Source organism: Neopelma chrysocephalum, unplaced genomic scaffold (assembly GCF_003984885.1).
Source record: "Neopelma chrysocephalum unplaced genomic scaffold, ASM398488v2 Primary Assembly neopelma1_72, whole genome shotgun sequence".
In the NCBI taxonomy this organism is placed as follows: domain Eukaryota; kingdom Metazoa; phylum Chordata; class Aves; order Passeriformes; family Pipridae; genus Neopelma; species Neopelma chrysocephalum.
The window spans coordinates 2,041,005-2,185,183 of record NW_020897732.1 but is presented as its reverse complement, the minus strand read 5'-3'; the positions used below and the strand labels follow the sequence as shown (position 1 = coordinate 2,185,183).

General features: G+C 39.6%; 1 protein-coding gene across 6 annotated transcripts; it reads left to right on the top strand.

The window, feature by feature from the left end:
- The first annotated feature begins 24,657 nt into the window (after positions 1-24,657).
- Positions 24,658-137,960, top strand: NRP1 (neuropilin 1). Of its 6 annotated transcripts, none has more exons than XM_027686829.1 (18): positions 24,658-24,771; positions 25,085-25,398; positions 28,646-28,820; positions 71,570-71,751; positions 76,382-76,609; positions 83,768-83,923; positions 86,647-86,813; positions 103,991-104,146; positions 106,829-106,973; positions 108,406-108,737; positions 113,221-113,365; positions 116,285-116,389; positions 119,365-119,424; positions 126,529-126,666; positions 130,445-130,719; positions 131,200-131,293; positions 132,889-132,948; positions 134,195-137,960. In XM_027686829.1, exons 2-18 carry the CDS (start codon positions 25,332-25,334, stop codon positions 134,479-134,481), a joined length of 2,772 nt encoding a protein of 923 aa, XP_027542630.1. In that variant the 5' UTR covers positions 24,658-24,771; positions 25,085-25,331; the 3' UTR covers positions 134,482-137,960. The 6 variants fall into 6 exon arrangements, with proteins under 6 accessions (XP_027542630.1, XP_027542632.1, XP_027542629.1 ...); XM_027686831.1 differs by having other exon boundaries at positions 24,672-24,771; positions 24,937-25,398; positions 116,285-116,368; XM_027686828.1 differs by having other exon boundaries at positions 24,672-24,771; positions 24,937-25,398.
- The last annotated feature ends 6,219 nt before the right edge of the window (positions 137,961-144,179 follow it).

Sequence of the window (144,179 nt, the reverse complement as noted above, 5' to 3'; positions counted from 1 at the left end):
TCAGTTCTACCTCCAGACCCCTTAAATTGCCTACTGTTGAGGCACATCATCTACATCAAAAGGACAGAATTCCAGCAGAGTATGTCCTCATTCATTACTATGGCAAGTGAGGAAATGCACGATCAGATTACAATTACACTATGTAGATGCAAAGGATCAGAATAGGACCTCAAAGACATATACTCTGGGCTTCTCAAGTCAAAGAGTTCCTAAATGTTATGCAAAATATTATGTGGCATTTAATAGTCTAAGAGATTTAAGGAAAATGTCTTCTACTTTATACATTTAAAAGGAAAAGTCTTCTGTTCATCACATTGGACAGAACTTTTATCCTTAAACTGTCAAGATGATAAAGGCATCAGCATACATTTAAATTCCTTACCTCGAAAGATGGTAAATGATGTATGCAAAAGAAAACCAGATTGCATGAGAAATTTCTTTACACAGCGATTGTACCATGGAAGAAAGTTAATGTAAAAAGTAGGTGTGCTTTTTTAAGCTAATGCTAATGCATGATGAGGTCAAGTGCCAAGCAAATCCAGCCAACTATAGGCTTTTTTTTTAATAAGAAAAAGGCATGCTTTTTTTCAGATAGAAGATTTTTTTTGCTTTGCTTTTGCTTATATTGATGGACTGTGAAGGTCAAGAAGAGATTGATCTGCAGAGGCCAGTAAAAGTTAGAAGTAATTTAATTAGAGTTGTCCAAATCTGAAATATCTTCTAATCCGATTATATACTTATTTCTTGAGGGACAGTGTGTGGGTATCTATATTGCTATAGAAAGATCTTTTTTTGTAATCTAAAAGGATTCAGTTATCAACTCTTTTTTAAGAAGCAGAATGAGTCAAGAAAATAAAACCCTAAAGTATTTTTCCACAGTTAAAACATAGAGTATGCTTATATTAGTTTATGCTTCAAATTAACTGTGTGTATGTGTATGTGCATTTTGCATATTATATCTATACTACATAAAGTAATCTTTTGGAGTCCATAAGTGGAGACACGGTTGCTTACATATGTGCTGTGAGGATTCATTTTCGTACTGTGCTACCTGCCTTAGGTAGCTGGTGTGATTCATTGTAACAAAGGACATACTCTGGGACACTCAAAGAGATGTAGTTTTCTCTGTCTTAATATAAAATAGACAAAATGCTTTCTGTGAAGAGGAAGGCTGTCATCCATCAAACATTTTCAATCCCTGCTTTGCCATGGTCATCCTTTCAGGGTCTTAAGGGTACAAAATGTACATTAACTATACATGATAAAACTGAGGTGACTCAACAACTCTGACAACAAATGTGAAGGTGAATATTCTTAAGTGAGAGCAGAAAGGCTGGGAAGCAAACTGGAGTATTCACTGAAGAGCAGTGCAGTCTGCTTCACAGAGCCCTGAGCTATAGAGAAAGGTCTTCCTCCCACTGCCCCAAAATAGTAATGCTACAGAGAAGTTTCTAAGCAAACATCTCGCCCTCAGATAAGCAGTTATTGCAGTGCAGTAGAACACATTTGCCTGAAAATTGTTCATTGGAAATCTTAAGGTAAAGTAGGTTTGGGTATACTGAAAGCACAGGAGAGTAGGTGAGTCCCTTCTTTTCCCTGTGTCTATTTGTAGCACTAAATCAGAAACAAAGGGTTTTTTTTAAGAGCGAATTACATTTTTTAAAATGCCCCTCCCTTTCTTTTCTTAAATCAAGAGCCAGAAATAGCAGTGCTGAAATACTGTGAGAAAGACCACTGTTGCCCTCCTGGGAAATACCAACGTTATCTCTATAAAGTCTGTTGCTGGAAGATTTGGAGATGTTTTGCTGACTGCAGAGATCTGTATGTTCTTCAGAAGAGAAATTGAAAGTTTGTCTCATTACCAGATGCAAATCTCCACTCTAAGTTTCATCCATTGACAGGTTAGGCTGTTGAAGTACACTGAAGTATAACTATCATACAAATCTGGTAGGGTGTCCTTGACATGAATGTTTGCAGCACAGCTTTCAAGGGCTTTATGAATATGAATGGACTAGTGATGGTAACCAACATGATTAGGATGCTCCCTAAATCAATGCTACCATTGAGTTGCCCACAAATGGCACAGAAATAATTTTATTTTTATAAATAAAATATCAGAGATAAAAACCCCTGTGAACTGAGTGCTGCACCTCCCGAGCTTTTACTTTCTTTACCTCAGATGAGCAACTGATAAAAACAGCAGTTAGGGGCTTACTTCAAGCAAGAACTTAAGTTCCATATACTCAAGTGCTTTGCCAAGCAGGAATGAGGTTACTCGTATACTTAAATATTTCTCTTGTTATTAGACAAAGAATTCAAAATTTGAAATTTATGTCCATGCAAATCCATCCACATATAACAATCTTGCAAATAAAGAAATGTGCTGTATTTTTGGAGCTTGCTGCATCTTGGAAAATGGAGAACATATTCTTCTCTCTCACTGGTTATTTCACTGCACAGTTGAATTTCTGGAGGAGTATTGGGCAGATCATGCATTCCTAATGATAAATATGCCAGCGTGATGACAACTGGCTTTACCTTGAACATTTCCCTGGATAGCAATTTTTTTCTAAGCTGCTAATAATACAGCTCAGTCTCCCAGAGGGGAAAAAATTCTTTCCTTGGAGCTGTGTTAGTCCATGTTGAATGAGGGCTCTAAGAGCAACCCTAGGGAGAAGTCACACGAATGTTTTTTTAGACAATAAAAAAAAAAAAAGAATTAAGAAAAAGGCTGGCCTAAAAGAGTTTACACAGCTGTGAGTGATAAAATATAGCAGCCATGGCAACCCACTCTCCAGTATTCTGATAATGCATCAGAAATGAGGCTATTAGAATTATTAATTCACATTAGTGGCTATTAAAATTACTACCTGCAGATTCACAGCCTGAAAATCCTTTTCTATTTCTAAGAGAAGGTTCAATTGCAGAAGGAACCTTTTTGCTAAATAGGTGCACTGTATTGTATGCTAGACATTATGGGAAGTCCAACAGATAATAAAGCTCACATTGAGCTTTATGTAGCTGCTTTGTAATGCAAGCGTAGCAGATGTAATACTTTATTCTTTTAATGATGGCAAAGAACCAATACAGCCCCAATGGCAGTAACAATAACTGGACTCTTACTGGTTCCCTGGAAGCTAATACTAGAAATCCAAGTTACTGTAGGGTATTTCATTAAATAGCAAGTGACATACAAAATATTCTACATTGGTAGGTAATAAACAAAGCCATCAGAAACCAGCAGAAAAATTGAGCCAAACCAATAGAAAGGTTTTGTAGAGGTGCTGGGGTGAGACACAGAGAGTCCTGCAGAGATTTGGCTACATCCTTTTCATCCCCCATTAACTTAACTCAAAATGCAATTGCATGCTGTTTTAAGTAAAAGAAGAAACACTATTACACCAAGGCCACAGCAGGAAATAATCAGGGGGAACAGCAACATGGCAGAGAAAGAACATTTTATTTATGGAAATGAGCAGAGAAAGTAACACACAAGCTAGAAGCCAAATAGGTACCAGTAAAAATAACAAACAAGCAAAGAACATGAGCTTGGATCACAATCAGTTTTTAGGAATTCACATCACGGTCTATCTCCTTTAGGATCCCATGTACCAAAAATGGATATGACATCCAGTGTTCTTTCTAAAAATTATCATCCTCAGAAAGAGAAGAGGAAAACAAGGGTGACTGTAAAATGAAATTTAGCATGTCATCACAGGCTAGACACAGCAAATGATGTAGGTACACACAGTGGGGCTCGAGTAGCCTTTACACTAAATGCAATTCTGAATTCTCTTTCCCTGGTCACCACCTAACTCAAGAACAGCCTAAATTCCTTAGGGATTCCTGTATTTTTTTACAAAGTTCCCTCTGTGCCTACAGACACTTGTTTCTACATCCGTCCTGCAAAATTCTATCAATAATATCTCTACAGTAGAAGTAGATATTTATGCACTTAAGCTTCTTTTGGAGCATGGAATGAGGCTCTTAGCAAATACAAACACTCTTATTTTCAAAAATGGTGGCAAATACTCTCCTAACAAATAAAAAGGTGGTAATACTTTAGGTTATTAATTAGAAGACCTAGGGTTGATTTCTATCTGGGGATGTTCAGACTGACAGACACCGGATGCCCATATGGAAGTCTCCCCAACACTCTTGGGGTTGTTCCCAGAAAAGTTGTTTAGTTTAGCTGTGCCACCAAAAAAACAGCAACTGTGGATGCACTTACAGTATTAAGAAGGTAAAAGTAGAAATTTGGCTTAGCCCAGTTTGGTGAGCAAAGTCAAAGAAATTAGGCATTCCAGAAAATGTTATTATACCTCACAAGAGGTATTATTAGACTTCACAAGAGATGACCAATTAACAAAAATATTTTTCAATGACCTTACTTGTAAAATTTCCAAGGACTACAATTCTGTGGTATCAGTACCCTGCCCTTTTCCCATTTTTCCTCAGGCATTCAGACAAGCATTGCTGGATATGGTATTACTCATACAGATAACAGCATCTCTGCACAACCAAAGGGCTTCACGCATGAAAAAAAAGTATTTGTTGGGTTTTTTTCACTACTTGCTGTTCATCAGCTCAAGTTCATGTCAGCAGGATGACTCATGTTTAGCACGTGCTTAATGCTCAGCTGAGTGAAGCAGAGCCCGCTGTAGCCTGCAGAGCCCAGTTTGCCAGCAGGGAGGGGAGAGGAGAAAAGCTCATGCCCCACAGACAGCCATTACACCAGCAAACAACTGATCTGCCACAGGGGCAAGTCCAACACTGCTTCATGCGATGGGGAGCGCTCGCCCAGGAACCCTCAGATACAGCCACGCTTTCTAAGGTCATAAAAGTGTCAGGGAAATATTTTCGCCTAAGAACTTGCTGACTTGCAAAAAATTGAAGTGCTGGCAGAAGTGGTTTGGTTTTGACATTGTGTTTTGCTTTGTTTTGGTTTCTTTTCCAAACTAAAGCTGGAAAAAAGATTAAAATATTAAAATCTTCTAAGAGGCACAATCACCTTTCTCTGTAGAGTTTCTGTGTAATGGACTAATGAGCAGTTATTTTTCCCTGCATCAAAGAGAGATTTTTAGGAAACATTTTAAGTGGGAGACAAAAGAAACTTTTGCAGGGAATGGCCGGGGAGATCATGTGAATCAGAACAGGTAGTAGAAAATGATACAGAGTCAAGTAGGCAAAAATCACAAAGTGTTTCTTTCAACTTTTTCACATTTTTTCATTCTTCAACTCATAAGGTGGAAACCCCAAAAAGTAGACTGAAGGGGTCAGAGGAACTAGCAGAGGTGATAAAGAATTTCCTTTTTTCTTCTCATACACCACGAATACATTTGCAGAGATCTTCAGTGTGGCATGATAAGCCCCTAAAAATACACCAGAGTACATATCCCAGGAAATTACCCTGTACTGGAAGAAGGGGGAAAGTCAAAGTATCCAAGTACATTATTATTCGTTACAAAAGCATCCACATTTTAAAGAAAGAGTCAGGTTTATAGTAAAATGTAGTTGGACAAATGCTGAAGTATACATGATGAAATTCTTCAGTGGGTCAAGGGAGACGGACTCAATGAATGCACAGGTCATTCCAGCCATGACTCCCGGGAGATGCTCCCCATGCCCCACATGTGACTGCTCCAGAGCAGCTCTGCAGAGGGAGCAGATGCTTCCACACCAAAACAGGCATTCCTCAGGAAACTATTTCTGATAATAATATCATCTGACAAAAGCAGCTTAAAATGATTTGCTTCTTTCCACTTCAACATTTTCTGTGTTTTCTTTCAGATCACCATCTTTTAATTCACCACAAGGGCACAGCTTCCATACATTGCCCATTGACTAAATCACTGCTGCTACTTTTAGTCATTTTGATTTTAACTTCATCTCATATTAAAATCTAAATGAGGGATGATTTCAATTTTTTCTTGGAGGATGGAAGGAAGAGCAATGTGGGACTGTACCAGCTGCAGCTTTAGAGCTTTATTTGGAAGGCTACAAGGACACACTTTATTTCCTTAAGGATCTCAAAGGCCTGGACTAATTAGTACTTATTGGAAAACAAATTAGAAATGCATTTTATTTCTCCATATGGTGAAAGCAGGAGCTACAGTGGTGGGATATCATGAGAGCTAAGATGGTGATTTGCAATGCATAATTTATTTAACTAATTTTGCCTTTTCTTTTATGCCTATGCATTGTCTATGAGCAGGTAAAGACTTCCTTCATTGTATCCATTGTTCAAAACAATTTGTCAAATAATTGCTGCTATGTGGCTCATCTGTGAACAATTCATTGTACTTATTTGATCACTGCAATTCAAAATCGTAGTGGCAAAAAATAATATATGTGCAGGTTACCTTATATTTTTAATTTGATAACGTGGATACCACTGTGACCTTCTTCATGTGAGCATGCCTGATTTTATTTTTTAGTTTTTTGTGAGAGTAAATTCTTCAAAATTAACTTAAAACTGTCTGAACTAGAATTGCTATGAAAAAGAAAACAGGCATTACCAAGATTAAGTAGAATTCACAGGAACTTAGACCTTATTCTCACTGTTTTGTGAATGTTTCTCCCAAGATGTACTTCTTGTATGTAGAAGGTGATCCTGGCCAGTGAGTAAACACAGTTATAGGAATCTGATTTTTAGAAGTTAATGAATACTCAGAGAAAAAAGTAGAAGTTATCTCAGTAGCTACTGTCAGAGACACCTTATGGCAGCTCTGTGATAACCAATACATTATGTCTGTGTTTGTAAAAGACAGGGACTCCCAGTATTTTGAGGCTGGACTGAAGAACTTGATGTTCATTATGCCTTGATTACATTAGAAATGGCAACAGTGATCACTTAGTTCCCCTCCTCCTGACATTGTTGAGCAGCAGGGTGATGCCAGCACTAACCCCTGCAGAACACCACCACGTAGATGGCTGTGTCCTGGCGGTGTTGGAGGTCAGAGCATCTCAAATTCACAGCTCTTATCTCTCTGCCCTGAGTAGGACATAGTGGTCACCAACCTAAAGCCATGCTTCTCAGCCCAAATCCTCACCTCTAACCTCAGCAGTAGTTAAGAGATGGAAAGATGGTGTTTTCCACATGCCTAAAGTTCAGGTCTTTAATTTCTGAGCAGACTCCTATTCAATAGGTTTTACATGAACTGTTTCTAGTAACTTGCCAACCACAGCTGTGAACTCCATGTGGTGTGGAAGCCAGTATTGCCAATGTGCTAGGTGTGCTTTCAGCTCACCTGCAAAACAGGATGCCTTGGGGAGAATGGGCAGAAATGCCAGCTTTGTTCATCCCAAACAATTTCTTACATTTATGTGCTCTGGGCAATTTCAAAAAGAGAAAATTATGCACAGATAGAAGTAATTATATCTACATGCATGCTGACCATGCAATTGCAAGAACAATTGATTTCAGATATTCCCTTTATAGCCCCTGCACCTGCCTCACTCCAAACTGTCATCTTTAGATCCCAGTAGATTGAGGGCACATTTAGCCTAGTCCCATTACTAAGACATCTAAATCCTTTAGAAACAACCCTGTACCCTTCACACTACCAAATATTCTAAGAAAAGGCATTCTATATATCTACTACTAGAAAGAAATATAAAAAGATTCTATGTAAGCATAAAAATTTTGAGGAAATTATTTTATCCCTGGATTAAATATTTTAGTTCACTATTTGCTGATTCTAGCCAGACATAATCTATTTTATTCCACTGAGAGGAAAAGGATAGGAGATATGTTACCTTCCTTAAAATGTTTTTTGGCCAGAAAAGTCTTCTAACTTGTATGATGCATTTCTCCATCAATGTTACAGAACTATCTGATTAATTCATACAAACTGTAAGAATCCATGGCTCAAACACAGTTTTTCAAATTCTGAAAGACTTCTTGTTTTATTATGTTGATTTCCTTTACTGACAGGACTGAGCTCACCTTTCAACCACCTCTTTTAGCAGCACTTTGCTAATCTATAAGTAGTTTATAAACTCTTCTGCCTCTTTGAAAATGTTTTCTCCAATATGTTCCATATTCAGAACAATATTTCAAAGTGCCACTTTAATCCTTTTTATCTTTCTTATAACTTAGGGATTGGTCATTACTTGGTTATTCTGGTCACATTTCACTGTTCTTCAGTGAAATCTCAATAGAGAAGGAACGCTTTAGGCAAAATGAACTCTGAACTTTTGTGTCATCGAAATTTTAATGTAAGTATATTGAATACAGCCTGCATAGCTAAGCCTAAAATCATAAGAAAAACATCACATTTAGAAATTTGAACCAGCACAAAAAAATGGAATATTTTTGTGAAAAAGAAATGTGATTTCTCAGTGTTATTTCTTGTAACCTTGGGAACTTACTGAATCTAAAAATAAAAAGAAGTTTTGAAAATATTTATATAAAATCCAAGAATGGAAATGCAGAGAAGATAACACTAAGAACCTCCTGCTCCCTCCTATACAAACCATAACACTTTTTGCTCTCCATGAGCTATTAAATGATTTGGATTTCTACAGGTACAAAGCTAGGACATTGTCTTCATGTGCCACATTTGAATACTTACAGGTCATGATGACACCATAAAAGCTAATGTGCACACTCTTTTTTAAATACCATTATGACTCCAAGGAAGTAATGCTTATCATAAAGTTTTGTTTAAATTAAAAAAGATACTAGCGTGAGTTAAAGTGTCCTTTTCTCTTTCATTCTTTTAATACTTTATCTCTCAGGAATCCTCAGAACACTACTTGTTTTCTAAAATAGACATTTTTGATACAGGTGCTTTGGCTCATAGTTTTCACGTATGTCTCCACATCATTATTACATTAAATCACCATTTCTGAAGAGGATTTTGTCTTCTTTGCTTCATGTTCTGCATTAGTTATCAAACCTGCTGCTTCCTTCTGGTACAGAGAAATTTCTCACAGCTTAATACTCAAATTATTATCTTAAAATTCCTAAAATGCAGTTCCACCATGGCTTAGCCACTTCTGCTGCTTTTAAAATCGCTACTTATTAATGTTAATCATGTTAGAATGCTGGGTTTTCTTAACTAGTATAAGAGCTTAAGTTTTTAATCTAAGTCTTTTTTTCCCCCTCACAAATTTCCAGAAAATTGCTAGGATTAAAATACCATAAAGATTTCCTTTCAATCCATGTGAGCCTGTAACCCAGATTGCTTAGAAACGAATCTTTTATTCCATTCAAAGGACATGTGCAGACTGATGTAAAGCATGATCTGTGGTACATGTGTGTCCACTCCATCAGGATATTTGCACACCTTGCAACCTGTTGTTAACAAAAAAGAAAGAACCGACGGAATCTTGTTACAAACAGCTATTTCTTCCCTTCACCCTCATATTGTATTTACGTCAGCACACATCTTGTGTACACCCTTTGAGTGTCACTCTAGGTGAAATACTTAAGGCTTTTAACCTGTGCAGACACTAAAGGGTAGTGAAAGCTGGGTCTCCATTCAGAAGAATAAAGGTGACCCTACAGGGGAAGCCAAGCCAACCTACTTCATTGCCATTGATTACCTGTGGGAAAGGAGATGGACAAATGAACTCTTCACCCTCAGTGTTCTCCACGACAGGCAGTGTATCCACTTGTGGTCACACAACTGGGACTGGAAGAGATAAATGTGCCACCTCCAATCCATGCCTTTGTAAATTCTAGACTTAATTATTGTGATGTGCTCTGTATGGGGCTACAGATGAGGACCAACTGGAAACAACAGTGCGTGCTGAAACCTTTTCTCTGGCAATACGTCAGCCAGTTTAAGCAGCAGCTTAGAAGTTTGAGGAGTGACTTAATTTTCCAGCCTAGATTTTGAAACTGAGTTGAGCACAAATGCATTGAACCAGATGTTTCTGATTCCTCATAAGAACGAAAGACAGCATCTTTGCAAAACTATATGACCAGTGGTCATCTTAAGCAAGCATCTCTCAGGGCTTGCAGTTCTGTTTCTATCACATTTCTCCATGATCTCCCTTCTAAGGGTCTTTAAGAAGGATGATGAGGATAAATAAACCAGTCTGGAACATTATTCTGTCCTTCAGCCTTTTTTTTCAGGTTAATTTCAGTTAGAAGAATGGCACAGAGACTGTTCTAGTCTCACTGATTGTTGGTTACTCCTTAGCAATGGACAAAATCTCAGGTGTCTGTTGTAATTTCTTAGATCAGTCAGTGGGCTTTGATACCTGTGATCCTTGGTTGTGATAAACAGCATAGCTTTTATGCTATCACTCACTTGAGTGATTTTGTTCTTTCCTCTCCAAATGTCAACTCCAGTTCCCACTGAACTCAACTGCAAAACTGCTTTAGGCTTCAACTAAAACAGGTTTGGGCCCCAGGAGATGAAAGAAAGTGATTTTGATCAATTGCTCATCTGCCCAAAGAACACTTTCACACAGGTTCTGCCAGGCTATATTTTAGTGCGCCTCCTCTATGTGATGCTGAGAGAGATAATAACACAATTTGGGCTGTTGTGCTTTCAAGATGCAGATGACACGCAGCTCTCTGCCTCATTTTCATCAAACCCAGATGGTGTGGCATCTTTGCTTTGCCTGTGCCTGGCAGAGATTAATACTTAGATAAGGGCAAGCCGACAGAAGCTTAATTTGGACAAGATGGAGGAGGTGCTATTGTGCAAGGGAAAATAGGTGTGATCTTACTTCTTTTCCGCTTCCCATTTGGGAGGGTTTTCACCTGGAGTGTGTTTGGATTCCTATTGCTATTTGAAATCGCAGGTGGCTTTGAGGGCCCAAGACAGCTTTTCATATCTGCTTCATGTAGGCATCTATCACACTTCTTCTTGGCTTCAGACAGTGCCACCTCCAATCCATGCCTTTGTAAATTCTAGACTTAATTATTGTGATGTGCTCTATATGGGGCTACAGATGAGGACCAACTGGAAACAATAGTGCGTGCTGAAACCAGCTGCTTGCCTGGCTGGCAATGGCAGCTTGTGAGCACATACTAGACAGCTTCTCTGGCAAAAATTCCATCTCCCTCCCCACCAAAGGAATGGTTCCCTCCCTATTGAAACTGGCTTCTACACTGAATTAGTGTTAAATGACCTGGGTCCTGTCTTCTTGAGAAAACATCTCCTGCCAAGTGAAGTCTCAAAGCAATTTCTGACAGTATAATATTAGAGGTCTAGATTTAAACAAATAGGAGGCAGTAGCAATGCTTTTAAAACAAACAGCTCTCAGCTTCAAAATTGGCTTCCCCAACTACTCCAACAGAGCCCAAATGTGTTAAGCTTGGCACAGTAAATGACCCTTCACTTTTCTCTAGCTTTGGATTATCACCACACTTATCACAAAGGACTGGTTTGAGAATCTTGTAGTAATTGCATCTGTATTCATGAGCTTTTTAACATCATCATTAATATTGCACTGGAATTATGGACTCCTCATGAAATTATACTAAACTGACACCAAGAGCTTGAACTTCGGATTCTTATTTTAAAGATTCCATCTGTGACCCATTGCCCCTCAAAAGTGTGGTTCAGATAAGCACTCTGAGGATTCAATATTTTTCTGACCTGCCTCTTGGGTCAGCAAAGTAGTTTGGAAAGCTCAAGAGAGTAGCCTTATTTATTACATTTCAGCACTTCTTTTTTTTTCTAGTTCTAGCTAAAACCAGGACCTACAGAGAGAAATTCTTAGGACATTAAAAAACTACTTTCAAATTCCAGAAGGCCTTTATGTTTAGTCTTAAGATAGGAAAAGCCTGTCACTTCTTATTGCAGCCAAATCATCCATTACAGGGGACAGCTTAAGGAGAATACCCCCATCAGAAGTTATACTACTATGCATTTAATGCAGAATACTGAAAAATTTTCTATTAGACAAATTTTGTTATCCATATCCCCATCAGATTCTCCATCAGTAGTGAAACTGCTAAAATGGTGTAAGATACTCAGGACTAAGCTACAACTTTATGAGAGTAACAGTGGTAGAATCTGATTTTTATGATAATAAACCAAGAATAGAATTCCTTCCTCTATTTTTCCAGAAGACCAGTTCCAGCCTCGTTATCTGAATACAATACCTCAGTCTCAAATACTCTGAGTGGATGGACTTTATAATTCTTGGAATTTATAATTCTTAGAATTCTTGGAAGGGAAAATATTTCGTTATTTCCTACATAGACTATGTAGACCAGTAATAACTTAAACTCCTAAAGATATGCAGGTGCTTGGACGGAAAAAGTAGACATTTTGATTCCTTAGTCTCTGCTTTGCTTAATTGGATTTTACTGAGCATTTTAAATCGGCTGAGACTTTTGATCAACTGCACATCCACTGTCACTTCCAAGAGCTTTCACAACACTACAGACTTGAATATCTATCTGACAGACATATTTTTGAATCTACTAACAGTTTCTTACTAAGATATTTTCATCAAAAATGTAAAACCTTATAAAAAATTCAAATGTTTTGGTTCAGTTGAGGCCCTCAGTTAGAATAATGTCATCTCATGTCTATATGGCATGGTGTTGTTTTTATTTGGGGGCTTTTAACACTACAGTGATAGTGATTTCAAAGGTTCTAGCTCCTTTTTAAGAGATAACTGCACTATTCTTGATTTTGATCTGTCACCACCTTGCCACAGTATGATATTCCAGGTTTCTTGTTTTGAGTAAATGTATTTTTTTAACATTGCAGCTTGATAAAACAGAAACCCATTTTGAACAATAAAGCATAAGTAATGTATTTCTATTTTTATATGTTTTCTTGGATATGATTGCAATTTATGAGAAAAACCACTATAATTATGAATGCAAATGATTTCACAGTTACTGCAACAGATTTTGTTTATATATGTTAAACTATGCTGAGAAAGAGCCGGCTTTGATCTGGGAAACTCATTAATGTTTTTGCAAAACAGCAATCAGAACATGGTATACAGCAGTGATAGTGACCGTGGTTCACCAGGATGTGAGTCAAACCATGCCAGCTTTGAAATTCAGACACCCTCTTGTGTCAGTACTCAGAGGTGGATCATAGGGAATCTAGTAAGGTTTTTTAAATTAAATTGTTTTAAATTGTGTTTCTAGCCTGATAGAAATAACACTGGTTTGATTTATTAAATCAAAATAATCATGTTTTCTATCAAGGAAAGACAGAAGTTGTAGGGAAGACTGACAGTCCATATCCATACCCTGTGAAATCAAAGAGGGTGAGTGCTGAAGCTTGAGCATTTGGCCCTCAGTGTCTGGTCTGCATTCTCTTTCATAGTGGTTTGGACTGCTCTCCTCACATCTCTTCAACATGAAGCTTGGGTTCATCCTGGGGTTAGCTTCCACCAAGAGGCAGTATGGATGAGGCCATACTGTGTTTAGCTATCTCCATCTGTCACCATACTCCAACATTAACCCAGAAGACCTCGGACTCTCACATGCAACCCAAAATATTCACACAACACTCCAGGGCATGTGTATACTCTCCACATCACACTTATTAAAATCCCACTCTTGAGGCTGTAAGGCAGTTTCCTCATTAGCAGCATGGCCTATGGACCCAGGCCTGACGACAAGTGCTGTTAACACCATGTCAACAGATGTCTGAGGAACACTGTGGAGCCAGCCTGGGCCTCACAGAGACAGCAACTCTCCTTTCAGCATGCAAAACAGAAAGCCCAGGAGCGGAAAGCCAGACAGATGCCCTGAAAGAATCATCAGGGTATTGCACCATCCACAGGCCATACTGGTAGCATCACACAAGTTCAAAAAACAGTAGTTACTCTGAGAGGATCCCAACAGCAGTGTCTAAAAGACATTCCTTGACTTCCTCTTATCTGGTTTCCTGACTCTTCAGTGTTTAACTCATTCACAGTTGGCCCAGGTGAGCTTATAAGGATCTAGGTATGTCTTATGCAAGGCATAAGGAATATCTGTGGGTGATCCAGCATACAGGTGCAAGATGGGCACCACACTGGACAGGCTCAAGACCTGGAAGAGAAAGGCAGGAGGTGTGGCATGAGAAGGGTCATTTACCACTGCCTTCAGTGTTTTCCCAGAACTCACCATCACACGGATGGGCTTCTACAGTGTGGTGGAAACATATCCATGCCCTTCTTACAGCACATGTGAGATCCACTCCTGGTTGTGGTGAGGAAGCAGACTGGCACAGCAATATGGGGTGCAACCTCTCTGTCCCTCTCAAAGACACCCTCCTCCCTCTAATAGGGCAGTTGAAGTAACAGACACTGGACCCATTCCCCTTTGCCAAAGAGCAAGCAGCTCACACTGTGGATACTGAAACGCTTTCTGCTCAGACCACGTTCTGGTCAACCAGAGCAGCTAAAAGCCCTCTGCACCCTGGCCTGCCAACACAGAAATCTGGGCTATCACCTAGTAGATGAATAATAGGAATTTGGATGGGAGAGTCATGATGAATCCTTTGTATGTCCTCATGCTTAAGACCATCCCAGAAACCATGCAGGGTCTGAACCTTAGGTATCAGCAGAGGGACTGCTCTCCACACTGGGCAGCTGAGCAACAGGTGGTAGTACGTAGGGTCACCCTTCACTTTGATTGCTTCCTTTCCACACCAAAAACATGTTCCTCAAAAAAGTAGCCCTTCATTTTGGGTAACTCTCACTGGGATAGTTTTCTATTTGCTGGACAGCACCAGTTTTTGCAAAAATGTAGTAATTGTCTGTGCAGCTACTAAAACTGTGTCTATACTAGTTGACCAAATGGGCCAGGTACTGTGCTCTGGCCTGACAGAAACAAACACAGTCTCATCTATGCAGGACAGCTTTGCCCAGACTTTCTATGGGGAATGGTCCTTGGCCCAGGCGCTGCCTGCGCTCACTAGCTCGCAGTGACCAAAACCACACTGAAATCATGATGGCAATTACCAGTAGTGCTCAGGTCCACACAGCACCCTCATTAGTATATCAGCCTAACTGTGGCCTGCTTAATTCATTAAAATATGAATCTATTTCAAGTTGATATGTGTAGAGATTGGAATGACTGCAAGTTTCAGAGAACATTCTTTCCTTGATCTACCCTTTAGAGAAAGAAACTTTTCTTTGGACTTGAAAACAGGTTAACAACTGAACAAAATTATCCTAATCTGTTGTAATACATATGAAGTTGAGTTTGATGAAGACAACATTCCATGGGGCATAAGCAAGCAGCAGAGTCTTTCAGAAAAACTGACTAAGTTCAATGAGTGTTTCTCAGGTAAACCTTCTGACTAGTTGCCAAGGAATTGCTTCTTTTCAATGTTTGTAATACCTTGCTCTTCAATGAGAGCCTATTATGGCTGCACCATTCTCATTCTGGGGCAGTAGGTCAATAGGTTAATATCTTGGCTAAAGAACCTGAGTGTGCTTCACTTGGCAACGCCGCAGCGTGCTGCCAGAATGCAGCCGCAGACGATAATAGTGAGCTTAACTTCCTAATGCTCCTCTTCACCAAGGGAGACATTACACACAAATACTCACAGGCTCCTCTAAATACCTGCTGCTCTCCTTCTGCTGGCTTTTCCCATCTACATGCAGTCTTGCCACCATGTCTAGAGATACTAAACTTTTAAGCTACATTTTTATTTTTTAAAGCAGTTACTGTATAAAATGTTCTCATTTCATCTGCAAAAGTGTGGGCCTTTGGAAGGATGAGCACCAGCATATCTCTGGTCTTCTTTAGCCATAAAATAGATAACATTTAAAAGCAAAAATTGTTTGTTAACCCATACTCATCACAAACTTCACATTTTTTTCTCCAGGTACCACATTTACATAATTAAAACCATTCATACACTTTGATTTTAAATTTTAATTCACCTAAAACTCTTCAGAATAGAGTGTCTACACTTTACTTGAATGGAGACTTGGAGAGATTCTGAATATACTGATGAATGCAAAATGTACTACATTTATACTGATTACACTAGGTGATATACGTATTCCACAAAATTATCTTGTAAGACAAAAATCAAGGCAAAAAATGTAAAAGAAGCATTTTCAATAACCTCAGTAAATTCTGATTGTTCTCAAAAATGTTATTTCAATTATATTCAAGGATATTGCACATGTTAAAAAATTAATTTCATTAATTTTCTAATGCTTTATCTAGGTACTGTATCACAAAGGCCTGGAAGCCTTTTTCTAATTATGGGTAATTGGGTGAAAGAACATTTGAATTTATGTTAATATATGAACTTTCTGCATGAAGGATGCAGAGCTCTCCAACAAGATGCTTAGTGTTTTACTAAGGAGCTAAAAAAACATCAGTTCCTATTACATGTTGTATGGCAGCTGAGGTTACTTACTCTTTTATAATACTGCCCGGTGTCTTGCAGGATTAATTTGAAGTAGAGTTCTTGGCCATTGGTCACAGCATGTTATTTTCTGCCTAGCTGAAATCATCTTCATTCCAGTCAATAAAACCCAAGCACCTTTTGGATTCACTACATGCAATCACCAAGCTGTTAAAGTGGGCTTTGACCTTTCTCCAGTCTATATGTGGCACCTGGTTTTTGTCTGTTTGTTACTCATTAAAATCTTTGTGATGGAAGAATTTTCCTCAAAGGAGAATAAAATAATTGAAGGTTTTATGATAGGCTATGGCATGATGAACAAGCCATGAAGGAAATCTCAAAAACAACACAACATATAAATGTCAGGGAGTTTGCATTGAAACACAAATCTCACCAGAATAAATCAAGGACTGTTACTAATCAGAGTCTGGAATAATCTTAAAGAACAAAGGTGTGTGTAAGACTTTAACTACAGGGATGAAAAAGGAGATTATGTCATATTTATAAATTCTGCAATCATGACAAAGAAGCTTCAACACAAAAAAGCCAACAGAGCAGTTGAGCCCAAAAAAAAAGTCTCTGGAAAGATTTGGAAAAACATTGAATTTAATTTTTTTTCACAGCAAACAAGATGTTCTCTGGCAAATGATATGAATCCTTTGTCAAGGCTGTCCAGATGGCCTTTGCGAATAAAATACTGCACGCAGCAGTGACATACTTGTTGGACAGATAACTTACAGATTTGGAAACAGCCTTTTGGAGAGCTTCTTCATTAAACTAATAATGTTTCTGGTGATTTGGTTACAAGAAGCCAAAGGCCTGGTGACAATTTCACAAAAAGGAAAGTTTTAGCTGCTATGACAACCTGGACAACTGTGTTTCTCCTCATGACAACCTGTCTGAATTATACAAAGTCATGAACCCACAATGAAAAATAGATTTCAGAAAGGTCTCTAAGAAATGTTAAACTATACGTGGAAGATGACAAAAAAATCTGACACAATGATTCTGTTACCCTTTTCATGAAATAAGATTGAGAAGATTGTGAGATGTGTTGAAAACTGTTTTGGTTATTGCATAGAAGCTTCTTTTAAAAACTTTTTTTTCTCCTGCGATGTAGGTAAAGCTCAAAACAGGAGTTCTTCAATTGATTTTATTGGCAACAAAGTGGTCCCAATACAGGTAAAGGTAAAGTAGAAAAGACAAGATGGAGAAAAAACGAAAAACACAACAAATTTCCAAGAAAGGTGAGGCCTTTTAAAACATAATTTCCTATTCCTTTTTCAGTCTCTCTTTTAATATCTTTTTCTAGTTAGCTACTAGGGACATTAGCAGTCCAATTTTTTAACACCCTGTGGTGGTTTGGGCTAGGCCTTCCTTGGTGACCAGTTTGTAACCAAGGAAGGGTCCAGATTTACCCAGTATTCCCTACGATTTTTACGTAAGCCAGACTATAAGAAGAGAGGAGGAGAGGCCTTTGCTCTCTTTCCTTCCGGCGGCTTGGAGGTGCAGGTTCCCTGCTGTTGAGTCTGCCGTGTTGGGGAGCGAGGCCTGGTTAGGCCTTGCTGACCTTGGGAGACAGAGGTTGCCGGCGATCGTTCCGGAGCGACTCTCGGTTGTCCCAGGAGAGTAGTGAGATATCTTCTTTGCTAACTCTTTTGTTCTTTAGTTACTAGATCTCGGGCTACTGATTGGGATATATATATATATATATATATATATATTTTAGTTTAGTTTTGTTCCTTTTCCCCTTCCCCTTTCCCTTTCCCTTGTGAAATTGTATATAAGTGTAAATATATTTATATATATCAGTTTGGTTGTCCTCTCTCTCGTTTTCGGGTTTTTCTTAGTTTTTTTTCTCCCTCTTCTCCCTGAGGTTTTTCTTTTTGTTGGGGGGGGGGGACTTCTGGTGGTAAGGTTTGGAGACTTGGCAGGGAGCCAGCTTCAAACCATATCACACCCTCATTGGGTTCCTCTGACATCCCTCTACCGCCCCCTGCAAATTCAGTTTCTAAAAAATTTACCACCCATATTCCATAGCCAAAATGTCCTTTTTGTTTTAATTGCATCTTTCTGTTAAAGTAACAAAACAAAATACTACTCTGTGGTGGGATTTTTTCAAAGTAATGTTATGAAACACGACATATTAGAGCAATTTTTCTACTAACATAGCAATAAGGAGGAAATACTGAAAGGAACCAACATTCTGAAAATGAACCTCATAGCTTTCCAGTTTCAAGCCCCGATATAAAACAAAATTTACCCATGTAGACCCTAAGAGTTCCCTCCAGATCTGAGTCCATATTCTTAAGCTGCAATACCAACAACAGCAGATGTATAAACTAATTATATTCCATTTATTTGAATAATACTCCTACCATTACATGTAATCACCTGAATAAAGATCTGTGTGTTAGGGGTTGCTTCCATCTCCTCCAATGAAGCTAACCGACTGGAGGTAATCCACTGCCTAAGAGTTAATCCCTTTGAATACAATTCCCTGAATTTCTAGTTAATCCACTAGTCTACAAATGGGTTCTCCATTGCATGTATAACATCAAAGTATGCCAATGTAAATGTTCTCTAGTTAATAAATAACCCAAACAAGCATTTAGCTGAAAAGCCATTTAACATCAGCTGTAATAAGTGACAAAGAAAATTATGATAGAGAACATCTCTTGAAGAAGATGAGAGACGGCAGAGAAAGGGAATCTGATCTGTAATGAACGCAGTTCGACTGCTTGTTTACCCTGATTGCTGCATTGTAGCTGAAGGGGGTGCATGACAACCATGCAGTGCTGCTGTGACAGCTTCCATTTCCCTAATAACATCGCACCCTTCCTAGTATTATTCTATCGGATGGAGCACATATAAAGTAGTGCATATAATTTTCAATAATATCATATAATCATATGGGCCTTTACGGATGAATAGATTACATGAGTAGGACACTAATTTTCCAGCCAAAAATAGAGCAAGATGAGAAATACAAAGATACATCTAACACTGTTTTTACCTACTTCTTAATGATTATAGACCTTCAGCATGGCAAAACCTTACTTTGAAAGGAACTGCTATTTTTGTTTTTTGCAGCAGTTATCTTAGTGTGAAGACAGACATTGATACACCCATTATGCAAACAAATGGAAACAACTGAAGTTGATAAAAACAAGTTTATAACCTAAGAGTCCATTATCATCATACAGGCCCTGCTTTTCTCCTTTGAAGTCAGTAGGATTTTGTCCACCATCAATGAAATATAATCAGATTCTTGGTCCATATGGTGGATTTGCTATGTATTACTTCCTTCATCACAGAAACAGCTACTTCAGAACCCCTTGAGTTGATCAGGTATTATTATTAAGGACACTACTGTAAATCATATGTTGTATATGTCCCCCACTTCCTATTTCTGATAACAAGCAGATTAGACTGAGAATATACAAATATTACTAAAGAAAGAAAGAAAGAAAAAAGGAGTGGGGCAATCTGGAAAAACATGGTGACCATGCTTAGATTTTGGCAATGTAGCAATGCAAGCTACACTTGCACTGGAGAATTAGACCTTGGAGAGACCTGATGAGCTTGTTGTCACACTGGAAATGGGAATGGAATGATATATGCAATAATTTGCCTTTGACACAGATAAAAACATTTGACTTTTGATGATCAGATAATCAGCTAATAAAGCCTTGGGCTGTGCTAATTTTTTGGAGTGGAATATGTTTAGACAGGATGATGAACATTGATAAGGCATTTGTGAGATGGCATAGTTGTGATTCCAAGGAGTCTGGTAAGATATTTGTAAAGTCACTCTAACCCTAACAATGTAGTCAGTGTGGAGATGATGTAAATGCAAATGAATCTGATCTCTAACCAATGGAGTACACAATATGAATGTATATTGCAACACATGGCCATATGTAAATTTAAATAATGGATAAATCAGATGGCAGAGTTTATAAAAATAAATGTATTTGCAGTGGCCCCTTGGAGCAGGGTAAGATGTGCAGTAAAAGAAGGAAGATCATTTAGATGCATGTGGCTGTGTGTGGAAAAGAGGTGTAACGTGAGAGGACAGGGTAAAAAAGCATTGGGTGTGAGAGACTGAGTAGGAGGATAAAAGATGTAGGAGATAAAAGGGTTGAGAGAGGAGAGATATAGACAAGGGAAAATGTATGTCTGATCTTAAAGATAAGGGTAAATAGCTTTGGTTCAGTACAGTAAGCAACAGGAAGCCAAGCAGTGATTCATGTGGCCAAAACAACAGGAGAGGAGATGACATAGAAGCCTAATTTTGGAGAGATTATTGGGGAAGATAAGTGAAAGAAAAGGAAAACATTAGAAAGAAGATTATAAACGAGCATCAGACTGCATATGAAGATATTAGTAGGTACTAGTCATAAAGCAAATATATTTCTATTCTACACTAAACACTGGTAAGAAGTCTCCATTCTCAGGCTCTTAATATTACGGATGGGTTTAATTTGTTGTGTTTCTTTTTCAAAATAATACCAAATAAAAGTGTCTTAAGCCATTGATTAATCATTTGCCAAACTTAGTTTTTAATTAAATGTGTTACTGTGTTATGTGAGTACATAAAGGAGTAAACATCAAAGTTGCTCTGTTCTGCTATTGTTAAAATGGGAAAAGTGTTTTTTCCTTTGGAATTTTAAGTTTTATATTACATGATTTAGCCCAAGGCAAATATTTTTTTTTATGGCTGAATTATAAAGTTCTTGAGAAACAGGTTTATAACAGAAGTGCAGACAATCTTCAAAAAAGCATTATAAACACCAAGTCAAATTACGAAGCAAAGATGGGCCTGAACCCAAACCCCAAAGCTAGCCACTCCATTAACTTTTACATACACTGGATTCAGATTCAGTCTTTGTAACACTAACTCATCCTTGCCATAAAATCCCATTACTGATGTGAAAATGGAGAGCTGAACAAATGTGTGAGCAGTTGCAGGATCAGGACCTAAAATACCGTGACTAAAATGTGAGAAGTGGATTATAAAAAGAGACTTCTGAATGTTTCATTTGATGCCAGTTTATATTCAAGATGATTAAAGATTAAGCATTTTCAGGTAAATATATGTAAACCAAGGATAGAATGCCTTCACTCATCACTTCAGGGTAATTCATACATGGAAGAAACCTGTGCCTGTATCCATGAACCAGAAAGAAAAAGATGGGTGGAAAAAATAGACTAGTGCCATTCACGTTATGGTAGGAAAGGATATTATTGTACCAGACTCTTTTATATTTGCTAGGCCTTGAGAATTCAACAGAAAAAAAAGTCTTCAGTGTGAAATCTAAAATACCCACAGAGTGCTGAGGAAGGACAGAAATCCTCTTCTGTGGGCCATGTTAGCCTCAAGAGAGGCCATTCCTGTCCAGCTGTCTTTGCAGCCTGGTGTATCTCTCTCTCTCTGCAAGAAGAGGAAGCACAGACATTTGAGACATGAGCATGTTGAAATAAACCTTGATACATGGATTAGTGGTTACAGGGTAGGCTCAGGTGATAAAAGCAGCCTTCATCATTATCTTAAAATTTATCACATTGTACCATCTTCCCTAATGTACATGTTCTGTTTGCATTTAAGTGTTTTATTTTTCTTTCACGGAATAGAATTTCTTTAAAATACACTAGTTACTAACACACTGTGTCTCCATCTGCAAAAAGCAACCTGTTAATCAGATAAGAAAAAAAATGGATAAAACACCGCAGTTGATTGGTTGGTTGGTTGGTTGGTTTGGAGCATTTTTAAAATGTACAACTGGGAATTATTATTTCCTTTCTGTAGATTAGTAGCAATTACCTGAGAGACTATGCTAATCTCAAAGCAAGAGAGCCAGCACTGTCATGCACTAAGTGTAATTTTTGATATACATGCTTTCTGAGTATCTGCTTACTATTTGTCACTTACAGAATTAATCTTGGCTTCTGAGGCTGAGGCTTTAAAACAAACATGTATGTATACAATTCTGCAACCCCTTACTGAGCTACCATCAGCAGATAATTCTGGTTTTCAAAAACAGATTTACTTTATTTTAAAACCTATATTGTTGCTCAGACAGTCGCAAACTAAGATATGCTTCAGAACAGAACCAATTTATCTCAAGGACTGTCCAACAGAATGAGAGTTTTAATAATCAGAAAGCACTGCTAACTCTCCCCTTCCCCCTTGTTCTGGGAACTTCTCTAAAAGAAAAAAAATAAAGGGGGCTTAATGCGCTACCCATAAAATATACATTCCAATCAATCAAGGAAATGCATAAGTATTGCAAATGATGATCCAGAGACTGCCTAAAGATGGGGAAATGAGACTGAACCCAATAACTCAATCTGACTAGTTCCAGCCTGCCTGGTTTCTAGCCTGCCTGCAGACACAGGCATGGGCAGGAGCAGGGGCAAGGGCAGGGACAGAAGCTGAGAAAGGAAAGAATGAAGTGTACAGAAAGTATAACAGGATCAAACTGCACTTTACTGCGTGATATTACAGAACTGCAATCACAGAAGAGAAGGGGAATATCTGGCAAAAACTCAGAAAGTAGTAGTGAGAGAGTGTGCAGCACGAAACCAGCAGACAGATTTCCTACGGACTTAATCTCCAGACTTCAGCTGACCTTAAAGTCGGGGCTTCAAAAGGGCAGAGAGGGAGAGTGAGAGTGGAAGTCTCAGACTCGGGGCTAGAGACAAAGGGATGGAGGAGACTGGATCTGTGTGTGATTTCTGCACACAGATGTAACACATTTGTAGTTAATCTGTGTGGCTGCAGACTTACAACTATGTTTGAAAACTATTTCAAACATGGTTACATCTTCAGAGTGGACAGGGATTTATTGCTGCGGCTACACTTGGAGGATGACCCTGCCCCAGCAAAGCCCAATTCTTTTCCCACTACATCCCTCACAAAGACTCCTCGTGGAGTAGGTCCTCTATCAGGCCTTTTTCCTGATGAAGCATTAACGGAGTTTGCCTCAACTGTGCACCAGTAACAAATTGTTTTCAAACTGCTCTGGGAGATGAGAGTGGCTGACATCCATCGCTGGCCTCAGGTCATTTTCTTAGCACAGACCTATCTTTGGGGACCATTTAACACTGTGTTTCAGCTTTCAGCCTTGAAGTTCTTCCTCTAACCCCTACCCCAGCGACTGGATTGCCTCAATACAGAGGGAGCTCAAAGTACTCCACATAAAAGAACCAGTCGGGTTTGGCTAGGTGATCACCCCCCAGGTGCAGGGACAGCCTGTAAGGCAGGGCAATAGGGAAAGGAAGGAACAGGGCCCATAGCTGGTGAGCACCAGACCGTGCAGCCAAAGCAGCAGGATTCAGAGCCCACTATGTCCCTGCTGAGTTCCTGTCCTCTGTTGCCAGTGGGGGCAAGGTGGGGGAGGATGCTCAGAAGGAGACAAACACTCCCCAATGGGGATTCCATCCTGCATAGCCCCCATGGGGAGCAGAGCCGGCCCTGGGGGACCCCAGCAGCTCTGCAGCCCCTCAAGAGGCTTCATGAGAGACAGACAGACTGGAGGGGCAAAGCCACAACAGAAGCTCAGAAAGACAGGAATGACAACCAGGGTGGGTGAGAAGGGAGGTGGGAAAAGGGTCGAAAGAGACGGGATGCAGGGAGGCCTCCCGCCGAGATGCAGAAATGCAAAGGGGACGAGGGCAGTGGCCGGATGTGCCTAACACTTGGAGATCTCTCACGAGGGGTGAGGGCAGCTCACCCCACACCAGCGCACCCAGCCTCCCCTAGGATCACAGGGAACGGTGATCCCCACTGGGGAACAGTAGGGATTCCGAGGGACACGCGCGGAGACGGACGCTTGGCTGCACTCCGGCACGAAATAAAAAGAGAGTGTTGGGAGGGGGGGAAATGTAGCAGAGGGGGTGGCCCGGGAGGAACGGGGCAGGGCACCTGCGGGGCACCCTGCGGAGAGCGAGCCGGGACGTGGGCGGGGGTGCGTGTGTGTGTGTGCGTGGGGCCGGGGCACGGCGGGGCACGGCAGGACACGGCAGGACACGGCAGGACACGGCAGGACACGGCAGGGCAGGGCCGCGCAGGAGCCCGCGGGGCGGCGGGCGCAGGTGGTGCCTCCGCCCGGATCGGCTCTACCTGCCGTGCCGGGGGACGCCGCCTCTCGATCCCCCCTCTCCCCTCGCGTTCCCGCTCGCCAGACCACGCCTCGGCTGAGTGTCAGAGCTGGGGCTCGCCGTGTTTGTTTGTTCGTTCTTCTGCGCTGCCGATGTCTTGGGGGGCTGAGGAGGAGGAGGAGAAGGAGGAGGGCGGGGAGGGGGAGGGGACTGGGGCTTGGGAGACGGCGGCTCCTCGGCCTCTCTTATTGCCGCTGAGTTGCGCTCCTCTTCCTCAGGCTGCGAGCAGGAGCCGCCCGGGCGCTTCCCCTTTCCCAGGCCGGCCGGGAGTCCCTGCGGCGGCAGCGCTCGCTCGTCCCCGCCGGGGCAGGTGAGTGCGGGGCGCCGGGCACCGCTGGCACCGCCGGCACCGCCGCCCCGGGGCTCCGGCCCCGCGGGAGAGCGGGGCAGGCGGCGGGGACGCAGTTTGCCAAACTCCAGCGCCCGGCTGCTCCCCGCTCACGGCCGCTTTCCCTTCCTTATCTCCCCTCCGCAGAGCACCCCCGCCCCGTCTCCCGGAGCCCGCCCGGCAGAGCGCTCCCGAGGTGCCGGCAACAGCCAGGATTTTTGTCTGTCTTGTTTGTGTGTTTGTTGGGTTTTGTTTTTGTTATTTTTTTTCCCCTCGTTTTCATTTGGCTTTCTAGTCTCGCTGGGAATGGCAGAGGCAGCGGCGCCTGGAGAAAGAACAAGTGTGGGGAAAGGGAGAGGGAGCCGGAGCTAAATGACAGGATGCGGGCAGCTTGAGGCACAGAGAGAAGCCAGCCTCCCTCTGCCCCCGGGACTGCCTTTGCGGACCGTGCTTTCTGCTCCTCACTCCGGCTGCAGGATTTAAGGAAGAGTTGTGCGTGGAGGGCATTTTTTATTTTTTTCCTCCTTTCCCCTGAAGGGAAAATGGATTGGGGACTTCTCCTGCACTGTGCAGCCCTCACCTTCACCCTCGCCAGGGCTCTGCGGAGCGGTGAGTGTAACGTGGGACGTCGGGTCTCAGCTTGGGCGGCTGTGGGCGCGGGAGTGGGCGGTGGGACGCGGGGGGCCGCGGGACCGGCACCGACGTGAGCCGGCACCAACGTGGGGGGAACTTTCTGCCGGAGGAGGGATGCGGCAGAGTCCTCGCCGAAGGATCGCCCACCCTGGCATTGCCTTCCGATTTCATTTTCTGTTGTTTGGGGCTGTTGTAGGAAGCAGACTGCTCATTCTCGTTGGATCAGGACGGCCAATTATCTTAATAATGTTCCGTCCCACAGGCAATTAAATGTCTCTCCTTTCGATATCTGAAAGATAATGAACACTGTAAAGGGAAGGCTTTCTCTGCCCTCCCCCCCGACCTTTCTATTTTCAAAGCGTAAAGTTTTAGATCATGCCTCTTACTAGCTGTGTGTGTACCTGCAAGTAGTCTTCACATGGAGAGCTCTCTAGAGTACCCCTTTCCCAAGTCTGCAGCTTACGTGCAACTTGCACTGTGCCAAGAGAGGAGCTGAGTTCCTCTGCGAAGGCTCACGACTCCCTTCCAAGAGAAGAAATCCCATAACAAATGAGTGATGTAGCTAGCTTACTGTCAAGCAGCCCTTGAAAACACAACTAATTAAAAGCAGCATGCTCCTCCTTTCCCGAACAATGCCTGGGCACTGTGAATATTTCACTGCATGATGCGTTTTTAAGGATGGTCTAATTGTGGGACTGCTTGACGTTTAGCTCTTGCACATGAAACAGCTCGTGCGAGTCTTCCTTTCCCGGCAAATCCTGAGCAATTATTATTAACTAATTATCAAATATTTACTTTTGCCTGACTTGGTTTTCAATCTAAGTAATTAAAAGAAGAGAGCGCCCTCCGCTTATACTGGTATATTGTTTTAATAAGGGACCACAAGAGGAGTGTCAAGCAAGAAAGAGTATTAAAATCGCATGTTTTATGATGGAAGTTAATCTCTTTCCCAATATGTTTTGAAGAGGCTGCTTAATTTAATCAGGACGAGCTGCCTCTTCCAGTGCTGTGGCACAGGAGCAAAGGTGCTACAGGCGTGCACCAAGCCTGGCGTGGGGATACTCTGAGAGGTGCACTTTGCTCATCCTCCCAGCCCAGGTGAGGGGTGTGAGCAGCTGCCTTCCACAAAAAACCATATTGTTGCTAGTCCTGTACCTCTGAGGAGTGGGAGAGGGCCACCCCATGCTTTTGTTGATCATTTCTCCTTATTAAAAGAAGGGGAGTAGAGCCAGTTGCTGGGCAGAAGCCTCCACTATGAGTGGTTGATGTGGTGGTCCTGTTGGAGTCACCAAGGCTATTAACCTCCCCTATAACCTACCAGACCTACTTATGCCACCTTCACCTACATGCAGTATTAGTGTCCACTAAATTAATTCGTTAACCTTATTTGGAACTAATGGTCCAAAGTCATTAGAAACTGTTCTTCTTAATCAAGTGTGAGAGAGATTGCACAGAGCCAGGGAGTCTAGCAGACCGCATTATCTTATTACACTGTCACTTTCCCAGAAATCGCAGATTAAGGAGCCCTGGTGGTAGTGAGTCCACCTCAGCGTCCTCTGAAGTGACTCTGTCAAGTGACTAGAAGCAGCACTGCTTTATTTCAGGCATTTAACAGATGCCAGACTCTGCCATGTTGTTTGCAGGGCTGGACTGGGCTTAATGAGACAGGATCACTTTCCGAGTGTGCTTACACAGGGAGGAAAAGGCAAGATTCCCTGAGAGCCCCAGACAGCGGATTAGCAAGATCACCAGTGACAGCTTTTGAGCTTTGAGCTGCAGTTCCTTTTGTTCTGGTCAGAGGAAAACAGCCTGTTTTGCAAAGGCACAGCGGAAATATAATAAGATAGCCTTTCCCAGCAACATGCTTAGGAGTATCTGGGTTTTGACCATATAGCTGAGTATGTATCATCCCCTTCTCTTCTAATTTATGGCAAATAATTTCTATAAAGAGTATTGCTTTATGCATTTTTGATGTGCGCTTTCTCATTCATTTCCATTTGACCTGTTTTTCCTACAATAAAATCCTGTACATTTATAAATCCATGCTGAGAGCAAGGATTGCCATTTTGCTTTCACAGGGAATGTATTAGATAGAGCACTGCAGCCTGTATATACCACTATTGGGATGTAGTGATATATAGTCTTGCTTTTCAGTGAGGACATTCTTCTCGTCCATAGTTTACTGTCATGTTTTATTGCTCCAAATTAAAATCAGTGTGTGGAAAATATTCTTCTTACCTGAAGGTCTATTGAAAGAAATCCATAGTATTAAAAAAGTGATAACACAAACCTGCACTGGACAGTGGAGTGAGTGACTGTGTAGGTTGGATTTCTTGCCCCTTTTTATTTTTTCTATAAACCTTAAAATGAAACCCTTACAATGCTGACCAGAGGAGCAACATGCAGCACACCACACTTCAGTCACAGTTGGTGATTCTTGAAACTTTTGCAACTGTTTTCCTATTAGAAATAATCTTTGGGTTTTTTTGGGGGGGGAGGAAGGAATGGAAGGGAGAGGAAGGGATGTTGTTCTGCTCCATTACTTTGATGCAGTCTCCAAGCATGAACAAACTTCCTTGAAAGAATAAATAGTGGATGATTTCTGCTTCACTAGAGCTACTTTGTTCTCTGCTACTCTGGGTTTGAAGAGCACAGATAGTTTCAACCTGTCTAGATTTATGGACTGATAAAACAAAGGCAGGGTCTGCTGCGAATGAGCTTGGATCCACCAAGACAATCCCAGTGGTCAGTGACACAGACCAGGCTTATCCCACAGCTGGGCAAGGGGTCAAACGGCATCCCTTTACACCTCCTCTCAGCTTTTCTTTAAACTTCATACTTAAGAAGATTATACTTTTTAGAGTTAATTGTGTCCTATGTACTATTCTGAGCCAACATTAACGCTATTGTGAAGGGTGCAGGGTTTTAACACTGTGAAGGGCACTGTTGGAGAGAAGGGCTTTTTAAAACGGTATCCTTACTGTTTAGAAATGGGGTATCTTCTACTACATGCTGCCTTAAGGATGGGGTTGGAGAAGGAGGCCTCTTCCTTTCGGTACAACATAGCAGAGATGTCTTTAAAGGTGTAAGGATGCAGCATAATTTTGCCTATAGAAGGCTGCGGCCCCGCAGCATTCCCACGGCAGCCGGCCGGTCTGCTTGGCGTGTGGGTGCTTGTGGGGGGCACTGAGACCAAGCCCATCTGTTTGCTTCCCCCTCGCAGATAAGTGCGGCGACACGATCAAAATTCTAAGCCCCGGGTACCTCACGTCTCCCGGCTACCCGCAGTCCTACCACCCGAGCCAGAAGTGCGAGTGGCTGATCCAGGCGCCGGAGCCGTACCAGCGCATCATGATCAACTTCAACCCGCACTTCGACCTGGAGGACCGCGACTGCAAGTGAGTGCGGAGCGCCAGGGCTCCACCTGCCGGCCGCCCGGGGCCGCGCCGCCCGCCCGCGCCCGCCCGTGGGGATCCCAGTCCCGGGGTCGGGCTGCGGCCGCAGGCGCTCCGAGAAGCGTCCTTCGGGAAGAGGGGGAGGTGTGGAGGTGTTAAAAAGATCTTTATAGCTTTCCCAGTGCGTTTGAGCTGCGCCCGCCCGATGGGCTGCGAGCTGGTGGCGGTCGGTGGTGATGCGCGGTATGGGGGTGCGGTCGGGGTGAGGCACCGTTTGTTGTCCTGCTTGCTTTTGTGAGTAAGTCTCTGGAGTTTGGAAAAGTAGTTCCTTTTCCTTTTGTGCCCCCACAGCTACGAACGGCCCATGGCAGAGGCAGGCCATTTATAAATTGCCAAATCCTCTTAACGTAGGGTTAGTCTGGCATTTGCTCTCAGGTTTTAAGGGGCAGTGGACTGGAGGACTGATAGTCATATTTCCCCCTTTCTGCCTTTGCTGCTGATTTATGGCCTGGAGCTCTTCTTTCCTCTCCTCCTGCTCTCCAGTAGCACCCTGAGAAGAAGAAGGGGGGAGCTGAGGCTGCCTTTGCTCCCTTGTCCTTGCATTCCCTTTGACTGTCTGTTCCAAAAGTGAGAAGGGGAATCAGAACCGCCCAGAAGCTGTTCTCCACTTTCCCCCAAATCTGTAAACTGCATGGTTTGCCCAAGGCAACACATGGTCAAATCATTCCCCTCTTCAATATGCTCTCTAAATTCAGCCTGCTTATTTCATGAAGAAAATATTTTAGTGATTCATTATTTAAATATTCCTTGAGTATCATATTTTTTTCATTCTCTTCTGATAACTGCAATAGAGTTGCTATTCATTAATGCTACTAGTGAAGATTTTCTCTGCATGTCAGAAAGATTAAACTCAATAGCCAGTGGTGTTTGCCATTTCTTGGGCATATTCAGGATTTTGCAGGATTTGGTCCCATAAAATTATGTGGGAGTGGTCCCATAAAATTATGTGGCTCATCAGGAGTGGTTGTAACAGACCATGAGATTAGAGTGTTGGATTTAGAGAAAGAGAGCAACTGCACTCAAGCACTTAATTTTTACCATACACATCTTTGTTCCTATTATTTAATAAATTGATTACTTAGATCACAATTACTGTTTTCTCTTAAAATGAAGTTCTTTAATGATGCAGTGTGGTGCTTAGTTGCTTTTTTGTTGTTTTTTTTTATAACCACTTATACAGCCACATTTCACTACCATAGTTGAGTGATAATGCAGGAAAACCCTGTGCTCATAAAACTAAACTGACTCTTCGTTAAAATGAGGTTTTGCTGTGGCGTTGGAGCTGCAGCTCGTATTCACACCATATGTTCACATGCTGACTTCCCATTCTTTAATTTTTAATGCCTTGTACTCGGGTAGTGATTCACTTCCCTGTGTCTTCTTGATACAGGTTTTGCTTTCATTCTGTGGGACACTGCTAATTCTTTAAAATGTTTGTCACTCTTTGTCTCTTAGATAGAAACTGGAAAATTAAATGAAGCATATTTCAGTGTCAAATCCTTTTTCTCTCTTTGTAGAATGCATGTTTTTCCAACTCTGTAAAACCAACATGGGCTTTGGCAGCAGTAAAATGGTGTACAGCATACAATTATTTGAAGAACAAGTAATCTTTGTGGCATAGTGTTGTGCTAAACAGTGTTAGACTGAGCTGAACTGGGTCCAGGGAAAGGATTGACTCCCTCCCTCTGTTGCTTCCTTCTCAATGTTCATTGTCCACTCTCCCCCCTGCATTATTTCTTCCTCTGAAACGGAGCCCAGTGCAGTAATGAGATGGTAGTGAGTGGAAGGAAGTCTCTACACAGGGTTGTTTGCATTGTCTTTGCAGTATGCGATGGTGATGACTTTACCGTTATTTTGTCTGTGTTGAAATGCTGATTTTCTAGGCTATGCTAAATTACTCAGCTGCTACTTCACTCACATTGAAAATTGTTCTTTTTAACTTAAGGGGGATTGTATTTGTGCAAAAAAGAAGCTTAGGACCAGAATAACAGAAAATTATTTCAGCAACAGAAATTTGTCAGCAATATACGTGGTCTGAAATTTCAGCATCTACTTACAAAATTCACATTCCTTGTACCAAATATAGGATAAAACAGGAGATTAAAGCAATAAACTTATCACAGGATTTTTTGGTTTTGAGGCTAAGTACACTTTGTTTTCCTGATATGCTTAGTTTATTAGAAACTCAGTCTGCAATCTAGAAATGTGTAATTTAGGTTACACTCTAGTTTATTGAAAAGTTTAGCACTGGAAATTAATAAACACTTAAGTATGAAATGCAGATAGAAAATGAGAGATAAGGGAATTCGTGTCTGGGAACAAAAAATGTCCCATACAATTAGAGTAGACTAGAGAAGATTAGCTTGCTGGCCTAGCTCCCAAAATTCTCTTTATAATGCTGTTCATTGCGTCTTGGACCTTAGTTAGCATTGAAAACAACTTTAACAGGGACCCCCTGAGCCCAGGAAGGGAAACAATCTGACTTTGGAAAGGTTATCTTCTTGTTCCATAGTGCCAACAAGAAAATCAAGGGGCCTTATCTAACTTTTAAAAATATTACTCTATACAGAGGGCTAGATATATTGAAATGTAAAACTGGTGAAAGGTTGATTCTCTGAGGAGAGTCAAAAGCAGCACATTTAAACATTAGCTGTACTGAAGCTGTTCCCAGTTAGTCTCTTTGTATATTAAGATTTGGAATTAATTTAAAAATATGCCCTTGATTTACCTACTTATTATGCCATGCTTTAATGAATAAGCATTTCTCAAATGACTGCTAATAAAATTCATATATGTATGTTTTTCTGACAATCAGAACCATTTGAGTTGGTTTAAATTTCAAGTAAACATGGTGAAAATTCCTGTTTCTTTGGAGGCATTCCAAAGGACTGAACTTTCACAGTTTTGAAGAATAAAGATACGCAAATAATTAAAAATATGTTCACACAAGCTAGGTTCATCTAATAAAAAATCTTTTAGACAGAACTACTGTACCAGCTTAATGGAAATACTGGGTTTTGACAGGAAGTATACAAATATGTCAACCATAGATTGTTATCAAGGACATATAATGAAAAAATACACAGTCTCTTTTTAACTTTTAACTCTAATGAGTGTTATGCCTCCTCTTGTGGAGGCCAAGACACAGAAATTATGGTTGTACTTTAAGAGAAAACTAGTTTTGGTTTGCCATTTTGCCTTTTCTCAAGTGAACCCAAATAATAACCCTGCATTTTTGAAGTCAGGAACATGGTTAAAATGAATAGAAGAGACAAAACATATGGCCACATATTAGTTAAAATGCTCCAGTGTTTGTTGCATGTGGTAAATGCTTTTCAGCACTTAGTGCAAGCTGTACAAGTCTCGTGTTGCTGAAATATCCTACTGTGTAAATGTAGCCATCTTGAATCTAGTAAAACTTTATACCTAGATAATAAACAAGAATGTCACTGATACAGTACTTTGAATTTATGGAACTTTTCCGGTTTCCCAGCAATGCACACTATCAGCATGATAATTTATAATGGTTTGTGACAAATGTTGCTGAGCAAAGAGGTGTGTGGTTACATTCAGATCAGATGTCATTATCTAGGGAGCAATAAAAATTTCACAGACACTAGGTTAAAAACATTAAGAAAATGAATGTGAAGCTTCAGAAGAAAAGGGCTTAAGAAAGGTGGAGGGTTTGGTAGAGAAAGCCCAATAGTGGTTTCCTTACTGACAAATTATTGACTTTGTTGCCAGACTTGACTGTATTGCTTTACAAGGTTTTCATAGATATGCCACATGGCACTATTGTTTTATTGGCCATCATTTACAGAGGTAGAGAATAAATATTGTCCTCACTTAACACTTATGGATTATATACACAATGCTGTCAAATCACTCAGAATGGAAAAATTTCCCATTTTGGAAACCTTCACATTGTAGAAGGAAAGATGTCATAGATAATTATTCTTTATATTGCATTTACCAGGGATTAGTTAGAGTGATGAGATTAGAGCTGTATAGAAATTACAGTCAGTTACAGAATACAGAGCAAAAAATACCTGTTTGTTTATATAGAAGAAAATGACTCCTCCAGATCCTTAAGTAAGGAAGAAGGCATAGGTATCCTACAGGGTGAAACTGTAGCCCCATGGAACTCCCACAGACCTTAATGATGTCAGAAATTCATCCATCCATTTTATTTCTAAATAATGTCAATGGATTTATGCTGCAAATCTGTAGGTATAACAAACTGAAGCTGGTAAAATAAACAGAAGCGAGCTAAGTCACGGCTCAGCCCTTCTTTAGTTCCTGCAAAGTTTAAGCTTTCATTTGCTTTTGTCTAAATCCTGGTTCTTATCCTTCCGCACAGCTTTGTGCGGACTTTGTGCCTCTCGTTCGTTCCTTTTGTGCAGGGGTGGTTCGAGCCCTTTGGGTTGAGCTGATGGGAGTATGAGTGCACATGTCCTTGCTGCCCGTCTGGAGAACCACCCATAAAGGACACTGCTGGGACTTGCCTATCCAAAAGGTTCTGCCGTCAGAATATATCAGCAGCAATAGCTGCTTCCTGACTGCCCAGATGTGCATCTGGAGCCTGCCCAGTCCTGAACTGCTCCCACAAACAGCACCAAGGACATCTTGGGCATTATGGGAGGTCTGGGCCTAGTGCAACCCCATTGCCCTTGGAAGCAGTGGGAACTTTGCCCTTTGCTTCCACAGAACTGTCTCCCATGATTCTTGAAGGCTGTGGAGAAGGGTGCAGCACAGGCCCTGTAGGATGGTTTGTGCCTGTATCAGTTGTTTGGATGGCAAATGTCAGTCAGTGCTTCCTAATTCCTTCTCTCTCTGCTGCTGTTGAGTTCGGCAGGCAGAGAGGTGCCTGCAGGTGACAACGCAGGATAAGGGCTGGGCTGTCATAGGAGCAGAGTTGTTCAGGTCTGTGGGAGGCAGAGATGGTGTTTGCCCACGGTTGACTAGAGAGGTCTGAAGGAGCCAAGGCCTCTGAGCTTCCCAACAGAAATACGGGTTTAGTGGCCTGGCCCTGCTCCCCTGAGCATCAGCACGGGGCTTTTAGTGTATTTCAGCAGGATGAGGTACCTAAGAGAGGTGGGAATGCCCCTGCTTGCTCTGATCTGGATTAACTAAACCACCCAGCCCACACCTCTGGAGCCACCCCACCACAGACACTGCTGCCCAGGCACAGGTGGGCAGAGGCATCTCTGTCGGAGCCATGAGGGGGACGTGGGCACCGACACCCTGGGAAGGTCGTACCTGGGCCAAAGGGGCAACATCTCCACCCCTTTGCCTCCCTCAAAAATCTGTCCCTCAAAAGCTGTTTGGGGGTGACTGAGAGGTTATTTGGAAGTACTAAGGGAATGAAGGGGACCATGCTTCATTCTGTCCTTAAACCAAGAAACAAGTGGTTTTGGTGTAGTCTGGGATGAGTTGTTGCAGTGGATTTGGGAACCATGTGGTATCTCATGTTTCTGGGCACACTTTGAAGGAATTTCTGTGCTTTATATAAAGCACACAAAATGCTTTCTCAGGGAGCATGCTGCTAGACCCAGACAGCCCTGCTGGTGACCACTGCTGTTTTGGTACCCTCTGTAAGGCTGCAGTAAGCTGTGCCAAGGAAAGGAATTAACGCAGAGCCTGAGCAGGATCAGGGAAGCAGAAAACACTTGTTCTGCTCCAAAATCTTCTCCTTAACTTAAAGATTCTGGATTATGAAAATATATACAATGTTCTCTTTGCTACAAGATTCAGCATGTATTTGCACACAAGTATCAGATGCAAGCATCTAAAGATAATGCTGTTATTTTATTGTGCTTTAGAGACTAAATAAGAGTTGAAACGAGTTGAAAATTATATTGTTTTTCTGATTATACAGTATAATAAAAAGATTCCTTTGTTGTTTATCCAAGCAGTTAACTCTTGTAAAAGTCTCTATTGTCAAACCGTTTAATAATTCCTTCTTTAAGAGTAGTGGTTTGAGCTTGAGTTTCCTCAGGAAAAGGTATTAGGAAATCCAGGACCAAACTGCCTGATCATAGCTAGAGAGTTTGTTCTGGCCTCTGTGTAGGGCGGAGGTGTTGGATGCAGAGCCCGGTGTTGCAGTCTATCTGTATGGGTGCATTCCGTGGCACAGTGAAACCTTGACTTGGGTCTCTTTACAGTGGCACACTAAAACTGTAAAACCAGTCACATGCAGGTGTTTCTATTAATCTGGACAGTTAAGTGAACTGTGAGGAGAATTCTGTCTAGATGCACTACAACCAGATGCCCTTCAGACAGGAAAAATTTGAGGGTCAAATATGGATTCCCTTAAGCCTAATCCTTCATCCTTTCTGTGGACAGAGATAAACAAACTCAGAACAGAGGTCTGAATCCTTTCTAAATTGAAACCCAGAGACATTGGCATTAGCCCCATGAAACTCACAATATGTTTTCAGTCAACCCCACACTGCTCTTCTCTACACCCTCCTCTCCTGTGCTAATCTAATTGAAACAAAACCTATGTGTCTCCGAAAATTAGTTTCTTAATTATAGCTTATTGCAAGCTATAACATTGGATCATAATTTGATAATTATGATATATTTTTATACAGCTGATGCAAAATGAAATTCAATTTCTTTCTTTCTTCATTTCCAAAGAATGAAATTATATTTGAAAATTGGATATACATGCACTCACATGTATATGTCTATGCTTAAAAATCACACAGGACTACTTAGATATAGGTATATAGGTTACATGCACCTTTTTAGGACTGTGCCTATACACGTGTATTTGTGTCTCTGTTATAGATTTCTTAGTTTATGTAGAAGTTCCTAAAGTAAATCTACTAATTAAAGTGCTAATATCCATCTTAAGGCTGATAATTAGGTATAAAGAGAAAAAGAGACAGGATTAGTGTTCAGATCATGTTCCAAATGCCTCTTAATTGGGTGTTTGTAATCAATCCTGATTGCAAGAGGCAGTGGTTTGGCAGAATAAAGAATGAAAAAGGCTTAGCCCTGCTATTTTCCTGTTAGTTGACTTGGCCATAGTATTTAGGTCAGGATCCAGTGTCAAACAAGGTAATTTTGTCAGCCTTACCAATCCTCACAAAACGTAAAAAAATCTTCTCTAATGATATATTTTCAAGCTAAAAACTCTCTCAAGCTAGAGAGCTATTTTTATCCAGAATCTTAAAAATTGTTTTCAAGTGAACCACGGGAAAGACTTTGTTCTCCTGGCTTCTGTCCACCACTGCTTTCTGAAACCATGTCTGAGTTCACTGTGGGTCTTTCATTGCATTGACCTTGGCACTTTTCTCACCAAGCCACAGTTTTCCATCATAAAACCACACAGCTTGGTATAATGATTATTTCTTTATCCTGAGTAACCAAACAATTTTTTAAACAGGGTGACAGATTTCCCTCTTGCACTGTGGGAAGCAAGCACCTGGCCATTTCCAAATAGACTTTTAATGAACTTCCTGAAGGAGATTTGAGAGAAGTTTAATAAGTCACCTGCCAACTTTCTGGGAGCATAGGTCATTTGCTTTTCTGTAGGAATTCACAAAAATGTGAGAATAACCCCCTTCCTAAGTCCTAAACTTCCATGGAGGAAATTGATTTTCATGGGCAATATCAAAGGTTTTTAAAAATGTAACCTCAAAAATCAAATTTCTGATTGTTTTTTACACATCAGATACTGTGAAACTCTATGATCCACAGAGCTGGTTAAGAACTGTGTGAGCTTTATAGTAATATATTTAAACAGGAACGGATTGTGCATATTTAGACTCATCTTGCATGTTAATATCATTACAAGCATTTTACGTAATGCTATAAAATGAAGAATTTAGATGGCTCAAAAGGAGCATTGAGAAAATATCTCCATATGTGGAAGAGACACCCAATTTAATGTGATGATTTCCTCCAGAAGAAACTATGCATATCCCAGAAGCACAATAACCAGCTGTTATACAGGAGAAACTGGCGTTTGTCTGCTGCCTTCCACGCTGACGTGGAGTTGCAGTGGCCACATGTCCCATGTCTCCCCTAAATACAGATGGGCTGAGCCTCACACTGAACAAGAGCCTGGGTTAATCCCTTCCTTACACTCCCAGCAGCTTGGGTTCCATTGCACACTTATGCTGTGGGCTGCTCTGTGCCCCTATGTGAAGACAGCCGTCAGAGCTGTGGGGTGGGACAGGGATTGGAACACCCCACTGCAAGTAGGGGCACGCACTGACCTTGCAGCTCAGCCCTTTGCTGGAGCCATATCCCGCTGCTTTTCATCTTTGAAAAGAAGATACAGGTAGTTCTTTTTCTTTTTTTTTTCCTTTGAACACTCCTTATTAAATTGGAAGTTGGTAACCTAGAGATAACTAGAGAGGTCTGTTCACACCCGAGTGATTATTCTGCCTCAAGCTCTGAGAAATGCTCCCTCACAGCCAAAGTTTTGCTCATTCACATAAACAGTCACGCTGAAGTCAGTTAAAACAACAGACTCACTTTGTGCAGGACTAATAGCTAGGACATACATTTCTGGCACTACACAAATTAATAATTGCTTTTTAGAACAGTGGTTTTCAGATGCTTGCAGAGTAATTTACAATACAGTGGAAGAGTCAGTTTCATACTTTTTTGTCTCCTCAATTCATAAATCACCATAAATAGGTTATCAGTTCTTCTCCAGCTCTTAGCTCTTAATAGTGAAGGTCTAGGACAAGTTGCTAAGTGCATGAGTAAGAATCAAAGTTTGCCTTATTGTAGGATCTTGTGCCAATCTGTCATTAAACCAGACAACTTCTACCGACTTTCTTCTGATGTATTCATCTGTAACAAGGGAAGCAGATCAGCAATTTAGAAAAGCTTTAGCTTTATCACCATGCAGAACTGTAGGCTATGCTGCCTATTTCCATAGCGATCACACCACTTTGCCAGATGCAAAATGAGAGGCTTACATCCCTCATGCTAAAAACCCTTCTTAGAGGAAATCCTAGGCTGTCGCTTCGTTTGAGTAGCTTTAGCTAAGTCTAGAAAAATATGCAAAGGTAGCTCTTAAATAAAAACTCTTTTTTTTTCTGTTTCACAGCCATGTCCATAATCTGTTTTGGAGACAGAGGCATAAGATGTATTAGCATGGCAGGCATATGTTCTGATTGCTGAGTGTTTTTTGACATTCCCAGAAAACCCCTGAGACTTTGTGTCACAGTTCTATAAACTTTATCTATTTGTATATTCATATCTGGGCTTAAATCCAAAACTTCTTTGCATGCATTTAAAGCAGACGGTTTAGGTTCATCTCCTTGTGTTTCAGATGGCAAGCAGTTAAATCAGGTACACGTTTTAACCACTCCACATAGTTTAACATTCTAATGCATTTCAAATCTTTCCAATGAGTTTTAATAGCACATAGGCTATATACTGTAGGTATATAAAATAGATACAGGACCACATTGAGCTGTGAAGCAAGTGAACACAGCTCACTGATGCCAGTAGAGGGGCACCTGCTAACAGCTCAACACAAAATACCATAAGCATATCATAATGTTCCTCACTGGTTTCCATTTTCATTTATCCTCCACAGCTATACTACATGATGGCCTTCCAAGAGTATAATAGTCATCTTTATCTCATTTCTCTGACATAATTTTCAAGCTCCTTATTACTGTTGAACAGTGTAGCTAATAGTGCCCAAATTGCTTCTCATTCTTCTCATTATAGTATGTCATTATTCAAAAAAACAGTGCTCTTCATTCTTTCCCACACAAATAGCTCTCTCCCAAACTAAACTTAAAACTTACTTCCAAGAGCCAGTCTCACGTTTCCCAGGTAATTAGGCTCCTTCTACTGGCTATTACGTTTATACTTTGGACATTTTACACTTTTTAATTACTGTACCTGTGTACTCCTTGAGACTTGAGTCTTTGTCGTCTAAGCCTAGTCTTCATGCACTGATTTTTGTACCAATTTAATGATTTCAATTAAGGTTTTGTTTGTGTATAGTTAAAACAATTCAGCACACACTGGGGAACACATATATTCTAGTATAAAGATCTTATGTTAGTACTTTTGCAGAATAAGCCTTGCTAGTATAAGCAGTTTGTGGAAAGGACTGTGTACTGCTCTATCTATAATGCTTTCTAAACCAGAATAGCTATAGTGGCTGTAAAAACTTATATATAGACCTACTTCTCTGTGACATAACTACTCAAAAATGCTAGTAGAGGGTTTTGGATACTGTATTAGCTAAATTAATTAGATTGCCTTACTGATTGCAAGTTGCAAAGTGCAATATAGACGTATATATAGATGTGCATATTGGGGGATTTAGTGACACATCAATTTTCTCCCAGCTTTTATTCTTTGAACAAAACCTTAGCTGAAGTGTCTAACCTAAGCAGTTCCTCTGCCTGCTGTAACTTATGCTTTCCAGGAAGGCTTTTTTTTGAACTTGAATTACCAGGCAGCTACATAAATTACTGCGGTGTGACCTTCAAGCACCTCGCTTACTCCATGGAAATTATCTGTATGCACATTCTCACCCTGTGATCTTCCATATGACATGCAAGGTTCTTAGTTATTCCTCCCCCCACCCTTGAAATTACAAAGTAAAAACATGCTCAGAGATGTAACCGCAGATCAGCTGATGCTCTGAAATCAAACTCTGAGGGCTCTGAAAATAAACATCTGATTACTAGGTAACTTTTGCATGGCCCCATATGCTCAGCATAGAAAATGAAATATATCCTTCCATTCTGCATCCCAGCTTCAGCTCTTTCTCATCTGAAAGATATCAGATAATTTTGATTTTAAATATGTAGAGAAAGGAAGGTGTTTTTCATATGGCATATTCTTAATTTGTTTAAAGATCATTCTACTGAAATTAGTGGAGCCGCAGTGATTTACATCAGCTGAATGAGGAGCTGACTCTACATTTCTACATTTCCCTAGAAATTCTCAGAAGAAAGGCCAGTATTGTAGCTGAACCCATGTTAACTCAGAGTGAAGTTCAGTTAAAGTTTTGCTGTTCAGCAAGACTGGACTTTAATATTTATACAGAATGGGTAGGAGCTTCTTAAAAGTCAGTGGAATAAAGTAATTCTGTCATGTGTACAAAAGTTTTCTTTCCACTAACAGCTTTAAAGAAGTACACAGGATTGGGTGCTATGGTACTGTGGCTCTTTACAGTGCTAACTCTCTCCTGCTGCTTGATCTTGGGACAGTCAATCATCATCTTTGTGTCTCGATTTCCTTAAAGAGGATAATATTTCTCTGGTTTTCAAATATGTGAGGATGTGGTTATTAGTGTTTGCAAAATCCTTGGAGACTGCTGGGTGGAAATGTAGTGCAGTAAAATAGTTATTTGTCAGTGTTTTGCATTGTTCATCTTCTAGCTGTTAATTTTTTTTTAACAATATACTGCTATATAAGAATGCATGTGGCAATCTTTTTACTTTCAGAGAGTAGCGTTATCCAAACAAAAATAAAGAATAGGACTCACGCTCACAAGAGACACATTATCCATGATGAGAAGAATCTATAACAGACACGGCACTAACTCAAAACTGTGCACCAAACAGCATCCAAACGCAAGCAATTTCAGATGTGTGCATATTGTCAGTACAAAACCAGGCCATTCTGCAAATGCAGAGTCCCCCAAGGAGCAGTGAACCTAGCAGCAGCAACACTAATGGCTGTCTTCTCATGTGCAGCGAGGGAAAGCAGCACTTTAGAGCTGCCTTGGGCAGCTGTTAAGTTATTCATTCTTAACTTACTTCTATAAAGCTGTTACTGGGTGGAAGCAGATGACACAAAGATATGGACCTGTACTGTCTGCTGTGGGGGGAACATTCCCCATCCTTGTTCATAGGGGGAAATTCTGGCTTCCTTCATGTCAATGACAAAATTTTGCCTCAGTATTGCTTGGACTGAAAAAAAATATACTAGGCTTCAGAAAACCCTTTTTTGAAGAGCACTTTTCTAGTGCCAGTGTCTCTCACAGGATTTTTCTCAGTTTGGATGTTACTTTCCCTCCAATGCACACAGTTCATGTACAGGAGCAAACAGGCCCATGAGTTTTCAAATGTGTTTGTACTGCTGGAACAACAATGAAATAAATAAATAAATAAATAAATAATCCCAACCAAACAAAACCAAAAGCAACCAAATGAAAAACACAACAATTTTCTGTTGTTAGAGTACATGTAATGCGTGAGGTACTGTGCTAGGTCATCTACCTTGTTTCTTAACCTCCTTTCAGAACATTTCAGGCTTGTTTATGGTTTGTTTGTTCCACCTGATGTCTGGTCCTTACCTATTTCCTCTCTGTAGCTGATGTGAAAATTCACACTCTCCTGAGTAAGACACAGGAATTTTTTTCTCAATATTGCCAACTCGAAGATTTGAACATCCTAAGTCAAGCCTTGAAAAATTGTGAAACTTTCTGAAAATCCCCATGTCTAAAAAATTACTATGGATTTCTGTTTCATTTTTTACCTAGTATATTTTGGGGGATTTCCGCTGTGATAACAATAGCCAGAAAGTTCCACTGCCCTAAATGAGGAGTTTGGCAACACCATGGTATCAGCAGCTGATGCTGTAAAATCTGCAACCAAATTTCGTGATACTCATGCTAAAAATAATGAGAGATTGTGTTAGATTCTTGCTAAAGTCCCAACTTCCTGATGCTGTTTCAGTTCTCAGTCATAGCCTTGAAATTCCCACACAAGGGATAGACTTACAGAAGAATAATAGAATCAAAAGGAAATGGAAGTATTAATTTATATTGATTTCACTGCATGGCTATGTTTCTTCACTGTATGATCAAAACTTCCAGAAAGCAAAATTCATCCCAGAAAAACCCAAGAACACATCCTGAGAACCTCATCCTTTTCTCTGAGAACACATAAAATAGCATTAGGAGTCCTATTGTTATGGAGGGTACACATTTCCTTGGCTTCAAAGCTTATACCAATGAGATGTAATTTGATTAAATGCCATTAAACACAAGGACATGACTTTTGTCTCAGGAAGACCCTGATCTGCAAATTGTTGGCATGGTTGGGATAAAGATCACACTGGCTGCTCCATGGTCCTTACACTGTCCCATGGCTGTCCTCTGGCAGTCCTGCTGGAGATAAACGAGGTGGACTGACACAGAAAAACTTGCTTATGCCACATTCTTTTATGTGTTGAGCAGGCTTATGTTTTCAGGGGACTGTTCTCATTCGGATACAAAAAAAAATACAGGGCAAAGTAGCTAACACTGACATTAATGGACCTATCCTGCACCTAACTATATGATTCTTTTGTCTGCATGTTTCTAGTGAAGTCAATGAAGTTGTAACCGACCACTTTATATTTCCTTTATGGTTTGGATCCTTCCCTGCTGCAGTTACAATAGTTGCAGCGGGTCTAGTCTGATGTGCACAAGCTGAGAAGTGGACGCATAGCTCTAAACTCAGGGGCTGTTATGAGGACAAAACTAATTTTTGAAACGTTTTTATAAACTGAAGGAAATTTTAATGTCTTTTTTTCTGTTATTACTTTACAATAATAATCCCAAATTGACCTGGGACCTATTACTCAGTGAGTACTGGGCCCTTGGAAAGTTTCAACTTGTCAGGTTTAGCCATTTTTTGAAAGCACAGAGGAAGTCATTAAGGCACATCAGGCTGCTGATTGCTATTAAACTCTGCAGAGAGTTCTGTGCAAAAATCAATGCCATAACAGGGCTGTAAGAATCTAAGAGGCGGGAAAAGCATTTCTTTACCCTCTGGCAACTCAAAAATGGATTAATAGACTTTGTGAAACCTCAAAAAAATATCCCCTATGAGCTAAATGTAAACCTATGTGACAAAATAATACAGCTCAGAAAGCTCCAAATGTGAAAATGGGTTTATAATGTAACTGTCACTGCTGTAACCTCAACTGTATGTTTCTGTGCTGGAGAAATCTCACACATCTGCACATATGCGCATGCACATGCTTATTTATTGTATCCCAAGGAACACCTTTTTTGCTGTATTGACACAAAAGAACCTGGAGGGAAAATGCTTTTTTAGTAAAGTATGATCTTATATAGCTTTTGCCAGGAAAGTACTACAAGAATTTTCCAGATGAGTTCCATCTCAGCATCAGCAAAAGTGTTATTTAGATGATTGGCAGGTTTTGACTGTGAGGGAACTGCACTGAAAAATGCAACACAGTTGCAACAATTGCTACCAGTCCAAGACTTTTGTAGAAAAAAATCTTTTTTGTAGGAAAAGCTAGTTTAAATGATATTAGGAAGTTTTGTTGTAAACATCTACTATATAAATCAGGCAAAGTCCATTGTCTGACTCTGAGGCCAATTATCACAGAATGCTTTAAATTCCAACTGTCCAGTTCTCTTCCCCCAGAAAGCAAAGTGGAGGCATTCAGTTCAATTCTTGGCATTAATTTCATTCAATTTTTGATGATAAAATTGTGAAGCATCCTTTCAATTTGATTTTTAATTTTTTCTATGAAAATAAAATTTTACCGAGCTGTACTAAGTTTGTTTTACTCTATCATTGGAACATTTGTGTTGGAAGGCACCTCAGGAGATCACCTCAACCAACTTACTAATCAAAGAAATTGCATTTTATATAGTACAGAAGCTAAAATGAAGCAATCCATGTAAAACAAAGAAGATCCAGTTATGATGTTTCAGAACCTTTATTTCGTGGCCTGTCTCAGCCTTTCTGCTCAAGTAAATACTGGTTTGTCACCAGCTATGCTTATTAATTTTAACATTTTAGATTTTATGTTTTTATTGAAAAGAAGTTTTTCCTTTTAAAATACATGGAAGTACCATGTAGGGTTGACCCCACCCAGGAGGAGGGCTGAGGGTTAGGGACACAAGCATGTCCCTACATGGTGGTTGCAGAGCCCCACTGGGTCATTGTCTGCCCCCTCAGCTAAGGCCAGAAAAGAGCATGAAGATGAGCCACCTCAGCATTAAGGCTCAGGGCAGGCAATACTTAGGACCAAAATAACCAGCTTTGCTCCAGGTGGAGGCAAGTTTTGCCCAAAACTCACCAAGGCTGCAGCTGTTTCACAGTTTCCACCCTTCCAGGGGAGTCACCATTGTGCATCCATCCATGGCAAGAGCATGTGGTTGTGGCTACAGCCACCATGGCAAACCCTCCCTAAGTATCTGGGCCCAAGACTGAGGTCTACAGAAAAATATGAAAGATAGGCTTTCTGTTAAGGACTACATTAAGCACAGTCAATTAAAAAACTCTTAACAAGAGAGTTGTTAAGGCTTGTTCTAGTGCATGTGGTCTGGTCCGACTGCAGCAAGGGGGCAGATTGTGGACCGTTTCCCCAGCATGGTGCTGAGGAAGGAGGCTCCTATACTCTCATTATAGCAGGGGAAAATCCACTTTTCTTGCATGGATAATTTAGAAGTTATGAATCAGCCTGTTGTTTTTATTTCAGCAGAGTACAGACAAGAGTTGTGTAAAATGAGGCTGCTGCCTGTCTGTCAGGCAGCTGTAGTTTTTTACCCTGCAGCCTCTTTTAATGTGCATTCTTGGCAAATTCTGAAGAGAAGCAGTCACAACTGTGCACTCAGACGTCAGAGCAGATCTCATACCCTAGTCATTGAGCCGAGGACTTCACTCATGCATCGTCCCATGTTTGATGGAGCCATTAAGTACCCTGACCGAGTAACCAGAAAACTGAATTGGTGTCTAAGTTAAAAGGCACTCTAAAAATACGCTCTTGAATCATCTGTTTTTGAAAAGAGATTAATATTTCCTTGCAGTGTATCTACTTTTCCCAGGTGTTAAATAGACCATTTGCTGTCTGCTGGTCTTTAGGATTTTTTAAAGTAGGTGTTAAAGGCTATTCCAGACTAGCTCTACAGGGTTTTAAGGCATGAGAGACAGTTACCTGCAGAAAAATGCCAATCTCTCTCAAATAATTAGCAATTATCTGTCAAAAAAGCTTCCGAGCTGACCATAGTAAGAAAAATACTTTTCATCTTCGGCTTTTTGTGCCTCCCTCCTTCCCCCTTCTCTTCGCCTCCCTCCCACCTTTCCCCTAGCATTTTTCTGAGCAGCCTTTGCCAAAGGAAACACTGATGAAAGTAACTTTCAGTGGCTGAGCAGTTCCCTCTGACACCTCCTCCCTGTCCACCCCCGAGATTGCAACAGACATCTGCCTTTGTACACACCATGTCAGCGTCCAGCAGAGACATTTTATGTCCTTTGTTTCTCCAAAGTAAATAAAAGCAGCACAGCCGATGCAAACTGGCTGTAGACATCCCATTGCTAATAACGGAGCTACACTGGTAATTGCTAATAATGATGCAGTGTTTCAGCATGGGAACACTCTTCTAGCTGTAATTCGGACAGGGCCTGAAAAAAGTGACACAGATGGTAACATTATTGCATATTTCTTTGTAGTGGAAGTTTAAATTTTACTGGGAGGGGGAACATTCCTACATTTTATTCCAATTATTTCTTTAATATTAGCCGCCCTGGTATGCTTGATCTGTGAACTGTGTCAGTGCCACCTAAGGAAATATCAAGAGGAGTCCACAAAGTAAGGAGAAGCAATTGTTTCCACTTAGCAAAGGAAGCACTTAGATGCTGTTTGACAGAATTGCATTTGCCTCCTTTGGCAAGGATGACCCATTTTGATCACACGCAACAGCCAAACAACAGCCAATTTGTAATAAATCAGACAGTAAACATTTCTGTAGCTGCTAGACTGATTCTGGAGTCCTCTCTCATGAACCAGAGCTCTCACATCTGTACCTCAATTGTCCGGGAGTGCTTCATTGCCTCTTTGCAGGCTACAAACAGCAGGAACACATGCTCTGTGGGCCAGCTCCTGGGTTTCAGCTTCCTTTGATGCATGCAAAGTACGTGCTCCTCTGGGAATGCCCGACATCCTCCATGCTTACGTGCACAACCACTTCAGCACCCTGGTGAGTCAAAACCAGTGGAAGCACACACTGCTACTTTGGCCTGACTGCAACACGTTTCCTTTGAAAGGTGTTTGGAAAGCTGGGGCAGCATGTCAAAGATAAGAGAGGCAGGAATTGGTTGTATTTGCCAAGCGCCTGTCTTTGTTGGCTCTGTCTGCGAGAGCAGATACCCTTGCTTTTGAACTCTCCGAACTTGCTGCATGTTCATCCACAAAAATTGCTAGCTCACCCAGACCTGGAGTGTTAGGACCAGTTGTCCTTCCTGCAAGATTAGGTCATATCATTATATCAAAGTCCTATTATGCCATTTTACACCACGTGGATGCAACAACCAGCCAAGTTGCAAGTCCCAAGCACAGGTGTCTAGTAACTGTATGATGCACACATGAAAAGTAAAGCCATAAGCCAAACTCGTAAGCAAAATTTCCTCTTTCCCCAGCATTTTACCTTTCTCATCCACCCTTATAGCTGCATTTCCAATTTAAATTTCAGAAGAGTGCTGCTAATGTCTGAAAATATCCTGCCTGTTATTCCTTTGTGACTTTTCCTCTTCATCTGGCAATTCAAAACTGCTGTTAATAATGCCGTGTTGAACAGTTGAGAAAGAGTTATCTACCAGAGAGGCTTCTTCCTGGCAAAAGGAGTGCAGCCCAGTATTAATTTACCTGTAGAGGGAATATGTAGCAGAAAGCGTTGTTGGCATGTGGGTAGGAAATAAACACTGGGTATTTACTGCAGAGCTGCTGTGTAGCTGGTAGTCCAAGGCATGAGCAGGAGTGATAAGCAAGTGTCATTTAAAAATTATTATGAGAAAAATAGTGAGAAAGCACCGAAAGAGCACATAATTTCACCTAATTCATCCTTCCGAAAATTAGATGTCTCCTCTAAACTGGATGTGTGGGCTTCTCCTGTGGCTTATGGAGGAAAAATAAATCCCACCTTAAGACTGATCACTAGGATAAATCATTCTTTCCAGGAGCCTATATTTCTCTCCCCAGACTACCAAGGGAAAACTAGCTCAAAGTATCTCCCAGGGTTTTAGACAACTATAGTAAGGTGAAATAAATGCCATGCAAAATCCTCAGAAATGTCTGCCCAAAGTGGACAGGAAAGCTGGCAGACTTAGATAGCTGCTGGAGCTCATTCCTGTCATGGTAGACACAGAGCTGATTGCCATGGTTGGTACAGGATTGCCCATGTCAATGAGGTAACAAAAAAATCTTGCAACTGTTTGGAATTTTTTTGCCATGTCACAGGCGTAATGTACAACAAGCTGCATAATTGGTTTACAAGTGAAAATTAAAACAGAAAATGAGCACAAGACCTGTATTTTCTGCTCATATAAAAGTAAACATTTTCTTCAAGAACTGAAACTGTTGTGTTAAAATATATTACATGTTGATATACTTAGTAGTGTCAAATTGTGTTTACTTAGGCAGTGTTACCTGCAGCTTCTGTGGTTTGGCTAAAAGCCTTTTTGCGTGTTGGTGGGGCAGGCTGACAGACCTGTGCTTGCTGGTCTGTAGCATTCAGTCACTCCTACAGAGCATGTGCACCACAAGAGCCCACTGGTCAGCAGTCAGAGATCTTCTGTAGCAAAGATACTTGATAGGACACAGTGATATGAGCAACATCCCTGAAGTGAAAGAGAATGGAAAAGAAAATACCAGAGTCCAAGTGCACACAACACAGACTGCCTAATTCAGCAAATGCCACTTGTTCACTTGAGCTTCCTCATTCTTCTCTCAGCACACACTTAGTCCTGTTTAACATATGCTTGAATCCTGCTTAATATAACGTAGGCAGCAGGTGCTTACAATTAGGCACATGCTTAGTAATGTGCCTGAATTAAGGCCCAAAATATTCCTGCTTCAACACACGAGCTGTTTCTATTAAGATGGAGCACTGCACGCTAAGATTTGTAATCAGTACAGACCACAACACATGGACAACAAAGCACTAGGAAATGCTTCTGTTCCAAAGGCTGCTCACGTGCATCCATTTGGGTCTGAGCTCAAAACTTGCTTATTCAGGGTCAAAGCAATGACTGTCTTAGACCAATTTATGAAGCCCAAATCCTGAAGTTCCTTTTGCTGCAAAACTCCCACAGACTTGAAACATGCAAACTGGATGCAGTTCATGGACTCCTGGCAGATTGTCAGGGCAGTGTCCTTAAGTTTATGATATATTACTAAATTGTAGTAAATTTGTTACTTAACTGTACAGTGGTTCTGCAGTTTAAAATTCAGGAAAAATAGAGGACCTGCATTTTCTCTTACAATCTGATTTGTTGTCTCTACCTTATCTAACTAAAATAGGGTGGACTGAAGCAGCAATAGGTTAAGCAGCAATGATGTCAGTAATTTTTTTTGCTGAGGCTTTAGCCAGGCTAAGGACACAATGCTAATCCAGGGTTGTTTCTCTTTTTCCTTAAATAATATTTTTATTGAGCAAGAAGCGGATGTCAGAATGGCCTTTTGATCAGCTAAAACCAACAATGTCTCTAAGGGAATCTTTCCTGTTTATTGTATGCTGCTGCATTTGAAAAATGCTAGTCTACAGTAGAGCGAGACTCCTTAACATACGAGAAGCAGGGCAAAACAGGATGAGGCCAAAATGGGAACTGTATATCACAGGAACTTGGAAGGACAGGAAGTTACAAAACAAGTAGAAATTCTTGATTAAAAGTATAATTGTACCAGCTTGTGCAAGAGGATAATGACTTTCAAATGTCAGCCTTTGTGCCTGTTCATAATGATAAAGCTATTAAACCATATGTACTGTTCTTAATTCCATTTCTCATGGCAAGTCATTTAGGATCCATAACTATTCTGTCCACTAAAATCTAAAGTATTTCTTCAGCAGCATATTCAAACAGTAGATTAAAAGAAGTGCTAACTAGAGCAGTGCCAGCCAGAACTGCTGCACAGTAGTTTAAATCATGTCGGAGATTCTGTTATAAGCCCCTGCTTTCAAGGATTTAAATAACAGCTATGAAAATTCACTCCCAGGATAAAAGTCAGCCAATGAGTGCATATTTAAACCCAATTTTTTTAAACTAAAAAGGCATCATTTTTATAATTTATAAGTTTTATGTATAAAAAGGAATAAGCTCTTAGACCATTTTTTTGTGGATCTGTGACTGAAAAGTAAATTTACTTCAAAAATTAACTCAATAAAAAATTAACCCTTAAAGCAGTCAATGGTTTTGTTATTTTAGAAAATCAGTTATAGTAGAGACAAAAACAAGTTACTAGTTTTAAAACTAGTGCTGCACAGTTCAGCTTGGTCCAGCTCTGGGTTGCTAGTGGAAAAATCCCATTTGCTTCAATGATAATCAGATCAAATTCTAACTTCCTCCTCAGGAAGTTGCAGTCTGGAAGAAAAACTATGAGCTCAGTTCAGCAATCACAATGCTAGGTAAAATTGTTCACCTGTAACATTAGTAAAGTTGACTCCAAAGGGAGCAAGACAAATACTGTACTGGTGTCACCATGGGTGCTTCAGCCTTCCCCAGCATTTCCGTCAGTGTCAGTGCTTGGATCCCAGGCCATGGGATGGTGTTGCTTCCAGACCAAAGCTGGTCATGACATGTTTTATAATTATAGGCACATGACAACAGGAAAGCTATAGAATACATTGCCATTACCAGATGGTTCAATGTTTTGGGGAGAAGATGTTTGCAGAGAATTCTGCAGCAGCTTCCGCAAGTCTTACCCAGCAGGTAATATTTATGGAATGTTTACAAGATTTTCACATATGGCATTCTAAAGAGGTTTGTAACTTTTATACTCATCCGTCCAGTTTATTTATTTTACAAAAATCTCACTACAAAGGTCAGCTGTGTTCTGTCTGTCTCAACAACTCCAGGCCTAGAGAAAAATACTGAATGTAACCTCAGCATGAAGTAGTTATACAAGTGTGCTTTTAAACATGGTAGAGATGGGTTTGTGTCTTATTCTCATATATCTTAGGCTGCGTGTCTCTTGGCTTTACACACCATTTAAATGACTGTTTAGCACCTCTTTCACATTCAAATGATATATTTGTGTTCTTTTGTGTGGAAATGTCTGCATATTTTCAACACTGCTCAGTTCATGTGAAAGCAGACAGGAACAAACCAAGGAGACAAAGATTATGTCAAAAACGCTGAATAATACTGAAGTGATCATGATGCATCTGTTTTTCTTTTCAAAGTCTTCAGAATAAACCCTTCTTTCCATTTCCAGCTTTCAAGAAGTGGGAGGAAACTCATTTCCAACCCTTCCAGCCTTACACTCTGCTCTTGGTGTTGGGTTCCCATCTCCAAGCCTCCTCCTCTGCTCCAGCTGATTCAGTCATGGAGGCCAAACCCTATACCGACTTTCCTTCTTACCTGACAGCAAAACAATACCTTCTCTTTTCTTTACCACATCTTATCCATATAACTGAATAGATCTCATGCTAAGTAATGAATTGCAGGTGAAATTCAAGTAATGCAAATGCAGCTACTCTCATCTGGTCGTTTCATTTTGCAGGTGCAAAGCATGCTTGCACACGGGAAAGCCAAAGATCAACCTTTGTAGTCACTGTAGCTGGGAGCTATTAGCACCTCAAAGTTATATTTACTGTAGGTCTTGGTTTAACCCGGCAGGTAGCTAAAAAACACACAGCTGCTTGCTCAGTCTTTTCTCCCACCCAGTGGGTTGAGGTAGAGAATGTGGAAAAAAAAAGTCACATTTATGGGCTAGTGGGTTGAGCTAAAGACAATTTAATGGAACAGAAGCAGAAGGGATAATAACAGTAATAACAATAACAATGATATACAAAACAAATGATGCCCGATTCAACTGGTCACCACCCACCAACCAATGCCTAGCCAAGTGCAGACCCTGGCCAAATTTGCCCCTAGTTTATATATTGAGCATGACACCATATGGTGTGGAATATCCCTCTGGTCTGTTGGGGTTAGCTGTCCCAGTCTCCTCCCAGCTTCTTGTATCCCCAGCCTACTCGCTGGTCAGATGATGTGGGAAGCTGAAAAGTCCTTGACTTAGTGTAAGAACTGCTCAGCAACAACCAAAACATCACTGTTACCAATATTATTTTTATCTTAAATCCAAAATACAGAACTGTACAATCTACTAGGAAACTGTTATAGTCAAAACTGTAGAAGATCATCTATAACAATTATAAAAATTCAACCAGTTGTTTGAATAGTTGAATCTCTTATTCACAAAAGCAATATGATACAGGGCAACTATTATTTATGCAATGTCTGATTTGTGATATATGTGTATAATCAATTGCAAATTATGTGCTTTTCAAACATCTGCTGTAGTTTATTGTGAGTCTATTAGAGGATATCTAATATCCAGTAAGAAATGATGTGTAAGAAATCCATCACCTCTTTTCTGGCAGGAGTGCCATGTAATTCAAACAGAGGCTGTCTATCTTCTTTGTTATATCGACCTTCTGGATTTGAGGATCTGAGGCTTTGTGCTGAACCATCATGAAAATACATTCATGATGTTTTCATGTCTGCCATAATAAGCCTGGTTTTAGACCAAGAGGACAAAGCAGCTATATAGTATGTGAAAATTGGCACAGCTTTAAACAGGCATTAGTTCAAAGTCATGAAATAGTGCTCTTAGGAAAATAACAAAATCCATGTTTTCAAGTCCAAATCACAAAATTGTTGTTTTCATCAGCTGGTAATATCACAAGCACTATTTCTTTTGGGAATACTACCCAGGAGTATAGATTCCCTTTGCTCTTAGGAGTCTGATATACAAGCTTTAGAAGCAGGATGTCCGGTTGCTCATAGGATGTGGAGCGAGGTTTGTGATTTCTGGTCTTAATGTGAATTTTGTCAAATCAACACAGTTTACGAATTCCGTATTCTTCACTGGAGAAGAACACTTGAAACCACATTTCTGCTGCAAGGTATAAAAGCAGCTATTAAATATACCTGCTGTTACATGTTTATAGGTGTACTAGGAGGACTTGCCTTGGGCTAGACCTCAGCAGGTTAAATTGCCTCCACTTAAACTAATAGAGCCGTGTCAGTTTTCAACTTCGGTGGAGCTGGAGCAGCGGGACAGGGCAACATGTGCCAGGAAAGCTCTGTGAGAGAGACTTGAACATATTTTCCAATTGCAGATTTCAAATTGGTCTTTAAGAGCTGAGATTCTCCAGTCAGTAACATCTTTTCTTGTCCTGACAGCAGCACCTGAGTGCTGTCATGCCCTCTGCTACCAAAGTGTGAAGAGTTTTGCAAAATGCCAGAGAGGATTGCAGAGTGTAGATTTTTGGATTCCCTGTTGAGTAAGGTGTCTGTCATAGTCCTGTGCCCAGGACAGCTGCTTCATGGCTCCCTTGGGGCTCCTGGTCTCAGATCATGACAGAGTCTCATGGGAGTATTTTTCCTTTTTATTATCTTCTCAAACTGCAAAAAGTTCTCTGTGAGAATTTGACTTATGCAGAGACAGTGGGATCAGGACTGCAGCTTACTCTGTTATACATAATTAACCTTGGGAATTCATTTCCACAACACAGAACTAGGCCAAGTATATAGGTAGCTTTACAAAGGAAAATTAAGGATTTGCAATGAAGACATGGAATATCCACAATTACATTTCATATGATACAAAATAATTAAGGGATATAAGCCATAATTGTTCATGGCAAAATCCAAGTTCTAACAGATGGGGATACGATGAAATTTACCCATGGGAAACTGATTTTGTAATTGTAGAGGTGGGTGTTTTCCATTTACTTCTGTATTTATTTTAGATGTATGTTTATATTTGTATAAACATTAAGGAAAAGAATCGTTTTATAACCTCTGGGTATTTTTACCATTTCTATAAAATACAGAAGTAATTGCTGCATACTTCTTAAAGAATAAAAGGAAAAAAAATTAAAACTCTTGTTTTTCCCCACCCACACATTTCTCTTCGCTTCATATATCCCAGCCCTCAGATTGCCCCTCCCTTTGCAAAAGCCTGGGAAAAGATTCACAAGCACATGTGAAAAATGATAGTTTCACATGGCTGTAGTAGGTTCACATCCTTATTATGTAAATGAGTGGTTTTGGTTTGGGCGTCTCTTTTGTGGTTTTTGTGCAGATGGTTAAATACTTAAAGACAGTGGGCCAAATAGTTCCTACTGGAATTTCACTGGCTTTGGCCAAACTACACCAGGAATCGAAATAGGCCATGGAACCAAAATCTACTTTTGCATATAATGAAACAGCAGCCAAATGGGTAATAGGATTGCTGCACAGTAGCAGAAAGGAAGAAGCAGCCATGAAGAGATTTTCCTTTGTCTGTTCAGTAATTAATGAAGTACCTGGTGAAAAGGAGATATGAGAAACCTCGCCTTGCTCCTGGGATCTGCACTTCCTCCAGCCAGGTAAGCACAGAGCTGTGTGTGCTGGAGACTGATTAATTAGCCCAGGCCAGTTGTAAAATCTTTAGGAAACAAGTGGTGTCTGTTTTCTTCTGCACAGGATGCCAAGAGATGTATTTAAAGTGTGAGAGTCAAAGGTCAGTTTGACATCACATACTGCAAGAAAGAGCCCTCGCTTAGATCCCTGTTTTGTGTTAGAAATACTGTCTGCGAGCCGTGAAGCTGTTGTACTTGATAAGAGAAGGAGTAGGATTAATCTGCAGCAAGGAAAATTTAGGTTCAATATTATGAAAAATGTTGTAACTGTGAGATCACTTAAGCAAAGTAGCAGGCTGTCAGGGGAGACAGTCAAGGCTGGAAGTGACACTTTTCTATCAGCGCTGGTTGGGAGAATAATTAATAAGCATTTCCCCGTGAAGGGGGAGTGGCACCCGGCTCCCCGAGAGGCCTCTGCCAAACCAAAGGAGCCGATGGATCTCACAGACACACTGGGAGCTAATGCCTATGTACAGATAAAAATAAAGCTCTCTGAAAGGACTTTTCCAGCCTCTTCTCAGCTTGTGTTATATATTATAAATGTAAATTGAATGCAAATACTTTGAGCTGTTCGCCACAAAGCAGTTTACAATCTCCTGCACTAGATCTGACCCACTGGAAATTTAAGGGCCCATAGTAATGGTTCATATAATTCTTTAGAAGCTAATTGGGTTACAACAGCAAAAAGGTCTGCTCCAGTCTCTATGATTTCTCATGCCCATTTCTTATTCATTTTCACAAATTTCTTGTTATAGTTTAATATTTCTAAGTTTTCAAGCATTAACAAAGTTAACGAAGGTGTTAACATTACATTCAGTGAGAAAATGCATAAGCTAGATGCATGGCTCAGGTTCTAAATATTCTGCTAAGGTTTTTATCTTCAAATTGTTCGGGCTTATCTACTTGCACTGAACCAGTGATAATAAGGTATCTTTCTTTCTGTCTTTGCTCTGAAAAGACAAAATTTGTCATTTCCTAGCATTATATCCAAGGGCAGCAAATTGCAAAACAAATGCATTACCTCTACATTATTTTGGGGATGCAGTGAGTGTTAAATTAATTTTCAAAATCAGATTACAGGGGGTTAAATCTCAGTCCCTAATTTGTGCCAACAAAATTGGCAAATCATCTTAACAAAGGGCCAAAGAATTATTGCCTTGATAATAACAGAAAATTTGACCTTGGCAGTTTTATAGATTGGCCTGTGCCTAAAAACCTTTAGTAAAGGTTGTTCTCCACTATCTCCAGTGGAGTGGTGCTTCATAAAAGCAAACATTAATTTTGTCCACCAACTGGGATTTTGGCAAAGTAAAACAAGGCATAGGCAACATAGTATTTAATCCACAGTTTTCCGTCTACTGCACCCTACAGAGCCACAACCCAGGGAACCAGAAGAAAGAGATCAAAAGGCTTTAAAAATGTCAGGCAACAGGATCTCATTTAAATTATTAGGTGAGATGCCCTCTTGGTTTTGACAATAACAAAACATGTCACATAGGCTGTTTTCTTCTCTCCCTTTGTGCTGATTTTGACAGGCTGGTGCAAATTATCTGTAGAAATTGTATTTCTACTCTCCAGCATCACTTTGGACATCATTTGAAAATGTGTTTTTGTAAAACAATATAATATTCAAAGGTATTTGAATCATGTAGAAGCTGCAGGATTTGTAACAGATTCTTAACCAGCATTGACTGAAATAAAAAATTTGACCAAAAAAACCAGAAACCTGCCTTAGGTGAAGCTGATAAGTACTTGAGGAATATAAGAAGGCTTATCTCTAATTCTGTTAAATGATTCAGCTTTAAGAATTGTGCATTTCTAATTCACATACATATGCTAAAAGGGGGGGTTTTTTGAGTTTCCAACAATTGAAATTGATACAATCATATAAGAAGAGGGTTTTTTTCCTTGTTATTTGTATGGCTTTATTGCAGAAAGATAGATACAGTTTCAACCTGATGTCATACTGTGGAACGTTCAAATCTTTCTCCCAAGCTCTGTGTGCAACTTCTATGCTGCTAAATCCTTGTGCATGAGTAGTCTCACTGACGTCAGCAAAAGCAGGGCTGTGCAGTCTAATTCTTAAAATACATCGTGTACATATAAATTCTTCCTGCTGTCGTTTTTATCTCAAGTTTTGTACAGTGAAGCATATGGCCTGAATATGAGACTGGCTGAATATTAAACTTCTCTAGCTTACTGATTAATTCATGTTTCTAAATCATATGAATAGGGGATAGTACTGATTTAATAGAACACCAATCAGTCAAGACTTATGTGCTTAAAATGAAAGAAATACAAATACAAGGTCATCAATATACACATGATTAACGATCACACTTAAAAGCAGTTTTCACCATGCCTCCTAATCATGGATTTGTGTTTCTGTGCGTCTGTGTGTATGAAGGGTGGGCCGAAATAAGGGAAAAGGAGGTCTCAGCACCATTCTGTGTTTCTTACTTTTGTCAATGCTTTGGGATTCTTTTACAGAATAACACAGATATTGCAGATAAGGAAAACAGAATGGGCTAATTTTAGGATTCAATTCATATGAAACCATTTTCACTTACCGTATAGCAATTCCCTGATTTTCTTCTCACAGATATGTTTGGTAAATGCAGATGGTCAGGAAACTGCAAAATTGAAGTAAGCAAGACTCACATCCCTAAGGATTAAAAGCATCAGGAGACAAAATGCATGTTGGAGAGGGGCAAACTTAAGTTCTGGGTGTAAAGGGCACTGGTCATACTGAATGAAAGGCATTTCACATTCAGAATGCCTTGCCATAGTGAAGTGTTTGCTAATGTGCTTGCTTCCTCTCATGTTGCCCCAGGTATCTAAGGCAATTCCTACATGGCAAACGGAGGGAGAGTAATTTATAACGTGACAGACTCATGCTAAGGCTGGCAGGGAATATCGTTAACCTCACAAGTCTTGATGTGACTGAAGAGGCTCGAGATCTGTATGGGAGACAAGTCTGAAAATTAACAGCCTCGTTAATCAAATCACAGTGTTTTGGCAACTTCATGGTGTGTATGCAATCTATCCTGTGTACAATTTAGCTAAGACTTTTATGCAACGAGATTTTTTTTGCAATAACTCTATGTGAAAAGACTCCACAGCACAATTACTGGATTTAGCCACCAGCACGCTTGTAACAAACATGGGTAGAGCACTCCCCAAATCTTTGTTCGCGAAGCCTAGCCATGATGATGATGATGATGATTGTTAAAGAGTGAAAAAGCGTAGTAAGCTGAGACTCAAATAGAAAATCCTTCCAGGATTATGAAGGAGGTAGCACATCTCCTTGTTTCTGTTTGATTTTACTGATTTAAGTATAATCACCATCATCACTTATTTAGAAAGCCTGGGGGAAAGATGGCCAGCTTCTCACACCTGAGCTCAGGTACAGGAAATACTCCTCTTCAAAGAATTTCTTATTTGAATCCAATATGTTGCCCAACATGTTTAGTCAAAAGTGAAACGAGTGTGGATAACCTGTGGGGCACCCAGCCACCACACACCACAATATGCCCCTCAGGTTACCACTTCTCCAAAGCAACAGGTCACTCAGGGTAATTGAAAGTAATTCTGAGTCTCACAGATGTTAAACAATCATTTTCTGCTTAAATATAGGCTGTGCCCCAAATCCTTTGTTTTTCAGGCTCGTTATAAGTACACAGGCTCCTTATAAGTACGTATCTTAAGGAGCTTAGGGATACATGGTTGCCTCTTCCACACCTGGGGATTTATGCAAAAGGCTTATTAATACTTTTGAGTAGTAATTGTATAAATCCCTACACATCTAGGCAAGGCTACATCAATGAGTGTATCTGGGTTATAAAGAAATGTTATTGCTTGTTATAATGTGCTTAGTAGAACAAGGCTTCATGTAGTGACAAGACTAGCCAAATGCTGTATTTCACTATGAACGTTTTGAAATGGAGGCTCACAAAAAATACATAGTATTTTAGGTCTCTTTGTCTTTCTTTCTCATTGTCCCTCTTCAAAGGTGAAAATTTGAAATCAAAGCCAAAAAGGGTTAGAAGCAAGAATTCAGAACTGTCAACTAAATATATCTTAAACATGTATTGAATCACAAAATTAATGATGGTGTCACTAGTACTGTAACCATTTCAGTTCATCCACTGCCTTCAAACTCTTTCAGGGCAATATCAATATCTGATTTGACAGTCTGGAAAGCTGAGGCACAGAAAAGTTAACTGACACTTGGCTTCACTGAATAGTGATGGCAGAGGAACAGAGCCTGTGCTTTCAGCCTCCTATCTAGTCTCTGCCCACTTTTTCCTGTCAACTCCTATATCCCTAAATGACCTAAGACCCATCCTACTGAGGGCCATCTAGGCCCACGTTTGCATCATGAAATCTCAACTCTCTCTCTAATCTCACAGCTTTATGGCCCTGTTAACTACTGTGTGAACAGTACAGAGCTGTAACAAAACAGAAAGTACAGAGCTGACTGAATGGGCAACCCCTGGGCAGCCCAATTCCTTTCCAATGCTGCCTTCCCTGCCAGTGGCTCTCACGAAAGCAGAATAACTCACAGCTTCCAACCTGCCTCAGGTTGGACATTTGCATCTGCAAATGTCACAAACGTGACTGCAGTATCCATAGTGGTGCCAAATTCTTACCCAGCTAGTGGCAAAGCTGTGGTGGCATAGGATTTATTGTTCCTAGTGGGAATATTCAGCACTGAGCAGACTGTATGACATTATTAGTACCTCAGCCAGTTAATAAAAATAGTTCAGACATGTGTCCCTGTGTTGTAATCACATCTCCAAATGCAAGAATAGCGATTTTTGGTGGAGTTTATCGCTGCTCTGAGCAGCACCATTAACAAGCAATACCCTGATTTTCCCAGAGCACAATGCTGCATAGAAACCTTACTCACGTTCTTTCCAGCTGATATATCCTTTTGTTGCTGGCATGAGACGTGTTTCCATGATCCTTATCCCTGTGGGGAAAAAAGAGGCAATCCTTCATCAGTTCCTCTATTATCCCTCGCTAGTTCTGATTTTTGTGAATTCCCAGGTGAAATTTTTACAGGGGGAAGGGGCTAAGGTTTGAAATACTTCTCAAAGTTGTCTAGCTGGAGTGGTTCCTTTATTAGGCATGCAGCAAGCATGCAAGGACAGAGGGCACTTCGTGGTAACTCTTTGAGAAGAAATGTTCAGTAATTGAGGAAAAGCTGAAATATGGGATGTTATATGCCAAATATGAGACAATTCAATTCAGTGGAGCTGTTTCAGGAATCTGTTCATCACAACGTGCTAGTACAGTGAGTCAGACAGGATTGTGCCTCTCCAACGGTCTGTTAGACTCCTAACATCCCTTTGTTCAGAGAGAGAGAAATAGGGACTGGTTTTACAGCACCCGTGAGACTAAATTCAGGTTAAAGCTAATGAGGAATGTGTATGTTTAATTTGTTAAAGGGTTTTTCTGCATGTTTCAGGAAAGAGGAGGGGGTTATTACCATTTCTCCCCTGTAATAAAAAGCAGGATCCTGTATCTTGGAAATGTTTACAGTCTAACAAAATGAGGTTATGTTACGTTATAAAATTTAAAAGGGGGACTACGCACTGACACCTAGGCTCAACAGCAGGGAACCCATGAGCTGTTCAGATAGGAATTTTTGTATTTTAAAATTATGAAAATAATATTTCAGTTTGAGAAAAACAAGTACTTGTGTCACAAAGTTTGAAATACTTCCAACTACAAACCCTCCCCCTGCCAGGTACCAGCAGCTTTATTCAGAATAGTGGCTGAACACAATGCATGTAGCACCTGGCTCAAAGCTGGATAGGTTTTTGCTTATTTGGGTATTTTAGCACTGAGAGAGCAAACCTGCAGGTTTGCCTTTCATTACCACACTACAAGGTGACAGTGTGTGGCAGTACTGCTGGTGCAGGACAGCTCCGGAAATGCACCATGAGCCCTTGCAGGGCAGCACCCTGGGAGCTGTACCACAGTTTGGACACAGCACAGGGAGGGTTAGCAACAGAAGGACAGAGGCTGTGCTGCCAAAAGGAGACCCCGAGTTCTTCTGTACAAGTCAGACATCTCTGTGAGCCAGCTCAGGAGGCTCTAAGTGAGGAAAGGGATGGGGCGTTATCTCATTTCCTTCCCAGACTTCCTACTACTGTTTTGGGCAATTTATACCTTTAAGAATGCATAAGGCAAACAAACCTTGTTCTCCCTAGTGTGTGAAAGCCTGTCTTTTGCATTATTAAACCATAAAGGAAAGCATGGCGTTATCTCACTCAGATTCTCTGCACGTACAAGAGAATCCGGCCCAAATACATTTCACAGCTTGTCTGTCTGAGTTAGTGTGCTGCTTGCCATGAGTGAAGGAGAGGAAAGAATCAATGCTTAATACCACAGAGTCTTATACAGACTGCTCTTGTATGCTTATCACTAGTAACTAGACAAACAAAAGTAAAAGCATTTCTAGATACCTACTGAAAGTGTAAACTAAACAAAAGCCATCAATTCAGGATTTTATCCATTTAATTGCAGAGTAAATGCTTTTGTCAACTGTATAATGGTTTATTGCCTTTCAAGGCTTATTTATTGTAATTGATTAAAGAAGGCTTAGAACACCACTCTCTTATGGATTACAAAAGGAAAGAATTGCAACACCATTTATGGTTGCAGTTCATTGAGTTACTTACAGGTACCCTTGATCTATCAGGTAATATAGTATTATAGCTCCATTTCACACTGTCCATTTCCCTAAGTAGAAAGGAGGGACAGAAGTCTGACCCATGAAATGCAGATGACAAATCAACATCATTATCCCATACTTTCTTGGACCCAGTGACAGCTGTTTCCCGAAGACTGTCTTTTTTTAGATCACAGCTGTCGAAGCAGCCTATACAAGGATGGGAGAGTGGTTCTAGGAGAACATTACTGCTGACCTCAAAAGCAGCAATTTCTGTGTGAGTGTGTTACTCCCGACTTGGGTTTTGCACTGCCCTGATTTCAAAGACAGGGGTCATCTCACAGCCACACAGCTCCAAACAAGGCTTAGCCTCCACTGGGTATAGGTCCAAATGCTCAGCAGATTTAAGAGAGGGTATGTCTCAAGAAGTTGCGCTGATGAGGGAGGAAAAGGAAGTGGAAAGAAGACAAACTCGGTCCCATTTAATGAATACTTCCTTGACATTTGTGCAACTCCCGCTGGGGATTTGAGCTGGCACGCATGTATGCAGTATGGTCCCAATTACTGAAGCCATGAGCTGTCTATATCTTTGTGTTGTGTGGACGTCCATTACCCTGCTTGCCTTCACAAGTAAGTACTAAGTACCAAAAGAAAACAATGCAAAATTTTTTAGTAGACACTTGTGAGTTCTGGTAGGTTTTCCACTTAATTTTCCATTTTAAATTAGCATAGGGCAATGCACCTCAGATGCAATGCCACTAAACTCTGTAAATTTGTACCAGAGATGATGCTGATCTGCTGTGCACATTTTCCTTCCTGTAAGTCATTATCACATGCCTCTCTTTCTAAGAAAGACATTTTTATGAGAGGTGGATCACTGGGGTGAGTTTTTTGCATGGCTGGTTTGCCCCATGTTCAAGCTGTAACAATGCAGTTTCACTGGGCGCTGGGTCACATGGCTGACCTCAGCTAACAAGCTGTTCCTGTTTTTAGGCTACTGGGAATGTTTATTGGCCACTGTTTTCCTCCTTTCTAAACACATAGTTATTTCTCAAGACCCTTATAAATCATAAGGTCAAAAACCCCATAAAAACTGTGACATTCTCTGTGATATAGGATACAAATGAGCTAAACTCAGGCTTAGCAGCTTTAAACATCTATGATATATTTTGTCATAATATAAATACATTCATTTAAGTTATATATACTTTTTAGTTCAAGGATACACACAATAAAATGGCAATAAAGTTGCTCAATGGGACAAACTTTTATGTACTGATATTTCAAACTGGTGCACTTTAACTGTGAGCTCTATTACAAAAGCAATGTACTGTAGTTCTGTATGAAACTGAGTTTAAGGGAAATAGTGATCTGTTTAACTATTAAGTAATCATGTACTTTATAAGAAAATGATGCTGAGGGTAATATTGAATTTTCTAGTGTGGATTTCAAAAGCAGATCTCAGGGAGTGCTGTGTACTCATGTGTTGGATTGACACACTGATGTGTGTCAAACCCAACTTACACCTATAAGAAGATGCGTAAGTTATCAATAGGAGTTTTATTTATAATGTCTCTACTGAAATTAGACAACAAATTAATAGATAAGAGTTAGCAGCAATTACTGTAGTTAAATTTGCATAAAGATTTCCACTCTGCCTCCCAGTTCTCGTATTCTTTAGTGGTTTTGAAATGCACATCTTCCAGGCTGAAAGTTTCCCAGGCTTCCTCTCTGCTTGAGAATGAACTTTGAAAAGAAACATCTGAAATTACTCAGGTCTTTTTCTGTATAGAGACTATAAAAAATATACACACAGAAACACACAAGTACGTGCATGCACACATCCCAGTTCCAAAAGAAAGGAAACCATGGGACTTTTTCAGGCAGCTTTTCAGCCACACTTACTAATATAAGAAGGCTGGAATTTGAAAGCACCGTCCTTGAGTAAATGTTCCTTGCACTGCTCTTAGGAAATATCGTTTAGATTTCACAAAGCCAGGGCTCCTTTAGAGTTGCCAACTATAAGGATTACTCATGCTGCTTAAGGGTTGTTTAAGTGGCAGTGTACACAACCAAATGATTTTGTGCTGAGATAACAGCAGACATGCAGACGTGGTAAGTGGGCTGATCTCTGAACTACAAATGTTTCTTATTCAGCCTTGTGTGCCTCCTGTACCAGAGAGCAGTCTTAGATGCTGTGGCCAATCACCTTGTCTTTGCAAGTTTGTAATATATGAAAGAAGTAAGGAGAGATGGTTTTCATCTGTAAGTGCTAAAAACAGTCTGCCAAAGGTCTTCTCAGCATTATGAGAATATTTACCTAATAATGCCACATATTTCATAATGCCACATATTTCACACACTTTAGGACTCTGTTTTCAATAGAAAAAAAGCCTTGAAAGTTTTGATCTCCCTTATGTAATTTAAACTCTTTTTTCCTTGGTGATAGCTTAAGAGAGTCTGCCTCGCCTTCCCTCACTAAAAATCCAAGGGAAAAGCTCTAATACATGTACAGAATGAAACACTGACAAGTCAGAAGTTTCAAAACCAAAGCTGTATTTTTTCCAGTAACTCCACTTGTTTGTACACATATCTAGTCATGTGGCTATATACGGGTTTGAGATACATTCTCAGCAAAAAATCAATCCACTTATTTACATGTGTCACATTTTCAGGCGAGGAAGACTCATAGCAGTCATTTATATCAGTACAGACTAGGTATGTGAAGACATTAATCCCACAGTGGATTTTTCACTTGGCCAAAGGTCTGCCCAAAGGCCATGTGATGCAGAAGTCACAACAAAGAGAACAACACTGAGAAATATTGAGTTCCAAGTGCCTAACACTGCATCCTCAATATTCTCTTAAATAGTTCCTAATTGGAAATAAATGAAAATGCCCATCATTTTACTGCATTTACAGAGCTTCAGGACATATTTGCTATGGAAGAAAACTGCCATAACTTCTGTTCTAGAGCTGATATGTATGTCTGCAATTTCCTTTTTCCTTTAGCCTCTTTTAGTTTCATTAATTATAGGTATTGGTCAGAGAGGTTGTAGACAGCCCACAAGGGACAAATATCTAAGTTTTTAAAGTGTGGAACTTATTTTATGTTCTGAACTTTCACAGTTTCTGTGGAAAGCTAACATCTACCCAATACTTTTAAAAGTCAAGTTCCTAAGGTTATGATTAATATACTACATAGATCCCAACAGGGTAATTACAAATTAATCACCAGTTCAAAACTCCCAAATGGAGTACTAGAAGGTTGCCATCACTTTAAAGCATTCCTTTTCTACTTTCATGGGAAGAAAAAGAAATCACAACCGATTCTGAACCTCATTCGATACAACTCTTTCTCTGTTCTTTAGGCCTTCGAGGAAGCAAAACTGACACTTCTATAACTTACCAATTAGGCAGGCTTTTTAGTGAATGCTAACAGCACTAATCCAACCACAAATCATTAAACTAGTTAGACACTTGAAAAAAATATTTAATGGATATAGAGGTATACAGCAGTGAGAATGTGTATATATGCATGAGTCTCTGTATGGAAGTAATTTAGTCTAGTTCTCCTACAGAAATCACACAAACCTATTTGTGATTCTGTGTGAGACTTTGCAGCCCCTTCTTTCAGTCATTCTATGGCTCAGGAAAACTTCCAAGTTTCAAGCCTCTGTTAAGAAGCTTTGTTTGAAACCCACAGAAGCCGCTAGGAATCTTTCCATTATTTCAGGAGGAGCTCTTATATTTAAAACACAGTATCTGGCTATTGAGGCTTTCTTCTTTGCTGTTTGCAAAATTTCTGTAAGACTGATGGCACTCAGTCTCTCTCTTCTGTCTCCACATACGTAAAATGAGAATGACAACTTTACCTCAGAGGAATGTTTCAAAGCTTCGCTTATAAACAGATTGGCATACTTGGATGAAGTTGCTCAACTAACGAGAAGTTTTCTGATTGATGGGCATCTCTTGGGAGGTCATAGAAACAAAAACAAAGCCATATAGTCTAGTTTTTGGACATGTTTTTTTTTGGCTTGCAAGAGCCTACTCTTATGCAGGACGGCTGCTTGTGTCATCTTTTTTCCTCTCTTATCACCTAGAATATCATTCCAAATCTAACCTTGCCAAATGAGTGGCTAAATACCAAATTAAGCCAAAGCATAACCCTCACACCTGAAATGTCCACGTGGAAGAACCTGAGGTACAGTGAGTAATAAGAAAATTAGTTTTTTTAAAACGTAATTTTTTCCAATGAGACAGCTAAGCTGTCTCAATGTAGATAAAGTAACTACCGAACAACCAGTAAAAATTAGACTGCATTTCATTTTGTGAAGAACACTGGAAAGTTGGCAAGAGGTAAGATTTTGCAGTGAAATAGGGAAGTGAACAAGTTGTAAATGACTCTAATATCTTCCAGATGGCATATTTTACTTCGGAACTGAGTTTAGAGTAATTAGAGGCATGTGAATTTCCTATAAATACTAAACTTCACCAGTTTGACACTAGAAAGCTCCTTCGTCTCTGAAGTCTTTAAACTGCTAAGTGTTTCTTTTTCCCCCACTTAAAGTGGAAGTCAAGCATTTGTAAATTTGTCTTATTTGACAGACAGAAACCTTTTCCATGAAAAGATAGCATTTTTCTATGCCAGAAAGTTATGAACTGAAGTTCCTCACTGAAGAGGTTTAAAATTGAATGTTTCTTCCCAGAAGAGATTTTCTTTTTTATATACTGGGATCATTATATTATAATTTATTACAGTATGTGGCAAGCAGTGAAATCAGTGGAATTTGCCCTAACTTCAAGATCAAATCTTTTCATTGATAAAATGCTTTTTGCAGAGAGAAGTGCTGAAGACCTTAGCAGATGAATTTTGCTTTTTCTTCCCCTAGGACATTGCAATACTAAAATGACAAAACCTGATCCATAACCTCTGATTCTTCTTCATTTTCTGCATGACATTGTTTCATACATTCCAAAAGTGAATGCTGGTGTTCTCATTTCTGTTGAAGTATTTTCCAGGTTTTATTCGGTATAAATAGAATAGAACTAAGTAAATATTCTGTCACCACTTGCACCCTCTTTAGCCATATATCAGTGTAAACTGACTTAGATCCATTGACATAAAGGGGCTAATCTCATTTGCAGCAGCTGAATATCTGTCTACTGTTCTCAGTGGAGCTGTATAGATAAAAGGGCAGATACAATCTTGCTCATTTAGTTCAGATCTTCAGTTCTGCCAGTTCCAGGTATTCAAAAGGCATGAGCCAAACAACCAGGAGCTTGTGATAATACGAAGAATAATCATATTTTAAAATAGGAATTATTATTTTTATTTCTTTTATTTCTTCTTCTGGGCTTTGAAATTTTAGTGGTTAAGGTATGTTGCATTTCAGACTCCTTTCTTCAGCAGAGAATTAAAAGCTTAATTTCAAAATGAAAGGGCAAATCCCTATGCATCCAATGATTCCAGAAACCAATGTAATAACAAAACTGTTGCTAACATTAGCTGGAATCAAACTGTTACAGTGGGTAACTGTAGACCTTCATCAATGTCTTTGTTACATCTTTTCTCTTTTTCACTACAGCATTGTCTTGTATTAAAATAGACCCTCAGTAGTTCATTCTTAATGGAGACCCACTGTCAGTTAATGGCATTAGTAAATTACTGAACAGTGGCCAAATCCCAATGGCCTTATTCCCAGAAATCTTTTAGGTTGACAGGACCTTTGTATGACTAACTTCAGTGAATTTTGGCCCTGGGTGAAGACCATAAAAACACCAGCTCACAAAAGACCAATGGAAACAAAGGCCCCCCAATCTGACAGTAAATGACAAATCATTAATTGATTGCAAATTGTGTATTTAAATTTAGAGCAATTTAGAGAACCATAGGATTTAGATGATATGTTCTCTCCCTCAGGAGGTTTCATCCCCACCATGAGTCCAGTACAAGCAAAACCAGTTTAAAAGTCTCCTGACATGGGCACTGGCTCCCAGCTCCCCTTTCTCACAGAATTTACAATGCCTGGCTGATCCTGATTCAACTGTATGTGTGTCCATATGTGGATTTGAGGAAAAAAGGGAGAAAGGGAGAAAAGGGGAGGGGGGTGGGGGGGAGTAGAGAGAGAAAGAGAGAGATCGAGAGATGAAAGAAAGAAAGAATGGAAAGAACAGAAGAAAGGAAGGAAGAAAGAGAGAGTGAGAGAGAGATGAAAGGAAAAAGGAAGAGAGAAAGAAAGAAAGAAAAGCAAGCAAGAAAGAAAGAAAAGCAAGAAAGAGAGAAAGAAAGAAAGGTCACTTCACTCATCCTGTTAAAAACACGCCCACACCAACAATTGACTTGGCAGGATGGAAAAAAGAATCTCCGTTGGGAAGACTCCATTGAGTGATGGCAGCAAGCAGCCAGGCAGGAATGCACCATGCAGGACCCCATGGCACACTGGAAAGGGGCTAGGAAAGGAAAAAAAACCTTCAGTTCCCATGCCACCTGGTGATCAGAGAGTACCTGTGCCCTGCTTAGACTTGTTATGGACAGAGCAGTCACTCAGGATCCTCCAAGAGCCACATGCTGCTTTCACCTCCATCAAGGTGTGTTTTGAGGCCCATGTGCAAGCAGTTATATCCCCTTGGTGCAGATACTTGCAGTGACAGTCCCTACAGGGAGGGCTGTAGAATGTAGCTGCATGGAATGGGGCAGCCTCTCAATGCCCATTAGATGGGTCACCTTCCAGGAGGCCCTGGAAAGCAGTCAGGCTCTATAGAGGAGGCTCAGATGGAGAGAAACCCAACAGATGCTGAGGTTCCAGGCACAAAATCAGCCTGTCTGGGGTTGTGCTTAATTTTTTATTTTTAACAGCATGTACTTCTTTTTCTTGTTGCTAATAAACTGGGATTAAGGTTGGTATCCCTCAAGTGCCTGTAGCTCTTAAGCTTTTAGCTCTGGGATACAGATTGCCTTATGCCACAAGCACTGCAGTAAATCCCACACCTCCAGCCCTCAGTAACTAATGGGGCACAAAGCCACAGTGCAGAACAACTTGAAGCTCTTTATTTAGATTTCCTTTGCAATGCCTTCTGTTCAGCTAAAATGGAGCCCTGAGAGGAATAAAAAAAAAAATTCCTTATAAAATAAAAGCAAAAGAAAGATACATACTAAGAAGAAAATTCTCAGAACCAAAGATAGTCCCAGAATTAACCGGGGTGGATAATTTGTGTCAGGGAGGAATTTAGAAGCTTGGTGGATATGGAATCAGAGTGATAAAAGAAACAGACTTGGAAACTTTTTTTATTCTAACAGGTGAATAGCCAAAGTACTCATAATGACCCTATAGATCATAGTAGGCTGCAGAAAAATATGGCATACTCAGATGTAAATTATAGTTGTATATGCTTCACTGATTACTTCATAAAGTTAAATGGCAGATATTTAGATTTCAGATGAGTTCTGCCTATTTCTTGGGAAGGAATTTTTTTAGGCAAAAGGCATAAGATATCACTGCCCTAGTAATAGGAAAATGTGCAGAAGCAGAACATAGCTTGACGGGGCGGCTGGCATCAGCAGCAGGTGGGCTTTCCGACATTTTCCCTTCACTTTCTGCAGTACAATGTGCTATGGTTCACTTCACAGGTCGTCAGCATGTTGAAAACTGAGCCCTGACATAAGCACTGTTATCACCTACTAGAAACTGGAACTAGAAGATTCACCAAAATCTATATCTGCAACTGTTCATATTTTTCATTGCTCAGTGCTCACTTTATAGGTATTGCTTGGCCTTTTCCTCGAAAGCATAACTTGCGCTGTCCCAAAAAAAACATTTTTGCCATTCCCTAAAGAATTTGTAAAGGAATTCTAAATTCCCTCATTTTTCCACTGGGAATCTGTCCCAGATATTGTTTTGCTGAACCACAAAATTAGGACCAACTAGTAACGGTATGTTCAGGCACCAGCTGGGAGGAGCGGGAAGTGTGTGAGCTGTTGCACTACAGTGTCCCATCTGAAAGCCACCCACTGGCCTTGCACACCACAGAGGCTGCAAACAGAAGTGGAATATCTGGAATGACCCAGACAAGCAAAAAGGGAATAGTTTTGGCATCGTGGCATAGAGACTTCATGAATGTATCCGCTAATTGTCCCCTCTTCTGGGCAGGCATCTCCTGTTTACATACACGAACGTATGCTCTACTCTTTCACCTGAAATTACGCTTCATGGTTAGTGCCATGTTTATATTTACATGTCTGTGCCATAAGCCCCAAAGGACTAAAAAATTACAAGAAATATTTGCCACGCCATTGACAGCAGTAACTGAGTGAAGAATTGCCAAATGGGAAATCCAAATTTGCAAACTCCATTTTCTGGGCTGTTTGCCGAGTCTGTCTGGGCGCTGCAGAGGTGACGCATTCAGTCTTCTCGCAAAGGTGCCAATGTGCCAACTGCATCCCTGGCACAGCATCTTCCGACAAACTTATGAAGAAGAACTGCTACCAAGTCCAGAGCGAGATGCAAGCTGCTTTCTGAGCTTACTTGGCAGCAACTCCATTTCCAAGTTGTGACTGTACTTTCTCCTTTTTACCAGACCAGTTGTTTGTGATATGCTATGGTCTCTGGTAGGATTTTTGAAAAGTGCAAAAATGACAGCGGGACATTGGTTTCCAAGTATAAACTAGTAAAATCCAGAGTAATTTCATTTCCCTAAGAAAAAAATAATATAGATACTCATTTGCTGCAACCCAGATATCATATGTTGCCACCAGTGTGGAAGAATCAAAATGCATGTGCTAGCTGCCAAGTGAAAAACATGATCCTTGTAACATAAAGGTCGTAGGGTTCATCTTTAAAGCTTCCTCTTTTCAAATTGTACTTCTTACCTATTGTCTCACAACTAAATTTCTTTTCTATCTGTCAGTAATTTTTCAAACCAAAAGAAAAAAATTGAAAAAATCCTCAATCTTGCACAGGGTTATACGACCTATAACTTGCAAAATCCATTAGAAGACAGCCTTTTAGTAACCAAATTATGTCATTTACAAATGCACAGCAGCCAGAAAGAGCACCATAAATTACAATTCTGTCACTATAAGGGACAATGGAAAGTGTGGGCAGGCTATTGCTATAAAGGAAGAAACCTAGGAGAGTGATAGAATTTCATTTGAATGGGTTTTTTTGCCTAATTTCCTTCATATAATAGCAAAATTGGTACTTACAGGTTAGTTATTTTTTGGCTGTATATGGAAGACTTATTAAGACTATCTAAGATTGTTTATTTTTAAAGTGTAGAAGAATAAAAACACTGAATTCAAGCCTTTGGAATTTTTTGTCTTCTTTATACATGAAGGAAAAAAGAATGTAAAATTTGCTTAGCACCTTTTAATACCATTTGAAAATTTATCTACTGTTGAAGCTTGAGCAATGAATGGTGCCTAGGAAACTGGTGCAATAATGTCATCATGGGGAGAAGAGTAAAGACTGTCACTCAGATGCTATGGGTTTATGCAGTTACTCTTTAACAAGGAGTTAATTGTTTGGAGAAAGTTTGTCTTGTTTAAAATTCTCAACATACATTTTTTTCCTAAACTCTAAAAATTACTAATGTGTATCCCTCAGTACTTCCAATAGGCTTTGCAAGGAACCTAGAGGCATTCTTGAAGATATTTCTGAGAAGGGAAAAAAAAACCAAAACAAACACCAAAAAACAAAACAAAAACCAAAAACCAGCAATTCTGAGATCTCTTTACAACTTTCCTCCTAACTTTCAAATCTTGCTATACATATATCATAAAGACATAATAGAAAGAACAGAAGTCTAATTTTAAAAACTGTAGACTACTTAAAGTATCTGTGAAATTATCTCAGAAAAGCATATTTCCGCTTTGTATTTCCACCAATCTGCACTGGGACAGTGAAGCCAGTGAGCTGAGCAATTGCTACTAGAAAAATCAAATACATAAGAGGAAATGCAGTTAACACAATATTTCACATATGTTAATGCTTACAGTTCCATCAGTGTCAGCTTTATTTTCTACTTGATATACACCAAAGCTGGCACGCAATTTTAACTGATGAGGTAATGTCATTTTTAATTTAAGGAGCCTTAAGCCGTCCACTTTAACTAGTGATATCATCTTTGCAGCTGTCTCATGGGACTTCGTGTAAACATAAGTAATGTGCCCTGGACGGTTTGGAGCAGAGTTGTTAAAAATGACATTGGTCATCATGAAGACATTTTTTTCCTTTGATCTCTTTAAGAATGTCAGACGCACTTTATTGTCCTGTCATTTTTAGCTCTTCCTTGTATATTAATATGCTTGGAACATTTCAATGAGCTTAACAGTAGAATATAAAGGTCTAAACAAATTAATGGCAACATTTTAACGTCAGTCGTAGTAAGATAATGAAAAGTAAATGAGATTGTCTGGCTAACAGCAACTTGTTAACTGAAAGGGCAGTGTGGCTGAGACACAGAGGCGCAGGGGCAGGGAAAAGGCTTTTGCCGCCGTCTGAAAGAGACCCAGAGCACAACCTAGAATCCAAATGCCATCACCTTCTAGGAGAAGATAAACTGATTCTACAGATTGAGTCTGCTCCTCCTTCCTGTCTGGAGTCAAGTGAAATCATCTGCTAATTAAACTTAAGAACAGACCTGTCTCTGCACCTGCAGCTTCTGCCTCCTGTGACTTTCATCCTTGTTCGTATTCCCTTGGCTGGTTCAGCACCACCAACCTGCTGGGCTTGCTCTCCTCAGCCCTTGGAAACCAAATCTGTCAGACCAGACTTCACATATTGGCATCTCTGGTGACAGAGGAACTCTAACGTGTTGCTCACAGGCTAACTTTTACTACCAATCATTATTGTATTATTATATGCTTTTCCTTATACTGTCCCTAGGAATGAAGGAAGCAACCAGGGAGGATTTAGCCCAGTCTGTCTGGTAATCACATGCTGTACAAGCATGAATATTATAACGTGCACTTTTGATTGAAATACCTAAGCAAAGGTATTTTTGTCTGAGAAAAGCCAAGTGGTGTAATTGACTTGTGGATTTTGTGATTTGCTACAAACTATTTGTCCAGATAACAAGGAAAATAACAGATTTTTCTACCACTGATCTGCAACATGGCAGAGTTTTGAACAAAATCTAATGTTTAGGGATTTATTTATTATTCTGTGGACATATGTTTGGAGGACAGCATATGGAAATCAAAGTATTGTTCATAAAGAGCTCCAGCCAAAAAGACATTTTTGAATTCATAACAGAACTTCACAGTTTGAAAAGAATGCTATGCATATGTATTGATAACAACACTACGCAGACAAAGGAACACAATTTAATAATACAGAATTGTGCTCATGAGATTTCCTTTTTTTTTTTTGTTAATTGGTTACTTTAGCTGACATTGTCTGCAAGCATAATGGACACCATTCTTCCTAATAGTTCCATGTTGCCAGATGATGTCTACAGACATAATGTAGTCCATTTTAATTATTTCATTTTGCTTACATCTTTCAGCATAATGCATTTTCCAAGCAAGCTAGCATTTTTCTTGATTATCTATGCTGTGTTATGGTTTCTAAATTAATTAGGTCTCCTTCTTTCCTGGAAGTTAAAAGTTTCTTCCTTCCATTTATCTACCAGGTATGATTATGTTGAAGTGATTGATGGAGATAATGCTGAAGGACGCTTATGGGGAAAGTACTGTGGAAAGATTGCTCCCCCTCCTTTAGTGTCTTCGGGACCATATCTTTTTATTAAATTTGTTTCCGACTATGAGACACATGGAGCAGGATTTTCTATCCGCTACGAAGTTTTCAAAAGAGGTGAGAAACAATTCGTTGTTACATAGTTCATAACCTGTGATTTTTAGTTTCATCAGAAAGTTCACCATAATTCTTTGGAATGGGGGGAATGCATGAAAATGCTTGAAAGAGAAAATCTCTACTACCCTAGTAATTCCAAGGCGGGGCATGTATTCAGTGGGTGTAAATCATTATGAATCCAATGGGTCAGCTGCGTCTGAGGGTTGACTCCTCTGTGTGAAATATGATAGTTTTCATCAGCTGTTTGTTTCGACCATCTTAAAACCATTAGCTTTTTTCTTTTTTTTTTTAATAATAATTACTGTATGGTTTACAATGTTACTGCCTTAACAGCACTGTAACCTTCTGAGTCCCTGACTTATTTTGGTTAGTGTTTTGCTCTGCATTCCCAAGAGATGGCTGTGGGCTTGGAAAGAGCCAGAGTACACATGGGCAGCAGATGATGCTGCTGTTGCTTTCACAAATCATGTTTGGGAGGTAAAGGAGAGATGAAGCTCACACTGCTCACAGGCACGACCTGCTGGATGCTCGTGCCAGGAGTTCTGTGCTGGTGAGCACAATTAGCTGTATGGGCCACAGAGAAAGCCCAGAGAAACAAAGAGTGAAAGATTAACTAGACATATAGGCACTCCCGCTTTTATATCACTTTCTGAGTCAATAGCTAGAAGGTCTGTAAGGTCATTTTTTTAGCATACATCTTCCCTATATCTGGATTAATAGCTGGATTAATAATTCAAGTATTCCATTCCTTGAGAATACAGGACCAAAACTCTTAAGATATATATAAAGACAATAAGATTACTTTTATAGAAAAAAAATTTACTTTAACATCAGTGTCTAGGGTAATATTCACAAAAGCAGCTCAAAACTCAAAATTTGCAGTGCACATCAATCCCGGTCTGTGCCCCATTTACAGAACCAGTTCAATTCCCTTTTATGCACCTAAACCAGAGCCAGATTTTCAGCTGTGTTCAGCACACACACTTGATGGCAGCTGTACTCTTAATGAGGAGAAGCTCGGTAGTGAAGTCTCTTTTCTATTGCTATTGCTCCTCTTACAGTGCTAATTGGGGCCTCAGACCTCTTGTTCACCATCTTCCCTGTCTGCAAATCCGCTCTTGACTCCCAGAAATTCTTTTGCTGACCTTCAGGGTCACATTTTTTGAAAGAATTCAGCATCCAAATGACACCAAGCTTTCCTGAAAAAATATCTCTATTTGTTTTGGTGTCCTTAGGAGGGTAAACTCTTGAAGCTGTATTCTGATGTTTCTCAGTGCTTATATATGCACTACCATCTTTTATAAAGAAGAAGGCTGAAACACAAAATGAACTGAAAGAATGACCTGTGAAACCATTTATTTTAGTAACTGAGCATTTTCAAGAAAAAAAGGTTTTATTTATTTCCTAATAGTATAGTGGCAACTCAGAGCTCTGACAGGAACACTGTTTATTTCCTTGTGTGGTCATTTACATCTCTCAAAGATACACATTTACAATGTTAAGATGGCATTATGAATGTGATTTTACACACACGGAAGTCAGGAAACTCGAAATTATGGCTCCCAGAGCAACTTTAACTCAAGTTCGTTCAACTCAAACTGTATATTAAGGCAGGAAAGTTATCACCACGCAGTGTTAAAAAATGCCGTGTGTACACAAAGGATACAGGTTATCATTGCTGTGGGAACACAGCCCTTTTTAACTTCTGAATAAATGCATATGTGCTATTCCAATTTTGCATTTTAATATCTGTACTAAGTAAAGCTGACCAGTTCACCCTGTTGCGCAGGTGAAGCTCAGCTGCTTACACCAGACAAGTATGTTTTGTTCAGCATATTCACAACTTGGCTCATCATTTCCCAGGTATGAGAAGCCTGATCCCAAGCCAAGGGTCCTGTGGTGCTGAGCTGAAGTCTGAGCTTCATTCCTGCACACAGTATATTTTTTCCCATTATTCATATGAGAGTAGCCCTAGTCTTTGAAAAGGAAAAACTGCATTATGCTACCTGCGTTCTAAGCTGAATGCTTAAAATGTGGCACACCATGGAAATTGTAAGGAGAGACCAGCACACATAATGACCATAATAAAGGAAGTATGGGCTTTGAGAATAGGAGCTGCCTTTACTTCTCATTCAGCTCCTTTGCCAGAAAGACACTGAAGAAGTTAAATGCAGGATTAAAAGATGAAAGCCATTTGGCCCAACGTTTAGCCCATGTGAAATATCATCATTTTGGCTTCAGCAGACAGCCTATCAGAGGATGGATGAGTGACTTAGTCACTAGAAAAGGATCCACATGGTTCACATTCAACATTCCTAACTTTAGTCAACTAAATTTATGGTGTAAACTGAAAGAAAAGAAGGTGTCAACCAAGAAGGCAGATGATTTTCTGGCTTGGTGACACCCACATATAGCAGATGAAATTAGCCCCAATGTTATCTCTTTCTTTACTCTCTCAGTTGCCTCCTCTCTTTCTTTCCTTAGCTCATATCTCTTGCACACATGTAGTTTCTCCACCTCAGAAGTATCGATTTTGTCAGGCCTCTACTGGAACCTCTTCTGCCAGTTTTCCGTGCAGATTGCCCTATGGAGTTTCTCGTAGCCTTAGTGTTGATTTAATTCCTGCAGCTGCTTCACAGTGTCAATAAAGGGTCAAAATCTGTGGAGGGCATTTTAGTGAGGCAGCTCTTGTGAAAACAGTTTCTGTTTCTTGCACCAGATTGACTCAAACATGTTTAAAATAAAGCAAGCTGGTACTGAGATACCACATGTGACTGTAAGGAGCCTGACGATTGTGCACTCTCAGAGCCAGGATCTGGCAGTATTTAATAAAGCAATAATGAGCCTGGCTTACATTTTATATTGCATCTTTTATTGGATTCCAAGAGGAGTATAGAGCACTTTATACTATGAATGGCATAGCAAAGTTATTTTATCCTGGAACAGCAGCTACTGGTGGGAGTGAGGAGCAACACCAGAATATAACCCTCCCATAAATGACAAGGAGACAAGGGAATGACAGGGAGAGAAGAGAAATATCCGACTAATGTGTAAGGGGGTGATTTAATTATAGGCAAAATGTAATTTCCCAAATTGGAATGGGTCAGGTTACATGGGCATCAATATCCACATCTCCCAAAATGTGCCATGAAGTGTTCTGAATATTGATGTGATAGCTCAAGCATTTCCTATCACTATCTACTGAAGGACAAAAATACCTGAACTGACTAAATTCATTCAGACCTCTCTCTTGCATGCTGAATTTAGCTGGGAGGTGGCCAAATCTGTGGGGGGTAATATTTTTGGCACATTCACAAGGAAAACATTTTCTACAGTGAAATAAGAGTATTCATATATGCAACAAGCCAGACTGTTTTCCTTCAATGATCTGTGTTAAGCACTGGAAATCCTCTAAGGCTCCTGACTACGATTTCTAGGCATCCTCATCCAAATTAAAACCTCACACACATCATCCTCCAGCACAGACCTTTCTGTTGCAATCAAACTGTGCTCTCCGTGTCCTTCCTCTACTCCATGTCTGAAGACCTTCATCTGAGTCATCCTACTCGGACTCCCCAGGTCAGCTGTTATCCACCAATGCTCCAAGTCCTGTAAATCACTCTCCATTAAATTTGGAGTGTCAAAAGGCAGAGGGGGGTACCTGTGCTGACCTTGTAGGAAGATATGTGGGCAGTGCCTGCAGCTGACTTCTGAGCACACCTGCAAGTGTGGGATCCACAGAGAGGATTCCTGAGGGACCTAAATAAAGGAGAAATGTGATCTGTCAACAAGAGGGAGACTCCAGTTTGTCCCTATATTCACAAAGGCAAATGCAGTGACCTGGCCTTTTATACCCTTACATTTTTACTGCCACTTTCCTGCTCCACCAAGAGCACTGTTTGGAGCATCCCATTATGCCATGGTGAGGATATCAGGGAAAGCTGGTGTGTCAACATTGACATTAGGTGACTTCTAGCAAGACTGCCTGTAATCACACAGTTTATCATGCCAGCACTAGCAGCAACATTTTACTAGTGCACCTGTGTCAACACCACTCAGAATGAGTCACTCACCCTCCGTACATGTACGAATTACCTTTCACATTTAGTTTGTCAGGGAGGCATAGGTCACATCTGGCAGAGGTACTGAGTCAGTGCTCCAGGAATCTGAAACCACTACTCCCTCTACTGAATTCACCCACCCGCTTTTGTGAAAAATTCTATTTCACCAATAAAAGCCTGTCAGCCATAAGATTTAAAGATTTGAGCTTGAAGGGGCTATAATTATTTCTCTAGGGCTCTGTCGAGATTTCTGCAGCTTACACTTTCATTGTTCCCACATGACTTTGTATTTGTCATAATTTTTTCTAGAGCTGGTACAAGTTTTCATATTGTTCCATACAAATTGAAAATTGAAGATCAGACAGTATATACGAATTGGGCTTTAAAACCTGACTATCAATAATAGGAACAAGCTGGCTGAATGATTAATGCAGCGATTAAAATGAGGTGTTTCATTGAAAAGCCACCTTCGCCGCTGGAGAGACAATACAACCTAATTTGTTTTCCAGCTAACTACTTTGCTTAGTAACATAGTGTTAACCCAGTTGATTTTTCTCCTTCTCCTACAGGACCTGAATGTTCCAGAAACTTTACTTCCTCAAGTGGAGTGATAAAGTCCCCTGGATTCCCTGAAAAATATCCCAACAGCCTTGAATGCACTTATATTATCTTTGCACCAAAGATGTCAGAGATTATACTGGAATTTGAAAGCTTTGAGCTAGAACCTGACTCAAATACTCCAGGGGGAGCATTCTGTCGCTATGACCGATTGGAAATCTGGGATGGATTCCCCGATGGTAAGAGAAAAATGGACTGTGATATGCATAACCATTACTATGTGGTGGGCTGCAAGGCATATTCCCATTTTTTTAAATGTCATACTAGAAAGGTCCTTGCTTGATTTATGTGAAGGGAGTTGAATTAAAGAGAAATTCTCTAAATTCATTCAGTAAAACATATCACAGTGTGAATGATTTTTTTTTTAATGAAATATGCTTAATCTTGAATAGTTGGCTTGGTGGAAATCTCTGTGTTCAGTCAATATATGTGATGAACCTCCTACACTAAAACAAAGTAAATATAAGCCTTAGAATGGGTCCCCAAATTTTCACAGCTAACACATGAGTATAGTCCAGACATTTCCAACAAATTGCAGAATTGGACTTCAGGTACTGACCCTCTGACTTGTGGAGGAACTGCGTTACAGACCAGCTGTCAAAGCAGAGGATTTCTTTGCCAGAGAAAACGTGGTGTCCATACAATTGAAATCATGGTGACTAAATGATTAACCAGGTCAGTAAGCAGTCACTGAGTTATTCATTCAGGTTGCTTCAGCGACTGGGCACTGCAGGGTTCCTCCATTACAGTGCTCTCTCTTCCAGCAGTATAAGCAAATCCAAAGGTTTTATCTTAATTTGTTAATTTATAATCTCTGATTAGCTGGGCACATGTGTCAGGGTGGGTGTGCTGGGTACCCTTCTGGAACGTCTCTGCAATCTCAGTAATTTTCCACTTAGTTGTTGACCACACTTGACCTTATGCACATTCACTAAGTGCATAGCTAGATATCAGCTAAGCCTATAGAGCCAGAGCCCTCATTTCACCCTCTGCTCAGTCTCATATCCCTGTTTTACACTGAGACTGACAAACAAAGTAGCTGCATGATTCTCTATGTTTTTTGTGTACAGCACTGGGTCCTCAAGATTCAAGTCTCCTGTAGGTTGGGAAGCTGTGTACCAGTTCTCCAAGGACCCAGCTCTATAGGCTGCAGCTCCAGCCTAAAAGGAACTGTTCAAGCTGAATGACTAACTTTTAGGGTGCCCAAATGCCTATATGAACTGTGCAAGCAGCTCTGTAAAACTGATTATTTGTGGTGCCTTTTTCACTGGTTCTACATATGGCATAAGCTGATGAAGAGAAACATCTTGGAGCTGTCCTTTTTCTTCTTAATGTTGTAATTTGTAGCAAAATTCAGAGGCTGAAGATTTATGTTGTTTGTGTTGGGCACTAATTACAACTATTTCAGTTTTCCACTGGTATGATAATGCTTATTAATAGATTTTTTTTTTTTATGAACAGCAGCAGCAGTTTTTACAAACTGCTAATCCTACATTAATATTTCATCTAAATGAAAACATGTAACTTAAGGAATATATTATAAGAACACATTTAAACTTGCTTGTTTTCCTAGATAAATTCCCAATATAATTTTGCTTAAAGCTTTCATTGATGCTGCAGTAAATAGTTATATATTTTTAATGTATATTTGGGATTTTTCCTCTTTGTTTTGTAGTTAATGGGTTTATCGTGGCTCTTTTCAATCCACTCCAATAAATAGTGAAGAAAGACCCATAATATAGCTAAAAGACTATTTAGTATTTAATGTCTCAGTTAGGAAGACAATATTGTAACAGTGCAATAATGATACCTGGAACATTTAATAATGAGTTTATTTGTATATAGGCCAAATCTGTTCAAACTGAATTCCTGCAGAACTTGCATTTAAACTGGCATATGAAAAGATGATCCAGTCAATCAATTTATGTGTAATATAACCAAAAAGAAATGCATTATTGTAGAGAGTTTCAAAGTGGTAATTTCCTGCTTCAAGAAAGTGGCTGAGCAGTACTGAAGAGCAATTAAAAACAGCCATTATCAGCCTTCCAATTCCCTCACAAACTGTCTAAACCCAAAATGATCCTGACGTCCAGAAAGGGTGTTTACGCGTTTGTAAATATTCAACTGAATTTGTGGGTTGTGAAAAAAGTGTTTTCTTTGATCCGAACTGTTGGAGGTTGCTGCAGTTGCAGGAAAGTGTTTGCTGCATCATTTCTCCATAGGACAATCCTTAGCCAATAGTCAATCTCTCCTGTTTAACTTAACACTACAAAGGAAGAGAGAACGTGATTGCTTCTCTATAAATGCATCTCAGGACAAATTCCTGGGAGGGAGAAGAACTATTTGAACTGAAGAGCAAAGCTGACACAGGAAACCTGGTACAGCCTGGCCATAAGCTGAAGATAGAAATTACGTTTCTAGATATCAAAAACAGAGTATCTAGATAATCTTGGGGGGGGGGAGAGAAAGGAGAAGGGAAGGCAAGATAAATCTAATTTGCATCCACATGGAAGTAGTGAATTTCTACACTGTGGAAAATTAGACAGAATGGTTGCCTTTGGTGAAGGGAGACTCACCCAAGATAAGTCTTTCAGCTGTTTGTTCATTTCCCTTCAGTCCGTCAAAAATATTCTGAAGCTGCATCTACACTATTAACTGAAAGAGGGACAAGGCGTGATTGTGTGCACTTCTTAATTGCTGGCATACTCCCTTGCACCGTTTTAGCACACATCAGTTGCACTTTCCCAAGAAATTCCTAAGCATGATTTGGAGGACAGGGAAAGCCAGGGATTATTCCCGACAGGCATGTTGGACACAGCCATCCAGTTTGAGAGGAAAGAGCTCCATAGTGGCAAGGTGCATCACACTTAGTCTGGTCCCAGGAGCAGTCCCTGGCCACTGACTGCAGGTTCAAAGGGTGTTCCCTTGCCTGCTCTGTTTAATGACAGGAACAGCATCCCACTCTGATCTGTCTCAGACATCTACTTTAGGACACAGTTAATGGACCTCTGGAGGTTCTTGTCTCATGGATTGTATTGGGAGCTATGAATCACTAAGTCAGATGTAAACTTAAGATACCTGAGTTAAAGCAGATGAATCCCAGCATGAGTGGAAAATGTTTTCACTGTAGAATCTGATCAGCTACAGTCACTAGAGATCAGCAGGAAATGAATTTGCTGGTTTATACAATTGTGAAAAAAAAAAAGGCAAAAAATAAAGAAGAGAAATGTTCTCTTAAACAAATTTTCACAGTGATGTTTAAAAGGATGTGTCAAAGTCGGTATGCTTCCATTTAGATTTTGCTGCTACGTAATTGCCGTTTTACTGATGGAAAACAATTTTCTGTTAGACAATTTGACAGCAACTGTAACAGTCATTCAAAAAGACGTTAATCCTGAAATGCTCTGTCACAATCATGGAATCCTCAGCCTACCTGGTTGTCCTTTTAGTGGATTGAAGCTGGCAAGTGCTGAGTACTTACGTCTTGATTCTGCAAAATATGTGCTTATCTTTGAAGCATGTGAGCAGTCAGATTGACTTCAAAAGGAATTCACCAAGGACACTTATGGGACTGAAGTTAAACAGTTGTGTAAGTGTTTTGCTGGTTCAAGAGGGGAATGGTAGGCATTCAGGAATGCTTCAGAACTGGCATTTTGTTTCTGTGTGGCTACGTGCCAAGGGCACATTGCAAATATTGCAGAAATGGGACTATGGTTTGAAGGAGATAATAGGTGGATTTAGAGCAGAAGAGATCTCAGAATAGAAATATATGATTTTGCATTAATAAATTAGACACCAAAAATGTCTTTGCCCAAGGCAGAAATATACCTCAGACAGCCTCTGCTGAGAGCAGTCCATTGATGACTTTGAAGAAACATAGTCCACTCAAAACAAGGACTAGCTTAAGTGATGAACTGCACATATTCATCATGCAGCTCTCTTTGGAGCTCTATAGACTGTCTACTAGGGCTCAAAAGTAATTTAGAGAAGTTTACATAGGTTTGAGAACCACAACCTAAGCATTGCTGCTTCGGTCAGTACCACAAGAGCTTCTACTGAATGACAGAGCGAAGCAAAATGCTTTACTGCAGTCGTTAACATCAGTGCAAATGAAGATTGCTATTAATCTAAGTGTGTTTCTCCTCTGTTGTGGTTCCTTTCTACACTCTTGTGAGAAGCTATTAAGATATAAGGGCATACACAAGCTCAGTGTAGTTGACTACTTGGACTGTGAGGATGGGATTAATTTTTCAGTTGTTTTCTCTTTTGTGTGCAAATATTTTGTCAATAATTCTCATACTGCTGTGAAAATATTGTCCACAACACAGCAGCATACTTACAAAAAGCAGCTTTAAAATTCAGTAAATGACTAGTTGATGTATAAATATTTTAGAAGTATGAAATACCTTTTTTCCTTGCTTCTGTTTTGTTGGGGTTTGTTTAATTGTATTCCAAAAGCTATCATTTGAACTAGAGGAACAAATGTGCATCTCAGTAAGTGTCAGAATTTCTTGATACAGATATTCTTTGTCCAGAAAGGCAAACAGTAGAAAAGTAGAATTGGTAAGGATAAGATTTCTGTTTAGTCTTAAACCACCAGCCACATTCTGTATATTCCACACTCAGATCTGTAAACCTTCAAACATATTAAGAGTAATGAAGGATTTATTCAAGTTCTACAGTTAGACTCTGCATTTTGGCAAGTGCTTGCAAAACAGGTGTTTTAGTTGTCCTTCCATCTTTTAACCTGAAAGTTACTCAGTTTTCCCCTATATTGTACCAAGCCAGTGGAAAGAGGAGCCAAGGTCCCAGAAACAGCTACAACATGGGCAGTCAAATGAAGTAGCTGGATCCTTGAAATGCCTTTGTTCTGCAGGTAGTGTAGAAGTATCCGTGAGTGAGGACATTTCCAAGTGACTTGTATTTGGAGTAGGACTTCCTGGGGAATTCTGACATAGCAACATGATGGTCTACAGGTAGAAGTTGCAAAGAGCTTTCTAGGCCTAAGGACTTTTCAACACCTGCTGCCCTAAAATTCCCATTTGGAAGTGTATATGGTCTATTATGAAATCTCATCTTGGTTCCTAAGGAATTGTCAAGAAGATGGTAAAAAAAAGCAGTGGCATAGTCCACCTAATCAGACAGGAGTATCACCCCCTGAATGACTGCTCAGGTGGTGTACCCTGCACAGCATTTATTTGATGTGGTGACACCTAAAATATTTGATAATTTTTTGTAATTCAAAGGTTTTCAAGACTTGAATGGAAGAAAAAAAAGGAGAACTTTGTGTTAGCTATTTATGGAAGAAGAACAAGAGTGTCTATTTCATCCAGTTGTACTCAGATCGATATCGTATTAGCTCAGCAGGCTAAGGTTTATATGTTGTGCAAAAAATTCAATACTTCTTTGTGTAATATTCTGAAAATTGTTGGCTCTTGCATCTACATAGATAGCAAAGGGAATAGCACTGTCATAGCAGGGCCAATCTGTTGAAGACTCAATGCAGAATCACTAAATATGTCTTAAAAATTATAAACCAGTGAGTCATGGGGAATCTTAAAGCCTGTCTGCTTTAAACAAAGTTCTCTTCTGTTTGTCATTTCAAAGAGGCTTCCCTACAGGAAATGGGAGGAGGGAGGCTCGGAGTACCATAACGTGGTAGCCTTACCCTCCTTATTTTCTTGCAGTTGAGAGCAACAGCAGCAGCTATAATGTTGAAAGCCATCATGGGAAGCAGCAGGATCAGAGCTGTTTGCACATAGAAAATGCAAAAAAAAGCAAAAACAAATACAAAAACAAAAACCTCCAGCAATTGGAATGCGAACATTATTTTATGTTTTCTAAAAGCCACTAATGGTAACAGTCTAAAACTAATTTTTCTCTCCAAATAATAAAACTGTGAAGCTTTACGGATTTCTAGGTTGAGGAAGAATTCAACTCATATCCTCTATAGGGTGTTTCATTCTATCAATGCTGCATTAAACAACCTTGGTGGGAAAAGACTGAATTGGCAGGTATTTTAAATGCCATGGGATTGCCAAGGCAACTGAAGACTAACTGTGGCCAGAATACAGATAGAAAAGCACATGTTGGCAGCAAGAGTTCTAACATCTGAGCTTCCTCTTTCTGGCAACTCTAGGGCCTTACAGAAATGTGTAGCTTACATAATAAAGTTATTCCAAGCTGGAACTGTTTTACTTGTTGTAAAATGCCAATAAATGAGTAGAAAATTATGTTAGCTGTAGATTTTCTTTGAACTGTGAATAATTAGGATATATAAACATTTTATATTTTAAACTGAAAGTGTAATGAACTTCCTAGAGACATGACAAGGTGTTAATTTAAGTCTGGAAAGCCAGTGGCGTAAGCATTAGAATGACGCCCCCCCCCCATGATTATTTTCATGATTGACTCCATGGGTGGGGTTTAGCATTATCTTTTTTTATTGTTTGTAAGCACAGATGTACCACCATTCAACAGCCTAGGGACCTATCTGTAGGGAATGCTCAAGTGCTAGAAGGCCGCATATGTTGGTTGTGAATTGAGTAGTTTAATTAAGGAAAAAGATTATCTCACTGCACAGGAAACCCTGAAAAATAACAGAATTGGGTTTATACATTATTAACACTTAAAGAGATCATGTATATGTGTGTGTGTGTGTGTGTGTATTCTGTGACATAGAGATATACTTAAGAAATCCTTGCTCTTTTAAAGGGATTAAGATTTTACTCTTAAATTCTTTTTACACTGTTCTTTAATATTGAACATATGGGCAAAAGACCTATGAGGGTGTACTGAAAGCCTAAATAGGGGGCATAAAGAGTCATTGACCGTAGCCTCAATATGAGTGCAAAAACGTTTTTCAAAGTTCACTATAAAATTAATAGATTATATGCAGTATTGAGCATAAAACCTGGCAGGCACTATTTGAACTCCTCAGAGCATCTTGTATACTGGGTGGGCAAATCAGGCCATTCAGTTGTTCTTGTCATAAATAGGTGCTTCAATCAGACTTTGGAAAATACTTGTGTTTTGTACATGCAATTTTGTGCATCGCTGCCCTCTCTGCACACTTTAAAGGACACATTTTTAAATCCTGGTTCTTTACATTTTCAGAGGTTCATGGAGTGCTGTCTGGAGCATTTTAGAAGTAAGATTGCTAGGGTAGGATGAACAATTTTACTGTTCACCGCTAAGTTATTGATGACATTGTCATTTTGAACCGTTGCAGAGGTTCACTGTTTCCTGCTGAGAGGCTCTCTTTGGGAGGATATTGTAGAGGCATCTATTGTTGTAGTGGGACTGGTAGTTTACTATTGTATCCTGTCTCTTTGCAGTTGGCCCACACATCGGGCGTTATTGTGGGCAGAACAACCCAGGACGTGTCCGGTCTTCAACAGGGATTCTTTCAATGGTATTTTACACTGACAGTGCAATAGCAAAGGAAGGATTCTCAGCAAACTACAGCGTGTCGCAGAGCAGTGTATCAGAAGGTCAGTATTTATCTATCCCGCAGAGCTTCTTGGAAACTACTCTCAGTTATGTCTTCTTGCACACCAGGTGTTGCCTGAAGCTTTAAAGAAACCTTAAATAAATAAGATGGTGGGGAAGGATTGGCTCTGTTTTCCTTTTTTCCTTTTTTTTTTTTTAAAGAACAACTGCCCTTTGAAAAGCAGTGCAAGAAGCAGAATTCTCCTTACAGTTTTATTCCACAGTATCACTAGGAAGTGGAGATAATTATTGTGAAAAACTGTGCTCACCACGGGAACGCAGGAATGCAGAGCAATTGAACACTTGCATTAAAACAATGAAACACGGACAATGAATGCACTATCCAAAGCCTTCTTTTATTACATGGAATAAACTTTGATGATCGATTTCTTGAATAAAAAGAACCCATTTAATATATGTGCTCTTGTTAAACCATTTCATAAGCTGTCTAAGCTTTGTTCCCTAACTCATATTTTTTCCCCAGTTGCCTGATTTTCATGCTTACCCTTCGGACAGAGAATGAAACAAAGTGAGGAAGACACATGAAAAAACAGGCTGTGTTACATCACATCCTTGCAGATTTTCTTGCTCTCCTCAATGATAAATCACACACTTTAAATCAAACTCTCTCTCTTCTTTCTGTGTCTTACTGAGTTTCAAGCAGATTCACCTATATTTAATCTACTTGTTTAGTCAAAAAAGGAACAAAAGAAAAATGAGCAAACTGAATTAATCCCTGTAACTCACCACCTCTCCTCCACTCCTTGCCTCTTTAACAGCTTTCTTATACATGCATAGCTAGGAAGAGGGAATCCCAGCCTCTGTGGATGGGAAACATCCTTCTCCATCTGTCTCAGACTGTACTTTCAGCTAGTTTGGTTGCTCCCTATGTAGGTGCTGCTCTTATCCCTCCACTAGCTAACACAGGCCACTTGGGTCCCCCTGTCCTTCTCCTCCACAGTCACCCTCCCTGGGATGTAGATGTATCATCACACTGAAGTCAGAATTAATAATATCTGCTACACTGGGATGCCTTCAGCTCTTAAGCACAGGACAATAGAACAGAAGTCAGTGTGTGTGAAAACCCTTTTGGATGAAAAAAGGAAACATTTTATATGCGGTAGACTTAAGACAGAGTGAATCCTCTCACTTAATTTCAGCCACTCTTTCTCTTTGTGTTGTCAGTATAGAGAGGGTCACCTCCAGAGTGACCCTCAATCTGCTTATCTCAGACATGTGAGATGTCCCTAGGAGGTACTTGTCCCTCTCAGTAGACTACAGGGAAAGCCAACATGTCTAGATCAAACTAGACACTTACTTTTCAGACATTTTAACATGACTCCCACCTATCGTGTTTTGCATTCTTTACAGTGGCTTATGGCTCTCCTTCAGATTTCAAGCAGAGGTTAATTTACTTTGAGACTTACCATAATGTAGTTCAGCTCCAGTACTTCACCCAAGGCTCCTAAAATACTGAAACAGCACAGATTTGGGGGAAAGGGTCATACGCCATGGAAAACACAGCTAACAACAAGATTGATAATTCAATTATGGGTCACTCTTAACTACAACTCCTATAAAATACCCTTTATAACATTTATGAATGTAAATTTTTAAACACTTTTTGCAGAATATTTTAATTTTCATTTAAAAATAGGAAATTTGGGGGTTTTAAATCTCATTTTTCCAACTCATAGATGTTGAAACCTTAAACTCCGCACTCACCCCTCTGTTAGAGAAACATCAGCTCCAGAAAAGGTGTGATAAAAAGGAGTGTATATCCAGCTGTCAGGGCCTCCACTTCGCACACTGGTATTTTACCTTAAATTTCTAATGAAGAAATTAATTATATTTCTATAATATGAAGTCCCTGAACAGAAGCATAGGCACATGTTTGTTTCTCCTAACCCACTTCTGGCACGAGGGGAACATGAGCACCTGGGTGTGAGGATCTGTCTAAAGCCATCGGCCTCTCTTGCTTTAGTAGAGGTTGGAGCCTTTATTTCTGAAGACCGAGAGAAGAATTGAGTCTCCATGCCCTACTAGCCTTTGAACTTACTATAGTGATTAGGATGTCAATTAATTCTAAATTATCTATGTAATTTTTGTGTCAACAAAAAGAGATCGAATGAAGATGATCAACTCATTTAAAATACACCACGTTACAGAAGAGGTGGTAGTTCCCTTAGGTCAATAATCTTCTGGCCTGGATTCAAATTTTGTCGCTGTGTTTCACTCCAGTGTCTAGGATCCAAAGAGGATGGATAAAATTTTAACAATATTTTTTAAGCATTTTGTACTTTTTCTACGGAAGTAAATAGTTTTAAAATCAAATTATTTCATACAATCATCTAGTTTGTCTTTCCTGAGTTTGTGCATAATTATGAGATGAACATACATTGTTTTATGTTATGAATCCACAGAAGTGTCTGTGCTAGCCTAGAATAGAGAATTCTATTGTCCTATATTGAAATGGCTAAAATGCTGGGCTAAAAATATTTGTATAGCATTATTACTGCAGGAATTGCCATGGCAACTCAAATGACAGTATTAAGAATGACACCATAAACCCAAAACTGCCTCACTTAAAGTTGCTAAAGTATTCAAAGTCACATAAAAATAAATTCTTTAGATATTCATATTCAAAGCAGGAAAATGTTCTCATTATTCGAAATCTAAATCAAAAAGCTGACCATAATAATGATGGTAATTTATTTTTCTTCAGATTTCCAGTGCATGGAACCACTAGGTATGGAGTCAGGAGAAATTCACTCTGATCAAATCACTGTCTCCTCCCAGTACAGCGCTATCTGGTCTTCAGAAAGGTCCCGGCTAAATTACCCTGAGAATGGATGGACCCCAGGGGAAGATTCTATCAGAGAATGGATACAGGTAAAAAAGATAACATTTTAAAGATATTATTAATAATACTCTGTGGAGTTTATTGAATGTGGAGAATGAAAGAGAAAGGAAAAAAATAACGCAGTAAAGTACTCCTACATAATTTAAGAGTCATTGCAAGTAAATATCTCATATTCCCTATTAGACACACAAAAAAAGACGTACTCCCAAAGGTATAGAAAAAGAAAAGGTCAGGAAGATTAATTCTTTTGTTTCCCACATCTATTGTTTTTTCAGTCTTCTGGGCACAAATAACAGAGATTTTGGTTTAGTGAAAAGTCAATATTAGTTTAACATGCACTTAAAGTGGAATGTCCCAGTAAGCTGAGCATGTGCTATGTCTCTAGCTGATTACAGTTAAGCATTAATACAACATAGTTTTTTCATGCACTCAGATTTCACCTCAGAAGACCTATGTCTCTTCTAGAAGAACATGGTACACACAGAATGAGTTCAATGGTCTCTGCCTAGTGGCTATTCTTCCACATCCTTAAACACAACATTCATTAGCAAGATGAGCTGCCTTGGCTTTGCTCTGTTAATGCAGGAGAAATCTTGCAAACATTTATTGCCATGAAGAGGCTCCTTGAGTTCAGTCAGTCTGTTTGGGCTTGTTTTTTAGTGTTTTATCAGGTCCATAGCTTAATGGCACATGATTCCTGAACAGTTTAAGATTCTTCATATGAATTACTGTATACAAAAAACCTATACTAGTGGGCAAGTATTAGCATCATTATATGAAAAAAACCACTGATTTACCTCAATTGTACATTGCCTTACACTGCTTAGCTGAAACCTAGATTCTATTTCTGTTGGTAAAAGCTAAGAGAAATGCTTGAGTATATTAGATCTATATTACTAATATTTAAAACTTGTTCATAGATTTTAAACATTCCTCCTGCTTCTGTTGTTTTCTGTAGGAAATTACTAACTGACATATAAAAACAATGCCTTATTAGCCTTCCATACGAATGTTCACACTGGTGTTTCCTGTGAGGTTTGCTGTCTGCAAGAAAGCTTAAAAACATGTTGAGTAGTAGTTAGTAAAGGGAAGAAAGAAGGGGAAATCTTTTATTTCTGATCCTTGGCACACAACGGGACTCTCAGGTGTCCTGCTTGGGGATCTCTGTGCATCCTGAGCTCCTGGCAACATGGTGATCCTGTACAATGGACCTAATCAGACTTTAGAGTGGTAAAAAAAAGAAATCTGTTTATCCTTTTTCATTACTGAGGAATAAACATCAAAATCTCCCCAACCTTATCTAAGTGCAAGGCTTGTTATTAATCATTGCCACTTGCAATCCGTGGAATGCACATGGAAAAAGGGTGGAATGCATTAGAATCAAATTCCATGTGTTTCATCTGGTCGGAGGGCCGCCACTTTTTCTTTGTTTCCTTCTTTTCTGCTGTCACTTGCACATTTATGACTGGATAATCAAAACAAGAGAGCTAGTCAAATCTCATTCATGTGTTCTGTGTGCTTATTAACTTTATTAAGTTATGATAACTACATACCTATATATATAGCTTAATCCTTTCACTTAGAACTAGATCTTTCTGAGAAAAAGTTTCAAAGGACTTTTTTTAACCATTAACTTCTTTAATAACAGACACAACAGAATTCAGGATACTCCAGGGTTTATGCTTAAAACAGCTCAGGGTTCATCAGGCCTCCTGGCCATGAATTTCTCAGCCTCCTTTGCCTCCTGCCATAAACCAGAGTGCCCAGGGCCTGAAACAACCACTGAGCAGAATTTTTAGCAGCTTTATGCTGCCTCCAGCTACCACATCAGCCAAGAAGTTGGTGATCATTTGCATGCAATCTGCCCTTGGGCATCTCCTTCACTGCCCAAGGCCCATGTGAAGGGACTACTGTTCGTAGTTTCTACCACTCAACTTCTGTAGCAGAAGCAACCAAGCTAAGTTCAGAAATTGAGTACACCATCCCCTGGCTTTTCACAAAGTACGACAGTTTAACTCATCTTTGGCTCTGATGCTTATTTATTGTGGTTTCATTCTATACTAACATTGATAATTTGAACTTCCACTTGTGTTCTAAATGTTTTCCTGTTACTTGACAATCTTGAGATGGGTGCTAAGGGCTTCAGACCATCAGGAACCTCAATAGCAGGGTTCTTGTGCATGTGAACTGCCATCCTCTATGAAGTCTTGATGCCACTGGCAGTAAGTGCATGTTGCAAGTTTGTGTCTGGATAAAATATTGAGATCCCCTGTTTCCTCTATACAAATATCCTCAGGAACAGATGTTCGTCTCCATAAGAGCTTACAGAAAAACAACCAAGGACATGTAACTGATAAAATACTCAGAAATTACCCACAGAAAAAAAATTGTAACATTTTATAAAAGGAGGAAGGGATGCGTATATGAAGGACTGAGGTCACTTTGTTCTGCTTTGTTGTGCGTGCTATTGTAAACTAGTCATTTGTGTGAACTATTTGCTTTTGCGCAGTACAGCATAAATGAATTTTTGCTGCACAGAGCAAGAGCTCTAGAAAACATTAAACAGGAAAAAAAAAGGTGAAGGATACAGCAATGCTGAACTTAGAACTTTTAAAGTGAAAATTTCTGCCTATATGTCCTTGTCTGAAAGACAGAGATTGTGTATATCAGTTAATCATTAATTTTTTCACAATTGCAGGTTTCCATACCTGCACACACACTGCAGCTGGTTAAATAGTGATGTCTGCCTTTAAATTGATGATATGCATATGCAACTAGGGCATATATATGAGCTATGTACAGTCATATATGGGCAAAACAGCTTGAAAAAACAGCTCCAAAAACTAATTTCTTCAGTGTATCATTTTTTTGTACAAAGGAAATAATATAGTTCTCCTTTCCCTTCCTTTTACCTCTCCCTTGAAGGTTAATGTTCTTGTTAAGACAAAAGAAACAGAAAACGTCAGTTAAGTATCAGCCAAAAGAGATTGGTATCTTTAGAGGACGTCTAGAGGGCATGTGATATGATTGTCTCCTTTGAGGTGTTGAAGTCTTTTGGACCATTTTGCTGAAAATAATTAGGAAAATAGTGTTGGCTTGTTGTTAGTAATGAATTTGCATGAATTCCATATGTGGACCTGAAACCCATTCTTTGGTGGAAAAACTGGATTGCTCCTTTGTGGCTGACAGGTACAAACTACCGAGTCCATCTGAGTGCCACCTGCTTACAGGGCTCCGCTAAATGAAAATTGCCTTTCCATTTCTTTTCTCAGTTGTTTGGATATAAATGTCAAAGCTTAGATTTAAAATTTTCATAGCACAGTCACACTATAAGTCTGCACAGTACTTTCTCCATTTTATTTTTGCCCTCTCAAACACACTTTTTAAAATTGCTGGTCTAATTTGAGATTTGGAGTGATTCCTTAATCAGAAACAGAGTCACTCCAGATTGAATTTCTTCTTTAAAAACACATTAATAAAGTCTATGGATTTTCCAATATGAATGGAATAACAATATGCATGAGGCAAAGGCTACCAAAAACAAGCATGAAGGTAGTTTATTGTCATATGGGATGTTATTAACATCTCAACCTTAAGCTCAGCCTACTTGTTTATTGCACTTATGTTTTGCACACTTGACTGCCCTTCAGTTTGAAACAGCGTAATTTAAAATAAAAAATAAAAACAGCCCTTTAATTTAATCAAAAGCAGGGAACTGCCATTGCAATGTAAGTCATTGTCCCTCATTAACATATCCTTTCACAGGAAAAATAGTATAGTGTTTCCATTTATGTAATCTGAACAACAAACATGTTAATAGGTATCAATTACCAGCCAGTTTCAGTGCTTAGAACCAGTAAGAAGGCCCATGCGAGGGTTTGACATCTGGTTTTAGTGAAATTGTTCCTGTCTGTGGTATTTAAAATTTAAAGAACTCCTGTTATTGTGCAATTGGGAGTCCTAGGGGAGTACAATGTTAATGAAATCCATAACGTGCAGGGATTTTATGATTGCATTTTCAAGGCATTCCTTCAAAAGGGACAACTGATGTCTGCCATGGCAGCAGTAATTGTGTTTTTACAGAGTAGATTTAATGTTCGCATTTAAGAACAGCAGTTACGTTTACACTCATCTGAAAAAATAACATGCAAAATCTCCATATTTAGGGAGCTTTGCATCTTATTTCTGAATCCTTTGAGCATGAGCTCCAAGCCATTGTGCATGGCAAACCCTTGCCCCTCAGGGATAGGTTGTGGCCAGCAGTCCCCGGGGCATCACAGGAGTCAGGGGAGCTCCAGGAGAGGTGTCGTCAGCTAAAGATACTTGAAACCCATGTGTGTGTGGTTTTCAGAGGAGACTGATTGCCTATTACCAGGGTCACTGGGAACCTCTGCTACCATCAATCCTCATAATGGTGCGGGTTTTCAAACCCACAAGGAGCAACACCTTCTGGGTACTTTTACTGCAGGATCTGTATGTTTTCTATCAAAACGTTTCTTCTAATGCATATAACACAAATCTTTACACTCCCATGAGACTGGATGGTAGTTTCTGGGTGGCACAATTTTTCTCTTATCCTGTAACAGTGAGCAAGACCTCCAGCTTGCACAGAGAGCAAAGCATGTTTGTTAATAACACAAGATCTTCAGTTCATATCATGTCTGGGGTTGGACAAAACCATAAATCCAGTTTTAAGAATCCTAGTATCAGATCAAAACTTTGCAGCCATAAACCAAAAAGCACTACTCTGGTATAAACACACTCTGCCATTTCAAATTTGTTCAAAAAGGTTAACAGGAGGTTAACATAAATAGACATTATGCTCTGAATTTGGTACTATCTGTCATTCTGCAGCTGACATAAGGCCATACACTAAGATGAACTCCTTATTGTATGTTCTGGCTAATTTGACATAAACGGCTAATCCAGCCCAAATTTATAGTGCTGGAGTTTGCAGCAGGGCACAGACCTGGCTTCACATGCAAACATCCAGGCTCAGAGGTTGGCACGAGCAGCAGGTTTTGTCTGCCTCCCTCTGGCCTGTGACTGGCAGTCTTCACTTCATCACCCATCCCTTTGGCACCTTCAACTCCTGCAGAGTAATTCTAGTCCTCTAGAGCAGTAAGCCTGAGGAATACCAGCTGATCTGGTGTAAAATTCTCCCTCTGCATCTTGCAGCATTTAGGGGTCTGAAGAAAGGCCAGAGAGGTAAGAGTAGGTCTCAAAAAACAACCTGGGAGATCCCCCTTGCCTTCACTGATTGAAATATCAGTTGTTTACTTAACACTAACTCTCCCTCCTGTGGAAGGAAAATATACTCCCATTGATTTAAAACATTTCTATGTATACACTACTTCACCAGAATTGAGAGGGAACTCTGGAGTGGAATTTTCCTTCCACATTTGTCTTCATTCCTTTACATTTTAACCTACATTCTTCATTATTTGCTCCTTTGTAAGCAAAACCCAGGAGCAAACGTCACTGATATATACTGGTATATAGATTAATACAGGTTTATTCCCATATCACCTCTGAAAATAATCGCAGTTCATCATTTGGTGTCTTGACGTTTTATCGGTGTCGTAGCTTATTTCGTTATCAGGTATTCACTTAAAAATATAGGCAGTATTTATATATGCTGCTGCACAGCATGTTTGTTTAATTAACAGGTTTATTCTTACATCAGACAGCTGTTTAGGCTGACTTTACCAAGCTAGCTTATCTAAATATTTCACATGAAAGCTCAAGGAAGTGCAAGTCAACAATGCCTGTTATTTTTATTATCATTTCTGTTTCTTTTGGAGTTTGATAGTGAAGTGAAATGCATCATATTACTGCATAGAATAACATGAAAACTGGGAAATCTCAGCCTCCCAATTCTCCTGGCCTTTGAAGGACTGCCTGAGAGCTGGAGTTCAGAGGCTTTGTGGTGGGGCTTGCCCATCATTAGGGAACACACTGACATGAAAGCACAAAAACTGTCAGTCCTTTGTCTTCTCTACCACTTTAGAATACAAGTCATTAGAATACAAGTATTTGGTTTGTGTCATTTTACAGTTCATAACTGCACTCCAGAAATCACAAAAAGCAGAGTTAGCTTTGTGTGGAAAAGTGTTACAGTTATCTTAACGGTCTTAACATGCTTTGCACATGGGCAAAGAATGACAAAAGAATATTCCTTTCTGGAAATCACAGCCAGTACAGACTGTGACACAGCACAGAACCGAGGTTAATTGACCCAGCAGGATACATTCGTACCTTTATTTACTGTGACATGGGAATAAATGGTAGAGTTTCACAAAGGCAAGTACTGAAATTAGACAAGAGGGAGAAGGAGAAATAAAAGGGCCCTACGAAGTATGAAGGTTTTTTGATTATTCAAAGTGCTTTAAGAGCTATTTTAGTACTAGAAAGTTCCCAGCCATAGATTTATCACTCTGGGGAGGCTGAAGAGATGCTCAGAGAACTGTGCAAAACCATTGGCAGCCTTATTGCTCCAGAAGTGCAGGTGCAAAATGCAGTTTAGAGTAAAATCCTCTCTACCTCCCTCTGACATGTTTCAGCATCAGCCCTAATACAGAGGGGAGTCCTGTGTGGCTTCAAGCAATCCTGCATGCAACATATGGAGGAGCAGCAGAAGCAGAGCCCCTCCGAGCTTCCACTACCAGCCTAATCATTATAATAGTTTTGGTTCTTTCAGAGGATCCATTATGCAGAGATCTGGGTAGTTTGTATATAGCTCTGTAATTACCTATGCATCCACTTCCCAGTCCAGCCCTACATCCCCTCAACGGCTGCAAGACAGATGGTCCTTTAGAGCTGAGATAGTGAATTAAAAATGTGTCCAGCAAAAACACTGATTCAGCAACTACTAAAATAATTTTGTAGATTTAGCTCACTTTCACTAGTTGGTTCCAGGAGGTAAAGAAATTAAAATCTTTAAATTGAAAATAAAACTAGTTTTAAATGAACCGCCACAGGCTTGTTTTGTTTTGTTTTTTAAATCACAGCTTGTACTTTTACTTACTTTTGCAGAAATTAAAGCCACTTAAAAAATCTGTACAAAATTATTCTTCTCCCTCTTTTGTTTTTATTTTTTCCATTCATTGGGTTCACATTTGGCTTGACTCAGGATATTTGTTATACTTTGCTGGTTTTCAAGCTGCCATCATGCCAAAAGAATCAGTTGTTTGTGCCATTCTACTTGATATGGGAGCTCTCTCCCAGATGGCTTGCAGACCCCGTGGGGTCTGAGGCAGCCTTGCCCACCTAGCTACCAGGCACTGCAACACATCTGCTCCACCGCAGCCAGAACCTTCTGCAGATGTGAAGGAAGGTGTCTCAGAAGGAGATTTTTCTGAGCCTAGCAGAAATAATTAATCTACAAGACTAGGCAGGTGTCAAACTGAGGGTGAGGTAAAGCTCAAGGCTAGAAGTTAAGTGGCTAAGGCCAGTGGCGAGAAGCACTGCCTTGGGTAGGAACGCACAGCTGAGGTGTGTTATAATAAGCAGAGTTATTACTGAGCTAAAGGTCTCTGTTCTCACGGGGCCGACCCTGGGCTGGAGATGATAGGTGTACTGCTGAGTGCTTTGCAGAGACAATTATGCATTTTTATTCACTCTTTCCACACCTGCACCGTAGTATGAAGCTGTAGAGTTCATGAGTCCTATGGGCCCTTCCCCATCCCAGCATCCATGCTCCAGATTTTCTGTTGCTAAGCTATTATTTGCCTCCCCTGTCTTTGTGTCATCCTGCCTTTCTGTCCCAGTTTAATTCTGTTCTACCCATTAGGTGACATTTTCACAGCAGTAGCAGAATAGGTAAAGTGGAAGGATAAATGAGATTTCTTCCAACTGGTAAATACCTGCCCTTCAGAAAGCAATTTGTCTTCTTTCAAAAAAAAAAAAGTATATTTCAAAAAGGAAACACTTCATTTCATTTTGGGGCTTTACCTCTAATGTTTTCACTTAGGATTTAAAAAAAAAGTCTTTAAAAAGGCATTGGAATAAATTCCAAAGCTGACTGACAAACAAAACCTACTAGCAGAGAAAATACAGTTGACTGAACATTAAGCTGAGGTTTGGTTCCTCTGTTTTCAGGAATAACTGGCTTCTCATCAGAGAACCACTGTTTACACATAACTTCCACCAACCAGCTGTAACTGTATAGTCTGGTCTTTCTCTTCATTGCAGCCTTTTGTGTTGAACTCTTCAGACCAAACTAATTTCTGGTGTTGATCCCCTGAAGCTGATAAAAGGATCAATTTGCTCTATCACATATAAAACCAGGGTATATTTTAACTGGTCAAATTTAGGTTATAGATTATTGTACTAAAGACTAAAGTGTCTTTCAGCTTTAACAGACCCAGGAGCAGGTTCTTCCATTGCAAATCCTACCAACTTCAAGCTATTGGCTGAAGGGTTAACATAGCACAGAATAATTTTTAAATGCTCTTATCAGGCCTTAAAAATTACGTGTCCACAGGAGTGCTCCCTCCCTTTCATGATATGCTTAACTCAGAAAATACACCCTTGTGTTTATTTTAAAAAGCCACAGAACTTAAAAATCAATTACTTTGTTCTTTACATAGCTGGAGATAGAGTAACTTTTAGATAGGCTAGTGAGGGTACACAAACCAGGCATCATTAGCTGGCCAAAGAAACCCTGAAAATGAAATCCCTGTGGCTGGATTTTGAGTGTGTTTTGCTGAGGGAAGGGCAGAGCTGGGGAGAGACAATCTCCCTGGTTTGCTTTAGCACCTGAGGGAAGTTGTCTTGGTAGTCACTGGCCTGTGCCATCCCTTCTACTGTCCCCCTTCCTCCACCAGCACGGGACAAGAGTACCACTCTCAGCAGCAGGACTTCCAAATCACAACTTCAGAAGTATTTCATCTCCCTGTGTGCGTTTTCTCAGAGCTATGAGGGACATACCAGAAAAAGTGGAATAATCTTTGCATGTGCAGCCTGTCACTCATTTTTCACCAGACATTTACAGTACCCTCACCACATCATCTAACTGCAGCTACCTGATGTTTTTTGAGAAGGTAGCAGAAACTCATATTTTGAAAAAGCAGTGACTTGCTTGGTGACCCAGTAGTAAATTAAAATCATCATATACAATGTGTATGAAATAGAAAATCGAATTTTGGTGCAACAAAACTGACAGTTCCATTTAACAGAGAATAAATGAATGCAGACTCCTGTGGATGAATGACTGATTTAAAGAGACTGTGATGATTTTCCAAGATGAGAAAGCTGATCACAAGAAAATACATACATTTCTATGTGACACAGATTATACGCCTACTCCAATTGCCAGTGAAATTAGGCTTAAAAAGTATTATATCATAGACACTGGCACTTTTTCTTGCTTTTGCTGTGATTTTTTATAGAAAACCCAGAAGGTCTGAACTTTCAAAAATATCTGAGTGTAGTAATTTCTAGTTGTTTCAGTGGAACTGGCTCTGAACACAGAGATTGCACTGTCAGATCTATCTACACCATCAAGGTGTACTGTCTGAGACAGTAGAGGTTTAATTTTGCATAGTGTATCATCCCTTGCTTAACAGCTTCCTAGCCATTAGCATAGGTATGCTGTGAAACAGGAAGAAGCAGAAGTTATTACTGTGTGTTTACACATGTAATACTGTACTTATATTCAAAATACCAAAACTATAAATCAATAATAATTTTCTGCCTTTACCCTCTGATTTTAGCAGGACAGCAGCTGCAAAAAAAAAACAATTCTACAAAAGAACTTAATAGGCAAAATTCAGTGTTTTCTACCCAAACCCTACTTATTCACATGTGAAGACGTCTGATAGAGAAGCTTTGGATTACTTGTTTCCCATTTATGCATTAGTTGCTCAGTACACTTAGGGGAAAGAAAGTCCTACAATTATGCCCTTTTCTCAGAAAAGAGTAGTTCTGCAAGTATTGCTATAGAGTTTCCCTTTTCTATAGTTTCTAACACAAACCGGGGAAGGTCACATTCAAACTGCACTAAATAGTTGTCTTCATTCCAGATCACGGGATTAAGCTCAAGTTTAAAATTAAATGTAAATTACAAATAAGTATTCAGAAAACGTTAATTAAAAGTATTACGTTCCTGACTCATTTATTGCTCAGCAAGGGTTCCTAAGTATCTTAGCTGGAGAAAGGGGCCATTCAAATTCCCCCTTTTTTTTTTGACCAAGTCATTGTACATGTCTTAGGTTATCCATTTGCAAGTTAATGTAGTGCCGAAGCAAAGGTTTTCATTTTAAAGAAGTAATATTTCACAGCAAGATATGTTCCTGAAAGATGTAAAACAATCTTTTTCTACAGCACTGGGAGTTAATCAGCCTTTCTTCACTGCTACAGAGAGGGTTTGAATGGCATAGGATGCTGATTGCTTAGATCCCAGAGTCTATAGAAAACCCAATACGATTACATTTTCCTCCCTTTGTTATCAGAGTTTATTGTATCTTGGTGTTCAGGTTTTAAGTAGTTTTCAAGTAAGAAATATAAATTAAGAAAAAGGTATTTTCTGAGTCTTCTGAATAACAGTTGTGTTGTATCAGAGCACCACATGAATGCAAAAGGTGGAGCTTGCAAATGAATAACAAAAGGATCATTCCCTATCACTGCATGTGCACTGGATGCATTTCACACAACAGAGAGAGCCCATTTCAGGGGAGCATTGCGTTGCCTTTGCTTGTAAACCAGGCTTCTTCAAAGACCCACACACAGAGCTTGTGTACCAGTGTCAGTGCTTCTCTCGGCCCACTTGCAGCATTTCTCTTTCACATTTGATCTTTATAGTTTCCATACTGGAGCAATTTGGTTTGCTGAATTCTGGAAATGTCTCCAGTTAAAATGCTAGTGTATTAACCTGCTGTACTGAGTCTCTTTTGTTTCTCTTTACCAGAGTGCTGCTTGCCAATTTTTACGACTACAGCAGATTTTACTATTCAAACAGAACCAGATGGAACACCAGTTCAAAGAACATGTCAGAATTAAATATTTCTTTTTTAATTAGTTGCTTCTGATTTATGCAAAAAAAATTAACATAAGAGTGGGAGAATGTGCCATGAATCCAGATGCAACACAGCCCACACAAGCATTATCTTTTCTCTGTCAGAGACAGAGGCTTTTTCTTTCATTATTTTCTTGTCCTTTCTTTTTTCCTTTTTGTTTCTGGATTTCAGTTTTCTTATGCTTTCTGCATCTTTTCCTTCCTGAACCAGCTCCATAATGATGACTGAGTTTATCTTATGTTCATCAGTCACACTTTTTCATCATTATCTTAAATTCTCTCTCATAGAAACCAGTTGATCTGCTTCTAAAAAAATTATTGTACTCAATACTGCAATCCCAGCATCAGTAGCTCAACATGATAGCATCCTTTGACTCTAATCCTTGTTTTCAGCTGAGGGAATCTTTACACTTATGTTTTTTTCTGCTGCAGAAAAGGACTTAAGCAGAAGGTCAAGATTGTGAGGAATATATATTTCAAATGCTAGAGAAAGTTCATTTCCCTTTTGCTGCCAAGAATTCCTGTTGCTTTGGCATGAATGTTTGCTCATCTCTTCTTTCATGCTTCCCCATTTTTGCCAAGTCACATAAGCATCACTTCAGTAAAACATGCTGACTGGGGATAGTTGTTAAGCACAGACTAGAAGTTAAGCGTGTGATTAGTTGCTTTCCCTTTTGGGGCTCTCAGGATGTTGCTGTCAAGGTCAATGAGAAAGACTTCAGTGACTCAGGAGAGATCTTAATAACAGCAATATTTTCTCCCCACTTTCTTTATGGAGCTGCCACAAGTATCACTGAGAATTTTGCACAAAGATCTGAGATAGTTTACAGGATTAACTATTTTCACTTAAACCCAGGATGAATATTTACACCCTGTAAATAATCAAAGAGTTGTGCTCTTGTAATAACTACTCATTTCAAGGATGAAGACTTTTGGAAGTAATTTTCCAACCAAATTAATTAAACTATTTTCAGAATTTCTACTGGAGCCTGTGCCATTTTTACTTAGCATTGTAATCTCATAAGTAAAGGAATTAAGCTGTATATACCTCTTGAGGAAGCATGATTGGTCAAATCAAAAGCAATACTTAATAAAAAAAGATCAACTCTTGCTTAATTAAATATTTGACGGAAGAACAGTGAAGCATCACAATAGTTAATCTGACTCAGAGCACTGTATGCTATCTAGGGAAATGACACGGTTCTCTAAAAATATTTACTTTGGTATGTTGTGTCAAGTGATGGATTGTACAGCTTTTCAAGCCACAAGAGATGCCCACAACAAAAAGCTTCCTGTTGTTAATCAAACTCCAGCACTCGGTCCTTTATTTTCTCAGGCTGTTGAACAGACCTACAGTTAGGAGTGTTAAAAGCTGGCAAAACTACTCCCTTGCTGCAGTTCCCTCAATGACTGTATTTTATTTAACAAGGCAGATTTTCATTCTGGAAATAAGGTCTTCCATACTTCGACATGGTTATGTATGACAACAGGAAGCAGCAATATTAATTTTAAGCCGTGTATGTCATGTGTTGTTCTTTATCCAGCAGTTTGCTAAGATTTGCTACATGATACATTGTACAGAGCTAAGTGTTATTTTTTTCCTTCTCTTTAACTGGTCTCTAGTAAAATGCATATGCCATCCCTTGCATATCTATGTCTTAAAAATGTGTCACCCACTAACATTTTTTGGAGGCAGTAAGACAGCAATAAAAATATTTCTCCTGGATGCTAAAAGATATTGCAGAATAAATAGAGAGGAAGTAATTCATATGTAGCTAGTGCCTTGCAAAATGCTCTTGCAGGAAAGAAATTAATTTCAGAAATAGGAACAACAGAGGTGTTTTTTACATGAACATTTCTCTCCTGGAAAAAAAAAAATGCACACTTGAGATGCTCCTCATTTCTTCTAAGTTAGAGGCCGATTCAATAGATGGTTCTGCTCCCACGGTTGTACTTACGAATAAAGACAGTCACACTGCAACACAAGCAATTATCAAAGGCTATGTTTTTGGATAAGACCCTAAGGCTTCATTATCCAAGAGATATATGCTTTTTCATCAGAATGAAAGTGATCAAAATTTGAAAAAAGAACCAGCAACATACTGCAGTTAGTCAAAGCTGAAACTCTGGTCATGGTAATGAAATGTCAATATTTCAGGTTTGGAGACATCTGCCTATCTCAGATCACAGCCATACAGCTTGTGGTAACATACAGAATCGCTTGCCTTCTCTAAAATAAATACCAGATGTTTGTTTATCATATGTGCAGAAAGTTAAATGTCAAATAATTGCAGGGAAATGCATTTGATGTTCATCTTCAAAAGTACTGAATTTCATCACCACCTCTCTCCACAGTCATTTTAACCTGAAACACAAGTTCTTGAAACAAAAAAAGGACAAGAAGGCCAAAACAAAAAGCTAGTTATTAAAGATTTCTATTACTATCTATTACTATAGTTGGAGGAGCCTGGATCTGAGAAAAATGGGTAGCCTCTGGTCATGTTAAAAGTTGGACCTTCTTTGGAGGTTCCCCTTTGACCGGAACTTACACAGAGAGTTGGTCTCTGTAAACATAAGCCTCCAAAATGCAAACCGAGTCCTATCTGTTTGGTGACACAGCCGTTCCAGAGCTACTACCCCCTGCATTGATTCGTCTGGAAAACATGGAGAAGACCTGTGTCTTACCACAGCCACACTTTGCTACCTTCAGGTTCCAAATGTTAATAGCATTTGATATGGTTGAATTTCTACTCTGAGCAGATCCTGTGACATTTAGAATATGTGTTTTACGAACAATTTTTACATTTTATAGAAAGCAAAGTTTTAGAAGATATTGAAACAAAAAACAAAATATATGACCAAGTGATTAATGAGGGTGAGCTTAACAGCCCAATAAAATGTGTCATGCAGTTTCCAAGGTAGTCTTCTACATAATTCATTTCTATCACCTTACTTAGAGAAGAAGAGTAGTACATTTAGAGCTTGATTTGCAAACATACTTAGGCACAACTGAGGGGTGCTCAGTGTTGCAATTCTGTTTGCATGCACCTGGAGAGGAGCAGTGCCTCTCCAGAGGCCACTGCAGAGCACCATCAAAGGGAGGAAAATGCCTTAAGCCCTACCTCTGTCCTGGACCTTTTCACTGACACAGAACTGAAAACTCCAAGAGACCCTTCTGCTTCTCTGCTGCTTAGCCTCACCTTTCTTGTTTGCACTGCTCCTTTCTCACAAAATAACACTGATGGAGAAATATTATTCTTTTTTTCTCTATCAGTTTGCAAACAAACAGCCCCTGGCATGTGTCAGGTCTGGGGTTACAGCTTCCTTTTGCAAGGGGTTTAAAGCTGTGCTGAACACTACAGCTGTCAGACTCCAGGCACTCCAGGAGAGGACTGCTACTAACACAGTTCCAGTTTTCAAGAAGCACGTAAAGATTTGCTAAACCAGAGAGACCACATCTATGTGGAGAGGAGTTCTCCCTAACAAGAAGAGAGACATCCCTGCTCCAGTACTGTCTTACTGTAGTTTCGGTCTTATGTCAGTTACTGGAGGCAGGAGTGCTAATGATGATGATGCCTTCCCTTCCTTGCTTGTAGGCAATAAATTAAAGGTCCTCTCAGAGTCTCTCTCTCTCCCCCGGTGAGAGAATCCTGCCATCTTTTAGACATGAAGGTAGATGTCTGTATCTCTTGTGTGTTTAGGACTGAGCCTTGGGCAGTGAGATTGATGCTGTAGGATATTCAGTGCCCAGGAGTTAAGAAGGTGTATTGAATCCCAAAATTTAGGACCAAGTAAAATCTGAGGACCTGAAGTTTTCTAATGGGACAAGCCTGAGACACCTGAAGGGTCAGTGACTGGTAGCAATTGTTAGCTCAGGCATCAAGTAATCAAACCTTTCCCTAAGCCGTCAAATGTTAAATTTTAACTCAGCTTCAAATACCTGGAACTCTTGTAATAGGCCATTGCTTGACTTTATTCACAATGAAGTACTTACTGTATATTAAAAAGCCCCTACTAGAATAATTTCAAATCAGTTGGAATGGTACAGGCTTGGGACCCTAATCATTTCAAAACTGAAGAGCTGTTTCAAATTGTGAGAGAAGCAGATCATTTAAATAACTTAGCTCTGCACTCCCTCAGACTTCCAGATTTTCAAGTGCACTTCAGCCTGGAAGTGAATGAGGTATTGGACATAACTCAGTGCAGCACACTTTACAATCAGCAGAGTACAGTTTGGAGAGCATTTGAAGTTAAGCTGAGATTGCTCAGCGCAATGATGCCCAGATTCCCCCATTAACTTTCAGATTGCAACAATCTAACATCTGAGACTCTCCAGTTGCTTTAAATCACTTGATTGTTTTTGTAAGGTGGTGCTGGGATTTTTTTATTTTTTTTTAAGACTGATTTTTTTTTAATCGCACAAAACCAAGATATTGCAGTTATTTCACCCCAAAGACAAGGGCTAAAATGTTATATATAGACTTTACCAGTCTTAAAAACTGGGGCAGGGGTTTCGCCCTGAAAGCCAGTTCTATCTGTCACACACAAGGCTGCTATTCTTGTGTTGGAGGACTCCAAAATGCCTTGTATATGACATGGGCATTGAGAAAGCAGACACTGTCCTCAGTGCCACTTCCTTCAGCCTTTTGGGAGAGAATGCAGAGCATGTTGATTTAACTGCTCCAGCGCCTTTGGATATATGACATACATCCAGGAAAAAGGATGCCTGTGGGACACAGGACACATATATTCTGCCTCCTGTGTACTTTGGAAATAATGAAAAAGCCTGAGACATTCATGGGACAATTCACTTGATAAGGGTTAATTCAACCTATTATTATCCTACTAAACTCTGGACAAGTGAAGTTTAGGGGGATAAATTACTCTGATTAATATTTTGTGAATAGTGTCATTTTATCATGACATTAAATGGCTTGCTTTAGGAAACAAAGAGAAGGTTCTAGCTGTAGAGAAATAGGGTGAAGAATTTAATTGGTTTGTTGTTACAGCTAAAAAAAGGGCTGTACAGAAATGGCTGGCATTTCAAAGCTGTGGTCACCAACCTGACTATGAGAAAGTTTTCTGTCTAGTTTCAGCCATTTGGCAACTGGACTTGTGCACTGAGACAAAGATTTCTTTTGCCAGCAGAACTGACTTTAGTAGTTGTGTTCCTATACCCCACATCATGCTCCCAAATATACTGATATTTCTTTGATGCCACATGATGAACTAGATGAGAAAAAGATCTAGATGACAAATAACAGGGGGGGAGAGCAAGATTAGCTTAAATCACTTGTCCATTTGTAAAAGAGAAAGAGAGAGAGTGAGTGAAAAAGAGTGAAGACCTCTAATGAACATTTGTGTGCACACCATGGCATTCATTTCTCCAACAAGTTGAAAATGATGTTATTTTCTAATGATAGAAGTCCACTACATTTGACAATTAGAACAGAATTATTGCACTTGTGCTAATGCATCTTTCTGTTTTCTTCAAATACATCATACAGTAAAAGTAACTAATTTGCCTTTTTCCTAACTAAATCACACAGTGATTTGTAATTATCTTGTGACTAATACATCATGGGATTCTTTTCTTCTCTTCTATTTGCAAGCGACAATTTCCTGAGTTTTAGCAGAATTCTTGCTATCATTCCCTAAGTGCACATCTTTGACATTGTACTATTAAATTTCATCTGATTTCTAATACTGCAATCCTTAGGGTCACTCTGTTCTCACTGCATGAGTCTCCTCTGTATCAACAAGGCCTTGCAGACTTGTGTCCTTAGCAAATTTCATTAGCAGCTATGCAAGGTAGTTAATGAAAATATTAAGTAAGGTTTTTCACCAGACTGGTCCTTGGGGAATTTCTCTAGTAACTTCTCTGCAGTCTGTTGGTTCCCACTTGCACTGATGGGGTCTCTGGTTGCTCCCTCACAGAGAAAAGAGAATTCTCTGGCATGTGAATAACCCTTCTGGCTAATTAGGCAAATTTTCCCATCTTCTGTGATGGCACTGTTTACAAAACAGGCGATTATGTCTATGTGATTATCAACAATATTTTGCAATTTCCTTCATACAAAATCCTTATTATCTTTGTAAAACACGATGGGGTGAAGGGGGTGCCATTTCTGCAGTATTGTTATCCTCTGAACTGATTGTCCTCACATCCCAAATTATTCTCTACCCCAGGTAGATCTAGGCCTTCTCCGCTTTGTTTCTGGAATTGGGACCCAAGGAGCCATCTCAAAAGAAACAAAGAAAGAATATTATCTGAAAACATATCGTGTAGATGTCAGCTCCAATGGAGAGGACTGGATTACACTGAAGGAGGGAAACAAACCTGTTGTAAGTATTTTTTTTGGTTTTTTATCGCTCTTCAGCCAAGAAATTGTCTGTTGGACTGTTCAGTCACTATCAGCTGTTTAAAAAAGAGGAGTAAGATATCAGAGGTTTAGTCAGGTTGATCAGGGTTAACAATTTGCCAAATCCAAAGCCAGCTATTGTCTCAACAGTGATGGGCCACAGAAATTGTTTATGCAAAGCCTAGAGCAGCTGAAAATGGTACAAGGTGCTGCCTTATCTGTTGAACTCACCATAATTTGAGTGATTTGTTTCTTCTTCCTGGAGTGTTCTGCTCTTTCCCAGCTTGCCAGAGATTTTCTGTGTGACCTTGAGAAAAACATTATGCAGAACCTTTCAAAAAATGTGTTGCTCGTTATCTACAGTGAAGTTCTGGATATGCAACGTGTCAGCGCCTCAGCTCCCTGTGCGTGGCCATGCTGTCTTGCAGGAGTGCTAGCAAGTGATTAGTGGTTTATTAGACTTCCACGTATCTCAGTGATGGGGGTCATGCAGGCAGATGATTAGGCACATCTTTCCATCCTTATAGATTTTTATCACCTTTCCATTTATCAGCACATTTGCTCTCTGTGACCTCCCAATGAAACAGCTTTAGACACTTGTAAGAAAATCTTCATTATCCGCTACTGTGAGCATAAAGCTTATTACTGAGAAGTCAGTTCTACTCCAGCTCTCACATGAATAACCCCAGTGAGGCTGTGCCTCCCTTCCCACCTCAGTCAGGATGTGCCTGGAAGCAACATCCCCAGAGGCTGCCAGGGGCTGATGCAACTGGGAAGGTCTGGTGGTACCTCCCTTCAAAACAATTTTTTTGTGACCCTTTTATGAAGACAGAGGAGAGCTGTACAATATCAAACTCTATCAGTGTAACACTACCTAACTTTAAATATTTGGTTACTGGTTTGTCCCTGACTCATCTGTAAATGCTATGCCAAGTCCACATTTATCTAATCAAAATGGTAGTAGTATTTAACACATACACCTTTCTTCTTTGAAGCAGTTTGTAAAACAATAAAAAAATGAATACTGAAAGGTTCTCTTTGACAGGTATTATCCTGGTTTTACAGGAACTTCAGGTCAAATGCCACAATGTGGGCACTGTACAATGATATGCAAAGATAAAATAACTGACTTGCCCAAAGTCACAAGAGGAGCCAGCACTAGTATGAGACACATGGTTTCCTGGCTCTGGATTCTGTAATCTGAACAACTGCTTCTTTCAAAATCAGACCATGCCTGATTTTCATTACCAACTTCAATTTGTAAACTCTCCAAGAGTGTAATTTACATGAGTTTCTCTTGCACATGCTGTCCTTAATTAATGAGAACACTTCCTAAACCTGTGTCACTTGTCCAAAGGCTTTATAAAAAAATTAGTTTTCTAAAATGGCAATATTTTGCTGTTGATAGAGAAAAGAAAAAACCATGCACCATTCTCTCTCTAATATTTTAATTCCCATTAAAAGTTCACAGCTACAGATCTCTTCAAGGCACCCTCACCTTAATATTTCACTAACACCTTATAGGAAGCTGTGTACTTTTGAGAAAAACCTCATTTTCTCTGTCAGATGCAAATTTCGAGAAAACTACAGGAGGTCCTCACAGAGAAAAAAGTTGCTGAAAAGAAATGTAGCTCCATTTAAAATCTCTTACTAGATGTTAAATTACTTGAGATGTAACTGAGCCTGATGAGTTGACAGCTGTGTGCTGTTGGTCACCGATCCAAATTAGTGCAGTTACAGTAAGTAACAAACAGGAAAGTAGACAGTGTGTGTAAGAAATGGGAGAAATGTCCCATAAAAGGAGAGGGGTTTGTATCCATGGAAAACAACAGGAAATCGGTCTTCCCTACGTGAGGAAGAAGCAGGAAGCTGAATCACCTTCTTTGGACTAGAACATTGCAAGGTTTCAGCTCTGCTAGGAAGGAGCAAGTCTGCAGGATCTTTAACATGAAAGCACAGCCCAATCCTGTCCCTTCTTGTGGAAGTTTCATTGTTCATTTAATTTGACTGCCAGCCTCAGGGGATGCAGGGAAAATCTTAAAGCCTGTTATGTAGATTTTAAATAGACTTCCATCTCAGTATGCAAGGAGAAAAAAAATTCTGAGTACTTGTTGAAAAGGATTTGAAAATAGGAGGTTAACAAAGTAAGGTTTGCATGATATCCTCTGCAAAACTTTTAAGCCCAAGGAGAGCAAAATAATATGTTTTTATCCTAACTCCATATAGGATTTTTGTGTGGTCTAATTGAAATCCAAACCTTTAGTTTGAGCCTGAGGTTCTGTAGCTTTTTGGATTGTTCTACAAGTGTACTAGAAATAAAACTGCCCTAATGGGGCATTGAGGGATTCTTCCAGGACGCAGAAGTCCTTGCGTGACAAAGACCAGTGTATGTCATTCCTGCATATAGATCTGGGCATTAGGAACACCTTTTTTAGTATCACTGAACACCTTCCATCTTCATTTTTCCTCCCCAGGGAAAGCTAATCTGTCTGCAAAAATTGTGTTAGGAGATTAAGGAAAGAGTTTCCCATGCAAGTCTTTTGTCTCAGCCCCGACAAAATAACCCTGGTTAGACTTTATATCATAACTATGTGTAAAACACAGAATTGTAAACAACATTTAAGAGAAAGTTTAACATATATATACTTTTTGTTTCCACACAAAGGTGTTTCAAGGGAATAGCAATCCCACTGATGTTGTTTACAGACCTTTTGCCAAACCAGTTTTAACCCGTTTTGTGCGAATTAGACCTGTGTCTTGGGAAAATGGAGTTTCACTGAGATTTGAAGTCTATGGCTGCAAAATAACAGGTAGGTCTTGGGAAGAATTATAAAATCAAGGGATTTTATTGTGCTTATGCTTTGGGTTTTATTTTTATGAGTGAAATGCATGTTCACGATTTGCAGTATGGTCTGAGTCTAGAAATGTTTAAAAAAAAAAAAAAGAAAGAAAACATCACAACCCAAACATTTAGTGTTATCTGAATGTTGTTCTGACATTATCTTTTAGGTTTAATTGCTTACCTTGCAATTACTTTACAGGTCCATGCAAATACCTGAGATATATGGATATTTTGCAAATTCCCACCTTATTTTTCCTTCCTAACACCTCAGTCCCTCACTCTCATGCTTGCTATTCATAGGTAATTCTCAACAGGTTTCCCAAGGAACAAACATACATAACTAGATATAGAAGCATTGCAAGGTACAAACACTCAGATCTGAAACCCATGCAAGCAATGGTATTTATAGTCAATAATGATAAGTATTGGAAAGTAACTCCTTTATATCACACAGTTTCCTATAAAATTTTTTTAGAAATTTTTTTTTTATAGTTTTACATTTCCTATACTTCCTACAAAATGGAGGTGCTTTTATACGTAAAGTAAAAATACAAATTATAGATGAAAGAAAATGTTAATTATTATATTTTACAAAGCTAATTTTTCTAGTGCATTTTTTATCACTTAACAAAATTCATTGGCAGTAATTTTTGATAGTTCTAGGGCTTTTTTTTTTCCTTTTAAGGTTTCTTTAGTCTTGAAAATGTTTCTTAGGACTGGTTTTCCTACAGCGGGAAAATAAGATTACTAATTACTTTGTTAAAGAATTCCAGGTCATTCTGTGAAATCTTTTCAGATTAGATGTCAGCAGGACTACTGTTACATTCTATATTGGAAATCTTTGTTCCTTGTTAGCAGATACTTCTAATTTACTTTTATCTAGAATCATAAAAGAAGCAACTATTTAGCTTCTATTTCATCTGAAAAAGTCTGAGAGACCAAGGAAATACAATAGGAAAATCTCACATACAGCAATAAAATTATATTTTACAGAACATACGAAGATTTCCATTTCCAATGCCACCAAAATAAGCAATCTGCAAGCAGGTTTTGGCTGATTTTGGAAGTTTTCTCTAGGGAAAGATTCACAAATTCAGATGACCCTGTGCTCTTTGCCTTAGTAAGAAGAATAGAAAACAAGAATAGAATAGGATTTTCTGATCCTTTTGGTTCCCACTAAGCCAAAAATACTTGTGGTATTTTGGTACTTCCTGCCAAAACTAGGATGTGCAAGTTTGAACAAATGAAAATTATATACAAATCCAAATAGATTCTTTTGGATATAAGAAATAAATAAGTAATAACTTATGGTAGTTGATTTGACTGATGTGTCCTGTTTCTGTTTTGTTGCTTGTTCAGATTAACTATTTAATTTATTTGGGGCTTTTTTTTCTCTGTAGATTATCCTTGCTCTGGGATGCTGGGTATGGTGTCTGGGCTCATTCCTGACTCTCAGATTACTGCATCTACTCAAGTGGACAGAAACTGGATCCCAGAAAATGCTCGGCTCATAACAAGCCGTTCAGGTTGGGCGCTGCCACCAACTACGCACCCATACACAAATGAATGGCTTCAAATAGACCTTGGTGAAGAAAAAATAGTGAGGGGTATAATTGTCCAGGGAGGCAAGCACCGAGAAAACAAAGTGTTCATGAAAAAATTCAAAATTGGCTACAGCAACAATGGATCAGATTGGAAAATGATCATGGATTCCAGCAAGAAAAAGATAAAGGTAAGGAGAAAGACTCTGCACTAAAGAAAAGTTGCATTTAAAAAAAAAATGTTTACATTACATTTCTATTCATCTATCTCTGACTTAAGAAAAGGCACACAGCTGGGACTAAGCCAAGCAGGGGAACTCCAAGGGCAGCAATCCTGAAGGGATGCTGTGGGAGTCATCCCATGCCTGAGGGCAAGAGCTGGCCCTGGGGCATTTGCCTCTCTCTGGCAGCAAAGGTTTTGCTTATTCAACAGATAGTTCGGGCTTGATTCCTGACAACTTGGTGCTTCTGTGGCCCCCACGTTACTGCAAAATCCCATGCAATGGGATTTAAAAGTCTGCTCTAAAAAACTAAACTCCACGCTAAAATTGAAAGTGAACAAATTTATTTGAGACACTGAATTACTTTTCTTTTTATCTATTTTTGTCAGAGCTGTAGAATAAGAATGGGGTTATTTAACTCAGTGGAGTACCTGTTGTATTTCTGGACTGCCTATAGATTGCTCTGAGAGTTTCATAGGCTCTTTGTAATGATCTGATCCAAGTCCCTCCAAAAGAAAGTGAAGAAGTTTTTGACAAGTTATCCCCTCCCAAGTGAAAAGTACTATTATATTGTCACAAGTGAAGCATCTTGACAGTTGCTTGGGAATAAAGGGCAGCTGGTTCATAGGCTCAAGCAGAAACTGAAAGATGTTTACAGAGGAGGACCAAATGAATTGCTGGGTTACGTGCCAAGGAAACTGAGTGTGGCCCAGAAAAGCTTCTGGGAATGTACGTGTTTTGGTTTGTCTTTGCATGTATGTGTTTCAGGATCTAAATTGCACTGTGTTGAGCTTGTTTATACCAAATCCCATTTTAGTCTTCCATCCCATTTTGTTATCATTGCTCACAAAGTGCATTTTTGCCTCAAAAGGCGCAACTCGTTTTTCAGTCTTTCTATGCAGTTCCTTGAAGAAATGAGTAGGCATGCTGGTGCTGTAGTACTGAGACGACCGGGGAATTGCATACCAAAATGCACCCTCAAAAGGCAAATCACTGTGGTGCTTGGCAGATGGAAATCCTGAGAGTTGCTTCATATCTCATCTGTGTTAGTTTGAAAATTAGATGTAAAAGCTGTTTTGCTATACAGACTCATCCATTGGACAAACCTGTGTTTCCTTAAAGGAAAAGCTGAGTGGGCCCATGGATGTAGCTTTTCTAGGCACATTTGGTAAATATTGGACTTCATTCTCTCCTGTTTTAATCGCACTGAATATGTCTGCATTTTCTCACTTTTTATCATTTGTTTGGGGGATTAAAACTAAACGGATTCAGCCTTTGCAGTCATCTCCTTTCTCTTGTTACCATGAGTTTTGACTTCATCATAAAGTGTGAAGGGAGTGTAAATCAACAATGGGATCTAACCATTTTCGTTCTAAAATAGATGTTGTTTTGACACGTACTTCTACACTGTGGCTCAACGAGGGAAAAAAATAATGCCATATGCTTTCAAAGCAGCGCGCCGTCTGCTGCATGGCTTTCTGTTTCCTAATACAGGCACTTGCCATCATTGTCAGAAGTTAGAGTTTGACAAGAAAACTAGTGTGCTAACTAATGCACTGAGCCCATCCTCAGCTTTCATCACTACCATAAATTAACTTTCAAGATTAATGGAATGGAGAGGGCTGGAATTCAAATCTCTCGTGGCATAATTATAATCATTCCTCAAAATTCAAGATATTTAATAAACTTTCTTCCAAAGCACAAGTTTTCTTTAAAGAGAATCAGATAAATCCCATGATTTGTGAGTCTGATGGATTTAAAATGTTAATACTGGAATGTAGTATTTTTAAATGTAAGTAGAGCTGGATGGGACAGCATGATATAATGAGTCACAGCAGGAACATGGATTAGAAACAGCCCTGTTATATGAAATGAAACACGTCGTTTCGCTTGGTTAAAGTCATGACTTTCAATAAACAAACAACTGCATTTTAGGAAAAGAAAGAGCAGTGACAGGCTAAACATAACAATAGAATGTGTCCAAAGGGTGAAACATCACCTTGTTTCTCAGCACGATCTTGTCATTCATGCCTGCAGCTCCTTTCACAAGGACTACCATAACTCCTTCCTCTTTGGTTGACCCAATTTTAGCAATTTTTGAATGTGCAAAATGTTTCCCCTGTAGCCTAGCTCAAGCACTCAAAGGAATGAAAAACACAAATCCCCAAACTACCATGCAGAACTCCATTTTCATGTCATACTTCTTTCCTCCTTCCACTTTTTCTGGGGACAGGATTGGTTGGTTTTTGTTTGGTTTTTTGGTTTTGGAGTTTTTTTGTTTTCACACTTACTCTCATCATTTCTGGTACAAGACACTTCAGAACATCCTGCCATTTGGAACATCCTTTTAAAATTTTTCTACCATGTTTATTTTGATTTTAAAATACGTTAGGCAGAATTTTTTTTCTCTTACCAGTTTAGCTTCTCTTTTGCTTAACTATTATTTATTATAACTTATTTTTGTAGGGAAGGAAAGCAATTTGTGTCATAGCCTGTATAAAAGACACTCACAAAGTGAAGTTTTGCTGTATACTCCTCTCTCCTCTCCCACAAAGAATATCAGCGTGTTTTAAATGAACAGTCAAAATTGAATCACAGGCAGCTCTGCACTACAAAGGACAATGATTCAATATAATTCTAGATGCCTATTGAATTCTAATGTCTATGTGTCAGTACTCCAGTAGTGATGTCTTTTATAAATCAGTTTTCATTATTATATGTTGCTATTAAGACTACTATTAAAAAGGGAGCAAGGATTCCTCAGATACATGTGTCTGTCTACTTTGTATACATAAAACGGCATTCATTCTTTCTCATGTGGTAGGTAGCTTTTCTGATCATTTGCACTATATTGTTATTCAAATATAATAATATGCAATTCCATGTCAATTAGATCTGACAGGCCCTCTACACATGGATTCTTGACAACTGTCTCCCAAGCACTGGCAATATACTGGGTCAACCAGTACCCCTTGAAGGCACCTTGGAGGTGCAATTTTCTTAGGAAGTAGGAGAAGCAGCATTATGTTGAAGTTGTTTTAGTTGGTCATAGTGTATCATCACCATTGGCTTTTGCCATGTGCACTCTATAACCAATGGCCAGAAGGGATTGTGGACCATTGGATCACAATGCCAAGGTAAAAACAAGCAAGGCTTTTAGGACTTCACTGAACATACAAGTAACAATCAGGTTTACCTTTGCTGATTTTGTGCCTTGGGAAATACAGCCAGCTTTTTTCCATGGCATCTGTTTTCTCTGTTCCAGATCAATAGAAGGAGTTCATTGCAGGCTGGGTTTTGTTCTCATCCAAAATGAAGAGCAACTGATAGTTTGTTCCTGAGGAAGGTTTCAGGTTTCACAGCTATGAGTTAGAACTTTCTTATAGTAGTGCTTCTAATCCCAAATTTGAACTGCAGTTCAAAGAAGATGTTTTTTAGCGTGTTGCCATTTTCCTAATTCATACAAAAGGATGAGAACACTTTACTTTTACTTCATAGTTATATACATTTTCGTATTTTGTACTTTAGAGTCTTCTGTACCTGATATTCTGAAGATATTTTTTACCATAAAATAGAGTAAAAATGACTGCTTTTGCCTATCTTGTGTTATAAAGTGTTCATGCCAAGGACTGTTTCTTTGTTCAGTTAATTCATTCTAGGGATTGATCATCTTCCTGGAGGCATCTGAGGTGTTGCTATAAGTAAAAATTATAACATGTTCTATATGCAAAAGATCACTGACAAGAGAAGCTGAAGGTATCAATCAAATGCCATTGAGAGTTGCAGTATGTCTGAAGAACCCACATTGTAACTCAGAGAAGAGATTTTTGTCTGAAATGTACATTTGCTGACCTGCCTTGCCCGTTGGATTATATCGCAGTTTTGTCAGGAAGCAGCTTTCTTCTTTCTTTCTTTTTATTCTTCTTCAATAGCAGGCTCACTGGAAGAACTCTTGCAGCTACTGCTCCTGAAGTTTAATTTATGCCTTTTGAAATAACTACAACTTGTGAAACTCTGTCACTGGGGGAAATCAGATTGAAATTTTCTCTTGAATAGTTGGATTATTATTGTAACCACTTAAAAGGTGACAGGATCTTCACCTCAGCCATTTTTTTTCCCTGAGAAGTGATGGAAATGTCACCCAGTTAAACACCAGATCAGAGCATCATTTAAAAACATGTCTCATTAAACACTCAGCTCTTGTTATGACCCTCATGGATTGGTTGCTACTGAGTTTATGAAAAATGAAATGCATTACTTTTTTGAGAAGCTTTAACAATGTATTTTCCATTCTCATTCAGGACAGGAATGCCTGACACTTATTAATCAGTTAGAATCTGGCCTACTGCTCACCTAATTCAAAGACTGGAGAATGAGGGAAAAAAGATGAGTGTTGAAAATAGCTTTTGCCTTTTTTTTTTTTTTAACAAGTAGTATTTGTCATGTTTTGCAGACTTTTGAAGGCAACACCAACTATGACACGCCTGAACTGAGGACTTTTGAACCTGTATCGACAAGATTCATCCGTGTCTACCCTGAGAGAGCCACACACGGGGGACTGGGGCTGCGAATGGAGTTGCTGGGCTGTGAACTCGAAGGTAATTGCTCTGATAGAGATGAATGCACTTTATTATTTTCATAAATACATTCTCTACTTGGTCTACTGCAGAAGACTGCTGTGTCTGCACAGGCAGCACATTGGACTCTCGCTTCCATGACTGCCATTAGTGCTGTTTCTTGGCCTAATCAGTTCCTTCTCTGCAGACATTTGAATATGCCCAAGGCACAAGTATTATTCTTTTTTTTCCCATTCCTTTGTTGAATCATGATTATGTTCTCCACATGGTTTTCCGTTCCCTTAAGCAGCTGTATGATAATACTTTTGAGAATCATAGAACTATTAGGAGAGAATAAAGACAGGAACTTTAATTTTATGTTACCACAATACAACCCTGTAAGAAATGTTTTCTGATTGTGCACAGGGAGCTCTGCACTAAATATAGCAATTATGTCCCTCTATCCTTCAAAGGACCTGAAAGTCACACCAGAAACTATGGTGGGCAAAGATCACTTGGCTGGACAGTGTCTGTGCTGTTCCTTTTTGGGGATAAAGGGGACCTCTCTGTTCCTTACCAAGCTTCAGTTTTGCAAGAGTATATAGGAGATGAAAGACCAGGAAAAGCAAAGTTTAGACATTTATCCTTGGACTGTGACATGAAGTCAGCTTTGATTCTTGTTATATAAACAATGATTATTTACCTTCATAGATAACTCCAGACAACACTATGTGAATTTCACAATTTTGTCTGGTGAGTGATGGTATAGTGGTGAGGCTTATAAGCCACCCAGCTTAACAACACACTGAATAGCAAACCATGTTATTTGGGGTTTCATATGACAACTCGTATAGAAGTAGCGGAACAGGCTCCCAAGATGAATGGAAGCAACTGCTCTTTCTCCATTCCTTTCTCACCATTTCTCCCCCAAGGGGGAAGTGTGGGAGGCATTTGCTGTGAGAACTGAGGAGTTCTGTGTTGTTTTTTTTAGTGAAGGCCAGATTGAATAAGTATGCTTTTACTTGGCCCGGAAAGTGGAGAGGTTGGAAATACTTCTTAGTTCCTGCAGGAAGTCCTCATTTCCTGTGGGAATACTTAGTTCCTGCAGACTATTGTGCTACTTGCTCACGAAAAAAGAAAACCCAGCACCTGCCTTACATAAACTAACAACCTGTGGGCAAAGTCCTTCAGCCACAGGGCTCCTGTAGCCACCTAGACATCAAGAAGTGAGTCTATGGACCACCTTACAAGAACACATTGCTCAGTGAGATGGAGGAGACTGCTTTTAGGCAAACTGCAAAAGCAAGTACAGTTTTTTTTCCCTGGGACACTTTTTTGCATTTGTCTTTCTTCTATGGTGTACTTTTGATGTATGCTCACCTGTAGGTCACCTATGTGACCTCACAAGTGAGGTCAACTCGCATTTACCCATGGGAGAAGCATAATAAGAAAACTTTGTTGTATAACTGTATCTTAAGGAGGGAATTGAATGAAGAGAAGTCACTTGAGATTTACTGAGCAAGAAAAGAGATGAGAAAAGAAGCATGGAGGTTAGCACAGAGAGCAGTAGAAATTAGCTCTCCAGCACTAATGAGCAAGGGCAAGTTTTGTGTGCTCGAAGCATCCCAGAGGGGCATATATGGAATGATGGCAGAGATGTCGGCAAGCTTTAGGCTACACAGGGACACAAAGATCAAGGTAAGAAACTTAAGTGGATGTAGAAAAGTAGAGGGACCCACCCCAGAGGGTTTTTTAAAGCAGTGTGAGGAACAAATGCTCTGCATAATTCATAATAAGTACAGAACTTTAACTGGGGGTAGATTAAACCTGTAAAGCATAGGTCTGAGTCTTAAAGAGGCATGTTTCATCCCAGGATATAGCTGCTTCAAAAACTAGCAACTCTCCTGACATTTTCAGGCCAAAAAGTCAGTGTATGTGATCTTGTGTGGACAGCAGGAGCTGGGGGCAGTAGAAGGGAAAAGATGAATCTGCAGAGGACATGCATTATTGCATAGCTTATAATGAGTGAAAAAGATTGCTAATGAAAATAACAATAGGTGAGAACAGACAAAAGCCTGGATCACATTCCGAGAGTGCTTATCTTGAGCCAGGGAACTATACGTGCGGCATAAAACATAAACTTAAACACAACACCAAGTATCTGTATTCTGCTTTTCCAGATGTGGTATGCTTTGCAGATACCAGGCTATAGCTGTGTTTTCTGGCATTTCATGCAAATCTGAAGCTTTAACTGCACTAACAGAATTCAGACTTCTGTTGGTTAGGCAGCAGCTACCGGAAAGTCATCACCAGTGAGAAGCAGGCAGGTGGCCGGGAGGGATGACTGACATCACCGATGTCTTATTTATTTATAACTTCAACAAAAAACAAAAGAAACTCCTTCCAGGTCTCCTCATTGAGCACAAAGTGATTCTACATCACACTGCCTTCCTGCCACTGTTACCAGGACTCTGCTCAGACATTTCCTCTCTTACATGTGTTCTTCAGCAATGTGGTGGGTGTTGGAGAATTACCAGCTTGAGCATGCGCCCCTCCTGCTCCTCTATACAGGCCCACTGACAGGCACTTTGGCCAGCAATAAAATTATGGGGTTTCTACCCTCCATGCAACCCCCCAAGACACTCATTCTGCCTTGCCAGGCTTTCACTATTCCTTGGTAGGAGCAATAAACACTCATTAGCCAGTGAATAGAGAGTCCAGGGCTTTGATGCCCAACTCTGCTCAGCCCTTGATCTCAGATACATCAGAGTGCCTTAGTGCAGGAGTCAGAACAGATGCTCCCCGTTCCAAAGACTTGCTAACTAACCTGCAAGGTAGAGTTGCTTCAGTCCTCAGATACAACACGCGAAGACAGCATATGGTGTTCATCAAGAGGTTACTGCCAATTGCATGCTGGTTCTCCAGCACATGTTTTAACTGAATGACTGGATTTTGTTTCAGCTCCTACCGCTGTCCCAACCGTTTCTGAAGGCAAGCCCGTGGATGAGTGTGATGATGACCAGGCAAACTGTCACAGTGGCACAGGTGATGACTACCAACTGACAGGTGCAGAAACCATCCTCATTCCATTGCAGCTTCGTTGTAGCTCATATCCATCAACAGCTAAATGTTTGCACTGATTTAATCACTCAACATTAATGGACATTGGTATGCAGTTCATATTGTTAGTGCTGCCAAAACATGGGCATCTGCCTTTTATATATGACAATACTTTTGATTGTTTTCTCAGCTATGTAATTTTTGAAGCAAATAACAGTGACTAGATGGAAGAGAGGGCAATTTTTGTAGCAGGAATTGTGTCTAATGAAATGCCCTAATCAAACTCTCTCTTATTAAGAGAAAAGCTGGACAAACCTTTTGGGGTTTATTGTCTGAGATTGAAGAACTCCAAATATTGTTTAGATTTACATAACTGCTCCCTACCTAAAATTTAGTGTAGGGCTCAAATCTCATCCCCAAACCTTTCCCAGACAGAAACAAAACACATTTGTTTCATCAAAGCATACTTACACATGCTCACACTGCCAGAAATATTTCCATGAGCTTTTCCACCAACAATGCAGTACAGCCACAGAGGGGCTAATGTTCTCCAAGCTGCCATCACTAGCAGAAAAATAGGGGGGAGGACACATAACATAGTCTGCATCTGGAACAGAGGAAGTTTGCTAGGTTTCATATCCTCACAGTTTTGCACAGAACCACTAGTCCTTCTAGAGAGCTGACACTGCACCTCTATGCGTTTGATCTCTTCTTGGAGGTCACTTGTTCCGCAAATCTCTGAGTCTGTTTGATGAGATCTGTACATCTACATTAATTGAGTTTATTTTTAGATGCAGCAACACGAGTTATTTCATCACTGCTCCCTGATGGGCTTCTCTAATAAATGTTTATTGCTTCTTATATCCATGATATAAAATAGTATTAAAATCTGGCAATAGCCGTCCCAGAGGACATTGGGAAAGCTTAGGTAAGAGATTAGCTTTTTGGACAGAGCCAAGTAGAACATCAGGCAGCAGATACTAAGGAGAGTGCAGTTTCAGCATCAAACCCTTTCCGAGTTTTGCCAATGTCCCCTGTAATTGCATGTTGTAAATCATAAATTGAAAAAACAAGTCTTGAGTGGAAAAGACAGTGCACGGTCACTGTCACTGCTTTTCAAATCCGTGCCCCAGATGAATCTTATTCCCTTTGAAAACAGCCATGTGGGGAGTCTGATAAAATAGTCTATATTGTGTTTAAGGTAACTCAGAAATCTTTCGGTGTTTAAACGTTGTAATTTATTAATCTTTTAGAAAAGAAAGACCCAGGTCAGGAAACACTGGGGCTTCCTGCAAAGCCCTACATGGTCTGGCAAAGCCCAATAGGTAGAGACATATTTCACAGATGGAGGCTGTGTGAGGGGAAAGAGAGAGATCTATTCAAGTACCTTCCATGTTCACTCATAGTCTCTGCACTTCAAGGAGCTCAGGAATGCATCCAACATGTCTCTTAGGGAAAGCTCACTGAGCAGAAGAAAAACCTTTTGGCAGTTTTTGCAGGTTGAGTTTATGGATCAGTTTATAATCTCTAAGACAAGGGAACAGCCACTGGCCTTTCTGAGCACCAGCTCTTTTGGGGAACTGAACCTGTTTCAGTATTAATATTGAAAATTACTACATTGCCCTTCTACAAAGGTGCAGACACTTTAGTATAATTTATTATTACAACACCTAGAAACCCCAGGCAGTGGGTGCACAGTTGTTCTGGACACTGGAGAAATACTTCATTGTACCTTTGAAGTTACTCAAAACACTAAAATGCACAGAACTGATTTTACCAATAAATTAATTGTAAACTTGCCTTTCTTCTGCCAAAATCATTGAAGGCAAGTGTGTAAGTCTTGTGGCCGGTTAAGGATATTGGGCCAGTGCAGAGGGGATTTCATCAGTGCCTTACCCTCTTTTATCCTTTCCCAATGCGAGTGTGGCACCCGCGTTCTCGTGGCTATGACTGTTAGAGTTGCTTTCGTGACAGCACTTGCACATATGTGAGTATCACAATGAAGCCTCCCTTGCAATTAACTGTAATTGTGCTGTAGGCCAGATTCCTTCCTGCTCTATTTGGACCCCATACAGAGCTACTCTATTTGCGTGGCTTATAGCATTTCCCATCAGATTACTCTCACAAACATAAAGCTGATACAGCTTGGGCATTCATTCTCATTGGAAGTCATCGTAGTCATCCTTTCTATAATGCTTTAAGCACTTGCTTGCTGGAGAAAAGAGGAGCCATTGACTGGTAATCAGCACCCCACTGTGCATTTATAATTGTGCTAATTTCCTTTTTGTTTCCTTTATCAATAATTTGAGGCTTACTTTAAAAAGTCAAGTATTTTAAAAATAACAATTAGTGAGCTTAGGAGAGGTCCATGACCCCACTCACCTCTTGTTTATCTGCTTGAAGAAAAGGACAAAGGGGAGGTCTTTAATTCCTCCTTCACTTTGAGACCTGCCTTAGGTTAGATCCTAAAGTCAGGCAATTCCCATGTACTTCTCTTGTGAGCTGGTCTCACAACACAGCTATGAAACAATATATGAAACAACTGGGGAGGAACCAATATGGCAGGGGCTGGAGGACCTCACATCCCTGACATGAGAAACAACATGTAATGAGTAAATGCACACAGTAATGACTCCTAGGAGGTACCATAAACATCAGTTGCTGACTCCCCATGTCATTTGGAGCAAATCTGTGTCTATAAACCGAGGAAAGCCACAGGGACAGGGTGAGGATTACTTAGTTGGTGTTTGCAACGACTCCAAAGATACAGAGGTTTATTTAATGAAGAGTCCTTGTGTTCCTTTTTGATAAAAGAAACCAGACCTTTGATGTCATATTTTCATGCCTAAGCTCACATACTCAGTTACCTACATGTCTAATAAAGATGGCAATATTTCAGGTTTATATATAGGATATTCATAATGACTGCTGTGTCCTTTGTTGTGTCCCATGTATCATGATACGCGTAATTTGTTTTCCAGGTGGGACTACAGTGCTGAATACAGAAAAGCCAACAGTAATTGACAATACATTACAACCAGGTAAAAAAAATTCTTTTTTCTTATTAAAACCACAATAAATTCCATACCCAAATTTCATGCCAGAGACAAAATAATGAATTGCAGCACTTCCTGACTTCCCATTCCTTAAAAGTCTCTGAAGTAAAGAAGCATCTGGTCTCTTAGCTCTGTACAGTAAATATTTTATTCCTTTCATCCACATGTAGACACAGCAGAGAACAAGATTTCCTTCTGCATCAGCAAATGCCAAATGCTGACAAAATTAAACTAACTTAATCACACAGTGCACTCTTTAAATGTGGCATGTCAGTGACACAAAGTGTGTTTGCAAACTCCGGGAAAACAAAAACAGAGCCACACAGGCCCACTCACTATTTATATCCGTGGTTTTACAAAACTAAGACAAGTAAAGTTTGCCAGTTTTCTCCACCAGGGAGCTGGCAGTTTTACAATATTGTTTTCTAGCAAGTTTTCTCAAAATAAACTGCTGCCATGAACTTGAAAAGGGAAAACCAAGTTGTCACTTGCAGCAAGTCCTTTTTACTTAGTACAATAACTAGCAGCTTTTAAATTTCTTAGTTTGCTGCTTCCACAGCTTGCATACCATTTTTTTAATATTCTGTACAATTTACTGGATCTGGGGGAGAGGATAGATTTGGGCAGAAAAGCCAAACTCGAAAAACTATGAGCACCGGTTAAAAATCCTTTGCAACAATAACTGTGAAGCAGTAGAGGTCAGTTTTCAGTTACTCCCATTTCCTCCATTAAAGCACAGTCAGGCACAGTCTTGCAAATGATTTATTAACAGGGTGGGTAAGTGTTTATCATTGTTTCCTCAACCATGTGACAACAATCCACTCTTGCTTCAAGTGAAAGAAAGGGACTAATAATGCAAAAGTTTCCGAAAGGACAGTGATGGTGTTGACCTGATTAAGAGATAGAGCTGACTTAGCTGAGACGTTGTTCCCACTCTCAGCCTCTGCATTCAGATATTGCAGAGGCCAATGCTTTTACTCTCCTCAAAATTTCTCTCCAGTGTCATCCAGCTGGCTTAGTCAGCATACACTATTTCTAGCTCTACCCTGCTTTATGAGCAGAGGGGGATTGTGGTGCAATGAGAAGCACAACGGCGAACTGGCCCACCCTCATGGGACACCTCTCCACCCTGCTCTTCCACAGTCAGCCTTGCTGAAGGGCTGGAGGGCTGCTGCTGATCCCACAGTTTGGAAAGGGGTGGGGGATGCTAGGGAAGAAAGGATTATGTGCAACAGATTTAGAGTAAAGCACTCTATTTTTTATGTCTGAAATTATCTTTTAGGTTTCTATTTTGATGAAATTAAGAATTTATTTACAGGGGGTTTTTTTAAGTATCTTCCAGCATTTAAGCAAATTGTAAATTTAGAAAGTGCCTCTGTGCAATACAGTTTCGCTCCCTCCTCTTTAGTGCCAGCTGAGCTTGCAGGTTGTGTTTAATCCCCCTGGCTTGGGCGGGACTCTCCAATAACAGATTGGCTGTTACTGCCAGAGATTAAGATATACTCGTTTCTCTCCTTACTTCCCTCCTGCACCACCTTTGCTTACTCCATGGTGTGCCAAGATTTTTCTCTTTTAAAGGAGTTTCTGGGGCTCTGTTCAAAGTATGCCAGTGTTACTTCCCTGCATTGTGCTGCTAGGAACCATTTCCTTCCGGGGAATAAGGGACGAGTTCACATCCCAAACTCCAGGCTCCCACATGGCAGCACATTACAAAGATCATAGATAGAGATCAGTCAGACGCTAATAAATAAGAATAAGGTTTCCAGAATCTCCAGTTTAAGACATAAAGGTTTCCAGCTGCCTCATAATCCCTCACTGAAAAGCAGCCAAAAAACTCCCAAAAAGGGGCAGACAGAAATTTTCCTCAACGTGGGGAAACCCCTCCTGGCATAGGGGTGGTGTAAACATTTCCTTCTGCTGAAGGCGTGTGGCTGGACCTGGCTGGCACGACGGAGCACATTGGAGTGAGGGGCCACGCAGCTGGAAGAGAGTCTGCTGTGTCAGCTACAAATAATGTAGTTTAAACTGCCCTTGAAGTTACAGGGCTGCTCAGGGGGCCCCTGGCCCTCAGCTGCCTGAGGATAAGTGCGCTCATTCAGCTATTCTCAAGCTGAACAAGGTATCAATTTAACATACCAAGGACTGAACCTTCAGTTTTGGCCTTAATTCCCTCTAAGGCGTGGTTTACTTTAAGATGCTAATGCACCATGAGGTCAATGATGAACTCCAAGCCAAAGAGCTATTCCATATCAGATGCAGTTTGCAGGCTCCAGTGGGTAACCCTGCACGGGCTACACGGTGCCAGTGCTGGCCACAGCAGCTTGTGCCACAGCGAGTAGGGACAGAGATTGACCAGCCCCCTCTGTAGCAGCACCTGCCATGGCACAGGTACTTTGCAATAGGTGCCAAGGCCATGTATCGCTGTCCTACTGCCTGCATTCAAGCCTGCAAATACCCCTAATCTTGTTATCCCAAACTAACATGGTTGCGTGTGTCAAAGCCTGAGATTATCCCATTCCAACCAGCTTTCATACACTATGGAAACAGTTAAGAGCAAATAGCTGGAAAGCCTCCGTGTATAAACAAGCTTTCCATCGAGGCGACTTTTACAGTTCATTTCAAGGAGACTGAATTGAAAGAAAATAAGAAAGTATTGTGATTTCAAACTGCTAAAAATGTTTAAAGATTTGGATTTTTTTTTTTTTAAGAGAGGATCTACTTTCCTCCTCAAACTTAAGAAGATGCCTTTAACAAATCTGTCTGTCAAAGTAAATACCTTTCAGGCCTCAGCCTTAAGACTTGCTAACATGTAGTCTTTCTGAACACATCTTTTTCAATTCTAAAAGACTATTTGAAATGCTTGTCTCCTAGCTATTTGCATACAAAGCAAGCTGTTCATTTACAGTATGCGCTCTCAGTGTATAAGTCAAGTCTCTTGTAAAGCAGACTGTTCCAAGAAGTAAAGTACCTTGTTTTTTGCACATGTAACAGCTATTTCAGAAAAATATAACTAAGAAATCTTAAGTTAAAATCCATGCTAAGAAATAATTTAAAGGTAAAACAGGTCTGATTCTAATTTATGATGGGGCAATTTTGCATCAGTACAGGGGTATTAAAGCAGTTATCATTTACTATCATTTAAGGTAATTCTGTGCTGCCAGCATAAGTGGTATAAAAAGGTGAAATGCAAATATGAATCAAACCACATATACTACTTTGAAGTGGTCCAAATTATGTTTGTAATTTCCTATTTTAATATTGATTTACCCTTTGGAAGAGCATCTTATAAGAAAACTTTCACAGTATTTTTAATGCCATCTTGGTCCTTCTTGCCTTTTGTTAGAGGATTTATAAAAATATATCAAAGTCTGTGGGCCACGAAAGATTGATGGACTTGCAAGAAACTCACTCAACTAGATTTTCAAATTACTTTCTTGTTCATGTGCAGTAATGGTCCCAGCTGTGAGCAAGATGTGGTCAAGAAGTACAGCTGTTGGTTATTTTTTGAGAGGATAAATCTGTTTTAATTCAGTATCACGTACCCTACATCTTGAAAAAGGCATATGGGATTTCATCACACCTCCCTCTCAGATTCTCATCTGAGCTGCTATTTGATTACATAATAGCTGGTTTTCTTCATCCTCTCAATACACACAAACCAAGAGATCAATCACCTATTGGCAGGAGAATTATCCTAGCAGGAGAATGGGCCAGCGCTGCAGAGGGAGCACAACAAATGCTACTTGTCCCTAGTTTCCTTCCTTCCACCAGAGCTGCCAAACTGTAGTTCAAGGACAAAGAGCACAGATTGCCTGTAGCTTGCTGTGAGCTACTGTATCAGCCCCCTGAGACCTTTGATAGAAGTGTTGAACTAGTCTGTCTTTTGCTGGGGCAAATCCATTGTCCATACTGAACTTTAATGAACCTATCCTCATGCTACAAGTGTCCTTTATTAATTGGCTAGCAGGTCTGTCTTTCTTTTTATGAGTCCGTGGGAGAAGGATTGCAAAAGACATAAGAATAGGCAATAAGAGATGGCATGTTTAAGGAGCCCATAAAATAAGAGCACTCTGAAATGGCTTGTCTTTGACCTTCAATCCCATTGCTGTGATTGTCTAAGGAATATATTAACACAATTGCTTTTCAGAAAACAAATGGAACCTAGCAAGGAATAGCTAACTGAGAGCAGGTTACCGGTCAAATTCTTCTCAGTTTCAGTGGAAACTTCTGCATGGAAAGCAAGTTCATTTTTATGCTACACCATGCTGTCTCTGCGTCTGAAGCCAAGGAACACAGGCATGGCCAAAGCATATCAGACTTAGGCTCTTTGCCAATTTCCTGGACTATATATTTCAAATGAAAGTGTAAGAAACTATTTATTAGATGAGGCTGTGAAATTTAGCTCTGTTTTGAAACTCTCCTTCTAATCTCAATGTTCAGAGCTGTCCTCAGAGCATAAAGCGAAAGGCTTTTGTCACTTCCTGCACTGAAAATTAACAATTTAATTCTGAATATTTTCCTTATTCATTTCAGTGTCCAGTTCTCTTTGAATTGTGTTCACCCTTAGCAGCATTTGAGGGAGCAAGTACAGCTCACATCATGTGAGAATTTTTTTCCTTTGATCCACATTGAACTTCAATGGGTATCTCACAGTTCTTAGGCTATGAAATGGAGGAAACAGAATATTGTATTCTTTTTTCTCTGGATTCTTCACTCATTTGCATACTTCTTCTGTGTATTCTGCTATTTATTTTTATTCAGAGTTGAATAATGCTAGTCCTTTCAATCTGTTTGTGCTATGTGTTCATTTATGCTGTGTGATGTCTTCAGATGAATGTGATCTATCTACTACTGTTCTCCTTTCCTGTGGTTTGAATACCACACAGGCTATCACAAGCTTTGCATGATATAATCCTCTGGGATTAATAAGATTAATTTTGTTTTACGTTTTCTAAAACCTTTTCTAAAGTTCTGTCTCATGGCTCTGATGTCAAAGCCATGCAATATAGCTCTCCCTAGGCCTCCTTGACAATGAAAGGCTATTTTTCATGATCTTAAAACCGTTTAATTCATTGCAATGTCATTCTATTTCTTTAAAAACTCCCCTTGATTTTCAGATGTCCCCTTTTGGGCAAATGTCTTTGATCTTAGTCCCATTGTCTAGAAAAAACCCCCATATACTGAAGAAAGAGACATAATGGATTGCCTTTCTGCACTCATGTGCTTAGGCTGAGCTCTGCTTCTTCAATGTTTTGAGCCCAAAGAGAGATTATTCACCACAATCTGCCTCTTTCCTAGAAAGGGCTAGGGTGCTCCAGGAAACATCTTTTCTCCACATTGAATTCCTGTGCCAGACATTATCTGTTTAATTCATTTGTTCCCAACTAGGATGCTGCATTCGTGACAATGTGGAGTAGACCCCTCCGGAGGCCAGCGGGAGGGGGGGGGAGGCAGGAGGGATGGGGAGGATGAAAGGAAGGAGTGAAGAACAAGGGCTTGATGCAGAGAGAGCCCCAGCACAGCAAAGGCACTGACAGGCAGAGGAGAGGGGCAGGAACTGCCATGGCTCAGACCTCTCTGCTGATGAAATGAAGTTTTCTAGGGGCCAGAGGAGAGAGGGCACAGTGGCTGCAATGCAGGAATCCAGTGAGTTGTGTTAAAACTATGTCTGGGAGCAAGGACCTGCCGAACAAGGACACAGCAGGCAAGGAGAGAATGATAGATGAACCCTTTTTATATCCATTCTGTCTCAACCTACTCACCTGACGTTTCCTCTGTCTTGATAAAATGATTATTCTAGTTTAATTTCCATTAAAATCGGGTTGTGAGTTCAAAAGCCTTCCCAGTCTTCCCTGGCAGCTCACTACATGGAGGAGGTCTTTGTTTCTTCAGACTGGAAGAGCTCCACCTCAAAGGTCAGGCCAACCACAGGTCTCAACACACTTCTCATATTTCTCCTTATTTTCCCACAAGAAACAAACTCATTCTAGGGGTTGCATTATCTTTCCTGGCTTTTTTTATTAATAATGGGCAAGACACACAATTCTTCCCCCAGAGATGATATTGATGGGAGCACAGAGTCCTTTGTTCTTAGTTTGTACTTGCACAAAGCATCACATTAAAGTAAACCTAAATTATTCCTTTAATAAGGCGTGAGTCATAACTGAGAAAAGACTCCAAGATTTGGTCACATTGCTGTGGGAAGGGTATTGCTCTACTGGGAGTTGTCATTGCTCAAGGTGAGATAAAAGTTCACACCAATGCATTAGGAAGCAAAAGCTCAAAAGATTTCAAACTGCTTCTGAAAATGAGAAATGCAAGGGATTTATGTGCTATCTTCATATAATCTTTCCATTTAAATTCCAAGTTCTATTGAAGAAAATAAGCTACTATGTATTAAACCTTTGGGCAGAATTGAAAAGGAGCTAAAGACAAGATGTGATCTCATCCTGACCATAATGCCAGACTTCCCTTGTTTTATGGAGAGCTTGTTTTGAAGCTTATTTTGAGTTCATTTGGCAATCAGCCACATTTGTCCCTTTTCCCTTTCAATTTGTCCATTTCAATGCTGCCATCTTGTGGGCCTACATGACCGTCTGGAAGATGCTGACTGAGTTCCTTATCGAAGCCACGTACTGCAGATTTCACCCGAAATTCTTCCTTACCAAGGACATTCCACTAATGTTTCTGTCTTTTCTAATTTTTGTCCAAATCTCATTGCAAGTTGTTGCAAAACGTTGCACCATTACAGGGCAAAGAAATACCAGAAAGTATATCTGATAAGTAAGCCAGATCTTTCTTTGTGAGTCATATATGTTACAACGTGGTTATCAGCTAATGCGGGCAAATCACAAGAATCAATCTAACCACAAAAAAATCCCAAAATATGGGTCATAAAGAGACAGGAAACAATCACATCATTTACAAAAAATAGTAGGTTTTCATCTGTTTCCCAGGAGGGATGCTCTTGCTATGGCTTCTCATAGTTTAAGGAGGAATGGTTCCATTAGTGGTCAATTGTATGTATTTGTTTTAAAGTATAGAATTAATCATCATCTATTGTTCCCCCTTTTCCCTCTTTCCTTGCAGAGCTACCACTATACAATTTCAACTGTGCCTTTGGCTGGGGATCCCAAAAGACTTTGTGCCACTGGGAGCACGACAACCAGGTGGATTTAAGGTGGGCAATCCTGACCAGCAAAACCGGGCCAATTCAAGACCACACAGGTAATCATGAGTTCATGATTTAGCCATTTTACATGGGAAGAGATTGTTCTGTTTAATACCAGCATGTCTTCAAAAATGACAGGAGAATTATAACTAAAGTATATTATAAAGTATCTTATAGCTAAAGTATGTGAAGTCAAAAAGATGGTTCTCTAGGAAACCTAATCTATTATAGGTAGTTACAGCTGACTGTAGTTATATTTTTTGTTGGGGAATAAAGATTATTTATTGCTAGGAACTGAAGATATTCCCCTGACTTGCCTTTGGATAACCATCATCTGGTGTAGAAAATATTTGAATGAACAAATATTTTGCAAATATCACTGACCAACTGATACAGTCATGAACAAACCTCACTTCATTCCTGTTTGTAGTTAGAGGGACTATCCACCACAGCAAGGTACTCTAAGTGAAACTTCCCAGATTGATGTATTACCATGCTCTTCTCCTTTCCAGCAGGAGTTGGAAATTATAGCCATCCTTTGCTCAAACTCAGTTTTTCCAGAAATATCACCCTGGGAAATTGATTGGTTTGTTTTGTAGTATCTAACTCATGGCTCTGCATAATTAGGCAATAAATATGCTGCAGGGTAGTGGAGAAGGGAGGGCACTGTGTGACCTGCACAGCCTCTCACTTTAGTGTTCTCACTTGCATACGTGCAGATTAATCAAATGTGTTGAGATGAATCCCCCTTCCCACTTCTGCTACCCTTTGCCTAATGAGAATGACAAGGAAATTAGACAAAATTGGACTTTTTAAATTCTGAGACACTTTCAATTGAATCTTAAGACAAGTACAGTAGTTTCAGGGAAAAAAAAAACTTGTAATACTTTGACTATAAATGGCATTGTACAAATAAATGGTATCAAATTAACTAAATGCAGTTAGCTGAAGTGAAGGCTGTAATGGTGGAAAAATTGATGTAAAGTGAAATGGCTCAGTAGGATCTGACATTGAAAAGAGGTTAAAAGCTATGTTAGCCAGAGACTGACAAAATCTAAAAGGCATGCATAAGTAAAGCTCTAATTAAGACAATGAAGACAGAGTTCCTGACCTAGCTCTGCAATAATATTCTGAAAATGAGAGCTATCTGCACTTTGCCACCAAAGATTACTGAGACACTGAACCTGTCTTCAGTCAAGAGATGAAGAAATTATATTCTTCAAATGAGATTTTGTTGTTTCCCCTGGACCTTGCTAGCGCAGAAAACTTACTTGTCCCGTGAGCTGTAGCTTTAGTAAGTCTTACTGGCCATCCTTTTTTCTCCTACTGCACTAACTTTCAATATTTTCCAAAATTTTCCTTAAAGAGCACCTTCACCTGCCAGGTTTGCCATTCACCTGCCAGCAGAATGAGTGGGGTGGATGTGAATGCAGACCATGAGCAGTCTGGATGGCACTGATGCCCCAAACAAACCCTCAGTGTCACCACTACATAGCAAGGCCACCCTATGTGTTGGGAGAACCACAGTGAGCAACTCCCAGACACATCTTTCTCTCAGCCACATGCACAAAGCTGAAGAAAATCCACAGAAGTCATCTTCAACAGTAATTGCTTTAAGGCAGCAGGATACACTGTATGTCACTTCAAATTATACATGTTGTGATTAAATCTGGCCGGTGTTAGGTCTTCCAACTGAGACAGTCATCCTAATGCTGTGATTATTTTCCTTTTTTTTTCCCTCTGGATTTCCCTATTACCATTCTTTGATGAGATTTGCACATGTTGTGCTACTCTCTGCACAGAAGCGAAGTTGGAAAGGGCATATAGATATAACCACTCCTGCTTAAGAAGCTGGACAAGATGTTACTGCAGTAAGACAGGAAAAAAAAAGGCATAATTTTTTTTTTTTACAATTTAATATCATCTTTCCCTGTAAAATTCTTTCAAAGACCAGATACTTTGACATGCATATTGGGCAGGATACCTCTAACTGCCCACAGAAAAATCCAACAAGACATCCTTGTCTCATGTTACAAGAAATATTTTCCATTCTCATCTATTAGGCCCACTTCTTCCACCCACTGGGTTTATCCCGTTCCTCTTTGTTCCTGGTTCACCTTTTTCTACCCTGTCCTTCTTATGCTTCCCAGAGTAACAATGCTCATCTTCCTGTCTTCATTGGACTATACCATTGCTATCCAGCAAGTATCAACTATATACTATTTCACATGAAATTCAAGAATATCATGTATAAACAAACACCAATGCTGATTAAAGACCACCTTTCCAAAACATCTTTTGCATCTTTTTAATTTCCTTTTGTTTAAGCATACAGAGAACTGTACACTTATTTCAGCATTTGAGCAATAGTATTTCTTATTATTACTTTTGTCCTACCTACTCTCAAAATATCTTTATACCAATATCAATAAATGTTGTCTCCATCCTTTTGTGTGAGTGCATTGCACATGCAGTCTATTCTTAAACACACCAGGATGAACTTCATGTTTTTTCACCATAATTCCCTGCAAAGAATCTGTTCAAAAGCTGACTGTAATGGATGTCTGGCTGGTGTAAATCAGAACCACTTCCCTATAGTCAGTGTCTTGCTAAGCAATTTTCTGTTACCAAACTAATCACACTCCCATGTGCTTCTCTCCCAGCGTGATTAAGAAAGTAATTTTCCAAGTTAAGGGTATTAGGTGTTCAGATTTCAACATGCATAAATCCATTATGCTCTTTGGAAAGTACCAACCATAATCTTCCTCTTTCAAGAAACGGCTCACAAGTACATAGTGCCCAGTATATTGTTAGAAAAATCAAGGGCGTAAGTCAGACACTATCTGCGACTCTATTTAGGAACACTATTTAGATCTCAGTTCCTGATCTCTGACCATGGCTATTCAAAGCCATTTCATCCTTCAGTGTTTTCCCCCTTCTAATCTTGCCTTCTCGAGTACAGATTACTTTAAACAGAGGTTTTTTAATAGCTCTCTGCACAATTACCATGGAGTAGGCCCCAGGGACTTTTATTTAGCCAGCCTAGTATTGGCTGCCTTCAGGAGGTGCACGCTAAGTAATGGAGCATATGCTGTCACACCAAACAGGCTTTTGCCTCCTTCCCTGAGCAAAAGCAAATGCCTTGTGTGTGTCATGTAGTGAGCATGTTCTTACAGCTCACTATCGGCACAAAGCATCCCAGTGAACAGCACAGGAGATGGTGAGAGGAAATCATGGAATAACAATGGTTTGGGTCCTGGACAAGACCTTTAAAGGGCATGTAGTCCCAGCCCCCTGCAATGAACTGGGACATCTTCAACTAGATCAGAGCCCCTTCCGACCTCATCTTGAGTGTTCCCAGGGATGGTGCATTTACTCCTCTCTGGACAATGTGTGCCAGTGTTTCATCACCCACCAATTTTCTTCCTTGTGTCTAGTCTGAATCTACCCTCTTTCAGTTTAAAACCATTACCCCGTGTCCTGTCACTATAGACCCTATTAAGAAGTTTGTCCTCATCTTTATTATAAGTCCTCTTTACTTACTGAAAGGCAGCAATGAAGTATCCCCAGAGTCTTCTCTTCTCCAGGCTGAACAACCCCTACTCTCTCAACCTGTCCTCATAGGTCAGGTGCTCCAGCTCTCTGAACATCTTGGTGGCACTCTTCTTACAGCATATGAGCTTTTCTAGAGCTCCCAAAACAACCCTCTCTGACTCTCGTTTGTGATGCTTGATCCATCAGCATGGGAAGAAAACAAAATGGTCAGGGGTGTTTGTTTGTTAACAAAGAAAATTAGAACTGGTGGCTATTCCTAACACAGTCCTTCTGTCACAGTAGGAGATGGCAATTTCATTTACTCACAAGCTGATGAAAGCCAGAAAGGCAAAGTCGCCCGACTGCTGAGCCCCGTGATTTACTCGCAGAACTCTGCCCACTGCATGACTTTCTGGTACCACATGTCCGGCGCACACGTGGGCACCCTGAAGATCAAACTGCGGTACCAAAAGCCAGATGAATATGACCAGGTGCTGTGGACCCTGAGTGGGCACCAGGCAAACTACTGGAAGGAAGGACGTGTTCTTCTTCACAAATCTGTGAAACACTACCAGGTGAGCTTGGCTGCTCCCCACTGAACTGACAGAGCTGAGGTCATGTTTTATACACCATAGCAAAAGATGTCACTGAAGGATTTGTGTAGACAGTATTACACCTACAGATGAGGTTGCTTGCTGTGACTAATAATAGTGAAATATTTCATGGTATCTCAGATTACAGTGATGCAAGCAATTTGTTGTCGAAGGCCAAATAAATACTTTAGAAATCGCTTATCATCAGTCACAAAGCTGCCTCTTTGCCACAGTTTTGCTGATGTAGAAGTCTGTAATGAAGTTATGACAGTATATAAATTTACATTTGCGTGTATAAGTTCATAAAGGCAGGCAATGCAGATTTTCAGGCCACAAACAATGTAAATGTAGATGTGACATCATGGCAGGTGAAGATGTGTGTTAACAACTAATTAAGAAACCCTGAAAGCTGCAATTGTGTGCTAACATGAAAACAATGTTAATATTATCTTGTTTTGCCAGGTGGTTATTGAGGGAGAAATTGGAAAAGGAACTGGAGGAATTGCTGTGGATGATATTAAAATTGACAATCACGTAGCACAAGACGATTGCCGAAGTAAGTGTAAAAAACAAGAACATAGAGAATTCTCATCCAAAACATTATTTATTTTGTTTTGATATCTGCTTTTTTCTCTCAGAAAGAGATAGATAATTATTAGCTATATGGGAAGTTTTCCATTGAAAACATTCTGATTCAGCCCATAGCTTTATTCATAGTAAGTGCCACTGCTGTCACCTTGGAATGGCAGTGTTTTGGATCAGAACCGGCATCCTACTGACATGGGTCACAGCATATTCACATTCTCACATCTCTCCCTGTATTTCATATTGATGCCCTCTTTAAATTTCTCTGCTTTTCCTAATACTCTTCCCTGTTTTAACTAATGTTCAAAATCCAATTTAATTTCTTCACCCTTTTTAGATCACTTACTACCAAGCCTACTTAAATTCTTTTTTAAAGGACCATATAAAGAAAGCCCTTTCAGGATAAGCAGACAGGGTCAAATGGCCCCTGCTCTGTCCTCTGCTGTCCTGTCATTCTGAGTTTGCTGTGGCTCATTTGCTGTAGTCGTCAGCTCCCAGACATGCAGGACACAAAGTAATGTTAGGACATGGCCTTTCCCACATCTGAGCCAGGCTATTCCTGAGATGCTCTTTGAGTCCTTTTATTTCTGGCCAGTCTTGGGTTATTCCAGTCACTGCTGATCATATGCACATTGCATACTGCACGTAATTTGGCAGCAGCAGCCCCAGATAAACACAAGCACTGAATGCTGTCCTTCACAGTGGAGATGAAGCAATTACTTTTATGTAAAAGAGGGAATAGAAATTATTAGATTTAGGAAGATAAACTTATGCCATGTGAGTTGGCAACATGACTGAGACCAGTAATAGTGGGTGCTCCTCACCTTTTGTAGCTAACATCCATTTAAGGGTAACATGACAGCCTTCAGCTATCTGGTAATTTCACTGCAGGATAAGAAAACTGTACAATCTTTTTTTATCACACAGTCCAAACACTGGGGTTCATCAAATGCCACCAGAGTGACAGTTAGCAGGAAAGAGAGGCAGGACACACTGCTTGGTCCTCCTGCAGTGTCCTCAGTGCCAAGGAGGGTGCTGGGACCACAGTGACTGTACTTACCTGGCTCCACTATGAGAAAGGAAATTGACTCCTCTCCTACCTTCACATGTTTTGGTTTTTCAAACAAAATGTTGAGCAAAGATTTCTGGCCTGAAGGAGCTAAATCCAAAAGCTCAGCCTGAAACCCAAACACAAGTGGTCTCGCTGCAGTCAGTGAAACTATTCTTGTGATTAACTATGCCTATGCTGATGAAGTGTTATGGAATTGGGCTCCAAAATTGTAAATACAGTGAATGAGATGCTAATTCATCACACTGATTTCTCTTTTCCAGGCATGGAAAACCCCTGCTGATAACTAAAACTGTGCCAAGACTGGGCGGAGAGGAGTTTTTTAATCTTTCTTTTTTCCTCCGTTAATTTTCAGAGCCCATTATAATGAACAGTTCTGTCAAGCCGCCATAATGATGCTCTGACACAGGAAAATCTGCTATACCATTATTGCCAGCATGGTAGTCAATCAGTGTTTGTAACCCTAATAATCAATGTCAATTCTTTTGCTTCATTAGAATCAACTGATGTGGAGAAAGATATAGATGAAGAAGAAGAGCCAGATATTAATCAAACAGGTAAAAACTGTGTTATTTTTTTAAAGGGAATTAATTTTAACATGTATTTTAGTGTGAATTTGTACATTCTATTCATTTATTTGTAGATTTGCTCTCTAACTGCATATTGTATTAAGGTGTTTTGATTTATCTGGATCAGACACTAAGAAGGCTTACATTTATTTAAAGAAAGTAATAGTTTTATTCTTCTGTGTTATATAATCTTATGGACTTTTTATTATTTTTACCTATTTCAAACCTTTCACATTTTATATATACAATTTGTTACATTATATACATATATGTGCATGCACTTTTTAGCTCCTCAATATCTGGTTATCTAGAAGGTTTGTCCACTGATGTAGAAAGCACTATCATTATATCTTACAATTTATGACTCACACCATGCCTCGGTAATTGGGCTCAAAACTCTTCAGGTTAATTGTTTCACAGACCTGGCTGAAAATGTCATTTTATGACCAGTCTAGCAAAGCATTATCATTTTCGATGATGATAGCTGTAAATGGATCATTAAATGGATCATAATTGTCATATTGTCCCAATAATAAAATGTATTTGCATTTTTCAGACAATGAGCTTATTTTTTTTCTGTTACAGTCAATGGGATTGCTGTAATTGGTTTCAGTGAAAGAGGGTTTGTCTGAAAAGACTTTTGGGCTTTTCTTGCAACAATTACAGGGTTAGCTGCTATTGGATCATTTTCATAAACTGAAAGGGTTGAGGGAAAACATTATGATACCCAGTGAATATTTTACACAAGGGGGCAGAGTGCTCTTCTGTGTCAGTGCTGCCACTATTTCCACTTCAAGATCCAATCCTAAAGTCATTGAAGCGGAAAGGATGCAAAGGACATTTCCAACCACTGTCTTAGGCTATAAACTCTCACACTGAGCTGAATAGGATTTGATTAACATTTTTGATCTAAATACTGCAAGCTGGTAAAATATAATCAAAAGGCCTGGTTATTTGCTCCTAAGACTCCTATTTAATCCAAGGCAGAATCAGACCTCTTCTAATAGGCAGCAGATTCAAAGACTGGAGAATAGTTTGGAAAAAATCAACAACTATTTAGGCCACATTATAGTTTTCAGCTATTGTTGACTACCTCCAAGAAGCTAGGTTTTAAAATTATGTAGAAACCTATGTCAAAAAAAAGTGATGTTCTTTCTCAAAATTTCCAATTCATCGAACAAAGTTTTAACTAGGATTGGTTCTGAAAATTTTGCAATTCTTCACTCCATTTCAGGGTTTACACCTCCATACCGTACGGGCGAGGACTATGATGACATCTCCAGGAAACCAGGCAATGTCCTGAAGACCCTAGATCCAATCCTTATTACTATCATAGCCATGAGTGCACTCGGGGTGCTTTTAGGAGCCATCTGTGGAGTTGTTCTGTACTGTGCCTGTTGGCACAATGGGATGTCAGAGAGGAACTTGTCTGCACTGGAGAATTATAATTTTGAACTGGTCGATGGTGTAAAACTGAAAAAAGATAAACTAAACACACAGAATTCATACTCGGAAGCATGAAGGTATAAAGCGACTGGAGAAGTTTCAGAGAATCTGAATCGGGATGGAAGGACATAGCTCGGTCGTGCTGGGGAACTGTTGATCTTTTACTGTACAGGCTGAAAAGTGCATTGATGACACTGAGCCAAGATTTTCTCAGGAGCTTCAGTGAGTGTGTAACCGATGAACATGGACAACAATCTGTGTTAACAACCTGAATCATGTACAGTCTGCTTTTTCTGTTGGTTTTATTTGAAATAATCGAATGCTGGTGTTGAGACCAAGTATGATTGACTTATAGTTCATTTTGTCTTTCTTTCTCTCCCTCTCTTTTATTTTCCGTTAATGGCTAATTTTGTTTTTACTGTGCAAAATCCAAGATGCTGTCACAAAATGTATTCAGTGGGGTCCTTTGGATGGACATGCTGTCTGTAGCTCAGTGCCCAGAAAATATTGGAGTAACAGCAATTTAGTGGACTTCTGCACCTGTATTTGTGTATAATTGCTCGTGTTGTGCATAGGCAAAGAAGGGTTAGGATGTTTTTGAAAGTACTGCTGCATCAGTACCGATATAGTGTGTCAGCTCTGTTTACGAAGCAATACAGTCAAATTTTATTGATGTTTTTCAGTGTTGTACTAAATTTTGTGCTTGTGAACTCCATAAAAGAGTATGTGCCATCATCAGACACAACTGGTAACCAAGTGTACTGCCTAAAAATGAAAAAAAAAGTCCTTGGCACTGGCTAGTGTATGTCCTCTCAAGTGCCTTTTTGTTTGTACTGCTTCTCATTGTGTTAACATTAACTACAGCTTCTCTGCAGTTATGCCCTTGTCTTTAATCATATTCTGATGGCTCACTGACTAAAAGAAAAGTATATTTTAGTGTAAGAAAATAGCCTCAACAAGGCAAGGGCTAATCAGATTTGACAACCTGGCTCGATTGTTCTGCTTTCTGTATTTCAACTTCATGTCTCTTGACCCTTTTGTATAAAGCTGCAATATCCCCTTTTATTGTTCTTTCATATAGAATGTATTTTCAAATGTAAAATTTCTCTCCCTTTCTCTTCTCTTTCTCTCTCTCTTTGTCTCTCTGAGTAGGTTGCATAAGCATTTGCCATTGCCAAGGAAAGAAAACTTCAGCTTTAACTTGCTGGTAATGGCAAAGGATTTTATTAGAGTTTGTGTTTAAAAATAAGGGAAAATTCTTAACTTTATCCTCCAAAGTCGAACTTTGGGTTTCTTCTTAACAGCATAAAGTGACAGTATCTTTTTTCCTGATGTCATGAAACATGTCTTTTATCCTGAACAGCTTGCCTGTTAATTACACTGGGGAAAATGCTTCCCTTACTGAGAAGATTGCCTTTAAAATGAGAAACTTTCCTCCTCCTGCCCCTACCTGAACTCAGAGTTCTGTTCTCTCAGTGTACGTGTATTTTCATGCTAATCAATGCTAATTGGGCTTACTGTGGGTACTGAGGGCAGAATGAAATCCCACAGTGTATGTAGGGTATGTTCTTACCATCACATTATATCCAATTGGCATTTCATACCAGGCAGTTTCTGTTCGACCAGAAGTGTAGACAGTGACCAGTTCAGTGAACTGAGTGCTATAAGCTGTCAGAAAAAATGTGTTTGACAATTATGTGGCAATTTTTAAAATATTTTAGGGCAAATATTATTGGACAAATAATATTCAGCAGCCTATGCAGCTGGTCCAACAGGGTAAAAAGAATCAAAAGCATGTTTCCCACAGGGGTCCACAGGAGGTGACAAGGGAGCAAGGGGACCTCTCCCCTCCTGCGGGTGTAAGGGGAGCCCCTGGGTTTTCTGCGGTGACCTGCACACAGCACAGCCATAAATGGGGAGGCAGCTTCCACATTCCCCTGGGTATCTACCAACCAGCAGATAAAACCAGTGCAAACATGGGTAAAGGAACATCCTGCCAAAGTGCTGGATGCGTGTTTTTTGTCATTGAATTTCCCGAGTAGAGTCAGGGAAGTGCTTGGGACTTTCTGAGTTAGTCTTTTCCAAAATTGCTTTTGTAGAAGAACAATGAAATAACCTGTCCAGGATTAGGATTAAAGAAGGGCTAATTCAGCCTTGAATTACATGGAGCAACAGAATCCACCCTTATTATTTATCAACTAAATGTTTTGAGCCATATAATTTCGCCAATATGAGCTATGAAAAGGAGAAATATGTAGAAAATCCACCAGTAACCCAGAAACTTAAGAAAAGAGAGGGAGACAGGAGGTAAAAATTGAGGTTTGAAGTTGAAAATATTTTAAAGGAAGATCCAGTAGAAAAAAAAAGTGGACAGTTTTACTTCAGAGGAGTCCTAAAGACACTGACTATCAGGAAAATCCAAATACCCACTTCAGGTCATCAAACCTTATATTCATGGAAGAGTTACCTCCCCAACCTCTCAATGTTGGGTCCTCCAGCAGGTGAGACAGTGCACCTAGGGCCTGAAAGTTTTGCCTAAGAATTAGTCCATGAGATGTCCCAAGTGACAAACTCACAAAAGGTAGAATTTTCATTGGTTTCTAACACTGTAATTTGTCCATAATAGTATTGCAGCAGCTAGTTAATTAACCCAAAGAAAAAAGGATTTTTCAAAACTCTTTTCAGCACACCACCACTGTGTGAGTCAGGAGTTAAGGGCCTGCTCTCCTTAGCTAAAAAAACTTCTAGTCCACTAACTTGACTAAGAGTTATATCCTTATATTGCCTTGAAGAGAAAATCTCATTGGGGAGCCCAAACCCAAAACCTTTTGAAATATTCCCACTGATTTCAATGGATTCTGGACCAGCTCTGGGTCTTAATCTATTTGAACAGAAAAGCTGGTAGTTGGTGGGTTTTTTCCTTCTTTTAACGTACTGATAATAGTGAACATAAAAAGATATATATCTCCTTTGTGTTCTTCAGACCTTACTATGATAATGAGGATCTAGCACTGAAGATTTGATTTCTCTGAAGGTAATAGAATGAAAGTTGCCCTTCAATAAAGGAAAAATGATACTGCAACTTTACATTGAAAAGTATCTTGCACTGATAAATATATTTAAAAAAATTATATGTTTATAAAGTTATTAATTTGTAAAGGCAGTGTTACAAAATGTTCAGTTTATATTGTTTTAGATTGTTTCATAATTTTTAAAGTGTAAAATAACATATTTTTTTCTTTATTGAAAAACTATAAAAATCTTCAGTAGTAAAATGATTTCATTTTACTGGTATATTATTGCTTCATGTTTTGTACCATCATAAAACTTTGTGCAAATTTTTTTTACAGAAATTTTTATTTTCTATGACAATATGACACTTGTAAATTGTTGTTTCAAAATGAACAGCGAAGCCTTAACTTTAAATGACATTTGTATTCTCAGACACTGAGTAGCATAAAAAAAAACACATAGAACTGAACTGTAACTTAAATTTCCAAACTATGACTACTACATTCCAAAGAAACAGTTGAATTAAACATTTTCATAAAATATCCCATAGCTGATGTATTTTATTATACTAAAATGGATTGGTATTATTAAATGGCTGGTTTTATTTAGCATCTTGCAACAAGCACAATGTTTTAATCCCAATTACGTTTGTTGGTAGGCAACTCCAACAAACAGACACTTTGGTGGGTTCATTCATGGTTTAGGATAGAGAGATTCACCTCTGCCTGCCCATTTCTCTTTCCTTGCTGGAGTACACTCCAACGACATGCCTAACTTTTAGCCAAACAGCAGGAATTTAAGAGGACAAATCTGCCACCCCTGCTCTTTTGCCATGGGATGCCCAATATAATACCCTATGCAGGTGTTACACCCTCCCTGTGGCTTGTTCTTGGTTGGGGGTGAGATTTACTCCCAAGTAATGTCCATTTTGAGGTGTTGCTCCACTAAGTCTCTGCTCTGGGGGTAAGGTTTGTACAGATAAGGTCCCTTCAAATTTTCACTGGAGTCACTGGGACTTACCCAACTATGGCTAAATCTTCCAGTGCAGAGCACAAGTTGCTGACAGGAGCAAATGCATCCAGGGCAGCCCATTGGGCCTGATTTGTAATTCAGTTGGGTGCTAAACTCATCTGAGGAACAAATGATTGTGTGTAGGGAGATCTTCAAGAAGTTTGCATCCAGATCAGAAGCTACAGATTGCACATTTCCTGTTTTGTGCAATACTTACATAATTTGTTCCTTTTTAATACTCAGTACTCTGCACATTAAAGATTGACAAATCTTTTCTTTACATTGCACGCATGAATAAGCACATACTGTCAGGATGTCATTAGGTTGAGTACAAACATTTTACTTCAGCTACTTTACTGCTCCTGGGAGTATTGTACTTATTACCATATATTTGATCATCATTAACACTTGAAAAGAACATATTGAATCTTGTCTCCTGACAAGAGAGCAGCGTTTTGGGTACCTGTTTAAAACATGACATGGAACTACAGCAAGCACCTGAGCAAAACTTTGCTTTCTGATTGGAGTAGGGATTGCTCTCAAAAGGCAGTTGTGAAGGTTGTTGTCCACAGAATCACTAAACCTAAATTCCTTAGAAATGTACTTCATTGCACTCTGTCTGCTTCTGTGATAACCAGCCACAGGGCTCTTTGAGGGAAAATAAATGGCAATGGAATTAATTAGTGAAAAAAAAAAAGAAATCTATAAAGTGAATCCGTTGAGGATTAAGTTCAGGAAAGAGAGACAAGTATTTAAAGTTAAGAAAATTCTCTTTCTTTCATTTAGGGGAAATTGATTTGCCTGGAAGCTAACAAGTGCTTAGCACTAAATCTTCAGTTTTCCACACTAAATAGGCTGCTTAAAGGAAAGACAAAAATAGTGCAATGGAATCTGAATTACATTTTAGAACATAACTTGTAAACTTGAAAGAAAAAGAAGAGCAGATGAAAATAACAGGTGGGTCACCTACAGACAACCAGTGCCAGGAGTGCATAGCTCTGAGGCACAGATATTAGGGTCATGGTTCTTAAAAAGGGTCTTTGGCAGGTAGCAATAAGCAAACCCCATTATTATTTCACCAATCAAATGTAGCATCCCTGATCCAGCATCCACATGGTCAATCCCATTTCCTTTACTTTTGGCAGGGCACAGGAGAGGGTGTGGGCAGCACCACTGGCCTGTGGTTGGTGGTGGGTAGGGCCCACTGGCACCATGGAAATGGCAGCAGTGCCGATCTGTGCAAACTTGCCCTTGGGACCAAGGCTGCCAGTCCCAGTGGAGATGAAGGTCCTCCATCCTCATAACCTTTCTTTTATGAGGCATATGAAGACCTTACAGGTGTGTACTAATATGGCTCTAATTTTGACCCTCAAAAGTCTTTTCTGATGTACAATTAGTCCATTTCCAGTTCAATTCTTCTAAACCAATTTGTCAAAGTCAAATGTCAAAGTTGGGTTTGATTTTCAGATCATAGCATCTGGACATTAGATCCCAGAAGTAATTCCCTTCCCATTCCTTAATTGTGCTGTCCTTTGCAATACATTATGCCTCACAGCATATTGGTTCAAGCAACATTAATTTATTAGAGCGTTAATTTCTTCTTTTATATCATTTTGTGCCTCAAGTCACCCATAACCACAATGTTATCTACAAGTGTCTGTTAAATTATAACAGAGTGTATCTGATTTTTTTTTTGCCATGGGATACATTGAATAGCTGTTTTATTTTCCGATTAGTCCCCCTGTACTCCCTAATTGCTTTTCCACAGTAGGTCAGTTCTCTATATACATTTTCATTCTCATAGCTACACACAATCAAGCTGTAATCTTATCACCTCAGGACTGATGGTGTCTCAACATTTATAACTGAAAATCTCATTAAAAAGTCTTCTGGCATTTTTCACAGATGGATGGAGTCTTATCATGTGTCCAAACCTAATTCCATCTTCAATAATCATATTCTCCTATTTAAACTTACATTGTTTTTATTCATCTCTCAGACATTTGATTCATGTCCCTGTCATTGTACTGCATCACTGTGCACCATGCACAGAGTTTTATTACAGAGAGTTGTGTTTCCATAATGGGTGAGGTGGGTCTCATTGAAAAAGGAATTGTAACCTTACTGGAGCACTGTTGATACCCAAGAGAGAGGTCGGGTGTTGCTCTCAAGGGTAGAAGGTAAGGAGAATGTTTTGGCAGGGTTTGTCAGGTGCTGCTATAACAGAGACTGAGGGATTTAATGATGAGAGCATGGAGGATGAAGGACTTGCCTGAGGAAAAAAGTACTTCAGGTGGCATGAGCTGCAAAGAGAATTATCAGAAAAGTCCCTTGTTAAATTGCTCATTTTTCCCTGATTAAAAATAAAAACCAAAGAAACAAACAAACAAAAAAAAACCCATTCGCAATTCTCAAAAAATATCTGTAATACAGAAATGTCTCCGGCAGCTCCTATGCAGTTCTAAATTCACAGTCATAGAAAAAAGGAAGACACAGGTAGCATCTCAGGGCTATAGACTGGCATTCTTCATGAATCATTTTCATCTTGAAAACCTTTATTCCCTTCCCTCTGTAATGTTGTTTTATGCCACTTGTTTCAGAAGTAAATTGCCTGGGCCAAACTACTGGTTTTTATGATTTTCTACTGTTAATATATTTTTCTGTAGTGCAATTTATGCTTCCCTCACTGCTCAAATACTTTTATAACATCTCCCTATGCATTACTAAGGCATGCACAGCATGAAATTAGCCCAGCCAGCGCCCCACATACCATACGTCAAAAGAGAGAAGAGCCCATTTCATCCCTCTTCCACATCTCCTCTTCCACATCCTTGCCAGGGATGTGTACTCCATGTCAAACACTCAGATACTACATCTTTAATAGATAATCTACCTTTCAGGGAGCCTCAATGTTTTCTACTTGGGGTCTGATATCTTTGCATTCATTAAATATTGATATCAATCTTCTTACTAAATATTTACTTACTAGCTTCATAACTGTTAGCATACCAGAGTGGGTCAGTGGGTCACTCTCATTTTGCCTTTTGAGACTACTAACTAGATCCCAGTATTTTATCTTTCTCTCCTTTTAACCTTCTGATCAGACCGTGTTTCCCATAGCTCTATCAGCAAGAAAAAGAAAGAAAAAAAAAAACAACCAAAAAAGATAGCTGTCCAATTTCTATCTACATGACTGAAAAAAGTCCATTAAACATGTAAAGAAAAATAAATTTCTTTTTATTTTGAAACATGTTTTTGTGGAGTAAAGAGGAAAGTCACCAGACTGGTTGGAGATGGTATCTGAGATGTCTGTGAAGCAGTAAGGAGACAGTCACTGGAGCCTTCTAAAAATTACTCTATAACATCTGGAAAGACTTAACAAGTCTACAAAGTGATGGGAGCACAGGATTATCAAAGTAGGCAGATTGTGAAGGTATTGGTTTACCCCAATCATGGCTCACAAAATGGAAGAAAAGCAGGAAAATAATTCATGTTAAGAGTAGATCAGAAAGAACCTTCTTATTCTAGGTTCTAGTTATTAGTTTCTCTTTTAATCAGTCCTCAGAGGATGGGAAGCAAAGCAAGGAATTAACTGAACTACAGATCAGTCCCACCTACAGCTCATGTTGACTAATTCACGCCCTACTGTTATCATGCAGCTCTGAAACTGAGGCAAGGAGATGCTGAGTGCCACCACCCTCCATGTGAAAGATCTCTGACCCTCAACACCAACTCCTTTTCAAGTTCTCTGAATGGTTACCTGCAGGAAGTGATACCACCTTGTACCCATCGCATACATTTCAAATGTATTTTTATCGTTGTTGACCATATTATGTCCCTTTTGCATATCTTAGGCCTTTCTTCTTCTTAAGACAACACCTGCCAACTAAGCCATGTTTCCCCAAGCTCTGTCTTGCATGGTGCAGAGTATTCCAGTTCCCATTTACCAGCTTGGGAAGCCCAGTGTGGGACCAGACCTCCCATTCACTCAGCTGGTGCTGCTCTGCTACCCTAGCCTCTCCTGGCTTGCTGGTTGTTTTGCATCACTATCTTGTTTGCAATAGAAGGTCATTGAAAGTTCACTTGAAATCTAGACTCTTATTTCAGTGCCATAATCTGTAGGCAACTAAGGATCATCTTTGCTACTTTTAACAAGTCTTTTCACAATCTATTCCCTTTTCTTCATGCATACTGAGGTCTTAAAGTGGTCAACTTAAAACCATACATCTTGATAAAGTGGCTGAATTACTGCTGCTGAATGGTGGGCCATTATCTACAATTAGTTTATGGCTCTTAATAGCCATTATTGTGAAAGATGGATTCCTCTATAGCATAAGTGTCTTACCAAAGATCCTGTTAGTACTTACTCTTGCTTATGAAAAGTTAAATGGTAGCTGCTTTCTGGAAAAGATCACGTTGCTCTTAGGTTGAAATAAACCATTCCCAGCTTATTTCTCTGGGTAATAAATAGGTTATATGCATTATAATAGTCATTATAACCTAATATGAGCACTATTTGCTTCTTCGTGTACTGTATGCAAATGTGTGCAGCACTATATAGACAGAATGGAGAAATGTTGTAAGGATGTCACCATCTAGTTCAAGAGGAAAATACCAGACATCTCACAGGTTACTACAAGGATGTAGTAACTTGCCTCAGAGTAGCAGCTTTTCTTTTTCTGTTTATAGAAGTATGGTGGTTAGAAGAGTTAGAATAAGTGTGTGCCAATTCCTTGGAGAAAAACTATGGATTTATGAATCTCCTTGAGGAAGTGCTTCCTGATGAAGGACATGAAGGAGCAGAGAGTAGAGGCAGAGTAGATGGGGTCATGAACTTCATTTTACTTCTCATCATGAGTAATAGTGCTAAACTGATAGTCAGTCAGATCTCTCATTTTCTTTAATTTAACGCTATACTTCTTGCTCCTTGCATTACTGACCCCACATTATAACTGAACCATGTGTTTCATTACAGTGCTAAGCACTGCTTTAAATGCACATGAGAAGATTTCAGTGCTTTTTATACTGCACAGTTACGTGTGGTGAGTTTTGTTCTTTTCAAATAAAGAACTATCTCAGAGCTAACAACCTGTATTATTTTAATCAAGTCTCGTTTCACACAGGTTGTGAACTTTAATACAGACTGCCACTTCTTCTGGGCTTCAAATATAACGTGCAGCTCAGCACAAGTCCGACCTTTGTGGTTTCATATTGGCACATACTTGCTGAAAGCACTTCATTAGACACCAGTGGTGATACAGCTTTCAACCTTTTTACCAGCTTTCTTTGGAGCTGCTGCTGATTAACAGCAGTCTGTGCATTAAATATGGCAAGCACACATATATACATATCTCCTGAGATGGAACCATGATTCTACAATAGAAGGTGAAGAAGCATTAGAAGTAGTAGAATGGAGGGTTTGCCTAAAGGTGGAGGAGTGTGCAATTATTAAACATCTGAAAGTTTTAGTCCAGTTTGCAGATTTCTTGTGACAGTAATGCACTTAGAAATACAAAGAGCATCTCTACAGGCAAAATCATTTTCAGACTGCTCTCATGTTGCTCTTCTAGCTCACTTCCTAGCTCAGATTTGAGAAAGTCTTTAAGATTCAGCAAGTACTTTGCTCTACTACTTTATGCATACAATATTCTTTGAGCTAAAAGAATTTGTATTTAATGTTTATACTGTGATAGTCCCCACAGGATTACAAATCGTGTTCACATAACGCAAAACAACATTAAATGACACAG

Excerpts from the sequence above, each read along its gene's own strand:
- NRP1 (XM_027686829.1), top strand. The coding sequence starts at position 25,332 with ATGGATTGGGGACTTCTCCTGCACTGTGCAGCCCTCACCTTCACCCTC. Across the intron at positions 113,366-116,284 it reads GCTGGGCTGTGAACTCGAAG|CTCCTACCGCTGTCCCAACC; the intron begins GTAATTGCTCTG and ends ATTTTGTTTCAG. Across the intron at positions 119,425-126,528 it reads TGACAATACATTACAACCAG|AGCTACCACTATACAATTTC; the intron begins GTAAAAAAAATT and ends CTTTCCTTGCAG.